The sequence below is a fragment of the Pelophylax lessonae genome (genome assembly GCF_965119305.1).
Source record: "Pelophylax lessonae genome assembly, chromosome: 3".
Taxonomy (NCBI): Eukaryota; Metazoa; Chordata; class Amphibia; order Anura; family Ranidae; genus Pelophylax; species Pelophylax lessonae.
Window position 1 is genome coordinate 544402274 of NC_138770.1, and position 144179 is coordinate 544546452.

Sequence of the window (144179 nt, forward strand, 5' to 3'; positions counted from 1 at the left end):
TTCCTCTAATCAGCTCACACACAGTGTATTTCCAGACTCCACACCCACTGCTGAATGAAGAAACAGGATTTATAACACGATGTGCACTTCTTAACAGTGCAGAAAGGTGAAGACAGCACATTTCCAAGTAAAACGTATGTAGGAGGATTTGTATTACTTCTGTGTATTATCTGAGGCTGATCAGATAGGCTAGATCCACCACTGGAATCATCTATCTCACTTGCCTATACCTTCTCTACACTATTCTTCAAAATGTTGAACTCTAAATATCCTTTTTTTCCCCAACTCATCTTTTGTGTGCTATTTATATTCCAATTTTTTTAGCTACTGACAAGACTGGAAGTACCCCTGGAGCTGAAATGCAATTTTGCTACCAATGCAATGCTTTTGTCTGATACTGTATGGTTTCATTGGAATGCTCTGTGGTTTATTATGTGCATCACTGTTTTTTTTTTCCTTGCACCTGATTGTTTATCCTTTGCAAAGTGAAGCTTTATCACATTTACATTTACTAAGAAAAATGAGTTCAACTGCACTTGTAAAGTGCACAGTCTATTTGCCTTTAGTAAATTCACCCCTATGTGTCGTGCTTATGTTACCTTATAATAAGCCCGGACTGATCCAATAGTTTGTTACCTGTCTTGTCTATATATATCAAAACCTTATAAAATAAGATGGATCGTCTCTCCATAACTTCATAGTAATGCCCCTTACAAAAACTTTTAGCTTATTTTCTCTTTAGAAGGCTTGCATCATCTTTGTTCAGTTGTTGTCCAGGACCAGAATTTATCTCTTGAACTATGATCCTGGCCTAGGTGTAAAACAGCAACGTGAAGCCGGGTGTCCACAGTATTTGTTAATTTTTGAGTTTATGTACATGTCTCATACAGATCAAACTCTTTTGCAGCATTTCACTCTGTGATCAAATAGTGTAAAAATGTAATGGTAACTTTGGTACGTGTCCTGAGAAAAAAAAGTTCAGGCTGCTATGAATAACTTTTCTTTGTGAAAATGCTAGTTCATTAGCTGTCATGCTGATTCGGATTCTCTGGTCTTGGTATTTTCTGTGTCACTGACATGAAATAAACATGCAAATCATAAGGCCTGAAAATGAATATATTTGCTTGCTTTAGGCTTCTTCTGGGTCAGTGCATGTAACAAGGTGTTTCCCCAAGAATACACACACATACACACATGTATTTGTCATCATACTGGTATTTGTCATCATACTGGTATTTGTCATCATACTGGTGACCAGTAATTGGTGTGAAACTTTATAAGCTGAAGCATGCTGCCCTCTACTGGATATAACATATATTTGCAATTATGCAGTTCTGTTTTAACTACTTTTAAACCAGAAAGTTTTTACCCCCTTAATGACCAGGTCATTTTTTGTGATATAGCACTGCGTTACTTTAACTGACAATTGTGCAGTCATGCGACGCTGTACCCAAATAAAATGAATGTCCTTTTTTCCCACATATAGAGCTTTTGGTGGTATTTGATCACCTCTGCGATTTTTATGTTTTGCGCTATAAACAAAAAAAGAGGGACAATTATGAAAAAAAAAAAAACAATATTTTGTACTTTTTGCTACAAAACACTGCCAATGAAAATTTTTAAAAATCAACGTTTTTCATAATTTTAGGCCAATATGTATTCTGCTACATATTTTTGGTTAAAAAAAAAATCCAATTAAGTGTATATTTGCACAAAAGTTATTGCGTCTACAAACTAGGGAAAAGATTTATGTAATTTTTTTTTTTTTATTACTAGTAATGGCGGCGATCAGCGATTTTTAGCGGGACTGCAACATTGCAGCGGACAGATCGGACACCTAACTGACATTTTTGACACTTTTAGGGGGACCGGTAACATTACTACAGTAATCAGTACTAAAAATGTGCACTGTTACTGTACTAATGTCTGGCAGGGAAGGGGTTTACACCAGGGACGATCAAAGGGCTAAATGTGTCCCTAGGCTTGTTGAATGAACACAGAGACCTGTGTTCCTAAATAAGAGGAACACAGGATCTCTGTGTTCATAGCTGACAGAACAGTGGACTGCTGTGTTTACACAGCAGACCGCCGTTCTGTCTCCACGGGGAGTAATCGTGGTCGCCCGGCAGACATTGCAGCGGCCAGACTCACTGATTGGCTCCCCCTGTGTGCCTCGACTAGCGATTCCGCGAAGCAACGTACAGGTACATTGTTTCGTGGGACAGAGCCGACCTGCCGCAGAATAAGTATGGTGCCTGGTAGGCAAGCGGTTTTAATTGACAGCACCTTTTAACCACCTCCCACCCGGGCCATTGTAAATATACGGCCGGGTGGGAGTCTCCTCCTTCTGATCGGACGTTCCGGAACGTCCTTCAGAAGGAGAGAGATCGCGCTGCCGCGGGCACGCGCAGCGGCGCAATCTCGATGTGTCTGTGTCCCTTGGACACAGAGCAACATCATTCGGCAGGAGGGCCCTGTGATTGGCCCTCCTGATCACATGACGGCTCTGGCCAATCACAGCCGTCATGTAATGTCAATACAGCCGTTGTAACGGCTTCGATCTCTTCTCCTCCTGACAGATCCTGTCAGTGAGGAGAAGAGGGATGATCGGTGCTGCAGCGGGGGTGATCAGTGAGTATTTCTAATTACTCACTGATCACAGGGGGGGTCTGTGTTGGTAATCAGAACATTGATTACCAGTGCAGCCCTGGGGTGGGGGGGGGGGGGTTGCCACTAAGCCACCAGGGATGCCCACCCATGACCACCAGGGATGCCCACCATGGCCACCAGGGATGGCAAGCAGGGCTCAGAGAGCCCCCCAGTGCCCTCCCTATCAGTGTTGCCCACCAATGTCATCTATCAGTGCTGCCCACCAGTGCCATTATTGCCATCTATCAGTGCCGCCCACCAGTGCCCATTACTGCCCACCAGTGCTGCCTATCAGTGCCCATAAGTGCCCCCCATCAGTGCCGATCAGTGCCACCCATCAGTGCCGATCAGTGTCGATCATTGCCGCCCAACAGTGCCACCTATCAGTGCCCATCAGTGCCGCCAATCAGTGCCCATCAGTGCTGCCTATCAGTGCCCATCAGCGCTGCCTATCAGTGCCCACCAACGCTGCATATCAGTGCTATCAGTGCCACATATCAGTGCCCATCAGTGCTGCATATCAGTGCTACCTATCAGTGCCCATCAGTGCTGCATATCAGTGCCACCCCATCAGTGCCACCCCATCAGTGTCTCCTCATCAGTGCCTGTCAGTGCGGCATCATCAGTGCTCATCAGTGCAGGAAAAAACGTATCTATTTACAAAATTTTATAACCTAAACAAAAAAAATGTTTTTTTTTTTCAAACTTTTCAGTATTTTTTATTTGTGCACCAAAAAAGAAAGAAACCTGATGGTGATCAAATACCACCAAAAGAAAGCTCTATTTGTGGGGAAAAAATGACACAAATTTGGTTTAGGTACAATGTTGCATGACCGCGCAATTGTCATTCAAATTGCAACAGCGCTAAAAGCTGAAAATTGGTCTGGGAAGGAAGGGGGTTTAAGTGCCCAGTATTGAGGTGGTTAAAACTGTCAAATTGGCAAGTGTATACTATACAGGTGCATCTCATAAAATTAGAATATCATTAAAAAGTTCATTTATTTCAGTAATTCAATTTAAAAAGTGAAACTCGTATATTATATGGATGCTTTACACACAGAGTGATATGTTTCAAGCATTTCTTTCTTTTAATTTTGATTTTTAAAAAATACATTTTTAATAATGATTATAGCTTAAACCCAAAATCAGTATCTCAGAAAATTAGATTATTACATTAGCGCAATAAAAAAAAAATTTAAAAAAGTTTTTTAATACAGACATGTTGGCTTACTGAAAAGTATGTCCATGTACAGTATAGTATGCACTCAATACTTGGTCAGGGCCCCTTTTGCATGAATGCGGCGTGGCATAGAGGCAATCAACCTGTGGCCCTGCTGAGGTGTTAGGGAAGCCCAGGTTGCTTTCATTGCGGCCTTCTGCTCATCTGCATTGTTGGGTCTGGTGTCTCTAATATTCTTCTTAACAATACCTAACAGATTCTCTATGGGGTTTAGGTCAGGCGAGTTTGCTGGCCTAACAAGCACAGTGATACCATGATCATTAAACCAAAATTAAATCAGAAGCTGGTCAGCAGAGGGAAGCATGAAGTGATCTAGAATTTCCTGGTAGAGGGCTTCGCTGACTTTGGACTTGATAAAATACAGTGGACCAAAACCAGCAGATGACATGGCTCCCAAAATCATCACGGACTGTGGAAAATGTTGCATTTTATTTGGAAATCAAGGTCCCAGAGTCTGGAGGAAGAGTGGAGAGGCACAGAATCCAAGTTGCATGAGGCCCTGTGTGAAGTTTCCACAGTCAGTAATGATTTGGGGAGCCAAGTCATCTGCTGGTGTTGGTCCACTGTGTTTTATTAAGTCCAAAGTCAGTGCAGCCCTCTACCAGGAAATTCTAGAGCACTTCATGCTTCCATCTGCTGACCAGGTTTATGGAGATGCTGATTTAATTTTCCAGCGGGACCTTTAATGATTGGCGTTTAATCCTTATCCCTCTGAGTGACCCACACTTATCCAGAGATTGGCGGACGACCCTGGATGATTGATGGTATCAAGCGCATGTAGACTTGTATTTTATATAGGTCTAATAGGAAGGTGAGCACGCATTTCTGGTGGTGGAGGTGAACAGTGTGACTGAACCAGATCCCACGGGTGTCTATACATGTTCCAACTGAGAAAATGGCGGCCGGCCGCTGAATGCCTCGGAAGTGGATGTGAGAGGCAGCTCCCACGGGTCCCCGGTTGTCAGACGGGAAGGAGATCGTGTCTGGCGGGACACAGGGAGCGGATGGCAGGTCTCCTTACTGGGCGGTGATTACCAAGGCCCTCAGATGCACAGCACACGAGCCGGCGGCGGTACCGCGAGTAGGCCATGGGGTCCGTAGCGCGGCAATCTGGTCACCCAGAGACGAACTGAGGGTAGCCCACAAAGTGTACCATCGACAGGTGCAGAAATCTCCTTGGCACTGGGCACAGCTATGCGGATGGCACTGGATTGAGTGGTAGATGTGGCGGAGCTCTGGGACTACATGTCCAGCGCGGCTCACGTCCGGACACGCCCCCCTTTATTAAAGATTTGTCTGCGAGCCAGATGCAGCCATCAAAAGAGCCACGTCTTGCTCGCGAGCCATAGGTTCCCTACCCCTGGTCTAGAGTTACCCCAGGATCCCCTATCTCAGGATGGTCACCACTGCACCATACCCATAAATGTGTCCTGATACCATCCCCATCTGGGTAATTACTCTCAGATGATGGATGGTCCATTCACAATACAAAACCTAGGTATACATCCTTAGGTCACCCTCTTTACTGGTCACTAAGAAAGCAGCCCAAATCAAAGTCCTTATTTAATCCCCCTGGTATTAAAGATCCTAATTGGTGTAACCACCATGACTCTCATTTACTTAGTTCTCTAACGTAGTGGTTACCCTCCAATGATGTTTGGGGGCTTTCATACCCCAAAACTGCATCCCTCTAGTATTTGAAATATGCTTGTCTCTAAAGTGAACCGACAGATAATGTTTTTCAAATCCTTTATTCTCTCCTTTAGGGGTCTTTTTGTTCTCCCTACATAAATCAAATCACATGGACATTTTTTAGCATAAACCACCCTTTTAGTGTCACACGATATAAAGTCTTTAATGATATGTGATTGGTCTGTATTAGGGTTTGTAAATGCTTTACTTTTCTTTATATTATCAGGGGTCCTTACACAGCTGTAGCACCAGCCGCAACTGTGGAACCCCTTAACATCACAAAATGTGAAATTCTTAGGTCTCGGGGGTTCAATTACATTTCTTACAGTAATATTAGCGCTATATAAATCCTGTATAGTAATAACAGTTTGAGCAGCGCTTTACAATATGAGGGAAGACAATACAGTTACAATACAATTCAATACAGGAGGATTTAGAGGGCCCTGCTCGTTAGAGCTTACAATCTAGAAGGAGAGCTTACAATCTAGAAGGAGAGCTTACAATCTAGAAGGAGAGATTACAATCTAGAATGTTATCCCTCAAGTTTGGGGACTTTTTATACACAAATCTAGGTTTATCGGGAATATTAGCCTCTAATTGTTTATCTTGATTAGGGCTCTGCCAATATTTGCTTATTATGTTTTCCACATCCCTAAATTGAATATTGTAATCTAGAACCAAAGTAATACCCCTATCCCCATCTGCCTCCCTTCTGTTCTTGTCTTCTAAGGCTACATTAACACCTGAGCTTTTTGTTTTGCAGCATTTTTGCCATGTTTGTCAAGCAAAAGCATAGGGTCCATTTACTTGAATGAGCTGCCATGTGTGCGACAAACATGCCAAAACGGCTCAATCTATTTTTGACGCGTTGAGTGCATTTTGCAATGTGTATTTTTGCATGTTTTTTTGTGTAACAAAACACAGTACTGCTACGTGAGTTTGGGGTGCCATTAAAACATAATGGCACTGCAAGTACGATGCATGTTTTGTCGCATTCTTCACACATTACCAGAACACTTGGGTGTGAATGCAGCCTAAATAAGGAACTTAAAGCAGAAATAAACCCTAAAGCAAACATATATTATATTGCAACTTACCTTAGATGTGATGGCTGCATTGATTTTATTTTTTAGGCTTTCATCTGGTGATACGGGTAAGTCTGTTGTTTTTTTAAACGAACAAGCTCATTTCCAAATGTATCACATCACAGGGATGAGAAAACCATTTCACAATGACAGGGGTGCTTACAGTGATCAGCTTTTAAATATATTCATGTAAAACCTTTAGCCCAAAAGGAAAAAGAACTGTTTGCTGTAACTGATTACAAAAAAGGTGTGCTGGAGTTTGGTTTCAATTGTTAGTGTATTTAAATCTGCTAGCCCATTTAACACTTCCCTCCTTCCAGACTAGCACTACTGCTGTCCAAAGGTGCCCCCTGTGCCCTTTCATTCAGAATGGAGTCACACTAATACAGGTGGTGTGTTACTGGCCTGGTCACCAAGTGAACATGGGGGAAAAGCCTTAAAAAATAAAACAAATGTAGCCAGCACATTTGATTGGTAACCATTTTTAGTTTTGGGTTTATTACCATCTTAAAAATTAATACTGTACTATTTTATGACCAACCATTGTTTGCTACAGGTGTTTTTGTTTTTTTTTAACTGCTACATTTCAGTATTCATTTAAGTATACAATTTCAAATACAATGTAACAGTTCTTTCTTAATCTGAATGCTCTTTTAGGGTGTTATGTCTCCATCTAGTGGTAAGTAGCATAAATGTCAATCTGTGTTTTAGGTTTATTTGAGCTCGTAGATAAAAATCCATTTAGTTTGTCTATTTAAAGCATAGCTAAACTCTCTCAAACAGCATTAACTATTTTTAATCATAATGCTGCTAGCATTAGTGAATGGATAAGAAAGTATATTTATTTGTTTTAACACGTTTTTTATTACTTCTTCAGTTGTTTATTGGTTTTTGACCTAGGCCAAAATTATATCATATATCCTTTAAATCTTCATGGGCATTTTCTTTTATCTGGAGGAGGGGCTAAGCACACCCTCCTGCCTGCATGCCTAAGCTAAGGGCAGATAGATTCCAGGAAATAAATGCCACATGAATCATCTGCCCTTACTTAAAGAAGTACAGCCAAAGCTCATTTGGCTGTACTTCTCCCATGGATCACAGGCGTGTAGTTTGTTTTGCACTCATGTGACCCTTTCTCAGCAGACAGCAGGGTGAAGCTGGTCCAGGTTCAGGAAGGATCACAACCATATGGACCAGCACCCGGCTCAGCCTCTCAGCGAGCTGCTGAGAGCCTGAGCCGGCCGCTTCTGCCCCCTCCACAGCCCAGCGCTCCAGTGAGTGTGTGGGGAAAGAGCAGAGAGCTGGTGACCGACAGTCACCAGCTCTCTGCTCATGGAGCGCTGAGAACCGAATGATCAGCGGTGTTTGATCGCTCAGTTCTTGGTGTCAGAGCTGACGGGGTGACACATGCAGCATCGGTCCAGCTAGCTAACTATGATTAAAAAAAAAAACCTATACTTTTCTTTTAATCACTTAAGGACTGGAAGGTTTTACCCCCTAATGACCAGGCCATTTTTTGCGATACTGCACTGCATTATTTTAACTGACAATTGCACGGTCGTGCAAAGCTGTACCTAAATAAAATTGATGTCTTGTTTTACCCCCAAATAGAGCTTTATTTTGGTGGTATTTGATAACTTCTGCATTTTTTTTGCGCTATAAACAAAAAAGAGCGAAAATTCTGAAGAAAAAAAAAATATTTTTTACTTTCTATTATAAAACCTACCCAATAAAACAAAATTAAAAAATCAATTATTTTCATCAATTTAAATCAATATGTATTCTGCTACATATTTTTGGTTAAAAAATCCCAATAAATGTATATTAATTGATTTGCGCAAACGTTATCGCGTCCACAAACTAGGGGATAGATTTATGTCATTTTTATTTCTTTTTTACTAGCATTGGAGGCGATTAGCTATTTTTAGCGGGACTGCGACATTGCGCCCGACAGATAGGACACCTAACTGACATTTTTAACACTTTTGAGGGGACCAGGACATTACTACAGTAATCTGTGCTACTAATATGCACTGTTACTGTACTAATGACACTGGCAGGGAAAGGGTTAACACCAGGGGCGATCAAAGGGTTAAGTGTGTCCCTAGGGGATGCTTTTTAACTGTGTGGAGGTTGTACTTACTGGATGAAAACAGAGACCTGTGTTCCTAAATAGGAGGAACACAGGATCCCTGTGTTCATCACTGACAGAACAGCGGTCTGCCTTGTTTACATAGGCAGACGGTCCTTGCGATCGTGGGTGCCCGGTGGACATCGCGGGTGCCCGGAGGACATCACGTCCGCTGGACCCACTGACTGGCTCCCCAAATAGACTGCTACCAAGGGATTTTGGGTTAGAAGGTCGCCTCTGCGGAGAGGGTCTTTTCACTGAAATCAGTTAGGAATGTGATTGTTCCAGGATGTAACATGCAGACATCTCAAACTTGTGTTTTTTCTTTGGCAGGTTGTCTGAGGGATAGTATTGTAGTTAGTCAGGATGACATACTTACTCACCTAAACGAAGTTTTGTTTGGTGGGGGGTAATGCACCTGATGTGTAATATATATTGTACAGCAGAGATATATATTTTTTCACTTAAATTATTGATTGTATATTTGTTCTCTCCCTTTCCCCCTTTTCCAGGTCAGTTGGCTACTCATGTAATTTTAATAGGAAATGTTTGATGGCGGGCGGCTGCCCCAGAGCCAATAAGGACATGGCTCGTTTGGTTGGGGGTGGATGTAGTACTCTCCTAGTTAGGTGCTAGGTAGGCAGAGATCAATCTGAACAATATAGAACAGCAATGAAATATGCAGAGGAGCATGTACTGGCCCCTTTAAGAGCAACGACCAAAGAAAAGGCCTGTTATGTGTGCCAATAAACAGGGACCAGTGGTGGAAAGACTTCCCCAGATCCTCCCGGGAGCCAAGCGGAACCATGTGGGGATGAGGAGTTAAAATACAGCTAATTGGCGAGGGAAACTCTGGCCCCAAGCACCTAAGAGGGTTGCGACACATTTGGGGACCAGGTCTCTCCGGAAATTAAATATAATTTAATATCCTTATTTATATTGGTCAAGAATTACACACAATTGTAATAACAATTTCTCTTTATTGAAAAGAAGCCCAACAGTGAAAGTGCAATTTCTCTGGAAAATGCAAACAAAATAAAAGTTCTTCACCTACAACATTTCTGCCAGTCTTTGCTAAAATTAGTGAAAAAGAAAAACAATGGGAGCCAGGCTTTATCATGATTGCTGTATTTTAAAATTACTGACCGAACATTCAAGAAACATTTTGATAGCTTGCAAATGATTTTCTGGTCAAATGTTTCTCGGTTCCAACATTGCTTACATTCTCCCATCTCCTTCCGGGTTATTCCGGGTCGATCATGCGTGGTCTTTGTCTATTGATTGTTAGCAGACGCATACTGTACTGATTAAACGATTAGCGTTCAGTAGGCTGTTGTACAACAGAAGTTTTCCTGTTTGTCCCTTTGGATTTTGTTGGACGAACTGTCGTCCTGTCGAAAGCTGTGTACTAACGATCAGATTATTGTGTGATCAAGTCGAAAGCAATTTTTTTCGTACGATTATCTAAATGTGTGTATGAGGTATAAGTCTTACGCCACAGACGCTCAAGAGCGCAGCTAGGTTTTTTGAGGCTTCTGGTATTGTCTGTCTGCCCGGGTTATAGCGGTCGGCGCTTGATTCTGTGTGTAGTGTTGGGGGGGGGGGCAAGGCATCCAGGGTAGATGACAGTGAACTGTTGTAGACAGAAGTGGCCATGTTGCGGCAGGACAGGGATGAGATTGTGTTGAAGAGACAATCTGCAGCAGAAAAAAGAAGTGAAGGGTAAAGATGGCGAAGGTTTCTACGGTAATTGTTCGGTACTTGGAAGGTAAGGAGGAGGACAAGGAGAGAGTGAAACTAATGAGGTGGTGATCAGAGAGAGGAAATGGAATGTTGGAGAGGTTGCGAGGAGTGCATAGGTAGGAGAACATCAGGTCAAGGCGGTTGCCATTAGAGTGAGTAGAAGCATGTGTTTTAGGTCAAAAGAGGAGGTTAGGCTCAGAAGTTTAGAAGTAGCAGGAGTGTTAAGATTAACAGGGATGTTGAAGTCTCCAAGTAATGATTGTGGGAATTTCAAAAGAGAGAAAGTAGGGTAGCCAGGCAGAGAAGTCATCAAGGAAGCCTGATACCAGACCAGGAGGCCGATAGATCACAGCAATTCACAAGGAAACTGGAGAAAATAGACGAATACAGTGAGCTTCAAATGAGGAGAGGGACAGAGAGGGGGGGGTGGATGAAGAACCTGAAAAGTGCTTTGAGGGGAAAGAAGAATTCAAACCCCACCTCCTTTCCGTCCACTAGGCCTGGGAGAGGGAGTCCACCATGGGAGAGGGCAGCAGGAGAAGGAGAGTAAGATTCTCGTTTGTGATAAATAGGTCATGGACAGAGGTGAGTTTGTTGCAAACAGAGCAGGCATTCCAGAGGGCACAGGAGAAGGGGAGGCTGACTCTAGGCAGAAGAGCAATAGAAACCAGATTGTGTGGATTTTGGCTGGTGTCAGAGAATAGGGGGTGATGGGTATGTTGGAAAATGTAAACGATGGGGGTCCAGGATTTGGAGAAATATCTCCAGAGGTTAGGAGAAGCAGAAGGGTGAGAGAGGTGATATGGAAGTATGATTTATGTGGGGGGACACATCTTAGTGTCCTGGAGGTTTTATTGGTGTGTGGGTTCAGAATCAGCAGGAGTTGATGAGTGCAGTAATAAGGTGAGGATGATATATACAAGCTGTGGGGTGGAGAAGAGGGGTAAAGGAGAGAAAGTCTTAGGAGAGAGGATGCAAATATGAGAAGGAGAATTAGGGATTGCATAATACAGGGTGGTGAGATTGAGAAGTAGACTGAATGAGAGATGGAAAAGTTGTATAGAGACTCAGATTACCTGTAGTCTGTTTAGTGGATTGCAGTTGTCTGCTTTGGATGTTCGCTTTGTGCATTCACTGAAGTGCTGATACTTAATCCAATATTAATACTTTATCCAAGATGATAGTTGCAAATGCAATACCCGCCTGTGCATCCGCTAGAAAGGGCTTAGATTTATACAGAGTTGGGTGGGGGTATTGCCAACTAATCAATTAGGATTGCATAGGAGGGACACATGGCTAACAGAATAAACTTCTCACACCAAAGACAGACTACAAAAAACAGCAAGAGAGCAGAATGGCAGAGTTATAAAGATAAGGGCAGCTCATAATTTAGGTATAGACAAGAGAAAGCAAAATAAACATCAGTGTTATATGAACAGAGGTAAAGATTTTGAAAGCAGCCTAAGTTACCACTGAGCAAATTCGAAACAAGGATTCAATTGCAGTTAAAGGTGGATTTTGAAAGCAGCATAGGTTACCATTGAGCAAATTCGAAACAAGGATTCAATTGCAGTTAAAGGTGGATTTTGAAAGCAGCATAGGTTACCATTGAGCAAATTCGAAACAAGGATTCAATTGCAGTTAAAGGTGGATTTTAAAGGCAGCATAGATCACCATTGAGCAAATTAGAAACAAGGATTCAATAGTAGTTAAAAGTGGATTTTGAAAGCAGCATAGGTTACCATTCAGCAAATTAGAAACAAGGATTCAATTGGATTTAGGTCTGGACTTTGACTGGGCATTCCAACACATGAATATGCTTTGATCTAAACCATTCCATTGTAGCTCTGGCTGTATGTTTAGGGTCGTTGTCCTGCTGGAAGGTGAACCTCCATCACAGTCTCAAGTCTTTTAAAGACTTGAGACTGTAACAGGTTTTCTTTTAAGATTGCCCTGTATTTGGCTTCATCCATCTTCCCATCAACTCTGACCAGCTTCCCTGTCCCTGCTGAAGAAAAACATCCCCACAACATGATGCTGCCACAGCGATGTTTTACAGTGGGGATGGTGTGTTCAGGGTGATGTGCAGAGTTAGTTTTCCGCCACACATAGCGTTTTGCTTTTAGGCCAAAAACTTCAATTTTGGTCACATCTGACTAGAACACCTTCTTCCACATGTTTGCTGTGTCCCCTATATGGCTTCTCGCAAACTGCTAATGGTACTTCTTATGGCTTTTTTTCCCAACAATGGCTTTCTTCTTGCCACTCTTCTGCTCCCCTCACACTGCTCCTCAATACACCCCTCTGCTCTCCTCGCACTGTTCCCCAATACGCCCCTGTGCTCCCCTCACACTGCCTTCCAATACACCCCTCTGCTCCCCTCACACTGCTCCCTAATGCACCCCTCTGCTCCCCTCACATTGTTCCCCAATACACCCTTCTGCTCCCCTCACACTGTTCCCTAATACACCCCTCTCACGGTTCCCCAATGCACCCCTCTCACTGTTCCCAAATGCACCCCTCTGCTCTCCTCACACTGCTCCCCAATACACCCCTCTGCTCCCCTCACACTGTTCCCCAATACACCCCTCTGCTCCCCTCGCACTATTCCCCATGACACCCTCTGCTCTGCTCACATGACTCCCCAATACACCCCTCTGCTCCCTTCACAATGCTCCCCAATAAACCCCTCTGCTCCCCTCTCACAGTTCCCCAATACACCCCTCTGCTCCCCTCACACTGCCCTCCAATAAACCCCTCTACTCCGCTCCCCAATACACCCCTTTTCTCCCCTCACACTGTTCCCCAATGCACCACTCTGTTCTCTTCACACTGTTCCCAAATACACCCCTCTGCTCCCCTAGCACTGCTCCCCAATACACCACTCTGCTCCCTTCACACTGTTCCCCAATACACCCCTCTGCTCCCCTCAAACTGTTCCCCAATACACCTCTCTGCTCCCCTGTCACAGTTCCCCAATACACCCCTCTGCTCCCCTCACACTGCCCTCAAATAAACCCCTCTGCTCCACTCCCCAAAACACCCCTCTTCACACTTTTCCCCAATACACCCCTCTGCTCCCCTCACACTGTTCCTCAATGCACCACTCTGCTCCCTTCACACAGCTCCCCAATACACCCCTCGGCTCCCCTCACACTGCTCCCCAAAACATCCCTCTGCTCCCCTCACACTGTTCCCCAATACACCCCTCTGCTCCCCAATACACCCCTATGCTTCCCAATACACCCCTCTGCTCCCTTCACACTGCTCCCCACTACATCCCTCTGCTCCCCTCACACCATTCCCCAATACACCTCTCTGCTCCCCTCACACTGTTTCCCAATAAACCCTTCACACTGCTCCCCAATACACTCCTCTGCTCCCCTCGCACTGCTCCCCAATACACTCCTCTGCTCCCTTCACACTGTTCCCTAATACACCCCTCTCCTCCTTTTACACTACTCCTCAATACACCCCTCTGCTTTCCTCACACTGTTCCCCAATACACCCTCTGCTCCTCTCACACTGTTCCCCAATACACCCCTCTGCTCCTCTCACATTGCTCTCCAGTACATCCCTCTGCTCCGCTCACCCCTCTGCTCCCTGTACACATATCACAACTTCCCATTACTTTGCTCTGCACACAACTGCTTTTCTTTTCCTGCTTTCATCTTTCTATTCTATATATATCTTCTAGTGACATCTGCATGCCTCACATAATTGCGTGATAGCATCACCGCGCCTGTTATACCGACTAAAAACGAGTAACACATCATCAGACCAGCAGCTTTCCCGGATTAAAGATGGCCGCTGTGAGCTGTCGCTTTGATGATGTCATGTAGCTGTAGACGCGTCAGAGGTGTGGAATGGAAGCCCCTCCCAGGCATAGAAGGTGTGATAAGGGAGTGATGTGGAAGTATGCAGTAGTGCCGCTTGAGTTGGGCAGCTCGCTGGAATTGTATGGCTGTGTACTATGTACAGGTAAGTGACCGTGTGTGATATTCCCCTGGAGTGTGTTCCTGGTCGGGGACGGTAATAGTAGACCTGGTGAGGATTGGTAATGATCAGAAATGTGACCCGAAATCAATTGTGTTATTAGAAATCCCTGGGGGGAGGGAGGTCTGTCCCCTGATTGGTGTATTTTTCCAGTTACCATGTAGTGCTGTGCTCCTTTATTACTGTGTGCTGGGAGGAGTACACTTCACATTGATATAATCAGACCCTTCACTTGTTTCCTTATCCTAGCAAAGCTCTCTACAATATTATAGTTATTGTATATAAAAATGAAAGGGACTGTAAAAATATAAAAAGTAAAATTGGAAAAAAAAGTGAAGCACCCCAACCCTCCGCGTTCTCGCGCTCAGAAGCGACCGCATACGTTAGTCCTGCCCCCAAATGTAAACAGTGTTCAAACCACATGTGAGGTATCGCTGCGATCATTCGAGCGAGCGCAATAATTCTAGCCCTACACTTTCTCTGTAACTCCAAACAGGTAACCTTTGAAGTTTTGTTAAAGCGTTGGCTATGGAGATATTAATTACTGTAGTCTGTCTTCATTCAACGAGCGAACGCAATTTTAAAGCATGTTGGGTATCTATTTACTCAGCGTAACATCTTTCACATTCTACAAAAACCTGGGCTAACTTTACTTTAAGTATTTTTTTCCCCCAAAAGTTGTGTTTGAAAGACCGCTGCGCAAATGCAGTGTGACAGCAAATATTGCAACGACCGCTATTTTATTCTCTAGGGTCTCTTTATATATAAATGTTTAAAGGGTTTCAAGTAATTTTCTAGCAAAAAATACAAATTTTAACTTGTAAGCAAGTGCTGTAAAGCATCAAGACCAAATAGCACTTTGGTGGTCACCTCAACCAGGAACGGTATGCGATGTATCCTGTGTGGTCACACCGACCAGGAACGGCAGGCTGTATACCGCCTCTCCAGCACTCCTCGTTTTTGGCAGGAATGGAAAGCAAAAGGAAACTATAATGTATTACCATAAAACTTTTATTGCCCGTCCATGGGCTAAAAACATCCACGATAATAGTAAAAAGCTATTAAAAAAAATTCTGTGACTAGTCACACAATGGAGTAAAGCCCTGTACACACGTACCGATTGTCGGCCGTAAATATTCGGCCGACGACCGATCGGCTGATTGTAGGCTTGTTAGTATGATGCTTCCGAAAGCCGACAGCGCATTTTCGGCCGAACAGAATCTGGCGTGCAGGCATTAAAATTTTTGTTGGCCAACATCAGAACGGCCGATTGTTCGCCAGTCAGTACAGATTTCGGCCGACAGACAGCAGATTTGCAAGACTGGGCATGCTCAGAAAAGAAAAGACAAGGAAAGTTAACCATCACATGACATCACTTCTGCAGTCGGCTGTTGTTGGCCAACAAAATTCGTGTGCATCTTTACAGTTTTCAACAGAGACGACAGCCCTGGACAAAAGACGGCCGATCGTTCGGCCGACGATCAGTACGTGTGTACGGGGCTTTAGAGTGGATGGCAGTGTGACTTCCGGCATGCGTTCCACTCACTCCTCATGACGTCCCCACGTGCATTCCAACTTACGTGTTTTGTCATGCATGACGTCTTCAGAGCTCTTTGACAAGCCAGGCCGCTTATGACGTCACGCCCGGGCCTTCGAGAGTAATAGACTGCCAGGGACCATCTGGTCCTCGGCAGACTCTATAGTGTACTTCCACCGCCGGCGGATTCCTTCTCTGGCTCGCCGTTTGCATGGGCGAGCCAGTAGAAGCACCGGAGGGGGGGATGTCCCCTCCCGCCGCCTGGAAGACTGATCAAGTGGCTTAACAGCCACTATGATTGTTCTTATGGTGTAGGAAATTGCTGGCGGAAAAAAATATCTGATGCCTGCAGCTGCAGGCATCATTCTGATATCCCCACCTAAAGCCCTGGATGTCATATGATGTCCAGCGGTAAGGAAGTGGTTAAAGAACAGAGACCATGCTTGCTCTGTAATGGTATTGCACAGAGCAGCCCAAATACTCCTCTTATGGTGTTCCCTGCTGGCGCTCTTGGCTCCCCCTCTTCAGCAGATGCCTCTGTAGAAAGCTGCTTCCAATGTGAGCACTCGATCCAAAGCCGTGCTTCGCTCCACTCTCCCATTACAGGTATTTGACAGCAGTAGGAGCCAATGTCTGGCACTGCTATTGGTCTGCCCTGCTAGGAGGCAGAGCCTCTGCTCTCAGGCACATCATTGGATCATGATCGGGCTCAGGTAAGTATAATGGGGGAGCTGCACTCAGGTTTTTTTACCTTCATGCAGAGAACGCATTAAATAGGAGCTGAAAGCTCCTTCAGAAAAATTAAGTCAGCAGCTACAAAGTTGAGTCGTAGTGCGCCTTGTGAATGGTCCCTTGTGATGTATCCCAGAAGACTGCGGAGGAAGGAGGGGGCCCTAACTTCTGGCTCAGTCTCACTCACAATCTGAGTCAGAAGTGGGAGCAGGTACCTGTCACAACCAGGTACCCGCTCTCCCTGCAAAAAATGTAGCAGGATACAATTTAGCCAAAATTTGAGGAATTTTTTTTATTGGCTGTTTTATAGCAGAGTTTTTTTTTTTTTTTTTTTTTTTTTAATGTTCGGACTTTTTTTTTTTATTTATATCTTAAAGGATAAAAAAAAAAACCAAGTGGTCATCAAATGCCACCAAAGGAAAGCTCTATTTGTGTGATAATTCTATAAATTTTGTTTGGGTACAGCATTGCGTGACCAGTTAAAGTGGCGCAGTGCAGAATAGCATAAAATGCCCTGGTCACGAAGGGGTAAAACCTGGAGCTGAAGTGGTTAAAGAATTCCAGTCATCGGCACGTTATACATGGTTTCATTGGTCCAGCTTGTACCAATGTAACTATGTATCTGGCTGATGTCCCTGGAAGCTAGAAATAAGTGAAGGGGCACTGCTACTCCAGTGATCTCCACGTGCTTTGTCAGTCCTGTGCTAAGCGGCTGGACTGACGCATTTTACCCAGGAGGTCGCCTGCTCAGAGCAGGAGGCATTCAGAGAATGCTTTGCATCTTCTGTATGAATGCAAAGCATTCTGATTAACTAAGGTGGAAAGGCAGGGCAGTGATGTCACTGCCCTACTTATCCACCTCGTAAAATTAGAGGGCCTTTTGCATTCATTTAGAAAATGCAAAGTATTCTCTGATCGGCACCCGTTCCGAATGTCCAAACTCCAACAGGACGGCCACTGAACATGGGACCCAGAAGCAAATGGAGATCACGGGAGTAGCGGGGTCTACTTCAGTGATTTCAACCTTCCAGGTATGTCAGCTATGTAGTTACATTGGTCCAAGTTGGACCAATGTAACTACAGTAAACCCCCTCCATCACGGGGGTTACGTTCTGGACCCACCCGCGAAAAGTTAAAATCCGTGAAATAGAAATACCCTATTCAAATACACTCTAGGCATGTTTTTATAACTTTCACTGTACTTTTGAAAGCATTTTAAGGTCTTTAAACACACTTTTTTAAAACCCTAGAAACGCATTTAAACACAAAATACTGAGAGCAAGGGCAATGAAAAACACAAAAATATTTAATTAACAATCATTTAATTAGAAAAATATTTATAGGTCTTACAGAAAAAAAAAAGCAATATACAGGGACCACAAAAACGGAACTGCAATATAACCGGGTTTTACTGTATATATATATAACATGTCGCTGTTTGGAATTTTTTTTTTTATATAGATGCAAGATTACTGAGAACAAGGTGTTTTTTTTTTTTTTAAGGAAGACAGATATGTTGCAGTAATTGCAGAATTCCTCCAGCACACAGGGGTGTGTATGTATTAAAATATTCTGAAATAGCGCAATCAATGCGCAATCAATCCACTTGTATTACAATCCGATTGAACAATATCTATAAAACCTTGTTTAGTTTAGCAACAATCTTTTTTTGCATACAGTTAGGTAGACTATCCTACTATATAATTGTTGGCGAGTCTAAAGTAGATTGTAGAGTTGGATTGAAAGGTGTATTCGCCATCTTTCCAAAAATCTAAGCTGCAATTATCTAAGGAAATTTAATTGAGTTTTCTCCTCCTTTGGATGAGCATACACCTATCAGATGTAGAAACATTTTTGTTGACACCGGTCAGATGTAGAAACATTTTTGTCAGTGGCTCAAGTAAAAAAAAAAAAAAAAGCCGATGACATTCCTAGGGCCTGCAAAAAAAAAACAGTGGAGGACATATTGTCTTCTGATTGGTTTGTTTTAAATTGTGCCGTTACCTTACTTTTAAAGATCATTTTAAAAAGCTTTTGAATTTCCTTTTCAGTTCTTCTGAAGCTATAGCCATGAAGTTCTCAAAGCTGCCCTGTCTCCTGCTGATTGCACTGTGTGTGACGCTCTTCCTCAGCTATGTCACTTGGAGTCCTCGCTCCCATGAAGAATCAGAGAATACAGCCATTAAGTTTCTAGATGAAGAAGGAAGTGGTAAAAGAACCACCTCACAGGATGTATTTTATGGAATAATGTTTGACGCTGGAAGTACTGGAACACGCATACATGTGTATAAATTCAGCCGAACATCCTCTGGTAAGTTGGGCAAATAATAAAAAAAATAAATAGTCTAGGTCCTTCACATGGGTACAGAGGGACATACAGTGTGAAGAAGGCATGTGTTTGTGGCTGGGAATGAGTGGTGTTTGTGTACAGTGCCTGTGCAGATCAATGACAAACTGCGGCTGTATGCTTGTCACAGTAAATCGAAACGCTTGCATAAGGGATTGATGAGTGGCCCTGTAAGCAAAATATCTGCTTTCAGGGCCAATCATGTGTTCCTGTACTCAAGCAAGCACTCAAAAGGGGAAGTTCCGATTTAAGTTCTCGTCCCCTGCCACATTTGGCTGATCATTTTTTTTCGCAGGGGAGTAGGTACCTTGTTTTGACAGGTTTCCGCTCGGATTGCCTAGGCCAGGGGTGCCCAACTGCTGGCCAGGGGCCACATGTGACCGACGGAGCCCTCTGATGTGGCCTGCGACCCCCTGCTCTGGGATGGCTGGTCGGCAAGTCCAGATCACGGGTTCTCGACCCTCTATCCCAGAGCATCAGTGTTCTGACTACAGCCGGCGCTAGAGAAAGCACGGCAGCAGAGCCGCATAAGCCCCTGCTTCCTACATAGCGCCAGCTCCTGTCATAGGCGTAGTGATACCAATTGCACTCCATCTGGGACAGCAACAGCCGGTAATACCTGTAGCAAGGGAGAATCCTGAATGGAAGGAGAAGTCAAGTCGTCAAGTCAAAACCTAACTAAGACTAAACCTGCTCTGTGCCACATTCTAATCCTTCTCTCTCTAACCCTGCAAAAATCTCTTTACTTGCCTATTCTGCAGCCGGTCTGGTCCTGCGCTGTGCTGCCAGCGGCGGCTTCAGTGTGGAGGCGGATATAGGAGAGGCACTCGACAACGGAAGCACCATAGTAAGTCATAGTAAGACTTCCCATTCATTTCACAGCCGTTGTTGGTCCTCTCCTGCTCACAGCTTCCATCGCTGGAGACCGGACCTGATTGGGTGCAGAATAGGTAAGTAGTGATTTTTGCTTTACAGGTTTAGATAGATTAGGTTTAGATTGTGGCTCAGAGTAGGTTTAGCGTTAGGTTTTGCCTGGACTTATCCTTTAAAGGGCAGTTTATATTCAAAAATCACAATGTATATACGGGCAAATCGCTTCTGCAGTGGTTAGGTTGCTATCAAACTGATCCACAGGTGCACCTGCAGGTTACCTGCACTTGGCCATAGACTTCTGTTTTTTACCTGTGGGTTTGGTGCGCTTTCTGAAAGTGCACCACACCTGCAGGATATATCAGAAGTCTATGGCAAAGTGCAGGAAGGCCACAGGTGCATTGCGCTGCACTCGCAGTGCGGGTAAACCGCAGCCCATAAGCCTGAAAGCAGCCCTAGGCCCCTTTCACACGATCTGTCCAATAGGGTCCACCGGTCTGTTTTTCAGGCGGAACTGATTGGACCCTCCATTCACCTCTATGGAACAGCAGATGTAAATGGGACTTGTTTCAGTTTTACACCTGCTTATCTCCAATCCGATCCGCTAAAGAAAAACAGGAGTCTGTCCCCTTTCCTCTGGGCAGATTGGAGAGCCTATAGAGTAGAGGAGGCTGCACAGAGTGGACACGGACCTGTTATCTACCCGCTGCGCTCATTGTGGCCCGCGACCAGTTTCCAAGTCACTTAAGTGGCCACCCTCACTCTTCAAAAGGTTGGGAACCCCTGGCCTAGGCGTTCTGAGTTGAAGTTCTTCTCTCCCCCCCTCCCTCTCCGCAGGCTTCTGGAACATGTCAGATACCAGAAGACTGCAGGACTATTTACAAAGCGTAGCACAGCATGGCTCATGTTTGTGCAGTTGCCAGCCAGCTGTGAAGACGAAAGCAGCATAATTGGCTGCCCACAGTTAGGATGTCTGCGCGGGAAACCCAAAGGCTAATCAAGAACTAGCCCGGGTGAGGATGAACTGGATCTCCCTGGACAGGTTAATGTCCTTTTAATAAAAACCAAAAAAAGTGTGTGTGTGTTTCTCTGATTATATTGGTTGCTGTGGAAAAGTCCCAGAAAAAAACGTGTAACGTGTACTGAAACGTGTATATACAGGCAGATGGCAGGAACCTGAACAGCTACTTTTTGGCAATGAATTCAAGCAGGATCAGCATTTTTATTATCTGTACTCTCAAAGTATATAAACAGAAGTGGCAGTTGGAGCACTAAAATGTAAAAAAAAAGTTATGTTTTCAGAGAAGTAAAGATGTTGCTGCCCAGCATTATTCTGTACTCTACTGCATGCAAACTCCTACTGTCAGCCTCTCTGCCCTGTCATCACATAAATTAGAGAAATGTATGTCAGGACTGGATGGACAGATGGCAGAGCAGTATGGATGTTAGGACTGGATGGACAGATGAGAGCAGTGTAATGTCAGGACTGGATGGACATTTTTGTGTATTGCTTCTTCCTTCAACTTTTTCTATAATCCAATGCGGGGATTTTATATCTGGTGAGGGATATGTGCTCATTTACACACACGCATACATTTTTTGTGTAATAAAATTTTTTTAATTTTTTTGTATACGTGTGTTTTTTTTAGATACACATATATTTGATATATATTTTTTCATATACATATATCCTTTTTGTTTTTTCTTTTTCTCCTTTTTTTTTTCAATTTTATGTTTATTCACAATTGTATAGGTTTTAACTTTAAATTTCTGTCAAGTCTATTTCTGTTTGTTTTTTTATGCAAGCAGATTTGTGTACGGTTCGGAGTAGTTAGGTGGCTAATTGAACAGGGATGTTTCACCGTGGGTGAGCAATTTAAATGTTGGCCTCCCATTACACTTTGTAGTGAACAAGCACGTAGCAGTCCTGTGAAACGCGTCTACTGTCCTACCCTGCTGTACCTTGTACCACTTATGTGAATAAAGGAACTTTTCTTCATTGGTTTCCATGGTGGTGTGCGACCATTTTCTTCTTTCATACATCACATAAATGAGAGACGGGAATATTAGACCTTCATTTGAGTGGCAGCTCTGTTTGCCAAGTTTGGAGCTGCTGGTGGCATATCCAAAATGACATCTCCCAGCAGCAGTCCCAGACCTGTTTAATACTGTAATATTAATATTTACAGGGAAACTCAATGTATGAAACAAGGTCATTAGACATATGATCTTATAGGAAGATTGTGTGCCGGTTCACACTGATCCAACTTGTCAGGCGACTTCGTTGCCTGACAAGTAGCTTCCAATGCTGTGCAATGGAACCGTTCTAATCAGAGCAACTCAAGTTGCTCCGACTTAGAAAAAGGTTCCTGCACTATTTTTTTGCAAAGTTGGAGCGACTTGCATTGACTTCCTTTTATGAGAAGTCATTGCAAGTCGCGCTGCACGGGCGACTTCATTAGTCGCCCGAAGTCGGGGCGACTTTGAGTCGGATCAGTGTGAACCGACACTGTTACTGATTGTAAATAGCCTGGGGAAAGGATCTCTTTCACATCTGTAGGTCTTTGTTATTGCAAGGTCAGCTGTTGATACGGTCATAAGTGTTTATTTTTAACTGGCCTTTTCTCATTAGGCACGCCCAGTCTGGACCATGAGACATTTAAAGCTATAAAGCCAGGATTGTCTGCATATGCTGATGAGCCAGAAAAAGTAAGTATACAGAATGGAATATTTTTTTGTTTATAAAATACCTATTCATTATCAATATTGCATAGTCACCAAAACGTTTGACATAATGTGTAACTGGCCTTAAATAGGACTTTACTTGGGATGTGGTAGGCGGGGATATGCTTTATTGCAGAAGGGGCATACTATATCTTTTTGTAAAGATGGACTTGGGATCCTAGTCTCAACGCACCTGCCCGATCCTGCCATGGAGCCGACACTGCACACCGCCAATCAAAGGCAGACATTTCCTGGTCCACCGCTTCACAGATCGGGAAATGTTTCACTGCCTGTGACTAGCGGTGTGCAGTGTCGGCTACCTAGGGGGATCAGGCAGGTGGGTTGGGAGTAGGATCCGAACACGCCTGAGCCCATCCCTGCTTTTCTGCAATAATTGCCTTCCTGCCTACTAGCAAACCTCTTCAGATTATACGCAAAGCTCTGCATGTCTTGGTGCTGAGATGAATTTACTGTGTGCATGTTGCATCATTTTGGGCTTGCCAATGAAGGTGGCTGAAGACGCCAAACATAAAAGGAAAGCTGGGGGAAGTTACCAATGAGGGAGCTAGCAGACCTTGCATTGCTGGAGCAGAGGTAAGTACTGCTTAATTTAGTTCCACATTCATTTGCACATGCCATTTTGTTAGATTGTTAAAGGAAACCTGTTTTTCCTCCTTTTTTCCTGGCAACAAAGCCACATGATGATTTTTTTTTTTTTAAATGTACAGCCATAAATTTATCAGGTGACCAAGTTGGCCACTCCAAATATACAAGGTATCGGATCATGAAATCCACGTGGAACGAAGGTGCATAAATTGGATTTTGACACTGCTGATTTTATGTCATAGGACCCTTGAGGAGCTTAGAAAATAAAAAAAAAAAAGCCTAAATAGAGAAAAGGGGGGATTATGGAGAGGGGAAAAAATAAAAATTGTGTGTAGTATGATAGTAAAACCTTGGATTGAGAGTAACTTGGTTTGAGAGCGTTTTGCAAGACAAGCAAAAGTGTTTAATAAATTTTGTGATGATGATATACACGTAGAATCATGTCACAACCGAGTACAGTACCTCTAAGTGTAGCAATATGGTTACATTTAATGAAGGTACAACATTTAGCAACTTGCATGGTTAATGATTAAAAACAGGTACATCGAAGTATGCAGGCATCCGGGGTAAAGCTGTCCACATAGATCATCCTCCGCACCCCCATTGACGTCATAGCTTCCACACTGCACTCCAAGCCTCTTTCAGAATACTGTACTGCAGGGTAGTCTTCTCGGTCTTGACTGACAGCGGTGATAGCCAGCGGTGCGGAGGATGGTCTGTGGACAGCTTTACCCCGGATGCCTGCATACTTGGATATGCCTAATTTAATCATCAACCATGAGTGTTAAATGTTGAACCTTCATTAAATGTAACCATATTGCTACACTTAGAGGCGCCTCTCTTCTCTTTTATACTCTGTAGCCCCTGCTGGATTTTGCTTCTAATTCCCTTGTGGAGGCTGCCATTTGTGGATGGACATTTTTTGGTTACAGAACCTATCACATTACATAGTGAGGTTGAAAAAAGACCTAAGTCCATCCAGTTCAACCTATGATGTGGGTATGTGTAAATCTGCTTATGTCAATAGTACATTGTGTTCCCCTGTATGTTGTGGTTAAGGTGCCCTAATAGTTTTTTGAAAATCTTGATGCTCCCTGCTGATACCACTGCTTGTGGAAGAGCATTCCACATCCTTACTGCTGTTACGGTATAGAACCCTTTTTGCAGTTTAAGGTTAAACTGCTTCTCTTCTAATTTTAGTGACTGGCTGCAAGTCCTTTTTATAGTCCCTTTTGCTGAATAGTTTCTCTATGCTAGGGTCGCCAGTACGGTATTTGTACATTGATATCATATCCCCTCTCAAGCATCTCCTCTCCAGAGAGAATAAGTTCAATGCTTGTAGTCTTTCCTCATAGCTGAAGTCCTCCATTCCCTTTATTAGCTTTGTTGCCCTTCTCTGGACTCTCTTCAGTTCCAGCACATCCTTTCTGAGGACCGGTGCCCAGAACTGGAAGGCATACTCGAGATGCGGCCGGACCAGAGTCTTGTAGAGTGGGAGAATTATAATTTTAGCTCTTGAGTGAAACCCCTTTTCTTTAATACATACGAATATTCTGTTGGCTTTGCTTGCAGCAGCTTGGCATTGCATGCCATTGCTGAGCTTGTCTACTAGGACCCCCAAGTTCTTTTCCATCTTGGATTCCCCCAAAGGCTCTCCCCCTAGTGAGTAACTTGCATTCGTATTTCTGGCACCCAAATGCATTACCTTACATTTTCCAACATTAAACCTCATTTGCCATGTACATGCCCACCCTATTATTTTGTTCAGGTCTTTTTGTAAGGTTTCCACACCCTGCCTAGAAGTTATTGCCCTGCTTAATTTAGTATCGTCCCCAAATAGAGATTGAGCTGTTTATCCCATCCTCTAGGTCGTTTGAGAACTAAACAAGATTGGTCCCCGGACAGATCCTTGGGGGACCCCACTTTCCACACCAGACCGTTCCGAGTACTCCCCATTTATCACCACTCTTTGGACTCGCCCCTGAAGTCAGCTTTTTTTTTTTTAATCAAACAGGGTCTTTGAGAAAAAAAATGTGAAAGGAACAAATAGAATAACAGCCATGGGAATACAGCAAATCAAATGGGCTCAAAAAAAAAATAGGACATGCAATATGGTCAGCGAATGGAGGGGACACACCACTGGAGCATGGGTAATGCCTGAAAGCAAACATAAAGTAGGAAAAGAAGTCAGCATACACAATGGAGCAGCAAACTTGGGCTCAGAAGCACGTCTCCAGAGCCCGCAGCCACCTGTCCCAGATCTTATTGAATTTGGCAGGACAGCCGCGCTGAGCGTAGATCACTTTTTTTGTAGGGCGACGTGTTAACCTCTCTAATCCAGTCACGGAAAGTGGGGGGTTTGTCACGCATCCATTGTCATGCTATCACTTTCCTAGCTAGAAATAGTCTCGTGCAAAAATAGGGTAGTGAATTTGTCCACACTGGTGTCATGGAATATCCCCAACAAGCACGGCTTGGGGAACAGTGACAGGAGAGCCCATAGTGTCATGTAGAAATTTACCTGTGCCCAATAACCCTGAAGCTCTGGGCAGCACCAAAACAAATGGTAAAAGGTACCCCGGTCCAGTCGGCGCATGGGGTAAAGATCAGAAGCGCCATGTCTGTATCTAGCTGTCATGAGAGGGGTGAGATGAGGTGAAGGACGTAAAGTTGTGTAAGGTGGTCAGACAGTCTGGGGGAAACCAATTTACAGGCGTCCAAAGCATCACTCCACTCATCCTCCGTGCCACCCACATCATCCTCCCCATTTGAGCTTGGGGGCATATGTAAGTACCGTAGAAGCTGGTACATGTAATACATTTTAAAGGATCGAAATAAGATGGCTAGGGCCAGAGCCCTGAACAGGCTAGGGTCAGAGCCCTGAACAATCTCCAATACAGGGAGCGGGACAAGAGCCTGGATCGGTTGGGGAAATTGCGAACGGAAAGCGTGACGGATCTGCTGTTAGCGAAAATACATATAAGCAGGCAGCCTTAACTGATTTCTTAAAGTATCATAGGTCTTAAGTGTGCCATTCGCAAGGATATGCGAAAGGAAGTTGATCCCAAACTGGGCCCACACATGTACATCTATGATAAAGTGGAAGTAGGGTATTGTGCCACAGTGGCGTGTGTTTATGAAGCGGGGGGAGAGCCAGTCTATCGATACTACATCCCATATCTGTCGGTAGTGGAACAGCATAGATTTGCGATCGCCTCTCTCCCCCGCCCCACGGAGACCCGTCACAATGATTGACAATGGATCGGTGGACGCATGTGCCCAAGACGGTGCCAGGAGAGCCAGGAACCTCTCCCTATCCGTGGAATTGAGGTGGAAAAGGTGCGAGAGTTGCGCTGCGAGGTAATATAGGTTAAGGTCGGAGTGCTGCCCCCCCCCCCCCCCCCAATCAGTGGGATTCTTGCGTTTCTGCCAAGAAAGTTTGTCTGGAGGACCCCCATAAAAATTTCTTAAGGAGAGAATCCAGCTGCAAAAAATGTCTAAAGGGAAGGTATATCGGAGAGTGCCAGAGTACATACTCCCATTCTGCTCAGCAGTTGCTTACCCACCGTCTCCCTTGTGAGCCTGTCACCTCTTGGTCTCCCAGTCCAGCCGCTGTCACTCCCACCTCACTTGATCCCTGGGTTGCCTGCTGCCGCTCCTGGTCCTCTGATCACCCACTGCTGCTCACGGCCACCACCTGCTGTTCACCACCACCAACTCAGATTTTGTATCCTGCCAAAGTCTATAATCTACCATTATCTTTTTATATAGATTATAAACTGAAAGATTTATGAATAAATGGTTGTGGAATGAATATCTGAGTTTCCATCATGTCTTATGGAGAAATTTGCTTTGATAAGTGTGCTTCGGATTACAAGAAATATTCTGGAATGATTTATGCTCACAATCCAAGGTTTTAATATAAATACATTTATTTATATATATATATATATATATATATATATAATATAATTTTACATTCCAGTGCGTGTGTTGAAGAGTGCTGCGGTAATTATTCACAATGCAGAGCAATCAAGGTTTCCTGCAGGCTATATTTAAAAAGAAAAAAATGGATTGCTGCATTTTAAAATCTATTTAAAGTTACAAACCATGCATAATGGGCTCAATATGATAGTTTCGGGCTAGATAGTTGGTAACCTTTCTCAGATAAGAACAGATAAGATGTGTCTGAGGTGGAGGAATCCCATACACCTATGAACCAACAGGATAAGAGACTTTCCCTCTTCCAAGTAAACAAACCTGTTTGACCCCCCCCCCCCCTTCACGTTTTTTGAAATACGGCACTGCGTTACGTTATCTGACAATTGTGGGGTTATGCAATGCTGCATCCAAACAAGATTTGTCGTATTTTCCCACAAATAGAGCTTTCTTTTGGTGGCATTTTGTCGCCTCTGTTTTTTACGCTATAAACAAAGACTTTCTGCTATTAAATATATCCAATAAAAAAATGTAAAAAACATTTCTTCATACATTTTAGGCCAGTATGTATCCTGCTACATATTTTTGGTAAAAAGAAAAGTCCTAATAAGTCGATACTGATTTGCAAAAATTCTAGCGTCTACAAACTATAGGATATATTGGAATTTATTTATTTAGTTTTATACTAGCAATTGTGGCGATCAGCGACTTATAGCAGGACTGCAATATTGCAGTGGACAGGCTGACACTAACTGCCACTTTGTGAGAACCAGTGACACTAATACAGTCAGCAGTGATAAAAAAAATGCAGTCATTGTACTAATGACACTGGATAAGAAGGCGTTAAACTTCTAGGGTGATCAACGAGTTAACTGTGTGCCTAGCCTGTGTTTTTGTTTACTTTGCTGCTTTTACTAAGGGAAGTGATGGATTTAATTACCTGCTTTGCAGGGAAATAAAATCCATTACTTCCCCTGTCATGACAGAGCTCTGCCTTGTTTACATAGGCAGAGCTCTGTTCAGCCTCTCCCCTTGCCAATCAGCGAGTGCTGGTGGACATCCGTTGGCTGGCTCCCACCCACCCCCTGTAGTTCCATGCTTCTCCAATGCAGTCCTTATCAGTGAGCACTGTTCTCCCTCTATACGTAACCAGTGTCTTCCTCTGCTGATGGATTGTTTTGTACCATACCTTCTTGCATATATTGTTCATTTGGCAGTGTGCAGGGGCTGAGCGATCACATTACAGCCTAGGTGGAGCAGAAATGTAGTACTGAATCTTGGAAAAGTGTGTCCTGGAAGGCTGTAAAGCCCACCATACACTATACAATCTGATTGTACAATCTCCTTTATATCTAGTGCAAAAATGTCTAGATATAGTGCAAGAGCCTGCCTAATTGGATAGTAACTGGTAGATAGGAGTGTCCTCTTATTGTATAGTTTTTAGTAAATGTCAGATTGTACAGTGTATGGCTACCTTTTATACACCTATAGTGAACTAGTTGCACTTTCTGTGCCATTGTTGATGATACCCCAAACCCAGAAGCCAAGCATGCGTTTTGCTACGTACAAAAACTTGGAACAAATGCAGCAAAAGAAACTATAAAAACCTGCAAAATGCAATGTTTGAAATTTTGAACAGAGAGGTGCAGAGAGAAGGCTGCCACTGACAAAGTAACAGATCAGCACATTGGGATGTCTTGGGCAGAAAATACATTAGAATAGGCTTCAATTGTGAAAAAGTAAAGTTAGCCTTTACTTTTACTTTAATGTTTGATTTGGAGTTTAAATATGCTTTAACCACTTTACCACTAGAGCATTTTGCTGTCTTACGTCTGGGCCACTTTTTGCGATTCGGCGTTGTGCGAATTTAATTGACAATTGCGCGGTCATGCGACGCCGTACCCAAACAAAATTTACGTCCTTTTTTTCCCACAAACAGAGCTGGTGGTATTTGATCACCTGTGCGATTTTTACTTTTTGCGCTATAAACAAAAAAGTGCGTTTATTTTGAAAAAATAACAATATTTTTAACATTTTTTTTTATATGAAATTCCCCCCCCCCCCCCCCCCCCCCAAAAAAGATGTAAAAACCAATTTTTTTTTTTTTTTAATTTTGGCCAATTTGTTTTCTGCTACCCATGTTTGGTAAAAAAATTCACAATAAGCGTATTTTGATTGGTTTGCGCAAAAGTTATTGCGTTTTACTATCTAAGGGAAAGATTTGTAATTTTTGGTGGTTTTTTTTTTTTTAACGCGTAATGGCGGCGATCTGCGATTTTTTTTTTTTTTTTTTTTTTTTTTTTTTTTCCCCCCCCCCCCCCCCGATACTGCGACATTGTGGCGGACAGATCGGACCCTTGACTGACATTTTTGACACTTTTGGGGGTACCAGTGACATTAATACAGTAATCAGTGCTATACATATGCACTGTTACTGTAAAAATGACACTGGCAGGGAAGGGGTTAATGTATGCCTGGTGCTTACTAACGTGTGGGGGGGGAGGTGACTGTGTGACACAGGGACAGATCCAGGGTTCAGCTATGCTGAACCCTGAAATCTGACCCTGCCTGTTACTTAGGAGATCCGCCCGCTCTGTTTACACAGGCGGGCGGATCTCCAAACTAGATTCCCCAACGATCGGGGAAGAGCGGCGGCGATCGCCGCCGCTCCTCCCCTGGCCCGACTCCCGCTGTAACTGAAAACAGCGGGGGCGAGAGAGGGGAAAGTCTGGTGACGTAGACCTACGTCGCCAGACGATAACGAGCCACTGTGCAGTAGCAGCACAGTGACCAGTGGTAAAGCGGTTAAATTATTATGAACAGCTGGTATGGACTAACTTTTTTTTTTTTTTTTTTTTTTTATTTGGTCTCTGAATTCCATTTATGGCTTACAATAATTTGCTATACAGATCACTTTGTAGGCTAATGTTTAAAGTAGTAAAGTCCCATTGGACACTTCTGCCTACAGGCAAGCTTCTAATAAGGCCTTCCTGTAGGTACCAGGAATATCTCCTAGACCTGCATTGTTTAAGAGTTTTTCAGTGTCTCTGCTGCCAGTAATGTACCCGTGCTGTTCCTTCAGAGCCCTGTGCCGTAAACAGTGACATTATTGCAGGTCGCCCATTTAAAAGACCAGAGCTGTGAACCCGGAAGGTAGACTGGGTAAAGATGGAAGCCCTGTCAGCAGTGACGAGCGCAACTGGAGGGCTTTGTTTGAAGGCGAGTCTTTCATGTGCTGGTATGCGGTGATAACTAGCACATTATGACTTTACCTTGCAGGGAGAACCTTCAACCGTTAACTAACCATGAATTGTATAATGGCAAAAAAGCTTCCCTTCCCAGCAATCATAGCAACAGTACAATTTCAGCACAGAGCTTGCAATCAAATTACAGACCTACTATTGCATGAAATGTGGCACCCCATCAATGGTTTTGGATTTACTGCATTATAGAATATAATTGGTAAATTAGAAGTGCCAATTATTTGAACACTGAAGATGGTCTAGAGCAGGGGTGTCGAACTCAATTTCATCGCGGGCCGCATGAGCATTATGTTTGCCTTCAAAGGGCCGGTTATATCTGTAGGATTAGATGTTCAGAGCACCCCACGCCCCCTTACGCCCTTACATGGGATGTCAAGAACCCCCCCGCCATCAGAAGTTTAGAGTCACCCACCCTTCCTTACATCACAATGCATCCCCTTACCTTGTGCTGCCAAGAAGATGCGGGTGGATCTGGGAAGAAGTGAAGGGTCTGGAGGAGAACCAGAGGAGGGCTGGAGTCCGCTTCAAGAGTCTGAATGCTGAGACCAGGGGAGGCAAAGGCAAAGTGGTGTGGCAGCTGCACAGAGAGGTGCAGGATCTGCAGGAGGAGTTCTGCCCTCCTCTCTGCTGCAGTCTGCTGACAAGGGAGGGTGGGCAAAGATGAGCCTTTCTGCAGCTGCACAGAGGAGTGCAGGATCCAGCAAAGAAGTTCTGTCCTCTACTCACAACTACAGAGACAAGGTGGGGGCAGAGACAAGGGGGGTGCAGCAGCTGCAGGACAGGTGCGAGGGCCACATGAAATGGCCTGGGGGGCCGCATTCGGCCCGCGGGCCTTGTGTTTGACACCTGTGGTCTAGTCTATAGAGTGCTGACCCCAATTGGCTCTACAGCTAGTATTTCAGTATGTCCTATCTTCAGTAAGGCCCTTACTACTTTTAGCTATATAACATTGGAAGTTTCTAAGCATCTGCTAGTATAAAGTCTAGTAATAGCTTTTAATATAAGATGCCTTGCATAGACCTCTTACTGACTGTAGGCTGTCACAAACAACTGTTCCATAGATTCATAGATAGACAAGTATTAAATGCTTTGTGCATTCGTGGTCATGCAAATCGGCATGACAGAAGGTATTGATAGATTTGCTTGATGTGACACTTACATATTTTGTATTAATCCAACAATGCTGGACCTTCAGGAACCACATCCTGGAACACAAGTAGTGTGCGTAGGAAATGAACGATCTTAACCTAAAGTTCACACTAGCCTGCATGGTAATTCACAACATTATGCTGTGCAGGCTCCCGCAGGGAGCTGAGCGATGCACTCTTTCTGTGTTTTATTTTTATTTTTTTAATGGCACTTTATTCATGTCATTGTGATGGCTGTGCATTGACTTGTCGCCATTTCATTCAGGTAGGTGTGGGAAATAAAGACCTGCTGCATTTTTCTGCACTGCACTTCACCCCACAGCATTGTACATAAAACAACCATGAAATTGGCCCAAGCCCCAATAAGGGTACACATATCACAAAATAGAGAGTATGGGTTTTCAGGGCCCAATTGAAAAAGGAAAACCAAGAATCCAAAATTTATAAAAAATTTAACATTTTATTTATCTTGATCATAAAAGTGTAATGTAGTACATGAGGGATTACTAAAAGAATAATGAATCCCCCATATATTTACAAAAAACATTAAAAACCACAGCACATAGAGTGACTAGAGACTATAAGTGAACAAAAACAAGTCCAAAATAGTGAAAATCAAGTCCTCCCAGCTGTGGCTGGCTGTGATGATTAAAGCTCACCAGGAGCCAGAGATAATCCTCATAGTAGTGTCTTATTGCAAATGCATGTACACCTGAAACGTACAATCCTCACATTGCAAGCCGCTGCTGACCCGGAAACGGGCAGTGGCATGGTGACGTCGGCATTAGTATCTCTTCCCCGATGCGTTTCATCCTATAGGAGGTTATCAAGGGATCCTATAGTGTCAACGTCAGCCATACTTTTGTAGCTTCTCAAACGTTTCAATCCTGGTAATCAGGCTAAAATAAAAACTGGAAGTGCTCCGTCGGCCATTTTGCCTGTAATGCTGAACTGGGAATAGCAACTCTGCCATTTTGTTGTGGATTTATGGTGCAGGAAATGGTCCGAACAGCATTTTATTGGAAATAAGACCGTATCTCATTAGTCAATATTAGACACTGCCCAGAAGAATTTGTATTGCGACGTCCCCTATTGCAGAAATGACTTATTCCTCCAAAAGAAGTATAAGGGACCCCTCATAACTGAAAAAAAATGTAAATACAGAAAAATGCATAGTAGACGCTATATTGATCCACTACTTACAAGACCTATGAACATAATTTCCTACATAAGTTGTACCAGTTTATCTGCTGTCCTTTCTCCTCTACATCCATTCAAAATGCAGAATTTTTAAAGCTTGTCTAAGAGTTCTGAAAAGGGGTGAAGTGCAGAAATTGCACACTTTAGTGCTCAGTGAGGAGAGGTCTGTAAGCTAATTGGAGGGAAGAGACCCCCCCCCCCCCCTCCTCCACACTTCACACTGGAACAGAGCTGAGGCGGTCAATCAGCTGGAGGTCCTTCCCCTGTCACCATTTCTCTCGGTGTCAGGAAAACTTCTCAGAAATGATACATGCTGACAGCAGAGGAATGAAGCAGCAGCCAGAAGTGACACTTTGTCCTCTGAGACAAGTACACACTATAGGGATATGATCTGTACATATTTTATGTCTTGAGGTTTACAACTACTTTGATGTGTAGTTTAGGCACTGTTCTGTCAGCCAACGTGGATTTTACAGTTGACAGTGAGCCAGATTCTTGTTAAAATAAACATCTGGGTAATCTGCATAAATCCCATATTATGGAATGTATGGCTTTTGTTTTTCTTGAAATTCAACTCTGGATTACCTTGTGTACTGACTAATGTGACTCATTAGGATGCAATGCCTATGGATATAACCATGAGTTAATGAATGAGAATGTAGTCTATCCTTTTTTACATTCATTAGATTCTTGGTTACAAGTTATCTGTAAGCACGTGCACATTGTTTCCTTTTTTTTTTTTTATATAGTGACGTACATTAGATGCGTAGTAACAACCTTTCACAATCTAGATGAATAGAACAATACTGGATCAGATATACAAATACTTTAAATCTTCCACACTCCTTACCTTTTTAAAGTGGCATTAAATCCAAAACTAATATTTATTATACTGCAATGTACCAATTCTTAGATGTGGTGGCTGCATTAGTATTCCTTTTTTTATTTATTTTTTTTTTTTTTGATGATCCGGCCAGTAAGGCATTTTTTGCACTGGGCAGGGCTGTATTTATGTGCACTGGGATGCACAGGTGTTCTGGGCTGGCAGTCTTATTGGTGTCTACTGGGACAGTGACTGCAGATACAGCCACCGTGTTCCAATAAGATATCTGTGTGCGTGCGGGTCCCTGAACTCGGTCTGCGTTCCGGGACGTGCATCCACACGGATGTCATATTGGGACACTGCAGCGGTGTCTCAATAGACCTCAATGACTGCCTGCCTGGAGATGCATTGAACACCTGTGCATCCCCATGCAGGTAAACGCAGCCCTGCATGATTTTAAGCTTCTGTTTAACCACTTTACCACCGGAGGATTTTGCTGTCTTCCGTCCAGGCCACTTTTTGCGATTCGGCGCTGTGCGACTTTAACTGACAATTGCGCGGTCATGCGACGCCATACCCAAACAAAATTTACGTCCTTTTTTTCCCACAAACAGAGCTTTCTTTTGGTGGTATTTGATCACCTGTGCGATTTTTACTTTTTGCGCTATAAACAAAAAAAGAGCGTTTATTTTGAAAAAAATAACAATATTTTTAACTTTTTTTTATATGAAATTCCCCCCCAAAAAAATTTAAAAATCAAATTTTTGGCCAATTTGTTTTCTGCTACCTATGTTTGGTAAAAAAAAATCGCAATAAGCGTATTTTGATTGGTTTGCGCAAAAGTTATTGCGTTTACTAACTAAGGGAAAGATTTCTGTCATTTTTGGTGTTTTTTTTTTTTAACGCATAATGGCGGCGATCTGCGATTTTGCGGGACTGCGACATTGTGGCGGACAGATCGGACCCTTGACTGACATTTTTTACACTTTTGGGGGTACCAGTGACATTACTGCAGTAATCAGTGCTATAAATATGCACTGTTACTGTAAAAATGACACTGGCAGTGAAGGGGTTAATTTTATTGGAGAGGGAGGGGTTAATGTATGCCTGGTGCTTACTGACGTGTGGGGGGGGGGGGAGGTGACTTTGTGAGACAGGGACAGATCGGATGTCCAGCTATGCTGAACACTCCAATCTGTCAGTCCCTGTCACTTAGGAGATCTGCCCGCTCTGTTTACACCCTCGGGCGGATCTCCTCACTCGATTCCCCGACGATCGGGGCAGAGCAGCGGCGATCGCCGCTTCTCCTCCCCTGGCCCGACTCCCGCTGTGAATGAAAACAGCGGGAGCGCCGCCTACAGGGGGGGAGGAGTCCAGCGACGTAGGTCTACGTCGCTGGACGGGATCGTGCCACTTTGCCGCAGTACGCTCAATGTGAGCGGTGGGCAAGTGGTTAAAGTGTATATAAAACAACCTATTCAGTTTGAAATAAAGGCAAAACAAACATTTCTCTAGCGCTCATCGACAGACGTAGTCCTCGGTGATACACCACCTTCGGGTTATGTTACCTCCGCAGGAGCAGGACTAGACAGGAAATTAAAAAGCTCTGGCCACACCCTAGGGGCAGTCCCAGAGGGTATATCCTCTCTCTCTCTGCCTCAGCAAATCAGTTATTTTCTGTCTAGTTAGGAGTAAGGACCTAGACACCTTGCTGGGATCTTAGGTCCTGGCAAGAATTTTTTCTTAAAGGATTTTTTTAGACAGCTTTTTCTCCAGTGTTCCTGTGAGATCTTCAAGCAAGAAAGCTGAACTGGGCGACGGGCTGGATGTTGAGATCCGGTGGTCACCCCAGTTCAGCCTACGAGCGCGTGCAGGCCATAGCTCCGCGCTGGGTCGGCCGCGACAAAGTCCCATTAAAAGGACTGAACCCGCGAGTTAAACGTCTCGCTGAAACGCCAAAGACCATGAGTCACGGCGTTCGTATCGGTCGACAGCCCTCCCGCCCCGGTGGAGAGGGGTACTGTCAGGAGTTGGTGCCCGCCTGGTTCCGGTATGGTGAGTAGTATGTTCCCCCTTTCCCCCTGACGGGTTTTGTGGTGAACGCGGGCCCCTCTCTGTATGGTAAGAAAGAGTCCTTTCTATCCTATAACATGTCACAGATCCTCCTACTTTGAGTGTGATTTTTTGTGTACAAAAAGCCAGGAGGCTTGGTTTGGGAGCGAACAATCTATTGTATACATGTTTAAAAGATGTAATCTGTGGCATTCTGGGAATCTTATGGGTTAAGTATAAGCTACCTACCAGTCAGAAGCCACGGACATGTAGACTGCCTTCCAAATCAGATCTCCAGCTATTAGCAGGCCTCCCGAACGGCCATGCGGTCCGCCAGGGGCCGATACCGCCAACCACGCCATATCCCCAGGCAGAGACAGTGTTGTGTGCAGCACACCGCCATTCAGCAGGCCGCCGCCATTTTTTCTTGCAGGATCGCACGAGCCGCCATTTTGGCGTAGCCTCGTGTCTCCAGCATGGGGGCGGCCATGTTTGAGGTGATCCTACACCTCGTGGAGCTTGGGGGAGGCGCCGGAAGGCGTGCAGAGGGGCGGAGCCGCCTCCTTTCTTCCTGGGCAGCCAGCCAAAAGACTTCCTGTTTGTCAAGACAGCGCTGTAAGCTGTTGCAGTTTAACTCTGAGCATCAAGTGGTGAGCCTGGGGGTCTATCTCTCTCTCTCTCGATCGATAGCTAGCAGGTAACACTAAGGGGCTTTTTTGTGGCGCTGGGGGTCAGAAAAAAAAAAAAAAAAAAAGTTTTTTTCTTTACTTTTGAATTATATTATCCAGGAAGTAACTGGAGTTATCATGGACCCTGCCACACATATTCCCCCACCTGTTTCCCTCGAGGGGGCCTCGGGACCCGCCGGTGCACAGAGTATAGAGTCATTTACAGCAATTTTGGAGTCTATGGTGGCTCGGGTGGAGGCGGCCTGTCAGGGACGGGGGTCAAGGAAGCGACCCCCGCCTACCCCTATACTATCTGACACCTCTGACTCAGATTCAGAGATGGTCACGGCAGTTGCAGGTTCCTCTGCAAGGGTTGCTTTCCCAGGTAAAGCCCCCTCAGAAAGTGAGGAGGACGCTTCTTCTCTTGCTATTATTCAGGAAGAAGCATTGGTGGACGCACTAGTTGTGGCAGTGCAAGAAACCTTAAAACTTGAGGCTTTACCGGCAGAGGCAACTGAAACAGAGATGCCTTTTGGTACTAATAAGCCCATCAAGACGGCGAAGGCTTTTCCTGTACCTAAATGTTTTGGTAATATTGCTAGACGCTATCCGTTTGAGGAATCCATCATTAAGAAATGGACGGTACCACCAATCGTGGATCCGCCTATTTCCAGGCTGAATAAAGCCACGGTTATTCCAGTGGAGGACACTTCGTCCTTTAAGGATCCGGTGGATCGAAAGATAGAAGCAGAGTCCCGCACTATCTTTTCTCTGATAGGGTCAGCATTTAGACCAGTAATCGTTATTGGTCTAGTTTCCCAGACACTTACGGAATGGGCGAAAATGGTACGCCAAGATCTTAGGGGAAAAGATATTCCCCAGGAGACATCTGATTTGATGGAACAGATCATACAAGGGCTACGGTTTATCTGTGACGCAGCCTTGGACACTACTCCCCTAGTAGGGCATGCATCTAAGTTAGCAGTGATCCTCAGACGTGTGCTGTGGTTAAAATGCTGGTCAGCTGACCTAGGTTCCAAAAAGACCTTGACCAATCTCCCTTTTCAGGGGAATCGTCTATTTGGAGCCAACCTAGATGAAATCATTAAGGATGCCACTGGGGGCAAGAGCACTTTTTTGCCACAGGCTGCAAAAGCTAAGGGACCTCGCAACAAGCGAGGACCTTTCTTTACCGCCCATAAAGGGCGCCCGGCTGGTACTAGCGGGAAAGGCAAGACTCCTCCAGGAGGGTTCAAGAAGGGCTGGTCGGATAAGCAGAGGACCAACCCAGCCAAACCCGAAGTAAAGGAGTACACAGCCTGAAGGTGCGCCCCCACCCGGTTTCAGGGTGGGGGGACGTTTTCACCGGTATTCAGGACATTAGATCGAGCATCAACCACTACTACCGGTGCGATTCTTCCCTTCCAACATTTAAGTACCACAGGAAGCGGTAGTTACCGTTCCCTGAAAAGATCTTTTCCTTTACCTTTTCCTAAGATTAATCCCGATACCTCACAGGAATCGGATCTGGTTGACCAGATAGGCCAAGTAGCCTCTAGTCGGGTGACTTCGGTCCCTGAGGTTCAACCAGAAAAGATCACCTTTCCTGATAACTATCAGGTATCTGATAAATGTGTGGGAACAGAAAACGACCAGACTTTCTCGGATGGTCGGGGCCAGATAGCTCTAGGGACGCCTGGTTCAGATCCAATCAGCGCCAGTGGTCCTAGAAATTCTAGGCTGGCCTCCTCAAGCCGGCCTGGCCGACTTGGACATGTTAGTCGCAGACGTTCCGTGGGAACTTCGTCTCAGGGAGTGTCTGTGGTCTCTAGGACCAATTTACCTTCGTGCTTTACAGTCGCCGGTTTTAATGGCCTGGCCATTGAGACCCAAGTACTGAAGGATAGAGGTTTGTCTACTTCAGTCATTCCTACCCTTATTAAAGCAAGGAAAGCGACTTCCAGCAAAGTCTATTATCACACATGGAAGACTTATATTGCGTGGTGCGAATCTTTAGGATTTCCTCCACGTACCTATTCGGTGACTCGTATATTGGCCTTTTTGCAACAAGGGGTTGAGCAGAAGCTAGCCTTGAGCACCATCAAGGGTCAAGTTTCAGCATTAGCAATCTTCTTTCAGAAGCCTTTAGCTACCAAATCCTTGGTGCGGAATTTCATCCAGGGGGTGCGGCACCTGGCTCCTCCAGTCCGCGCGCCCTTACCGCCCTGGGATCTTAATTTGGTTTTGTCGGTTCTACAGAAACCTCCCTTTGAAAACATCAGGGAGATTCCCTTGCTTACTCTATCCCAGAAAGTGGCCTTCTTGGTGGCTATTACTTCTGCTCGCAGGGTGTCAGAACTGGCTGCATTATCATGCCAGTCACCATACCTAGTGATTCATAGGGATAAGGTAGTACTTCATCCTAAGCCATCTTTTCTTCCCAAGGTGGTTTCAGATTTTCATCTGAATGAAGATATTGTACTACCTTCCTTGTGTCCTCAGCCCAAGCATCATCGGGAACATGCGTTGCATTCCTTAGATGTGGTTCGGGCAATCAGGGTATACCTGAAATCTACGGAATCATTCCGTAAGACGGATTCACTTTTTGTGATCACGGATGGCCCCAGAAAGGGTTTGCCTGCATCTGCCGCGACCATTGCCAAATGGATTAGACAAACGGTGGTACAGGCTTATTCTATTAAGGGTCAGAGTCCGCCGTTCCCTGTTAGGGCGCACTCCACTCGAGCGCTCAGTACTTCCTGGGCCTTTCGCCATCAGGCGTCAGTGGTCCAGGTATGTAAGGCGGCCACCTGGTCGTCGGTACATACCTTTACAAAATTCTATAAAATTGATGTGACGGCATCGGCGGATGCCTCATTTGGCCGCAAGGTTTTGCAGGCCGCAATTTGAGGAGACCGGTGGTCTACCTCGAGGGTTTTTTTCTGTTTAAAAAAAAAAAAAAAAAAAAGAAAAATTTTTTCTCTCTTTTGTTGAGTCTCATCATTAAGGATGAGCATTGTAAACTTCTAGTTGGCACCGGTTGGGCCTTCTAGATTGGGATTTGATTTCCATTTTCCCACCCCTCAGTTGTGATACTGCTCTGGGACGTCCCGAAGGTGGTGTATCACCGAGGACTACGTCTGTCGATGAGCGCTAGAGAAAAATGGATTTTTGTAAAATCTTACCGTAAAATCCTTTTCTCTTAGCTCATCGACAGACGTAGTCCCCGCCCCTCTGTTTTGGAGTTGGGTTGGGTTAAATTCTCTAAGCACTGCTTTTTCACATAACTGATTTGCTGAGGCAGAGAGAGAGAGGATATACCCTCTGGGACTGCCCCTAGGGTGTGGCCAGAGCTTTTCCTGTCTAGTCCTGCTCCTGCGGAGGTAACATAACCCGAAGGTGGTGTATCACCGAGGACTATGTCTGTCGATGAGCTAAGAGAAAAGGATTTTACGGTAAGATTTTACAAAAATCCATTTTTTGTGTGTGTGTGTGTGTGTGTATGTAGAATTATAAATACATTTGTGGTTTTAGAAGTGATCACATACCCTCTATTCAGAGCTGGAAGAGAACAGCAGTACACTGGTCTGAACTGAGTTCTCAGTACGAAAGCAGAGAGACTGGCAGGAACACCAGGGATTTCACACAAAGGTAGCGATACAAAGAAAACAGGATGCTTCTGTATATGGTACAGGAGGCCGTATCAGGAATTTGAAATGTTGGGTTTACATATTCTTTTCCAGAACAAGTTGTCCAGCAAAAGTGCTAGTAAAGGGCCATACACACTATAAAATGTTCTGAAGACTTTTTCCTTTAGACTTACCAAAACCATATAATATGAGGTCAAACCTAAACACTTTCAATTTGTATGCAATCTGGCAGGCCCTTGCACAACATAGAAAGGGTAAATCTGAAGGAAATCTAACCACAAAAGTTGGATAGTGTGTATCCAGCTTAAGAGGATTTCCACTTGAAGGGGGACTTCAATTATATAAAACCTTTATCCCAAAAGAAGAAAAAAAGTATGGCTGTAACTGTTTAAAGCCTATGAGTTAGAAAAAAAACCACCCACACAAGGAATATCAGTTTAAAGTGATTGTAAAGTCTTGTTTTTTTTCCTATAAAAATAACATACGTTATACTTGATCTGTTACAGTGGATTTGCGCAGCCCAGATCCTACTCTTCTCAGGTCACTCTTCCGTGATCCTGGCCCCTCCCTCCTGTTGAGTGCCCCCACGGCAAGCTGCTTGCTATGGGGGTACCCGAGCCAAGCAGCAGCTCCCTGTGACCATTCAGACACGGAACCCCGGCCCTGCCCCCTCTCTCCCCTGATTGGCTGGCTGAATTTGACTGCATCGGGAGCCAGGAGGGAGAATCTCGGACAGCTGAGACACTTGTGGACAGAGAGGGGCCTCGGGTATGTTTTTAGTTGGGCTGAGGGGGGCTGCTGCACACAGACTTTATCTTAATGCATAGAATGCATTGAGATAAAAAAAAAAAACTGTTCTGTGTTGCTGGCTTCTGCATCGGTGTTCATTGCAATCTTTTGGTGCAGTGGGGGTTATTAGAACAGCAGGAAAAGTGCCCAGCCATACCCGCCGTTTCTGCCTGCCTTCACCATTCTTGGAAGCCGTACTAAAGCTTCTATGAATGGAATAAGGGCAGAAAAAAAATCAGCTTCATCCACTCATAGATCCTTTTTCGGTCATAGAAGCTATAGTACACCTTCTGTTAATAGAGAAAGCAGGTGGAAAGGACGGGCATAGTCTGCTCTCTTGACGGGTTCTTATGACGTGGCCCTCGACTCGTATAAACCCCTGGAAGTTTACAGCTGTGGAGGTAGGGAAGGATCAAAGAAAAATCAGACATCAGTGCAAGGGACACTTCACATTGATTGTAAGTAGTCCCTTGTGCTGATCAAAAAAGTGTTTGATTAAAGTAATATTAAAGTCAGTGTTTGTTTTTTTTAAATAAAAAACATAATAAACGTATCTGCTCTGTGCAACGATATTGGAGACAGTGGTCCCTCACCTGTGTTCTCCACTCCTCCTCCTCTTCTTGCCATGGGGGGCACTCTCCTGGGCCAGGCTATATGCTTCCATAGATATGCCCCTGCTTCCTCCTCCCAGGATTTACCTGGCAGTCTATGGTTTGGAACAAGTAGTAGGGTGTTTTTACCTTAGTGGTTGTAAAGGCTAAAGGTTTTTTACCTTCATGCTTTCTATGCATGTGAGTAAATACACATTGGTTGGTCAGTAAGTACACAATTTTAACAAAGGGTAGAATACAAAGTCCCTTCTACCATGAAATGAACTGTTTATATTGTCTGGATGTATCAAAGCTTTCTCCACGGATGAAGGATTACACTAATATTTGCATAACCATGTCAAATAACCTCTTTCAGATATATTTAGAACTAAAACTATGCTTAAAGTTGTAAAGTCAGAAGGTTTTTTTTTTATATTCTTGCATTCCTTGCATGAAGATGAACCTTCTGGGTGTAGCAGCCTCCCCAGCACCCCCTAATACTTGCCTGAGGTCCCTCTCTGTCCAGCGATTGTTCATCAGCCATCTGGGACACTCCCTCCTGAATGGCTAGGACACAGCTGCGGCACCATTGGCTGACTAACAGCTGCAGGAGCCAATCGGGGGAGCGGGGCGGAATGGCAGCTCTGTGTCTGAATGGACACAGAGCTGCAGCCTGGCTTGGGTCCCCCATAGTAAGCTGCTTGCTGTGGGGCACTCGATTAGAGGGAGGGGCCAGGAGCAGCAATGAGGGACCCGAGAAGGAGGATCCGGGCTTCTCTGTGCAAAACTGCACAGAGGAGTAAGTATAACGTGTTTCCTTTTTTTTTTTTTTTTTTTTTTTTTTTTTTTTTAATAAAAAAAAAAAAAAAACTTTACAATCACTTTAAAGTTTACCATTATGAATCCACCACATATAGGGGTGTATTTATAAGAAAAAAGTTTGTATAGCTATTCAGCAAAACTGCTAGTAGGCTTATATGTGCAGATGGGGGGGACATCAAATGTTTTCCTGTTTTCTCTACAAGTTTAATATTATCCATTCAGGAAAAAATAGTGGTTTGTGGAAATACCACATTATGGCCACTAGATGGAGCGAAGGATCATTTATTCCTATTCTCTATTTTATATGAATGAATAGTGTGACCTGTAGAGGAAATGGAAGGTGAACATTTGATTTTGCCCCATCTACACAAAATAAATTTACCAGCCATTTTCCTGCATGAATAGCTATATTTGTAAAAAAATAACGAATAGTGTATTACCCATGCAGCACCTTGTCTGAGATCTGTTATACTGCCTTGCCTGGAGTAGCACAGCCTTTTCTACAATGCCCCTGTTAAAGCATGGGGCCCATAACTTTGCTAAAAGTGGAATACAGAGCCAATCATGGGAATGGGGGTGAACCACAGTACACAGGTGCAAAGGCCTGGCCTTAAACGAGAACAATGTGCTACACCAGACCACACAAGGAAGATCTGGGAGCCTTGCTGCAATTATTTTCTCATGAAGAAGGGGCAATCTTTAAATCCTACATTAAAAGCGAAGTTGCCCTTCAACTATGGGGCTGTAGTTTACAACAGTATGCATTCCTTAAAGAAATGGATGTGAAATCGAGCAGCAGCTTTCAAACTTCTGGTGATTCTCAGACCCTTAACAAAGACCATAAAGGTGAGGGTGAAACCTTTCCTAAATAAGCTTACAAACTATTGCATAAATCATTGGTTCCTCATTTAGCTGTACCAATCTATATGTCCATATATATATTTCATTTACATTTTTTTTTTTTTTTTCAGTGTGCTGTAGGAATAAAGGAGCTGTTGAATATTGCAAGGGCAGAAATACCCAATTACCTCTGGAGCTCCACACCACTTGTCCTGAAAGCCACAGCGGGGTTACGTCTCTTACCAGGGGAGAAGGCACAGAAGCTGCTGGATACGGTAACTGCTTTTATGGCTTCTGTGTATGTGTGCTGTCATTGTTTACAGCTAGGGTTGAAACGATACCGGTATCGGCGCCAATACTAAGCATTTCCACGAGTATCGGTACTCGTGCAAATGCTCCGATACCTGAAACTGATACTTTCACGCTCGGTTCTTTCAACTGTCAGCTGGATTCCCCCACTGCTCAGCACGTTGTTTAATTTAGTATCCTACTATTCATCTACAGATCAAAGGGATGAACTTTGATCTGCAGATGAAGTCCGTTTTTAAAGCAACCGGTCAAGTAAAAAAATTTTTTTTTTTTTTTTTGTTTTTTTTTTTTTTTTTTAATGAAATGTTCCTCTATTTAACACCTTATTGAGCCTTAAAGTGTCACTAAACCCACAACCGTAAAATCAGTCTGTATATGCAGTAAAACATGCTTTTTATACTCACTGAGGAACCTAAGGGGAAATCCTCTGCATTGTGTAAAAAGGCTGCTTGATTATGTATGCACAGATCCTCCTCTTCTTCCACTGACTCTAGAACAGGTCCGGATAAGACAGAGTTACTGGAGTCAGGCTGCACATGCTCAGTTTGGTGTGTATTGATAGTTTATTTTCTTGAGAGGGTGCATGTGATCAGCACAGGGCCAGTAAGCACTGTCCAGATAGAGGGGCAGGGGTCCTGCAGCCTCATAGGACAATCCTGGGAGAATGAAAACTCCTCCTGCAAGCTTTACCAGTGCTCCGCCGGACACTAATGGTCACAAGACTGCTATACACTGCTGATGAGAAGGTATTTAGCAGATTATATTTACTAAAATAATTGCATTTCCATGTTTTGTGTACTGTGGGAGATCAGATATGGTAAATGCAGGGTCTTGGGTTTAGTAACACTTTAATTCACTCCAATTAGCCTTAACTCTTTATTCTCCTTCATTTAAAGCGGTAGTATACAAAAATAAAAATCCCTGCAAGACAAAGGCATAATGAGCTAGTATGCATCGCATAATAGCTCATTATGAAATACCTTAGAACGAAGCCCTGACATGGACCCCCGGACACTGCTGTGGGAGCTGACATGATCCCTCAGCATCTGTTCTGGGTTCCGCAGTTCCGGCGCATTGAGTGGCCAGGGCCGCGATGACGTCGTGCATATGCGCGGGAGTCCTTTTCCGGCACTTCCTGGCAAGGAACGCTGAAGGTCCGCCGGACCTTCAGAGCGCATGCGCCGCTCGCGTCAGCGGCTGCATGTAGTGTAAATATCTCCTAAACCGTGTCGGTTTAGGAGATATTAATTGTACCTACAGGTAAGCCTTATTATAGGCTTACCTGTAGTTAAGTCACAAAAAGCGGTATACTACCGCTTTAATTATTATTTTATAAACAAAACTGTTAATCATAAGCTTTTTTTTTTTGCTTTGTTCATTAATAGTTTTACACCTTTCATATTGAAAAAAAGTGCAAAATTTTGAAAGTTATTTCATCTGTAAATATCTTTTTTCAATGCTTTATACCATTGCTGACAGAGTGTAAAAAACAGTTGCTAGGTTTCAGTAATTGGTATTGGCGAGTACTATAAAAAAAAAAAAAAAAAAAAAACCTGTACTCGCTAAAAAAAAACAAATTGTATCCGTGCATCCCTATTTACAGCCTAAGGCCCCTTTTACACAATCCGACCAATAAGGTCCACCTGTCTGTTTTTCAGGTGGACCTGATCGAGCCACCCATTCTCCCCTATGGAGAGGCGGATGTCAGCAGAGATGTGTCCGCTGACGCCCATCTGTCATCCAATCCGACAAGATCTGTTCAAAACAGACAGATGGCGATACTTTACCATCCGATCTCCCCATAGAGGAGAGTGGGACTCTGACAGGTCCTTCTCTACACAGTTAACAGAGACAGACCTGTCATCCGCCTGCTCAGCGGGGATCAGCGAAGCGATCCCTGCTGAGCTAGCGGAGTCCGCCCCATGAGAAAGGAGCCTTAAAGAATATAATCTGTCAAAAAACAGCTGGAAGTTGACAGTGGACGACGACTCCTGCTGCTGCTTGCCGTGAAATGTGTTGTAACCATTTTCCCACTTGTCTGAACATTTGAATTATATGTGCTTGTTTACACTGGCTTTTGCGTGCGTTATAACTGTTGTTGGTTGTTTTTTTTCTGTTTAATGGCAATGCAAAAGCAGCTTGTTGCAGGCCAGAAGGAAGTCAGATGCAACTGTAAATGGTACTCCAAAGCATGCAACCGGAATGCATGCTGCATTTTCCTGTCTACACAAGCCTTAATACTAGTAGCTCAGTAAATAAAAGGAAGATTAAACTTTGTAATTGCTCTTGGAAGCATACCCACTGGAAAAGGCAGAGGTATACGTAGTGTAGTGTACATGAGAATCCCACTCTTTGGAAGCATACCCACTGGAAAAGGCAGAGGTATACATAGTGTGCATGAGAATCCCACTCTTTAATTGGGTTCTTAGCAATGTTGTTTAAAGCAAGCTGGCGATGCGTACAGTGATTAATTCCAGTACTCAGTACACTGGGGTGTTTGCACCATCTAAACACATCAGTGAGCTTTGTCTTGGATCAATAAAATCTGTTACTCTAGGCACACGGGGTGGGAATAGACTTTGTTTAATCTATTTAGTTGATTTAATCATAGGTTTTGGTTAATTCTTTTAGCATTACCCTGTCAGCCTATATTAAACTTTAAATCAAAGAAAAGGCTGCTACTGCCAGGGACACTGGATTAAACTCATCTGAAACTGTTCCCTTTGCTGCAAAAGTATTCAAGAACAAACTGATGGCTCACAGAAGAAGTCGATGATCAAGGGATTAATAAAAGGAAATCGGTTTCTTAAGATTTAGGTGACTGAGCAGCACACTGTCACTCAACTATAACAGGTCTTGAGGAAATTATCAAATGTATGTATTTTAAATAATACCATTTGAAAGAATAGGTTCACCTTTAAAAAAAAAAAATAAATAAATAAATAATAAATGCACATGTTTTTGCAGGTAAAAAAAAATCTGCATTATTTTTTTACAATTAAGCACCATGGTAGTTCATTGACTGACTACAAACCGCCTGCCGCAGTGACAAGCGGGACTTTCATTCGCAAATCTTTGTATGAATGATACAGGTATGTGGGCGGAGCCCTGAAGAGACATTCTGTTAAGTTGTGAAGAAGTGGAGAGGATCCCCCTCCTGCTTTTACAGGTGGTGCGTGCTGGTGCTGCACAGTAACATTTTACACCCTAAATATAGATGGTAACGTTGGAAAAAAAGGTGAACCTAGCCTTCAAGGAAAGCAGCCCAAACCTTTATGCTCCCTCCACCATGTTTCACAGCTGGGGTAAGGATCTGATAAATTTGGAACATTTCCCCCCTCCAATTTTCCAGCATAGGATCTTGCATTTCTGTTGTACTGAGAAGGGTGGAAATGACTGCTGCTTGTATTTTCTAGAATGCTATCTGTGCCATACAAAGCAATAGAAAATGGTGGGTAATAGAAAGCTAGTTTTGGTGTAAAGAGGAAAGACTTCCTAGAGCACCGGGCTCACCTTGCAATACAATTTCAGTACAGTAACTGCTTTCATGTAAATGCGAGGTGTTCTGCTGCTTTATGGAAGAGGTTTATGGCATGATTGAATACGATGCATAGAGACTGCCATTAATGTTTGAGCATGCCAGTTCCTGGCTGTTGTGCTGAAGGTTTGGCTTTGATGCTTTAGTTGCTGACCCTGAACAAATATAAAGAGAAGGAAATGATTCACAGCACTTTTTTTTTTTTTTTTTTTTTTTTTTTTAACACCATAGTTATTTTTATTTATTTTTTTTTTTTGTCCTTTGCACGCTCCCTATCCTCCACTGATGCACCTTACTGCTACTATTGAAGAGGATGCAGTGCTGTTATTTCTGATCACATGCTCTGCTCTATGCCCACTGTAATTCTCATAGAGCTTAAAGGATAAGTTCACCTTTGTAAATAAATAAATGCACATCTTTTTGCAGGTACAAAAATTAAAAATGTGCATTTATTTATTTTTTACTAGGTGCTTGCAAAGCAATGCACACTTGATCAGCAGATCATGGGCACAATGCAGGACTCTTGCAGACTGTTTGTGTTGTGTAAGCTGTCTGCTTGTACTTGCAGGTAATTAAACACTGACGAGAAAAAGAAACAACTACCACAGTGCTCAACAGAGCCCTCGTGGTACATGGAGAACTACAAGCCGACTGCTGCAAAGGCCATTCATTCACAGAACTCTCTTAAAATTTTAACCATGTGGTGGAAATTTTATTAGGACTAATGTGGACATTTTTCAGGATGTGTTTTGTTTAGCTTGTCATTATGTCTCCCGTTTATCGGTTTGCTTGAAGTATGCTCATTCTAGCATGTACGGTCGAACCGGCATTGAGGAAAGACTACTGGCAGTGAAAACCTTCCTTTTTCCATGTGTAGACACATTCGCTCTACATAGACCTCTCCGCCGGCGAACACTCCATGCACTATGCGAAGGTCTGTTTGCTGGTAGAGATCTATATGTATTGCGGTGTGGAGTGCAAGGATATGACCACCAGCAGGGGCCCCTGTATAATGTGCAGATTTGCTCGCTCGACGGGGATATGTTTGCTCTGTGAAGTCAATATTGTTTTGATGTCTATCTGCCTTTTTATAAAGGGATATACGATCATGTCTTTCTACTGTGCCTGATCACCATAGTGGAAACCACACGGCTCTTTCCCTGCAGATAGCCTCACGTCTATGGGAATAGTTCTCTGAGCCTTGCTGAGTAAGAATTCACACTAGTAGTGGCGGGAGTTCATGCACGAGTTTAATCAGAGCAGCGTTCACGATTCTACACACTGGTTTCATTATGTAGTGTTAGGCGCAAATTCCTCTACACGGGGGTTTCATTAACTGCGGTGCGCTGATTTCCACGCACCAACGGCAGAAAGCCGTGCACACTGTTCTGCTCGTTCACAATCGTGTAATCCTCCTTTTCTATTGTATATTTGAATGTATATAGGTGTGTAACTGGCTAATTTTATGTGAGTAACTTATGTCATGTGACTGTACATTTGGAACTGATTGGCTGATGTTGTTTAGCCATCACTTCTGCTGTTATCCCTTTGTTGTCCCATAAATAGAGCTCAATGCTTTAGGCAGGACATTCTAGCGGACATCCAATGTGAAAACAGCATCAGCCTGTGTGTCTGTATTACTGGTTACTGCTGGGCACCCTCCATTAACTTCTACAAAAGAGCTGAGAACTCTTTGTAGCACAACGAGATTAATTGCGCTTGGCGTATATTAATATTCAAAAGTGCACTTAGCGCAATGGAGTTATTTGCGTGTTAAGTGTACAGACAGTAAGTTCAGGAAGAAGATCCCTGGCTTGCTGTCATTAGAGTTGGCAAGTCAGGGAATAGCTGCAGCAGTGGGAACATGTTACATGTTCCACCCTAAAAATGGGTGTAACATGTTCCCAAAGGTAAACTTGTCCCTAATGTGTCTGCAGGTAGATTTGTAGTCCATCTCAAAGTCAGGCAGAATAGGGTGGCTACACAGAGACAAGGGGGTTGATTTACTAAAACTGGAGGGTGCAAAATCTGGTACACCTGTGCATGGTGGCCAATCATCTTCTAGAGTGGCTACATTTTTTTTTTTTTTTGTTTTTTTTTTTTTTTTGTCAAAGCCTATTGAACAAGCTGAAGTCAGAAGCGAACAGCAGCAAAAATCTTGCAGTTCCGAAATGAAACCAATTAAATGAGATCGAAGGCACATTGTAGTCCTATTTTGATATATTGCTTTTATTTTATAAAAAATGTGAGTTTAGTGTCACTTTAAATCAGAGGCAGTCAGGCAAGTAGAATTTTTTTTTTTTTTTCTTCAGGAGACCAGCAATGGAAGCCCTATACATCCCTTGTGACAGTGCCATTTTAAGCCACAAGTACTGATAGAGGCATTTATGCTTATTTTTTATTTTTTTTTCCTGCTTAGGTAACCGATATCTTTAGTTTTTCTCCTTTCCTTGTTGGAAAAGACAGTGTTTCAATCATGAATGGCACAGATGAAGGTAAGTGGTTAAATTAATGCAAAACTGTCAAATTTGGGTGAATTGTTTTTTATAGCGATGCACATTAAATTGCTACAGTTTTAGGTGATGCACGTTAAATTGCTACAGTTTTGGGTCTCTGACTTGACCTAGCGCTTGATTAAATATTTTTTTTCTTTCCGTTTAGGTATTTTTGCTTGGATTACTGTAAACTTTTTAACAGGTATGTATGGTCCACTATATTAGGCATTCAATTTCTCACTGCTCATACGTTGTTCGTTCTTTAATTTGTATTAAAAAAAAAAAACAAAGTCCTCCCAACCCCCCACCCCCTTTTGCTCAGTGTACTCACAAATCAACGCTCCCTCGCCCCCTCCCGATGCAGGCATATACTTTGAATATTCCTAATTGGGGGAGCTTACCCAGGTGGATGACATTGCTCACTCCCAAGCAATGTCACATAGGGGAGGTCAGCTGCTTCCCCCTACCTGGAAACCCCTGTCTGCATATCTTAATTTTTAGGGAGCCCTACATTCCCCCTGAGTGGCTTCTTGTGTGTTTTACAGCCCTGCCAGTATAATCTTGAATGAGCCATACTCGTACTGCAGGAGCAGCTTCCTATTCAATCTATGGGAGATTAGTGTGCAGATAGATCAGCATTTTTTTACCAGCTGGGCTGCAAACCGCATGGCACGCCACAGCCATTGGAGTAGGTAAGTTTGGTTGGCACAGGCTAATGTATTGAGAGGACATGGGATGGGCATCGGGATTTTTTCTAGAAAGGTGGACTTGCTTGCCCCTTGCCCTCCTCACTTCTACTTAGTGGTTTAGTGAGGCCACCCATTCTATTAGTTGACCAGTGTGTTCCAGATGAAAGTGGTAAGTCCTGAACTATGGTTCACGTCTAAGCAAATTTGTATTGAAGTATGGAAGATACCAATGCAGACCTTTCTTCTGCAAATGCTAGTTGCCTGGATCTCATTCTAAATGTGAAATGTCATCACGTTGATTTACTGAAACTGGAGGACTCCGAATGTGGTGCAGCTGTGCATGGTAGTCAATTGGCTTCTAACTTCAGCTTGTTGAATTAGGTTTTGGCAATAAAACCTGGAAGCTGCACCAGATTTTGCACTCTACAGTTTTAGTAAATAACCCCCTTGGTCACCCACCCAGCATAAGTATCCAGATGATGAGTTCTGACTTTCCTGACCTTCATGCTGATCCAGGTCAGTGACTCATGCTGATCCAGGTCAGTGACTCAAAGGTTTATAAGGCTGGAGATTAATATGGCAATTAAAATTTAGAATCTCAGTGCTGCGCAATGAGCACGGTACCTGAGCTCATAGTAACCAAATCCATTTATCTATCTTCAATAAAGTAGATTCTTATGTTTAGTGATGAGAAATGTGCATAATTATTACCTAGTGCTTTTTTATTCAGATTAGGACAGTATGCTGTCTATGCATGGCACCAATGTTGGCTGATTTTTGCAGAATTGGCTGAAATTCAAGTCATGGGTTGCCCAGTGGGCAACACCTAGAGCCAAGCGGAATATTCATAGCTGAGCAGTGACTGCAGCCAATCATATGCAGTCACTTTGCGAGTATTCTGACATCCACAGGAGCATCGACTGTCAGAATACAGTAGCTGAAAGAGGACGTTCCTCTACTTGTGCATTGTATAAATCTTAAGCTGGCCGTAGAGTAGTTTTTTTTTTTTTTTTTTTCAAACCGCTAACTGAATAAAAAAAGAAAGTGTGTATATAGGAATCGGCTCCCTCCCCCACCCCCCATCAGTACATTGCATTCGGATAGTGGGACCAGCACTGTCCTAATACACTGATCAACAGCTACAGCCACTGATCAACAAGTGTTCCAACTTGTCCTTTAGAGAAATTGATTTAACGATCAACCGACTTTTGACTCGTCTATGCCCAATTGGCTACAGCCTGTGTTCATCAGAAGGGGATCATAAGGGATGGCCACACACTAATTTTAAATTTGTTCTGTCCCCCCTCAACTGGCCAAATTTCGATCTGTCTGTGGCCAGATGTAACATGTAAAGCTAGCCTAATTAGCAGCCTGTAGATTAGTGTAACCTCCTAAATGTATTTCCAATTTACCAGAAAGCCCTAGACCTTCGATTGAAGTCTTTTCAGTGGGTGTAAACCCTTACATATGCCCAATGAAATGACTGGCTTCGGGTGATACACAGATTAAACAAATCTTCCTAAATAAGTTGTGCCTGTTTATCTGCAGTCTTTTACTCTGTACATCCATTCAAAGTCCAGAATTTATAATACTTGTCTGAGTTGTCAGAAAAAAGGGGACAGAGAGCAGAAGTTACACTTTGCAGAGCTCAGTGAGAAGAGCTCTGAGAACTGATTGGAAGGGACACACCCCTCTGCACACAGGAACAGAGCTGAGGCTGTCAATCTGCTGGAGATCCTTCCCCTGTCACCATTTTTCTCAGTGTCAGGAAAATTTGTCAGAAGTGATTCATGCTGATAGCGGAGGAACGAAGCAGCAGACCGAAATGACAGTGCTCTGGATTGAGACAAGTACACACTATAGAGGGTTATGTTTTGTCCAGATTTGATGTCTGAGGTTTACAACCACTTTTGTTTTATTGAGCTAATAGTACAGTCTAATTACTTGCTGTTTAGAAAGGGCTGCTGTTATGTGCATTTTGTAATAACTCTGTGTGACATTGTTGTATTAACAGGAAGTTTAACAAATCCATCTGCTAAATTGGCTGGAATGCTGGATCTTGGTGGCGGATCAACACAAATCACCTTCTATCCATACGATAAGGTATTACTTGTTCACAATTTTACATTTTACAGAATGTTAGTTTGTACAGTCTGTAGCTTTTAGGATTTAAAGCACAACTAAACCCAAGAACAAAAATGTAATCTTGAAACTCACCAGTCCTTAAATATTATGACTGTAATAGCTTGTTTTCAGCAAGTACAGAAATCTTTTGATCTTGCCAGGAAAGCCGTGTCTTCCTGTGAGGTCAGCTAAAATTCTTAACAACGTGATCTTGTGTAAACTACTGATCTTTCCCCATGTAATGGAGATGAACCAAGGCATACATGTCCAGACAAACGAAACCCTAGATGGGGCAATTTGTAACACTATCACACATTGGTTAGCATCAATCAAAAGTGAACAGTTTGTAGGTTGAAAACTGTCTAAAAGTCCATGTAAATTAATGAAAGATGCTGGATAGCCAAAATCATAGATCTTGGTGAGGTACAGGGTTAAACTGACAACCTTCATTAAACCTCTTCACTGCAGCTCCTCTGAGAGCTCTGGGAGAACCTCCAAATTACAACACCTAAAACAAAAGCAGAGGGTGCCGATTCAAGTGTAGTATAAAATTCTTCGAATAAACAGCCAAATGGGCACTCACATGATGAAATAACCCAAGCCTATCTGCCACAACATTCCATGAAGCATGTCTGATTATCCAGATCTTGCACACTGCACTGCAGTGTATGCTAGGGGGAGGTTAGGCTGCAGTGAGACACAGGAGCCTCTGAGCTTACTTAGACCTGACTGAAGATAGCTGGGGAATCCCAAGAGACACATGGACTGCAGAAGTGGGTGGACATGGCAGAAGGCATGTGATCACGTTTCAAAGCCCATAGCTTAAACACCCCCCCCCCCCTCCATGCCCACTCACTCATCCACTCCATGATATCTTTGAGATTGCCCAGTTGTCTTCCGTCTCCTCTTAATGTACTCGGAAGGTTCTGTATCCCACTGCGGCCTGACTTTCCTTTAGCATATAGTGCTGTGCAGTGTGTAAGATCTAGATGACAAGACAGGCTTCCTGGAATGTTGTGGCTGATAGGCTTGTGTTACTACTTCATCATGTAATGGCGCTTTTCCACTGCATGGAACCGAACGGTTCGGCTCGCTTTTGTGCTTTTCCACTGCTGGTACCGCATGGTACGGTGTAGGAACGGTTCTGTATGGCGGTGCTTTTCCACTGCATGGAACCAAACGGTACGGCTCTCAAAAACAGTACCTACTCAATTGTGGTTCCAAGAGGGTACCATACCCGGTACCATATCCCACAATCCTTTGCATGCAGTCTCTACTAGCCACTGATTGGTCTGAGAATCCCACCACCCCGTTGTTATCCCACCCACTTAACTTTAGTACTACTTTAGTGTAAAAGCAAACCATACCGTACCAAACCGTTCCAACACCGTACCATGCGGTACCAGCAGTGGAAAAGCAAACCGGGCCGAGTAGAGCCGAGCCGGTACTTGCAGTGGAAAAGTGCCATTAGTGCTCATTTGGTGGTTTTTTTATTTGGCTGTTTTTTTATTTGAAGAAATAAATACATTTTAATCCACGCTCTCTGCTTTTGCTTTATCTTTAAAGTCCAGCTCCTCCCATGGATGCAATGAAGCACTGAGCATAGCCACCCAGAGACGGAAAATGTGCTATTTGCAAAATTGCCATTTGATCATAAAAAAAAGAAAACTAACGCAGCCACCACATTTAAGGACTAGGTAAATCCAAAATGTTAAAATCTTGTATTTAGATTTAGATGCACTCTAAATTAGTCTGGTGCTTTTGCGGTTCCAGGGAATTTCTCCAGCTCTGCTGAAGCTGTCAAACAAGCTGATGTCTTACTAATACTTTACTAAAAGATTAAAAGAGAAGTTCACAGGTAAAAAAAATATGCATTTATTTTTGAGCCTGTAAAGCATTGCACCAGTGACCAGCAGATGGCTGGCGCCATTCAGGTCTCCTGCAAATGTCAGTTCATCTGTGTGCCCATACGGGCAAGCAGATACACTGACAGGAAGAATCCAACTACCACGGCGCACCACAGCGCTGTGGTAGCTCATTGAGAACTCCAAACTAACATCAGCAAAGGATGTTGGTACTTGTAGTTCCAGACTTGTATAAAGTATTCAAAATTTCTACTTGAGTAAAAGTACAAGTGCTTGCAGAAAAAGTTACTTAAGTAGAAGTACTAAAGTATTCAACATTTTTTTTTACTTAAGTATTGCAAGTAGTTTTTTCAAAAAATTTGCTACTTAAGTACTAAAAGTAAAAAGTACCAGTAGTTTTGAAAAAAAAATTCTACTCAAGTACTGAAAGTAGAAGTACAAGTACTGTGTTATGTAGTTATTAAAGAAAGAAGTTAAAAGTTTGAACATCATATTATTTTTTATTATTTCAAATGATTTATTCAAATGATTAACCTAAAGGACAATCACAATTCCTTAGGCTGTAACTTTTTGTAAACAAAAAACAGATAAAGTATGGTCCCTCCCTTCCCCTTTTAAAGCATCCACCTTTTAAAGCCAGGGGTGGTCTCCTTCCTGAGCTTCCTCACACTCACAGCCAGGCAGATCACTTGAAGTTGAAGAGCCAGGGGTGGAAGGAGGTGTTTTTGGTTCGTCCATCTTTTCAGCTGATCAAAAGGCAGAACAGGAGCATGCGCAGTCGTCTTAATCACGGTTTGATTTGCTCACTTGATGATGATGTGCCAGGCCAGCTTCATCAAACCTACAACGCTTAAAGTGAAAAATGCATCAAAAACTACTAACAAAGTGGCTGTGCTAAAAATGCTAATAAAGTGCCTGCAATTTTATATATATATATATATTCTTCTTGTATTCAAAATCATCGCCCACAGTATCAAAAATAAAGTGACATGTCTGTGCTAAATGCAGTGCAAATTATTCCCACAATGTAAATTTAATTCATATAAAATATATATGACAATACCACAATAAAATAAGTTGTGATTGTGAATAAGTTAGATCAGGTGCAAGTTTAAGTGTGTAAACTAAACTTTATAACGAAAAGTCCATAACTGAATTCCAGTGTGCAATCTAAGAAGTGCTTGTCACTTGCTGTCAGATGCTTCCACCTTTCTTCTGTGATCTGCTCAAGTAAAGTGGTGGACTGGATAGCCTCTCTCTGCCTCTCACCTTAGTAGCACTGGCACTGCACTGGTTCAAAAAGCTGTCTATATTATTTTCATTATAAGAACTTGTCAGAACATGCTTCCACCACCTGTCCTTCACACTAGTAGTGCTCATTTGCTTTGCTCAAGTCAAGGCACAGCCGCACAGGCAGAGGCAGGCCGCAGGAAGCACAGGCACCACCAACACAACACTTATGGTCCATGGATGGTCGGATAATCATCATAGCCGTCAGTCTCACTCTTCTTGGTTCAAAAAAGCCACCCATGACCCGTGTGTATATAATATATTAATATTTTATATTGATTATTTGATTCTCAAATGGCACATTTGCCATGGCAAGGATTAGGCCCTCTCCACGGTCCACCTCACTCACCTCATAGAGAAGAAGATGAGATAACGAAGAAAATGCTCCGAGTCCCGCCGCCCGTGTCACAACTCCTCTCAGTAAGGGCCCTAAGGGGTGGAGTCTGAGTGACACACAACACGTCTAGAGGCAGAGACCTCGAGCGGGAAGACGGCAGCATGGCTCCTCCAGTGCGGTCTTAACTTGATGATCATGACAGTGATTCCGCGGGCCGCGGCACGAGCGAGGCTGTGGGATTGATTGAATTGAGTTGTGCTGCCTACTGCTACACGCTACCTACTACTACTAAATTGTGAGTCAGTATATTTTATTTCATTTTTATATATAAAAGCGGTATTGTTGAGCACTACTAGCCACTAGATCTCCTGGCTGTCACTTTGTCACATGTTGGGGAATCACAGCGGCTCAGCTCCAGAAGTGGCGGGTGTCCCCGTCATCCTGCCAGGGCCGCCAAGAAGTTCATCACCTAATCTTAAGTTATTAATATCTTATGAGGAGAGGACCTATGAGATTGAGAATTGAAATAATTAAATATATATATGGCTTTTTGAACCAGTGCCAGTGCCACAGTGCCACCCAGACGCTATCCACCAGTGCCACCACCATTAAGTGTGTTGGTCGGTCACTCGAGCACTGAAGGAGGTGGAAGCATCTGACAAGTGAAGTGACACTTTAGATTTGCACACTGGATTTCATTTATTGACTTTTCGTTATAGATAGGTTTACACACTTCAACTTGTTGCACGCACCTGACCTAACTTATTTCATAACTTATTTTATTGTGATTTATTGTCATATTTTATATGAATTGAATTTACTGTTACATTGTGGGAATAATTATTTTCACTGCATTTAGGCTTTAGCACATTCATGTCACTTTATTTTTGATACTGTGTGGAGTGTGGGCAGGGCACTGGGGGCAACGATGATATATCGATTGCACAGGCACTTTATTCGCACAGCCAAGTTGTGTTTGTTAGTAGTTTCTTGATGCACTTTAAGCGCCGTAGCACAATTTATTTGTTTGTTTCATATTTTCTTTTTATTGGAAAGATTTGGTATAGCAGCTTTTATTATACACAGCATTTATTTTCGTATGCGCTGATTTACAAATGACATTATACACATTTTTTTGAGCTTTATGTAACCTGCCATCTACTGTTCTGGCAGTGGTAATTTTTTTAAAAGTAACGAGTAACTATGCAGCACAAAAAAAAAATACTTGAGTAGAAGTATCAATCATCAAAAAAATGTAGTGAAGTAAAAGTAGAAGTAGGAGAAAAAAATTATACTCTAGGAAAGTACAGATACCGCATTTCGGTACTTAAGTACAGTACTTAAGTAGTTCTACTTCGTTACTATACATCTCTGTGTAGTTCATTCATTTACAGAACTCTGTGAATGAATGACACTGCCATGTGGGCGGAGCCCCACACGGTCCTGCTGATATAAAAAACTGACAGCTAGTACGGGGAACCTCTTCCCTTACTGCTCTAAGGAGGTGGGGGGGAATCGGGCAGTGGTTGTAGCATTGACAACATGTTACATGTTGCACCCTAAAAACAGATGGAACAAGACGTGTTCCCAAAGGTCAACTTATCCTTTAAACTGCAATCCATAGCCTTGCACTAGTAAGTTTTTACTGAGAGATCAAAACCTGGCCCTTCCAAACTCCTCCCCTTTTATTGCGTTTTCTCCTTTTACATAGATTAATTTAGGGGTATAAACTTTAAAATAAGCCAGTTTTCAGCTACCAGATAGCACGGGGAGCAAAACTGTGTAAAACCAGCCTTTTATTTATTTTTTTTTTCTGTGCCATCTGTTCATCCTTTCAGAGGCCAAGCTTTGCTGCATACTGTCATTACAAGGAGTCCCACATATGTGAAATGCTGACATAGTGGATTGCCAGGATTTATTTTCATAGTGCAGTTTGTACAATGTGGCCTAAATGGAATGTATGGTGGATTTGTACTTTATTATGATCAAAACTAAAAATTTAAATTGTCAGGTAAATGATATAATTTTACATGGTAGAGATCCTGTTCAATAATGAAACCCTTTTGAGCAAAGTGCATACAATTTTTAATAGGAGATTGAATACATTATTGCTAGCTGCATCCGTTGCAGAGAACTGGTCTCTGTCTATTGGGAAACCAAGACTTTTTGGAGTGTCTATCTTCTGGATCCCCCAAAGCTCTTACTGGTTCCTCTTCCGTACCTCCATGTTACTCTTTCCTTCAGTGGGGAGAGCTGTGGGGGATCCAGGAGAATGACATCCCCGGAAAGTGTCAGTTTGCCAGCAGTCTTTGGAGGACCAACTCTTTGTAAAGTAGCAACGTTGACATGGGTGGGGGGGGGGGGGGTAGTCTCTTTAAAGCTTACAGAATGTGGTGGATTGCTTTACAGAGGGTGGCAAAAGGAGGTTTGCATGTGTTCGGGTAGCGATACAGCCGTGTGTTTTTTGTGTGTTTTTTGTGTGTTTTTTGTGTGTTTTTTGTGTGTTTTTTGTGTGTTTTTTGTGTGTTTTTTGTGTGTTTTTTGTGTGTTTTTTGTGTGTTTTTTGTGTGTTTTTTGTGTTTTTTGTGTGTTTTTTGTGTGTTTTTTGTGTGTTTTTTGTGTGTTTTTTGTGTGTTTTGTGTGTGTGTGTGTTTGTTTTTTTTTTTTTTTTTTTTTGTTGGTGAATGGCAATTTTGCATTGCAGGAACTCGCCACTGCCACAAGATAATTGTTTGGCTCCTAGTAGTGGCGTGTCCCTATCCACCTCAAGGGGAGATTTTGGCAGGTGCTGCCTGTCGAACTCTGCATGTAGCAATAAAATTGGTGCATTGCCATGGAAAGCATCACAGCAGCAGCAATGTGTATGCACCCAAGCGGCACCATGTCTGTGGTGGTAAAATGTGGATCAACTGCTTGTTTTTTGCCACCTCTGTGAAAGGAGCCAGAGGGGTCTCATTAAAGGGATACAATGTAGACTTATACCTAGCTACCAGGTGGAGCTGTAGTCTATTATTCGCTTTACTAAAAGCTTTCAGTTTTCTCCTATGCTGAAAGAAGTATATTGTCGCAGCAGTATCTTCAAAATGGCGAAATCCAGGGTTTACAACATGCAAAGTATATATCAGCCTTTCCCAACCTTTTCAACACAGAGGAACCCTTGAAATAAATTTCTGGTCTCGGGGAACCCCTGCTAAAAATGTAAAAATCTACAACTCATGATACATTAGTGTGACAGTCAGTGGGAAGAATTCTCCTTACTCTTGTCGTCATTGGGAAGAATTACCCCCTTACAGACAGCTAAAAGGAACAATGGTGTCATTGGAAACTTCTCTGAGAAGCCGATCTTGCCCATTACGCAACTAACACCTAACAACCTCAAGAGGAACCCTGGTTGATAAACCCTGATATATATGTTTATTTTTAATTCTCTTCACCGTTTTATTTGTGGATCTATCTAGATGGTGTTTTATTAAACATTTTATCATTTTGATCCTCTTTTAAACAGACTACTTTCCCTAGTGCACCACCAGGATTCATCACTAACTTTCAGCTGTTTAACCGCACATATCACCTCTATTCACACAGGTGAGTTCTGATCAACATCTTTACTAAAGTTAATTTAGAATATTGTAAAGAAAAGTAAAACTAGTTTATTTCTAGTGCAGGTTACAGCATTAAAAGATAATTTGACTGGCTGATTTAGTAAAGAGAAACTGGTTTTATATTCTCTGCTATATTACATATGGTCATAACCAGGGCTGAGACTAGGGAAGGGTAGGGGCGGCATATGCACCACATCTAGATGGGCATCACCTGCACTGGGACCCGCTGCTCTAAAGGGTGCCACTGCTACCTGATCAAGTGTAATGGACAGGCAGTGCCCCCTGCATAGTTTGCCAAATACCAGAGAAACTAAATAGAATAAGGTAGACCGCACATGAGCACTAGCGCTGAATCACTTCGCTCCTCCTTCCCGGCCGTCCTATAGAAAAGCATTCTAGAGTGACGCTACATAGCAAGAGTAGCTGAAGCATCACTCTGTAATGCTTTTCTATAGGACGGCTGGGCAGGAGGAGCGAAGTGATTCAGCGCTAATGGGCATGTGCGATCTCCCTCATTCTATTTGATTCTTCAGTATCTGGCAAACTAAGCAGCAGGAACTGCCTGTACATTACACTTGATCGGGTGGCAGTGGCACCCTAGAGCTGAGGCACCCGGTGCGAGCAGCAGCCCCGGCGGAGTGCTGTGAGGTCTACGTCCTAGGCCTGCCCAGCGCCCAAACAACCCATGTGTTTTCTAAATGAAGCATCCAAGCTACCATAGAAGTTTACATGGGAGAGCCTGCCTGGAACTGTGTGCATGACAAAGGATTGGGGGGACTGGAGGAGGAAATGGTGGCGCAGAGAAAGCCCTGGGCTGGGAGGTGGCGCAGAGAAAGCCCTGGGCTGGGAGGTGGCGCAGAGGTTGTGCAAGGTGCAGAGGAGACCCCTGCCCTTTTTTTTGGGGGGGGGGGGGGTGCTAGATGTGCTAGCTACGCCACTGGTCACACCCACAAATTGATATCGGTAGATGCAACTTCTCCACCTAGTTCTGAATTCCTTACAATATGAAGCTTGTTTTTCGTTGGATGTCAACATTAGATCCAGGGCCAGACGGGCATACCAGTATAGCGGGAGATTTCACGGTAGGCTGCCTGCCTTAGGGGTGCTTTAGTGCTGCCAACCGCCCGCCCGTAAACAGTATAGCAGTGGGCCGTTCCCGAAGCCTTCCGGGCCCGGGAAAGCTCGGCCGAGTGGGCGCATGCACAGCGAAGTAATGGCGCATCCTGGCGCCATTTTTCAATGTGAGGCACGGGGTGTCTCAGCGCAGGGACGGCACCTCGTCACATCAGCAGGTAAGACCTGACCACTCCATTGCCTCTGACCACCACCTGCACCATGTCCGCAGACTCTGACCAGACCACCCCCTGCACCATGTCCTCAGCCGCTGACTCTCCTGCATAGGGTTGCCACCTCATCCCTTTAAACCAGGACACACAATTACACAGGTTCTGTGGCTGATTCAGGTGGTATTTAAACTAACTTGGTGCCTTATGTATTTGTTTCGTATGTGTCTTGGAGTAAAGGGATGAGGTGGCAACCCTACTCCTGCAGCCACTGACCACCACCTGCACCATGTCTGCAGCCTCTTGATATCTCTTGTCTTTTATCTTGCCCTGTATGTATGTACTTTCTTATCTGTCCCTTTTATGAACAAGAAAATGATGTTCTGCTGTTGGGCTGGTATAACAATGCTATGGGACTGGTATGAAATGATTTCCAGGGCTGTTTTTTTTTTTTCCTAGTCAGGCCCTGATTAGATCCCTGTGGTGTGTGTAGTTATCAGCGAATATTGTCTGTGCTGAAATCAGTACCTAAATAACGATTTGTTTTTAAAAATGTATAAATGTACGCTGAGTGCTAGGGGAAATCTGAGATCATGAATATTTAGAGTAACCATATTGACTAATGTAAAGTCTGCTTGAGCCAATTGTTTTTACTTTTTTATGGGTTGTCACTTTTTTTTTTTTTTTTTTTTTTTTTTTTTTTTTATAAATGATTAAGGACATCTATAAATATAATTGGACTACTTGGATCACTTGAGAGTTAGTAATGTGAACTGCAGATTGAAAAGTAATGTTTCCATTTATACATGTTACAGCTACTTGGGACTTGGCTTGATGTCGGCCAGACTGGAAATCATGGGAGGAAAAGAAGGAATACCCTGTAAGTATTAGATTTTTGTATAAAGACTTGGGGATTGCAAAGTCAGACTATAACCTGTGCCATTTTGCTTAATGAGTTCAAGTCCCAAGGATAGGTCACCCTTGGCTTCATGTTTTAGGTTCTTTCTCACCACTACTACTTTGGTGACAGTCCTGCTCACATGGAGACTGATACATATTTGACAGGAGATGGGTATGGCACTGATATCTTAAAGCGGAACTAAACTCCCCCAATAAACTAAATTTCTTCCAGCAATGCAGAGTTTACATCCCTCACTGGCTGCGGACATCTTCTCTGTAGGTGCTGGGTACTTGGCCTCTTGCTTTTGCAAGCCGGGGATGATGATGTGCACAAGGGAGACAGTAGTTTCAGCACAGCCCGACTGTGCCAGGAATGCACATTGACCTATGCACAGCTCGGTGTACATTCAATAGAAAACTGCAGGCAGGTAAGTGCGTATATTGCAGAAGACACAAGCTACGCAAGTCACTTCTGCTATAAAAGAGCTGCCTGCTCAGTTTTCTAAAAGCTAGGTTTATTTCTGCTTTAGATTTTTAGTTTAAAGTCGTTTTTATAAAGGTCATCTCCTGTAACCAGCCATTGTAACTTATAACAATGTTTTACGGATTCCAAATAACAAAAATCACCAAATACCTTACTATTTTAGATCCTCAGGGTGATCCGATGTTGTGTTGCCAGTGGCCTGGAGACTCAGCAGCTCTTGCATTACTGCTGAAAGTGGCACGTGCCGGTTTCCAGGACACGTCCACATTGCTCATGAAAGCCAGATTGAGGCTAGGAGAAGGGATGCGCTAGCAGGGGTACATGCACTGTTTTAGCCCTTCACTGATAATTGGCTATACATCAAATGAGGAAAAGTTTTAAGTGAATGTGTTCTTGAATATCCAATTGACTACAGAGGGCAGAGAGTGGGATTCCCCCCAACGTTTGATGTGGTCTGGCTTGGGACATTGCTGATTTCCTGCACCTATTCTCTGATAAGAAATCCCTGAAGAATGTATATAGTCTTAAAGATGCAACTTTGAGAACAACCATAATGCTGTTGTGACCCGCAATGAAATGGAGTTTGACCCCCTGTTATAAAGAATTAAAACAAAATGCATAATATGAAAGTTTATTCATTATTAAAAAGAAACCAAAGGCAGATTTTAATTTTATCTTGTAACAGAAATATGGCTTACGGACTTAATGTCTGCAGCGACCTGCTCTGCTACCATAATCGATTGGTACCTTGTCTGTAACCTTATTCAGTTCCATAGTGTAAATGTGTAATTTCATGTCTCTGTGCCTTCTGTCCCTCAGTGCAGCCTGGAGAAGAGCTGGTGACTCCCTGTGTGGCACCTGGCTATGTGACAGAATTTGATCATGCTGGAATCAGTTATAAAGTAAAAGGAGAGGAGGGTGGTAAGTGTTGAACCAATGTAATTATTTCAAAGTGTATGATATGGACTATTAGTTTATGGTCTTGCCTCCAGGCCGGGGCGATACTAGCGATAATAGCAAGAGAATTTGGCAGGCTGGTTGTACCCAAGTTGAGCGATCAACTTAGTACGTTCAGCCTGCCCATACATGGCTCGAATGTTGCTGAACCGGCCAAGATTCGAATAATCTATGGCCGGCCTAAGAAGACCGTTCTCAGATTTTATGACTGCAGTGCATGTTGGGAAAATCCTTTTATCTTATTACAAGTTGAAGGTACTTTCATTGTGCCATGATTGTGTTTTTGTTTTTCTTCTGCAGTAACATCTGTATATGACTCTTGCTATGGAAGAGTAGGAGAAATGCTTAAGGGCAAAGTGAATCATGCTAAGGAAGTGGCTGTTCTTTTCTTTTATTCCTTTTCATATTATTTTGATCGTGCTGAAGATGCAGATTTGATAGGTAAGTAAAAGTATTCATCACTGGCATACACTAGTGTCACAAGTAAGAATTTATTCACCAAGGCAACATTGAATTGATCACTATTTATAGTGTATATGGTGACTGTCATAACCTTTGTTTGATGTCTTTTAACTATCCTATTTAATATATTCACCAAAAAATCCTCCATTATTAGCAATTACAGCACTGCAGAACTTCAGCCTTCTAGTTGTCAGTTTATGAAGATATTCAAGGGAACTTCCAACCCATGCTTCATAGCTTTTCCCAGAGGTGCTACTGGCGTTTATGGCATTTTCTCGTAACCTGGTGTGAATCTCTTACAATGATTCTATAGCTTTTAGATCTGTCAATGGTGCCAGTAAGCTTCAGACAGTAAGCCTATTTAAACCAGTCTTTCTATGGTTCCTACAGAGGTTGCAAGGGGTTCCCTAAGCAATGAGCAATTTCTGGCTCCCAGTTAAGTAACAGCTAAAAAGATTGTTTTCAGTAATCTGTAGGGGGAGGGGGTTCCCTTTAATCACAAGTGTATGAGCATTCTTCCCACTGACCATCATGCTAATGTACCACGAGCTGTAGATAAAGTCATTATTAGCAGGGGTTCCCTTAAAATGGATACTTTTTTTTTTTTTTTTTTTTTTTTAAGGGTTCCTCCATGTTAAGAGGTTGAGAGAGGATGGGTTAAACGATTGTATTTTAATTGTAAAGTACAGGACTTGTATTCATAGACCATTAATTGCAGATTACCTTGAGGTATTCATACACGTGTATGAATACTGTGTCCTGTCCTGCACTCTAGGAATTTAGGGACTCCTAATTTTTTTCTTTTTTTTTCTTTTTTTTTGTTCCCACCTTTTTTTCTCTTTTTGGGTGCACATGCAATACACCCTTTACCTGCAACAAATAAACATGGTGTGCCTCAGTTAAAGAGTTTGTTTGTGATGTGCGCCAGAAACTGGAAAATCTCAGATTGCAGAAATGTTTTTCTGGACCCTATGCATATCTCTTTGCATATCTGCTACAATAGAAACAGAAAATAGCAGAAGATCTGCGCTATGTCTTTGGGGGGGGGGGGGGGGGAGGCAGCTTCTCTTGTGTGTCAGGACACAAACTTGCCAAAGGGAGCAGCCATTAGGCAGTTCTGTGTTCACTTCTTAATCATGGGGGGGGTTGTTAGCTCACTATACTGCTCCTTGCACAGTGACAACACACTCGTTTGTGTTGTCAATGTGCAATATGCTCCAAATAAAGAGAAGTACCTGTTTGCTAGGGGCACTGTATGCACAAATTTATATGGCGCGGTGCACCATGTATAGTTTGACTCAGTATGTGGGTCGTTTTTTTTCTTCCCTGATAGGCTTTACGAATAGAAATAGAATACAATAGAAATTATATTACTTAGAAATATATTTTGGAGCATTGTCCTGCTGGATGATGAACTGAAGCTTGGCTGCTGCCAAGCTCCTTTCACTATAACTATTGCCCTGTACACACGTACTGATCGTCGGCCGAAAATATTCAGCCGACGACCGATCGGCCGATTGTATGCTTGTTAGTATGATGCTGCCGACAGCGCATTTTCGGCCGAACAGAATCTGTCGTGCAGGCATTAAAATTTTTGTTGGCCAACACCAGAACGGCCGATTGTTCGCCAGTCAGTACAGATTTTGGCCGACAGACAGCAGATTTGCAAGACTGGGCATGCTCAGAAAAGAAAAAAGACAAGGAAAGTTAACCATCACATGACATCACTTCTGCGGTCGGCTGTTGTTGGCCGACAAAATTAGTGTGCAGTCTTTTGCAGTTTTCAACACACGACAGCCCTGGACAAAAGACGGCCGATCGTTCGGCCGACGATTGGTACGTGTGTACGGGGCTTAAGTAGTAAGCAATCACTCCTGTACAGTCTTGGACTGTAACAAGACTGATTCCTATTGAGCTAGGCTTGGAGAGTTAGTTCAGGTGATTTAGCCCTTTAAATAACACCATTGCCCCAACCCCCCCCCCCCCGTACTGTTCTCACCTCTGTAAGAGATGAGTTGTCAGTTCCGACGCAGAGGTGCGGTGATTGGAAATCCTGTTCTTTGTCCTCCTCCTTTAAGGCTTTCCAGGATGGATCAGAACAATTCTGATTGATCCTCACCCGCACATGACCACTTTGATCACTTGAAATTTTCCTGATCTGTCCTGGAAGCCCTAAGAAGTAAGAAGTGGAAGAAAAGTGGGCATTTGTAAATCCTAGGACCTCTATACAAGCTGCATGAGCACTGACAGCTCATCACCCACACAGGTAAGTACAGTGGGGTGGTGTATGGTGTTCACTTTTTTTTTTTTTTCTGAAAAGGTGAACTTACAATTTTAACTTTTCCTGCATGGCCAGATGTTCAGTATTCTTTTGTCATATGCTGATTTAAGTCCACCCATGTCAAATCTGTATATAATCAGACTCTGTGTAATTTTACAAGCGGTCACAGAGTAAATGGAATTCGTGATGTTTCATGGCACCATCATGTCAAAGCAAAGAGAGGGCATCCATCACTTCCAGTGTCCTAGTAAGCAAATATGGGGTTCCCATTCTTTTTGCTGACCTGACTTGAGATATTTTAATAGGAATCCCACTTCAGTACCAGATTTCACCAGAAGGTGACACTGCAATCAAAATCTGTGACTGCAGATCTCTGTGCTAAGAAAACCCAAAACCTACATAAAGAAGTCATGAATTCACAGAATTTTTACGTCTCCCCCCCCCCCCCCCCCACACTTTGATTTTCTTTGTAACATGACTTTCCTTTTATCCCAGATCCGGAGACTGGCGGCTTTGTAAAGGTTAAAGATTTTGAGATGGCAGCTCAAAAAGGTAAGATGGTTTAAAATCAAAATGGCTCGTGTGTGGCAACAATAGAATCATAGCAGGGGAAAAGAGCAGTTCCTGGGATTTGAACTTTAAATTGTCAGATTATCCAGATTAATGTAATTCTTGTTACTTCTAGTGAAGGAACATGGACTAGTTTCAAAAAGAATATCCAAAGTAGAACCATAGGCAAAACTGTTTTCTCTATCTTTCGACAGATGCAGCTCCATCTCTTCAGAGACCATTGGGTTATGCTCCTCCAATCAGGAATAGGCGCTAGGCAGGAAAAAAAATCTAACCACGCCTATGGGGCTGTCCCTGCAGGCATAACCCCGCACACTCTGCTATCAGCAATCAGTTTTGTTTCTGCCTAGTTTTAGGAATAGGACCTAGCACCCTGCTGGGACTTCGGTCTTAGCTTTTAATATGGAAATTTGTGTTGGTATTTGTTTTATTTTTTTGCACAAGTTAGTTCCTGATGGACCAAGATCCAGAGGAACTACCAGAAACAGCCGGCTGTGGTTTCCCACCGGATAATCTAGATCCCTAAGGTCTTCCAGCCTGGCCAGCGAGCATGAGCAGGTTATAGTCCAGAACTAGGCCTAGCCACAGCAGTGCCCCGACGGATGGGGAGGAGCCTGCCAGTGGACTGTCCTGCTGGGACGTGACAACCTGGAAAGCCCTGAGTCGCAGCTTCCCCCTGGCTGACAGCACCCCCATCCCGGGTGGGAGGTCATCTGTTTCGGTGTGGCGCCCACCTGGTATGGTGAGTAAATTGTCCCCCCAAAACCTCCGACGGGCTCAGGGTGGACGTGGGCCCCTTCCCTGGAATAGTCAGACCCAAGGGGCTTCCTCGGTTTCCCTGGCCTCTCGGAGGACTGGGCCTGTATGCCCCTCAGCACCCCCTTACCTCTAGCAGGTTTTTTACCTTGGGGGGCGGTAATATTGCGGCCTTTGTGGCGCTGCATTGGTGGGGGTGGCTTGTCCTGATGGGGTTCCTGCTTGGGGACCTTCCGATGCCTACTGTTCTGGGACCCCTTTTGGGGGTCCTGGAGACCGCTTGGGGGGGGGGGCGCCATTTTACTGTGGATCATGTCTGTTTGTTCCCATTGTATTGCATGGGCAGCCATTTTCTATTGTTCCCCATTATGAATGCATTGAGTGGCCATTTTCCAGAGGTCCACAAGCTTGACAGGCATGCCGCATGGCTTTTTTAATTAGAGGCAGAGTTTCCTTTTCCTCTTCCTGTGCAGTCAGTGTCACTTTCGTTTTGCATAGCACATGCTGGCAGTCTCCTGAACCGCCTGGTAACTTTTTTTTTTTCTGGGGTACCCTGTAGTTTTTTCCTCCTCCACTCTTAGGTCTATTAGTCAGGGATTGAGGGTCCGCTGTAATAGCGATGGGATCGCGTTTTGGCGGTTGTAACGGAACCTCAACCCACACTGCACTTGTGGTCTTCCGTCAGTATACGGATTCCTCCCAGTCTTGGACATAGATATCAAATCCTAGCCGCCCCCATACAAAGCTAGCCAACAACTTAGCTTGTACTGGAATCTCTTTATTGAACAGCCACACAGAATTTATGCACAGCATGGACCTCCCCCCTCCTGATCAGATTACCGCACACAGGTCAGGTTGTCTGATTACATTATCATATGCAGATGAAATTGTATACAGAAATATAATTAACATATCTAAAGAACAACTAACACAAAAAGTATACTATTACCACTCAGCAACTAACGGAGGACAATGATTCAATCAACCTGAGCCAATTAACTAGCAGATTTTCTGTCCTTGAGCTCCTTCAATACAATACACATTATCTCAATACACAAACAATAGGGAAAGCCTGTCTGACATGGAACAGAAGCCAACGTGATTAGCTCTTTCAATGAACATGTTCAGAATCAATCAGGAATAGTCCTCCCATATTTCTCGAGATATATGGCTGACAAATATTACTGTCCCACTTGAAGCAATCCATTAAGTATCTGTCTTTCACTCCCAGTGACGGTGGGTACTGTCACAGCTGTTTTTAAAGGGACATTGCTCTAATTTTATATCAGTGTAACATGGAGTCCCAGGAAAAATTTTCACCTGCAAGACCCCCTGGGAGCATCTGTGGAACCTGAAATTGCAGTTTTTTTGCAAAATCTGATGTCTAAGGTGAATTTTGTAATTTCAAGTGTTGCCAGCCACAAATGCCCTCTGCCCTCGCCTCCATCGGCGGGGTCCCCAGACTCTGGGGCAGATATGGCCGCCTCAGACATAGCCCACCCGAGGGGTCAGTGTCTTTGCATTCTGACGGTGAAGAGAACCTGTCCTCAGCCGCCGCGCAGGAACACATATTGGTGGAAGCCCTTAGTTTCAGTGCAGGAAACTTTAAAATTGGCTAATGACTCAACAGCGCCGGGTATGCAGGTGTCTTTTGGCTCCCGCATATCCCATAAATCAGGCAAGGTGTTCCCTTGTTGAGAATTGTTTCACAATATTGTGGATAAACAATGGCGGCGCATTAAGCATATGCTTCTAGTGCCTAAGCGTTTTGCGCGCCATTACCCCTTTGCGGAGGCAGTGTCCACCAGGTGGACTGTACCGCCGAAGGTGGATCACCCGGTTTCCAGGTTAAATAAAGCGACACTGGTACCGGTGGAAGAGTCAGACTTTTGCGGACCCAGTGGACAGACGGATGGAGTCTTTGTTCCCCCCATCTCTACATGATAACTGGGTCCATTTTAAAGACTACCTTTTAACATTCTGGTGGCGCAGACAGCTACTGAATGGGTGAAGTTACTTAAAAGTAAATTTGAAGCTGAACGGCTCTCCCCCCCCCTCTGCATTGCTGGAACTACTGGACCAGTTAGCTCAAGCCTTGGTGTTCATGTGTGAAACGTCCCTGAATTCAGCTCTGTTGGTGGCCGGGGCGTCGGCAGTGGGGATTTCTTTTAGACGCACGGTGTGGCTAAAAAGCTGGTCTGCTGACTAGGTCTCCAAAAAGGCCTTGACTGATCTTCCCTTCACAGGGGAGAGGCTGTTTGGATTTTCTTTGGATGAGTTGATCAAAGGTATCACAGTGGGAGGGAGTACTCCTTCCCCAATCCTCTAAGGGTAAGGCGCCACGTCCTAGGCGGGGGCCTTCCTTTACTGCTCATGTCTTTTTCGTGTCCCCGGGTCGCAAGAAAAAGGTAAATCGTTCAGGTCTTCTGGGGGTTCCAAGAAGCCATGGTCGGGAAAATCTGCAGGTTCCAAGAAGCCATGGTCAGGAAAATCTAAGACCGGGCAGTCCGGATCTGCAGACAAGGCCTCATCTGCATGGAGGGGCGCTCTCACCCGCTTTTGGGGTGGGGGGACGTCTTTGTTTCTTTTCAGGACCCTGAACCTCCTTGATTCAGGACAGATGGGTTCACAAATTGATCCGATCAGGGTACAAGATCAAATTCCAGTTTTGACCGTCTGACAGATTATTCCCGTCCAATCTTCACCTTTCTCCAGACCAGTTAAGGGACTTGCGAGGGGGCATTACTCGATTTGCTGTCGCAAGGAGTGATTTGTACCGGTTCCTTCTGAGGAACGTTTTCAGGGGTTTTATTCAAAACCTGTTCACCGTGCCTAGAAAGGAGTGCAAGGTGCATCCAATCCTGGATCTCAAAGCCCTGAACCACTTTGTGCGGGTACAGAAGTTTCGGATGGAATCCATCCGCTCGGTAGTGACGTCACTGCACCAGGGAGACTTCAAGGACGCATCCCTATTTACGCTGGTCACCAGCGGTTTCTTCGCTTTGCAGTAGCAGAGGCGCATTATCAATTTGTGGCATTACCCTTTGGTCTCGCCTCCGCTCCCAGGATGTTTACCAAGGTACTAGCACCAGTGTTGGCCTTGCTGTGCCAACGGGGGATTTGCGGTACTGGGATACCTAGACCATCTCCTGTTGAGAGCGGACTCCCATTCAGCCTTGATGGGCGATCTGGCAATCACGGTCACAACCCTGCAAGAGTTTGGTTGGAACATCAATTTCAAGATATCTGCCCTGATACCTTCCTTGAGACTGGATTATCTGGGCCTGACTCTGGATTCAGCTTTGGCGAGGGCGTTTCCCCCCAGCAGTAAAGCTTTGTCTGAGCCATTGGACTACTTGTCTGCAAGATTGAATCTGAACCGGACAATGCCACGGCTGTGGCTTGCATCAATCACCATGGGGGGCACCAAGAGTGTATTGGCAGCCAAGAAGTGGCTGAGATTCTGGCCTGGGCGGAAAGGTTTGTTCCAGCCCTCTGCTGTGCACATTCCAGGTGTGGAGAACTGGCAGGCGGATTACCTGAGTCAGGTGTTGGATCAAGGGGAGTGGTTCCCTACATCCGGAGGTGTTTAATCTCTTGTGTGTTCGGTGGGGGACACCCGAGGTTTATCTGTTTGCTTCTCGCCTCAACAAGAAGGTTCAGAAGTTTGTAGCCAGGTCTCTGGATCCTCTGGCCGACGCCACAGACGCTCCTTGGGATCGGTACTGACTGATTTATGCCTTCCCTCCTTTGAAACTTCTGCCGAGGCTTCTCCGCAGGATAGAGGTGGAAGGCATTCCGGTCATTCTGTTGGCTCCAGACTGGCCTCGCCGTCTTGGTACGTGGACCTGGTAAGGTTGGTCGACGATGCTCTTTGAAGACTTCCTCTCAGGAAAGATCTGCTGTCTCAAGGCCCGATCTTCATCCTGCTTTACAGTCGCTGGCTTGAACTGCATGGATGTTAGCCAAGTGTTAAGAGCTAGAGAGCTTTCTGACTCTGTGATTCCTATGCTTTTTAAGGCTAGGAAGTCGCCACCCAAGATCTATCATCGTATATGTAAATCGTACATTTCATGGTGTGAATAGTTGAAGGTGCACCCTCGCTTGTTTTCGTTCGCTAGGGTTTTGGCCTTCCTGCAGGAAGGAGTTGAACAGCGGTTGGACTTGGGCACTATCAAAGGCCAAGTGTCAGCTTTGGCTATAGATTTCCAACACCCCTTAGCTACACATGCCTTGATTCATACATTCATACAGGGAGTGCGCCATATGGCGCCTCCGAGATGGTCCCCGCTACCGCCGTGGGATCTCAATTTGGTGTTGTCCTTCAAAAGCCTCCTTTTGAAAACATTCTGGAGATTTCTCTGCTTTCGTTGTCTCAGAAGGTTGCCTTCTTGGTGGCTATCACTTCTGCTCGCAGAGTGTCTGAATTGGCAGCGTTGTCATGCTGCTCACCTTATCTGGTGGTACAGAGATAAAGTGGTACATCGACCTACTCAGTTGTTTGTTCCTAAGGTGGTTTCTGATTTCCATTTGAATGAAGACATTGTGCTGCCTTCATTCTGTCCTAAGCCCAAGCATCCCAAGGAATTTGCTTTGCATTCCTTGGATGTGGTTCGGGCCATTAGTTTACCTGGCGGCTACTGAATCTTTCAGGAAATCTGACTTTGTTCTTACCGAAAGACCTCAAAGGATTGGCTGCGTCTGCTGTGACCATATCCAGGCAGATGGTTGTTCAGGCTTATTCACTGAAGGATCAGGTTCCTCCTTTCCCTGTGAAGGCACATTCTACTAGGACGCTGAGTGCCTCTTGGGCTTTTCGCCATCAGGCGTAGGTGCTGCAAGTTTTCAAGGCGGCAATTTGGTCGTCCGTGCATACATTTACAAAATTCTACAAAGTTGATGTGTTAGCATCTTCAGATGCTTCCTTTGGCTACAAGGTTTTGCAGGCTGCTGTTTGGAGAGAATTTTTTTTTTCTCTGAGGGTGTATGTTTTTTCAAGGTGAGCTCCATGTTACCTGGTTGGCCACGTTTAGCCTTTGGGGAATTATGGCTTCTTTGCGTTTGTCTTCACACCCCTCATGAATATACTGCTTTGGGACATCTCAATGGTCTCTGAAGATATGGAGCTGCGTCTGTCGAACGATAGAGAACTGGATTTTTGTAAGAACTTACCGTAAAATCCTTTTCTTTGAAGTTCGACAGACGCAGCACCCGCCCCTCTACTTCTCAGTGAATGGGTTTTTTTTGTATTCTAAACACTGCTTGCAACTAAACTGCTGATAGCAGGGTGTGTGGGGTTATGCCTGCAGGGACAGCCCCATATGTGTGGTTACTTTTTTCCTGCCTAGTGCCTATTCCTGATTGGAGGAACATAACCCAATGGTCTCTGAAGAGATGGAGCTGCATCTGTCGAACTTCAGAGAGACGGATTTTACGGTAAGTCCAGTTTTTTATTTTTATTTTTTTTTCATATTGGATAGAGAAAGGGAAGGTTGTAACCCGTCAGATTTTTTTCACCATCTTTGTCCCATTGTGGAGATTTCCCTTCTCTTCCTGTCCCATAGCCAAACAGGAAGTGAGTAAATCGCTGCATATTAAGGGAATTCCTTGGGGACCCCCAGGTCACCAGAAATAGTTTCCCCATTGGAAGATTTCCTCTCTATTTTCTGAGGGCAACCCAAAATTTGGGAATTTTCTTTTACTTTCACTTTCAATAATAATGATGAACAGGACAAATGGAGAGGGAGAATCTACCTAACGGGGAAGTTCTAATTCCTCTCCACTCTATCCAAAATTAGAAAAAAAAAATTGCCTTTGGTTATACTTTAATGCTAAATTCTGGGGACAAACATTTACTCTTGCAGTGGATCTCTGTACCCACTTCAAGGGGGTTACTGTTTTGCCTAAGGGATGATGAATAGGTTGATGGATATATTTGCCTTATTTTTGGCCTCCACCTATTCATGCAATTGTCTCCAGAAGCCTCTTCCCTTGCTGCAGGACTGGTTGCAGCTGTCTGTCATCCTATACAATGCAGGACTGGTGGTCCTGAATGGTAAGGGGGATGGCAGAGCAGTGACCGGTTGGGAAGAGGCTTCAAGGGATAAGTCCCATGAAGAGATCTGCAAGAGTGAGGAATATATAAATATACCTTATTTCTCCCCCCAGGGAAAATTAGAAACATTTTTTAAAACAAGGAACAAGGTTTCTCTTAGAGAGAAGATGAACCTAATTTTGGCACAGAACAATCTATCATTGTTCTCCCTGTTTGCCAAGAACAGGGCTGTAAAGTCCTTGCTGGCTCTGTGCAAACACCCCCCCCCCCCCCTCAAACCAGCATGATGGGGTTTAATAGAGCTAGCCAAACAAAATGAGGGATGGTGAGAAATCCTATAGTGTACTCTGCAGGTAAGGTAGGATCTGGCAAGTGTAAATATAATGGGCAGCGTTTGCGGGTAGCTGAGACATGCCTGCAAGGCAGCTTATCCTTCACTGCTATGTAGTGTTACGTAATTTCTCATCTCTCTCTATCTTTCTTTCTTTTAATAGCATGTACAAATATAGAAAAATCGGGGAACCGTCCATTCTTTTGTATGGATTTGTGCTATATTACTCATCTTCTACAAGACTTGGGATTTCCTAAAGAAAAACGGCTAAAGGTAGCTACCATATTAATACTTCTGAAAAAGCTGAGAAAGTTGTGTTTTTTTTTTCTACATTTAGTCTATCTCTAAAGGAAAACTAGAGACTTAACTCTTGTTAGAGGATCTTCACCCTAGGAACAAAGAATTAAGTCATCAGCTACAAATACTGTAGCTGCTGACTTTTTAATAAAAAGACTTACCTGTCCAATGTTCCAGCACTGTTCTCCCTAGACAATCGCGCTTGTACAGTGAATATAAAAAGTCTACACACCCCTGTTAAAGGGTTTCTGTGATGTAAAAAAAAATGGGACAAAGCTAAATCATTTCAGAACTTTTTCCACCTTTAAAAGATTTTTTTTTTTTCCACATGAGTTGTACAGTTTATTGGTCACATTTGGGGGGGGGGGGGGAGAGAGAGTGTGAAAATAAGAAACTAAAATGTGGTTCTAGAAGTGTGCACATACGCACATACTCTAACTGGGGATGTAGCCGTGTTCAGAATTAAGCAGTCACATTCAAACTCATGTTAAATAGGTGTACACACCTGCCATCAATTATAGTGCCTCTGATTAACCCCGAAGAAAGTTCAGCTGTTCTAGTAGGTCTTTCCTGGCATTTTCCTAGTCGCATCCTTCAGCAAAAGTCATGGTCCACAGAGAGCTCCCAAAGCATCAGACGGATCTCCTTGTTCAAAGGTATCAGTCAGGAGAAGGGTACAAAATTTCCAAGGCATTAGATATACCATGGAACACAGTGAAGCCAGTAATCATCAAGTGGAGAAAATATGGTACAACTGTGACATTACCAAGAACTGGCCATCCCTCAAATTGATGAAAAGACTAGAAGAAAACTGGTCAGGGAGCCTGCCAAGAGGCCTACATCAACACTAAAGGAGCTGCAATGAATATCTGGTAAGTACTGGCTGTGTGGAACATGTGATAACAATCTCCCGTATTTTTCATATGTCTGGGCTATATGGTGTAAAGTGGCAAGACGGAAGCCTTTTCTTACAAAGAAAAACATCCAAGCCTGGCTAAATTTTGCAAAACCACATCTGAAGTCTCCCAAAAGCATGTGGGAAAATGTGTTCTGGTCTGATGAAACAAAGTTGAACTTTTTGACCGTAATTCCAAAAGATATGTTTCTCAAAAGGAACACCATACCCACAGTGAAGCATGGTGGTGGCAGCATCATGCTTTGGGGCTGTTTTTCTTCAGCTGGAACAGGGGCCTTAGTCGAGGTAGAGGGAATTATAAACCATTCCAAATACCAGTCAATACTGGCACAAAACCTTCAGGCTTCTGCTAGAAAGCTGAACATGAAGAGGAACTTCATCTTTCAGCATGACAACGACATAAAGCATACATCCAAATCAAAAAAGGAATGACTTCACCAGTAGAAGATTAAAGTTTTGGAATCTTTGGAAAAAAAAAAGGTTTTTGGAATGGCCCAGCCAAAGCCCCGACCTGAATCTGATTGAAAATCTGTGGGGTGATCTGAAGAGGGCTGTGCACAGGAGATGCCCTCGCAATCTGACAAGATTTGCAGTGTTTTTGCAAAGAGTGGCAAATATTGCCAAGTCAAGATGTCCCATGCTGATAGACTCATACTCAAAAAGATTGAGTGCTGTAAAAAATCGAAAGGTGCTTCAACAAAGTACAGTAAAAAATAAATTCCTTTTGACTTGATAAACAAGCGATTGTCTTGATATACAAGTAGCATCATTTCACAACGGAGTATAAAAGCGAAGAGAGGCGCCTCCAAGTGTAGTAATATAGTTACATTTAATGAAGGTACAATATTTAGCAACTCACATGGTTGATTAAAACAGGCACATCTAAGTAAGCAGGCATCTGGGGTAAAGCTGTGCACAGAGACTGTCCTCTGCACCGCCATCGTCGCCCCTTCCGCACTGCGCTCCACGAGCGCTTCAACCCTACAGATCACTCTACTGCAGGGTAGTCTTTCCCGGTCATGATTGCAGACGACAGCGGTGAGATCTGGCGGTGAGGATGGTCTAGGTGGACAGCTTTACCCCAGATGCCTGCATACTTGGATCTGCCTGCAGGGCTGCCATCAAGGGGGGCAGCCCATACACATGTGGATGGACATTTTATGGTTACATTGCTATAATCCTTTTTATATGGACTAAAAACTGAAGGACTTATGAATAAATGGTTGTGGAACGAATCCTCTTGTATCAAAGCAAATTTCCCTATAGGAAATAATGGAAACTCAGAGTGCTTTGGATTATAAGCATGTTTCAAACAAAATGTGCTCGCATTCCAAGGTTTTACTGTATTAGTTTAAGGGTGTGCACACTTATGCAACCATATTTTCATTTTTTTTATTTTTCCTTCCCTCCACCTAAGCTTTCAGTTTGTTGTTCAACTGAGTTGTACAGTTGGTCACAAAGGTGGAAAAAGTTCTGATATGATTTTAGATTTCTCATTTTTTTACATCATAGAAACTTAACATGGGTGTGTAGACTTTTTATATCCACTGTAGATTTCATAAGCAACTTTTTTTTTTTTTTTTTTTTTTTTTTTTTTTCTTCTTCCATGGTTATTCAAAGTTTCTCTCAATTTTTATAAGCAGCAGAAAGACGAAAATATTCCCCATTGCATGAATACCATTTACAATTGCATATGGGTCGGTTTCATTCCTGTTTTTGTATCACTTATTTATTAACAGATGTAAGAAAAATGTATTGGAGGTATTTAGCAGCCTAAAAGGAACAAAATAAGGAAATGTCATTGCTGCTTTTCGCATACATTTTAATTGCAGCCCTGTCAATTTCTAACATGACGAGTTTACTTTTAAAAGGCCACCTAACACATTATTCTTAAAAGGCCACCTAACACATTATTCTATTCTAGTTGTGTTTAGGGTATTTTTAGGGAACCCAGTGAGCAGATCTTTCCCATTTCATGATTACAGTGGGGGCTAAATGACTTGCTATTCAACATAAAGCAACGTGTTGCCTGTTTTGACTTTCCTGTTAATTCTAAAACCTTAATTTCCACAGCTTGTAAAGAAAATAAATGATGTAGAAACCAGCTGGGCCCTAGGAGCAACTTTTTACTACATGAATCGAATGCAGGGTAACGCATAGAATCTTGCAGCAGAGACTGTTAAAAGGACTTTCTGGCACAAACTTGACTTCAGTTCTCTGATGTGGGTTTCAGAGATTTAGCCATAATTTATTTCACATTTTAAATGACTTTTTTAATTTTTTATTTCTTTGATGTTTAAGGTGAAACTCCACCTATAACACTTTTTACATTTATGGTGGAGCTGTGCAGATCCTTGTTCCTTTAATCAGTCTTAATGGGTTTGATTGACACTCGTGGAATATCTCCTCTACAGTTGATGTAGGGGAGATATCCTGGATAGTTGTACGTTTTGGTTTCATTATCTGAAATGCACTCCCTCTATGTATTTCATTTGAATTACCACTGGGTGGGATCTTAACGCTGGTGTCGCCATCCTACTAAGTGATTGTCCATGTTTAATAGGAATTAATTTTTAAGAGGAACCAGTTCAGCTCACAGCCATGGCCCAGCTTTCCGGACCTGGGACATGGACAACTGTAACGACTCAGGCATTGAACTCTACTCCACTGTGTCCTAAAATAAAGATGTATTGGGTGGAATTCTCCCTTATGTTCTTTGGCAGCTCCTTTTTAGAATGTACTGTTTGACAATACTGATCATTGAATAGCCTCAGCTCTTCCTGATTTGAGAACTAAAACAATGTTGCACTGTCAGGAATGAACTGTGAATTCTTCTGGGCTTTTTTTTTTTGCTTTTTTGCATGTTCTCGCTGTTTTGACTCCCCGTAATCTGCATGCCTTACTCTGTTCTTCATGTAGTGGACCCATCTGTACTTAATGTAGATACAGTGCCTTGAAAAAAGTATTTATACCCCTGGAAATGTTCCACATTTTGTCATGTTACAACCAAAAACCTAAATGTATTTTATTGGGATTTTATATAATAGACCAACACAAAGGGGCACATAATGGTAAAGTAGAAGGAAAATAATAAATTGTTTACAAATTTTTTTACAAATATCTGAAAAGTGTGGCATGCATTTGTATTCAGCCCCCTTTACTTTGATACCTCCTAGCTAAAATCTAGTGGAACCAATTGCCTTCATAAGTCCCCTAATTAGTAAATAGAGTCCATCTGTGTGTAATTTAATCTCAGTATAAATACAGCTGTTCTGTGAAGCCCTCAGAGGATTGTTAGAGAACCTTGGTGAACAAACCGCATCATGAAGGCCAAGAAACACACCAGACAGGTCAGGGATAAAGTTGTGGAGAAGTTTAAAGCAGGGTTTGGTTATAAAAAAAATATCCCAAGCTTTGAACATCTCACGGAGGAACTGTTCAATCCATCATCCGAAAATGGGAAAGAGTATGGCACATCTGCAAACCTACCAAGACAGGGCTGTCCACCTAAGCTGACAGGCCGGGCAAAGAGAATTAGAGAAGCAGCCAAGAGGCCTACAGTAACTCTGGAGGAGCTGCATGGATCCACAGCTCAGGTGGGAGGATCTGTCCACCGGACAACTATTAGTTGTGCACTCCACAAATCTGGCCTTTACGGAAGAGTGGCAAGAAAAAAGCCATTGTTGAAAGAAAGCCATAAGAAGTCGTGTTTGCAGGAAGCCATGTGGGCGACACCGAAAACGTGGAAGAAGGTGCTCTGGTCAGATGAGACCAAATTTAACTTTTTGGCCTAAAAGCAAAACGCTATGTGTGGCGGAAAACTAACACTGCACATCACCCTGAACACAGCATTCCCACCAATAGGCAATCTTGGAAGAAAAACCGTTAGTCTGCAAAAGATTTGAGACTGGGGCAGAGGGTTACCTTTTAGCAGGACAACAACCCTAAACATACAGCCAGAGCTACAATGGAATGGTCTGGATCAACTTATTCGTGTTAGAATGGCCCAGTCAAAGTTCAGACCTAAATCCGATCTGGAATCTGTGGTAATACTTGAAAATTGCTTTTCAGATGCTCTCCATCCAATCTGACAAGGCTTGAGCTATTTTGCAAAGAATAATTGGCAAAGATTTCACTCTCTAGATGTGCAAAGCTGGTAAATGTACCCAAACAGACTTGCAGCTGTAATTGCAGCAAAAGGTGGGTTCTACAAAGTATTGACTCGGGGGCTTTTTACAAATACATGCCACACTTTCAGATATTTGTAAAAAAAAATTAAACCATTTATCATTTTCCTTCCACTTCACAATTATGTACCACTTTGTGTTGGTTTATCACATAAAATCCCAATACAGTACATTTGTTTTTGGTTGTAACATAACAAAATGTGAAATTTTAAGGGGTATGAATACTTTTTCAAGGCACTGTATCCCTACACTGGGACAGTACATAACCTCATAAATGGCACCCACAAGGTTGAAGTTACATATTCAGGCTTACTTGGAAGATGGGTAACCCTTTGACACCATATAGCATTCAGGGTGTGAACAGTGAGTGGGCATTTTTGTTTTTTGCTTGAGGATATCCCTTTAAAATTGATATGCTAGACAAAGGTTCAGAGAGAAAGCGTAAGGCTACTATTGCTGGACTTTTCTGTCAGCTTGCCCAATGGATTTAATTCTTTGAGCATCTGACTCAAAATAAATGCACACATTGGGAGTAGGCTTTGCTTTGACTCCTTGCGGCTTTCCACAGCACTGCACTGTTAATGGTCCTGTATTGTACTGGGACCTGTGATGTGTTCAAAGAGGTTGCAGGGGGTGTGCACTTCCAGTGGAATTACCCAGGTGATCCAACTGGAAGTGGGTACCTACCAAAACAAGTCCAAAAGTGTAGAGGACATAAAGCAGAATTTCCCTATTAGGGGGAAGTTTTGCTTCAACTTCCATGTGCATGTGTGGGAGTTGCATCATCCCAGGCCTGGCCAATCAAAATGCTTTAGACTCTGAACCTGGGAAAAGATGAAAGCAACAGAGGTGAGCATGGTTATTGCAGCACTGGTGGGGATAGCCTGCAAGGTACGTTTCCCTGGCTCCTGAGGATCCAAAGTGTTTAATTGTGAACGTTCTAATAAAAAAGTGTGACTTTTTAGTTTTCCCTTAGGCCCCTTTCACAGGTGGATTCCCGTTGTCTCCAAATGTTTTGCTGCTACCCTAAAATAGCCCTTAAAGAGACTTGTGCTCTGATAGCCCCAGTACTCAGGCTTTCAAACGTCCAATCAGAGAAAAAATCTGGCACCCCAATGTCTCAAAAACAAAACCTACAATTTTATTAGATCCATCCATTAAAAGGAATCGGAACCTGAAATTATTGATGTGTTTCAGCCTCTTACATAGGCCTCTTTGATTGGACATTCCCATTATATCTGCCTGATCGGAAGGTCCATGCAGCCCTTTGGATAGGCAAGATGTAAAGTAACTTGTGACTGTTTTACACGCACCTACCTCCAGGTCCGGAAAAAGGACTGTTTTTTTTCTGGCCAGATAGGAGGTAGCCTTATGTAAACAGACAACGGTGGCTGTTTACTGGCCTCCCATAGGTAGCGTGGGTCCGCATTGTCCACTAAGCAGAAACTGAAGCAGCACAGATGTAAAAAAAAATCCTGTTTGGATCGACTTCAGCAGGGGATCTGCTAATGGATCCCCTGCTGAGCACAGGAGACACTGCTGCATGTAAAAGGACACTTGTGGTCCAGCAACTGTAGTCTCTGATATGTTGGTGAGTGATTTAACCCCCAGGCATCCACCAACAAAATAACGGTTTAATGTGGATTAACTTCTGTTCATGTGGCCTTTGTCGACTTCCTTTCATTTTTCTCACAATCGTATTTCCGTTGGACTTGGTTTCTTTCTGTCCACCTCCTACCTCATGCAGTTTCTAGGTATCTTTGGAGAGTAAACACCTCTATTATTATGTTGCATAAATTGTGTCTTAGGATAGCAGTATAAGAGAAGCGTACAGTAAAACATTACACACTGCATCTTCTCACAATCTTAAAGTGCAATTGAGGTTTTGAAACTTTTCTATTGATGTCATATATGTTTAGTGCCTTTTTTTTTTTTTTTTGTGCCTGCTTTTCTTGAATTATACTTTACAACAGACTTATGATATCCCTGTTTAGTTTAAAAAATATCATGGGTGTACATCTGTGCGAAGGATTCTCTTTACCTGCATGGAATGCACAGGTGTTCCGTGCATCTGTGTAGAGACCATCCATTTTATATCTGTTGGGATGCAATCGCTGCACAACACAGCCGCTGACCCCAATATGGCAGCTGTGTAGAATTAAACACAGTGTGCCTTCAGGGACACACACCTGTAAGGCTGCCAAATTGGGACCAGCAGCTGCATCCCAGTAGGCAGGAATAACTCCCTGCAAGAGAACAGTTGTGCATCACATGTGGGCAAAGACTGCCCTTCTCATGGAGGTATGGCTATGTGAATATGGCCTTACCCTGTAGAATAGGGAGCTGAAAAGTATTCATAATGCAGAAACTGTCCTTCCAGTGCTCATCACCTGAACAAATGTCAGTCTTTGTTCATTCGAAGTGATATTCTCTTATGATACATGAAGGCTCAAGCCTAGAAATAGATTAGCAGTCACTCCACTTGCCATCCTAATCCACTTTATAGTGGAGTTGTCCTTTGAATTTTCTATTATGGTTGGTAGTCTGACATTTTGTTGGAATAGCAGGAAAAATTCACTGCTTGGTAGACTGTACAAGAAAGATTGTAATCAGATATTTACTTTGTATACATATCTTCTAACTTATGGGCTTGTTTTAATGAAGCTGAATTTTGTAGATATTTAAGTGTTCTATTTAATAAAACAGTATTTTGTTATCCCTATTGTACGTGTTTTTTTTTTTGTTTTTTTTAATTAATAGATACATAAAGAATTGATTACATCCCTGTTGGTAGTATGGTTGCATCAGCTACTCTAAAAGGTGAAAGATGTAATTTAGGAGGATAAAATATTCCTTTCACATATGAGAAATGTCGGAAGCAGAGATTTAGGCTCGGTTCACACTGGGGCGGCTTCAAAGTCGCCCAACTCTGAAGCCACCCTTGTACAGCGCAGCTTGAAAATTACTTATTTAATAGAAGTTTATGCAAGCTGCTTCAAAGTGGCCCCCAAGTAGTACAGGTACCTTTTTTTTTTTTTTTTGAGTCGCTCCGATTAGAATGGTTCCATTACGTTGAATGGAGCGTGACTTGTCCACAGTTAAATCGCAGGACTTCATTTAATTGGTCTATAAGCTCCAGGACACAAGTGTGAATCCCTGAGTGCTTCCTGTCAGAGTTGATTAAATCTACAATAAGGGACAGACAGTTATACCAGATAACTCAATCTGAGACCTAATTAGGGCACTTACTGAGGGTCTGTGAAATAACTTAAAGGTAAGAAGATCATCTACCAGTTTGGTATATGTAATGTGGTAGAATCAGATGTTAAGGACCCTAAGTCACATGTAGAGCAGGAGGCCCTGTAGGATCAAATTAGATTCTGTCATGAGAGGCATCTGAGTACACTTACTGTAGTTCCCCTACAAGCAGATTGATGCATTAATTGTGCACAAAAAAAAAATCCTCAGTGGATAAGAGGTCTTGTGGATACATGGGAGGTCTCAGCCCAGCAAGAATCTGAGGAAAACCCTCTGGTAATATGGGCCCTAGGATATATATATTACAGGCATTAATCCCTTCTAGGGATAAAATCACTCCCATCTACAACAGAGACAGTCACCCATTGCAGCAGAACCACCATCCCTTTTGAGTCCTTGAAATCAGATTGCACCACATAGCGGGGAACTAGGCCCCAAAGCCTTTTATTTACAAACCCAAGCAGCTGATGCAGAATATGCGGCCAGAGGTAGTCTACTCCAGGGGTATTGAATTAAAATTCATGGAGGTTCAATTAGTAAAATTTTCTTCAAGCAGAGGTCCAGTTGCATTTTTGTGTGATGACTTGGATTCTTTACATCACAGCCCAGGCTGTGCAGGCATAACAACCCATTCATCTGAATGGGCTGCTGCGGAGGGAGGGAGGAGCTCAGTTCTTTCACAATCATTACCACAGTAAGATGGTGGTGGCAGGAAACTTTAAAATGACTGCACATCTGTAACGAGGCTGAGGAAGCCTTACTTATTACCTGAATTCTCAAGAGACTGGCTCAGACTAGAGCCTGTGCAAGGGCTCTGGACATGGAAAGCAGTCTGAGGCTAACAGTACACAAACATAGGGACAGTTCCACAATGCAGAGCCAAGTGCCCAAAGATCACATTCGAACCAAATGCCTCGGTGCAGTGGGGTTAGGATACAGCTTCCAGATGAACATTTATTTTGAGCCAAATCGCTGTGCTTGCAAAATGATTTAGAGACTGGGTCTTACCAGAGACACTGCCATTACTTGACCTGAAAAGCACTCTGTGGCTAATTACCAAAGCAGTCTAGAAATTGTCACAATGCAGAGCCACATGCCCCAGCACCTTCCAGGCTAAAGCCCCGTAAACACGATCAGATTATTGAACGATTTGTCGTCCATTTTTTTGTGGAAAGTGAGGAGGTTATTGTCATATTTTCCCGTACAGAATTCTACTTCAGAAGTGGTGTCATGTGTTGGATTGCTTTGTATGTGTTCTTTCATCTCTGAGCATGCCTAGTCTTGCTCTTAAGATTTTTTTTTTCTGTTAATCTGTACTGAGATGAAAATCGGAGGTTGTTTTGACGGACGACAAAAATTTTATAGCTTGCACATCAGGATTTTGTCAGCCAAAAAGTCGGAGTTGGCTGTTGAAAGCATCATACTAACAATCCTAAAATCGACAGATCGGGCGTTGGATGAATTTTCGCTACAGATTTTCTTATCGTGTGTACAGGCCTTAACTCTGAAATCTTTGGACCAGCCAGATCTGAGTACAGCCTCCAAGTCTAGACCTGGCATTACTAAATATTGGTCCGCAGGCCAAATGCGGACCGTGTCACTCTACCATGTGGACAACAACGGTCCCACCATTTAGGAGCCTTCTCTTCCCCCTGCCGTCGCTCTGTAATCCTCTGTGCTGACAGCGGGACAGTTCTGGATAAAGGGTGGAGCTGCCCAAGGTTAAGAAGCAGGTGATTGGATGCTAGGATGAAGGGCAGTCTTAGCAGCCAATAACTATTTTGCAACGCCCACCTCCATCCAGACAGCGCAGCATGTGTACCTCTAATCTATCTGTAAGGTAGGACTGAGGGAGATGACCCAGACCTACTCTGAGGTGGGATCACAGGATGATCACATTTAGCGCAAAATAACAATATAATAAGGCAAGAGGAACATAAGAACCCTAAACTTCAGAAGCACAAACTTTCCCAAATTGTGCTCAATGATGGAAAGGGTAAACTGGGACCAAACCTGAGGAAAAATGGGCATGCTTTACGAACATATTAAATAAATGCAGTGCATTCCTACGGGAAATAAATTTAGAAGAGACAAAGCCAAACCTGGCTGGCTAAACAGTAATGTTAAACTTATTAGGGGAAAAAAATGGCCTTCAAAATATATGAATCAGAGGGCACAGTATTGGCTTTCCGGCAATGCAAGGAGGCAAATAAGAAATGTAAATACGAAATCAAAATGGCTAAAATCAACTTCGAGAGCCAAATAGTGGAGGATAGTAAAAAGAACCCTAAGAAATTCTTTAAATATATCAACAGCAAAAAAACTAGGGCAGAGCATGTTGCACATAACGATGATGGGAGGATGGTTACAGAGGACACTGAAAAGGCAACCGTGCTGAATTTTTTTTTTTTTTTTTTTTCTCCTCAGTCTTTACACAGGAAAAAGAGGGGTACACTGACCATGACTCTACGATCAACAGTAATTCACAGGAGTTGCCGCTATGACAGAGAGTGAAATCAGGGAAAGGCAGGATACAATTAACACAAATAAATCACCAGGCCCAGATGGCGTACATCCGATAGTACTCAAAGAACTTGGTAAAACTATAGACCACTGTTCCTGATCTTTGCTGACAGTATGACAGGAAATGTAACAGGGGATTGGAGGAAAGCTAACATGAGACCGATATTAAAAAAAAAAAAAGGGCAGAGGCATATCCTGAGAAATTATAGGCCAGTCAGCCTGACATCAATGGTATGTAAACTTCTGGAGGTGATAAGGGACTATATTGTAGAGTTTGCTAAAGACAACAACATCATCGGTAGTAATCCGCACGGGTTTACAAATGGGTGCTCAATCTGTTAACATTCTACGGGGAGGTGAGCTTAGATGGGGAGACCTGTGGATGTGGTGTACCTGGATTTCGCTAAGGCGTTTGATACACTTCGCCAAAAGCTCTTAACCACTTGCCGACCGCCGTACGACTATTTACTGCGGCAGTCTGGCGCTCCTGGGCAAACTGACGTAGGACTACATCACTCACCCAGGAGCCTGCAGGGGGGAGAGCGAGCGCTGCCGGAGGCACGCCCCCGCTAGTTCCCTGACATCCCCGCGCGAGTGACCGGCGGCTCCGATGTCCGCCAGCCACTCGCGATCACCCGCTGGAGAGGGAGAAAGGCAGGTGGCTGATGTAAACACAGCCACCTGTCATTCTCCCTGATGTAACTGCAGAGACTATACGATCCTGCTATGTAGGATCGTATGTCTCTGTGGTTACATCACAAGCCACGCCCCTAGGGACACATTTAACCCACTGCTCACCAATAAAGTTAACCCCTTCCCTGCCAGTGTCATTTTTACAGTAACAGTGCATATTTATAGCACTGATTACTGTAGTAATGTCACTGGTACCCCCAAAAGTGTCAAAAATGTCAGTCAAGGGTCTGATCTGTCTGCTGCAATGTTGCAGTCCCGCAAAAAAAAAGACATCTTTCCCGTAGTTAGTAAATGCAATAACTTTTGCGCAAATCAATCAAAATATGCTTATTGCGGTTTTTTTTTTTTTGATATGTAGCAGAAAACAAATTGGCCTAAAATGTTTTAAAAAAATAGATTTTTACGTGTTGAGAATTTCATATGCAAAAAATGTGAAAACTGAATTTTTGTAAAATCTTACCGTAAAATTCCTTTCTCTGAGTCTTCCAACAGTTGCCGTCCACTCATACAGTCTTCACCAATGGGGTATTGACTTCCTCTCCTTAGGAGTAGCTAGGCAAAAGACTTGTTATAACAAAAGCATTATCATAGACACACCCATGGGGGCTGTCCCACTGGTCCAATATCCCTCCTGCAATAGCCATCCCAACTCAGTTTAGTATCAAAGCAGTTAAGTGTATAAAAACCCCAAAAGAGGGACGGGGGCAGCGACTGGCAGAAGACTCAGAGAAAGGAATTTTACAGTAAGATTTTACAAAAATTCCGTTCTCTTATGTCCTCCGACAGTTGCCACCCACTCATACAGTCTTCACCAATGGGGATATCCCAAAGCAGTGTAGACATGAGGGGTGGGAAGCGCATCCATCAGAAAAGGCAACGCAGTACCCATATCAGAGAAAGGAACCTTACAAGAGCAGCAAAGGAACCTTCTGGGTAACAAAGACTCAACAGGAGCAACAACCCAGAAAAGCAAATAAGCAAGGGGTAAACAACCCCAACAGCCAGGGACCCGCAATAAAATCTGGGTCCCCTACTGGATACAGAGAACTTTACGGCCAAAGGAGGCATCAGCTGATGCCAGAACATCAATTTTGTAGAATTTGGAAAATGTGTGCACTGACGACCAAGTCGCAGCCTTGCACACCTGGGCCACCGAGGCCTGATGCCAGAAAGCCCAGGACGCACTTACCGACCTAGTAGAGTGCGCCTTGACAGGGAAGGGTGGTACCCTTTCCCTCCCTCAACGAATAGGCCTGAACAATTGTCTGTCTGATCCATTTTGCAATGGTCACCGCAGACGCAGCCATACCCTTCCGAGGTCCCTCAGGAAGGACAAAGAGGTAATCCGATTTCCAAAAGGATTCAGTCGACGACAGGTAAACCCTGATCGCCCTGACAACATCCAAAGAATGCAACGCAATCTCCTTAGGATTCGCACAGAGAGAAGGTAAGACAATGTCCTCCATTGAGGTAAAAATCCAAAACCACCTTTGGAAGAAAGGACGGGTTTGGTCACAAGACCACCTAATCCCTGATGACCACCAGGTAAGGGGAGCGGCAGGACAAGGCCGCCAACTCCGACACTCTGCGAGCAGAAGTGATTGCCACCAGAAAGGCAACCTTCTGATAGCAGAAAGCAGAGATGAGGAAATTTTCCTGATGTTTTCAAACGGGGAACATTGTAACACAGACGGAACCAAGTTCAAGTCCCATGGAGGCAGAGGCTCCCTTCTAGGAGGGGCCAAGTGACGCACACCTTGAATGAAGGTGCGAACCAAAAAATTGGACGCCACAGGGCGCTGAAAAAGAACAGCCAGTGCAGAAACCTGGCCCTTAATTGTAGCCAATGCATGGCACTGGTCTATACCAGATTGGAGGAAAGCCAACACTCTCGCCACCGAGTATGAACGAGGAGAGAAGCCCCTGGACTCACACCAGGCAAAAAAGGCTTTCCAGGTTCGGTATTAAATCTTACCAGATGAGGCTTTTCTAGCCTTGATTAAGGTAGGAATGACCTCTGAGGAGAGACCCCTGTTTCTCACGACCTGGCTTTCAACAGCCATGCCGTTAAAGCCAGCAACTGTAAAGCAGGATGGAAGATCGGACCCTGAGACAGCAGATCTTCCCGCATTGGCAGCCGCCAAGGAGGCTCGACTGCCAGGTGAACGATGTCCGCGTACCAGGACCGACGTGGCCAGTCCGGCGCCACCAGAATCACCAGTGTTTGTTCCGAGGCCAACCTGCAAAGGAACCTGGACTACAACTGAATCGGAGGAAAGGCATAGATCAGACGATACTGATACCAAGGCACCACCAGCACATCCGAGGTGTCTGCCAGAGGATCGCGCGTTCTTGCCACGAACCTTTCCACCTTGTGGTTTAGCCGAGACGTGAACAGATCCCACATCCGGGGATCCCCACTTCGCACACAGGATCTGAAACACCTCCGGGTGCAGGGACCATTCCCCCATGTCCAGGGTCTGGCGGCTCAGATAATCGGCCTGCCAATTCTCCACACCCGGAATGTGAACTGCCGAGATCACCGAGACATGAGTCTAGGCCCAAGACAGAATACTGGTCACTTCCTGGGCCGCCCGGGCACTCCTGGTGCCCCCTTAGTGGTTGATGTACACCACCGCCGTGGCATTGTCCGTCTGCACCCGCACAGGACGGCCCTGAAGATGATCCAACCAATGGAGCAGGCACAGCCTGATCGCTCTCAATTCCAAAATATTGATCGGAAGGGAGGATTCCTCCTCCGACCAAGTGCCCTGGGCAGACAGGTTTCCCAGAACGCCACCCCAACCTGATAGGCTGGCATCCGTGGTAATCACCGTCCATAGTAACGGCCGGAAGGATTTTCCTTCTGACACAGCCGGAGACTGAAGCCACCACAAGAGATCCATTCTGGTTTGGCGGCTCAGAGACACTCTCACATCCAAGGACTGAGGTAGTCTGTCCCATCTGGCCAGGATCTTCGCTTGGAGAGACCGTGTGTGAAACTGTGCAAATGGTATCGCCTCGAAGGCCGATACCATCAACCCCAGAGACCGCATACAGGTCCTGAGCGATGACGATTCGTTGTCCCTGCGGGACCTGATCTCGGATTGCAGAGTCCGGAGTTTGTCACCTAACTAGGTAAGAACACCTTTGCTTGAGCAGAGTCCAGAACCATTCCCAAATACGGGAGACGAACCAAAGGAGACAAGTTCGACTTCTGAACGTTGATCGTCCAACCAAACTCCTGAAGCGCCTTGACCGTAGTGGACAGATGGCGCAGCAGGCTCTGACTGGCACTCGATCTTAACAGATCGTCCAGATATCCCAAGACTGCAATGCCCTGTGCCCGCAACAGTCCCAGAACAGGCGCCAACACTTTGGTAAAGACCCTTGGAGCCGAAGCGAGACCGAAAGGTAACGCCACGAACTGATAGTGATCCTCTGCGATAGCGAATCGGAGGTACCTCTGATGACCCTCAAATATGGGGATGTGTAGATACGCATCCTTCAGGTCGATAGAGGCCAGGAAATTTCCCGGGCTCAGAGAGGCCACCACCAAGCGGAGCGATTCCATGCGGAATTTCCGAACGTGCACGAAGCGGTTCACAGCTTTCAAGTCCACAATCGGACGCACTTTGCCCTCCTTTCTGGGCACAGTGAACAGATTTGAGTAAAACCCCCAAAACCTGTCCCGATGAGGCACCGGGAAGATCACCCCCTGAGTGAGGAGATCCTGCACCGCTTGATGCAGGTCTTGTACCTGCCCTGGGGTCAAATGAAGATTTGAGGGAAAGAATCTGTCCGCCGGCCGTGAAAGAAATTCAATCTCGTACCCTGATCGAACGATTTCCTGAACCCACCTGTCCTGAACTCGGAGCAGCCAAGGTTGGAGGAAACCGCGCAAACGTCCCCCCACCCCTGAAATGGGTGAGGGCGCCCCTTCAGGCAGAGGCGGACTGAGCCGCTGCACCAGCTTGGCTGGATTTCTGTTTGCCGGCCCAGGGCTTTCTCTGGCCACCCTGGCCCTTGAAGGGTTTCCCCTTGTACTGTGACTTGAAGGCACAAAAGGAACCCTGATTAGGTTTAAAGGCGGGACCCCGCTTGCCGCAGAAAAACTTGCCCTTAGGATTCTGGGGCGGCAGAGTGCTCTTGCCCCCAGTGACTCCCTTAACCAATTCATCCAGGGATTCCCCAAAAAGGCGAGACCCCGCATAGGGAATGTCAGCCACCACCTTCCTAGATTTCTGGTCAGCCGACTAGCTCTTCAACCATATCAGCCAACAGTTAAGCACCGCGACACTGGACAGGCGCGCAGCTAAAGGGGCCTCATTTAAGGCCGCATCGCACAAATACATGACCCCTTGATAAATCTGGTCCACCATCTCCACGGTAGTGGGTGGGGCAGAATCAGCCACGAGTGTGCGTCTGAGCACCTTGGTCCAGTCCGCCACAGCCTGAGCCGCCATGACAGAGGCGAAAATAGGCCTGAGCATGGAACCCGCCACCACATAGGTGTGGCGGGCAAGTGATTCCAGCCTCCTATCCGTAGGATCCCTAAATACCGGGATCCTACGGATAGGAGATCCACACACCAGCGTGCAACCGTAGCAGACGCAAAAGGGTAGAGAAATTGAAACCTCTTAGGCACCGTGAAGGTGTGTTTCAAATTGCGCCAGTGTTCATTCACAGCGTGATGAAACTCAGCGGGGCAGGGAAAAACCTGTGCCGTCTTACGGGTCCTGTGTGTACCAAAAGATGACACAATGCCCGGAGGATTGGGCTCATCCTCTAAATGTAGTGTTTCTTTAATGGCAGAAATCAGCGCATCCATAGCCGCGCTTTTCTCTGGCGTCCCAGGGGGGGGAATCATCCACCCCTGTAACCTCCGCCTCCCCCTCAGACTCTTGCGGGTCCTGAGAAGAGCGAGCCCCTGAAAGGGGCACCCTACCTACAGCAACCATGTCACATTCAGAATCAGAAGAAAAAGAAATCCTAGGCCTTTTTCTAGCAGCACGTTCAGACATCAGCACATCCATTTTTGACACCAAAGTCGCCACAACAGCAGCCAAATTAGTCAGAGTAGAGGATTCAGAAGAACTTGCATCCCCTAACAAAGCTGGAGGGAATTTGCTGTCCTGGGATTCCATTGCAAACAAAAAAATTTTTTTTTTTTTTTTTTTTTGAGGTACTGGCCCTTTAAGAGCGCCGCGGACCCCGCAGCACACCGCTACAATGACTGTGGAACACAGATCCCCCGCAGGGACTAACCGAGCCAGGAAGATTGCACAATGGAGAAAAAGAAAGGACAGCAGGACAGAGCCCTCAGAAGTGTGTTACCAGCTCCTACGGACGCTCCTGAGAAAAAGGAAGGAAGTGATGTCACGCAAAGACTGACAGGCTAAGGGAAACATGGATGCCTATGCAAAGCAAATGGGAGGCTTCGGCAAAAATGGCCGCCGACATGCTCGGAACGATCCTTGCCACACACAAGATGGCGTCGTAAGGCACCAAAATACACTACATACAATGCTATACAAGCGCCCACAGTGAAGCCAGACATGCTGCCCACACCTAAAATGGCGGACCGTCAGTTTTTAACCCCGCAGCGGTCGCCACACTAGTCTGTACCTCCAAGCACCTTAGTGAAACCGGAGAGGGATCCCCCAAACCCCACACAGCGCAGGCTGTGAGAGAAAAACCCCCGCAGGGACCAGGATCAGGGAGCCCAAAAACGCACAGACATAGGGGACACCACAGACACAGAGGACTGCTGACCCCAGACAGAGGCCCCACACAGAGTGTACTTACCTGTACCCGATGGCGTGGGGTACCTCATAATACACGGAAAACCGCCCACCCTCAGATGGCAGGGGAGTGCCGCCAGCCAAAAACGCAGGACACCAGGAGTGCACGGACGAACCGTGCATGTGTCCAGTGAGGTAGCCACCTCACAAGGCTGCATCCCTGGACAGGGATGGGTCGTTTGTGAGGCCAGGGCAAACACATAGCCTATTAAACGCTTGATGGCGGGCTGGGATTCCATCTGATCCTCTGTCCTGGATAACCAGGACAGCCAGTCCGATTCCCAGCTCCACTAACTCCCATCTTCATCCGAAGATCCGACTAACTAAAAGCTGACAAAATAAACAGCTAGCAATGCAAAGAAAAAATGACATTTACAGAAAATAAAAGCATAAAATAGAAGAAGAAGGCTGAGACTGTAGCCCCAGCACAGGGAAGCCTGACTACTGCTGAACTAGGCAGAAGACAAACTGAGTTAGGATGGCTATTGCAGGAGGGGTATTGGACCAGTGGGACAGCCCCCATGGGTGTGTCTATGGTAATGCTTTTGTTTTAACAAGTCTTTTGCCTAGCTACTCCTAAGGAGAGGAAGTCAATACCCAAAAATACACAAAAATCGCACAGCTGATCAAATACCACCAAAAGAAAGCTGTTTGTGGGGAAAAAAGTATGTCAATTTCATTTGGGTACAGTGTCGCACGACCGCGCAATTCTCTGTTAAAGTCACAGTGCTGAATCGCAAAATAGGCCCTGGTCTTTGAGCAGCCAAATCCTCCGGGGCTTAAGTGGTTAATTTATAAAATAAGGTCTGCAGGCATCGACCACAAGGTTTGCTCTTGGATACGGAACTGGTTAAAAGGGCGTGTCCAAAGGGTGGTAATAAATAGCGCATACTCAGACTGGTCTGGGGTGGCAAGTGGGGTCCCCCAAGGCTCAGTCCTGGGACCAACCCTGTTCAATTTATTCATAAACAGCATTGAGAACGGGATCAGTAGTTCTATATAAATTTTTGCAGATGACACAAAATTAGGCAGGGCAATAACTGCACAGCATGAGGCAGATATCTTACAGAATGACCTAAACAAAATAGAGTGGGCAACGACATGGCAAATGAGGTTTAATTATGTAGAAGTGTAAGGTTATGCACTTGGGGACTAAAAACATAAAAGCACAATACACTTTAGGGGGGGGGGAACCTTTGGGAGAATCAAAAATGGAGAAAGTTCTGGGAGTCTTGGTAGAGGGTAGACTAGGCATTAGCATGAAATGTCAAGCGGCAGTTGCCAAAGCCGGCAGAATATTAGCATGCATAAGAAGGGGATGTATTCCAGAGATAAAACTCTGGTCGCCACCGCTTCTGGAGTATTCTGTCCAGTTCTGGTCGCCCGTCACAGGAGGGATGTGTTGGAGCTGGAGTCCAGAGAAGGGCAACTAAACTAATAAGGGGATCAGAGGACCTTAACTATGAAGAGCGTCTACAATCGCTTAATTTATTCTCCCTGGAGAAGAGACGCCTGAGAGGGGACATGATAGCAATTTACAAATACCTCAATGGTGATCTCAGCATAGAAAAAAGCTATTCAGTCGCAGGGATTGTATGAGGACACGAGTACATACAATGCAATTAGATGAGAAGTGTTTTAACCTCAGGCAACGCAGGGGGTTCTTTACTGTTAGGGCTACAAGATTGTGGAATTCTCTACCACAAGAGGTAGTTTCTGCCTACTTTCAAAAGACTCTTGGACATACAAGATCAGGGATCAGAACATAAGGGGGTATGAGAGATGATTACAGCCACACACACTTACAGATGATGGACTATTGTCTTTATTCAACCTCAACTACTATGTAACTATGAAGTTAAACAGGGCTAAGGACAGAATAGGGGACTGACTGGAATGTGGAAGAGCCAAGGACATCAATGTCAGGGGACTGAGCACTGAAATTTGGGGGAATGGTGTAAATGGGGGCAGAAGACATTACTGTTAATGGGGGTTGATGTCAAGAAAGTGTGAGAACACTACTGTGAAAGGGATGATGTAAGGGGGAGATTAGGACACTTATCAAGAGGGAATCTTGATGTGAAGGGGGAGGGGACTGAGGATGCTGATGTTAAGAATGGCTTAAGATCTGTGCATTAGGTGCACACGTCATGGGCTGCACTACCCGCAAGAAACACAGAAAGCAGTCCTTTACCTTTTTTTAAAATTGCGCTGCACCAATGTACGTGAAAATGTACAATGGTACCGACCTGATGTTCGGACCTCTGCTAGAAGAAAATTTTACTGACCGGACCTCTGAATTGTAATTCAATACCCCTGGTCTAGACTGAGGAAAAACATGTACAGCATTCTTTTCATGAAGAAAAAAAACAGGCAAAACTTTAGTTTAAGCTGAGGAAAAGGCAACCAACCTCCTAGGACACTAGCAAAGAAACTCTGCACCTTACCACTGTGACCTCAAATAAATATTTAGTCTCCCAGTACAGTCTCAAGAGCATGGAGGAGATTCCAGGAGACAGGCAGTTACTCTGGGAGAGCTGTACAGGGCCCATAGAAGGTCCTTAACCCATCAGCAGGACTGGTATCTGCTCCTTTGGGCAAGGAGAAACAGGATGAGCACTGACACAGCCCTACAAAATGACCCCCAGTAGGCCACTGGTGTGAATGTCTGACCAAACAGACTTCCTGAAGGCCCAACTTCCTCTACTGGGCCCTGTGCTCACTGCCCAGCACCATGGAGATTTGGCATTTGCCATTGAACACCAGAGTTGGCAGGCCTGCCACTGGTACCCTGTGCTTTTCACAGATGAGCAGGTTCACCCTGAGCACATATGAGAAACGTGAAAGGGTCTGGAGAATGTTATGCTGCCTGTAACATCGTTCAGCATAACTGGTTTGGTGGTGGGTCAGGGATGGTCTGGGGAGGCATAGCCATGAAGGGACACACAGGCTAGACAATGGCACCCTGATTGCAATAAGGTATTGAGATGAAATCCTTGGACCCATTGTCAGACCCTACACTCGTGCAGTGGGTCCTGGGTACCTCCTCGTGCACAACAATGCATGGCCTCATGTATAGAGAGTATGCAGCCAGTTCCTGGAGGATGAAGTAATTGATACCATTGAATGGCCCCCCCACTTTCGCCTGACCTAAATCCAATAGAACATATTTAGGACAGTATGTTTCGGTCCATTAGATGCCACCAGGTTGCACCTCAATCTGTTCAGGAGCTTAGTGATGCCCTGGTCCAGATCTGGGAGGGAAAACCCCAGGACACCATCAGTCGTCTCATTAGGAACATGCCCAGACGTTGTCAGACATGCATACAAGCACGTGGGGGCCATAGCAACTAGTGATCAACCGATATCAGTTTTTCGTTCCCGATATTTTGGCTAATGCATATCGGTATCGGCTGATATTTTTATACATTTAAAAATTTTTTTTTTTTTTTTAATGACCGGTACTTTTGTGGAGGGATCTGGGGGTCTAAAAGATCCCAAACCCCTCCTCTGCACTTAAAAGCATTCAAAATGCCAAGTTTGGCTGTTTTGAGTGCTGTCATTTTTTAATCTAGTGCCAGACAGTACCCGGAAGTGATGTCACTCATGACATCACTTCCAGGTTTTTGCATGGAGACCTGATCAGAGCTGAATGCAGCTTTGATCAGGTCTTCGGCGGCTGTACAGGCTGGTTGCCTGGGTCTCCCCGAGGGGGGGGGGGGGGGGGACGTAATGACAGCCGAGCAGCTTCTCAGTCACATTACAAGACAGCCGACCGTCAGCTATGGACACCGGTACCGGGGTGATGCCTCTAGCTGCAGGCACATGCACTTTTCCTGTAATATCAGTAACCTCTGGGGTCGGGAAAAGTGCATATCGGCTTTGCCAATAATCGGTCGATCCTTAATAGAAACTATTGAGTACCATTTTGAGTTGCTGCAATGAAATTTCAGAAAAATGAACAAGCCTGCTTCATCATTTTTTCACTTTGATTTTCGGTGTGTCTGAATTCAGTCCTCTGTAGGTTGATCATTTTTATCAAACGATGTTGTATCCTTTCGTTCCTAACACCTTACCCGGTCCATATCAGGATCTATATCCAGCATGATATTTTTCCCCATTGAGATCTGATGGGTTTTCAAAGTGTTCCTTTAATTTTTTTCTTTTTTTTGAGCAGTGTAGATTAGTTATAAAGACAAAATTGGAGTAGCACTTCAGCCACAAGTGTCATTCATTATATATGAATTTTAGTGAGTTTGAGTCAATTTTTAAAAGCTATAATAATTAATCCAAATACAAGATTCCCACCTTTATGTTAAAGCTGAAATCCAGGATCTCAGCCACTTTGTAAAATGTGCAGACATACTATGAGTTTAATCCAACAAAGTGCATGTCATCTCCTGTACACAGCTATCACAACACTCAAGGATTTGACTAGGTTTTCTGTTACAAATCATCTGTCTGCCCTTCCCCCTCCACTGTTTATTTACAGAAGCCTTTGTATTCTGTGAAGGATTTCACCTAATACAAAGCACACTGCATCTGGACAGATGGCGAGGCGGGCACAGCGGCTACATGCAACTGTGTTCTCAGAGGCTGCAACGTCATGGCACTCATAAAATGTAAAAAACTGTAAATTAAAGAGATACCCACAAGGTAGCATGCACCTCATTGGATTTAACCCCCATTTAATCAGCACATTTTACAAAGTAGCTGAATTCCTAGCGTTCAGCGCTAAAGAAATGCTCTGCCTTTCATTCCCAGGTATGAGCAATTTAGAGCTGCACTTATCAAGGCAATAAATTCATTAAAAATGTTCAGTGAATAAATAGGTGGTAAAAACTTGGTATAAATCGATGTGAAAAATGTGCATACAATCCCAAAGTTAAAAATGCTAGACGACACACTCTAATAAAAAATAAAATAGTAAATAAAGCAATACCAATATAACTGATAGTGACACAGTGGTAAATAAATCATATTGCACTTAAGGGTGGTAAAGGTGCTTAGATCAACATCCTTAATATGAAGTCCATTCATGTGAATCGTGTATCAAAACAGTGAATGATCAGAAACTGATCAAGTGACCAAATAGACAAGTGACTCTAGCACCGAATAGATCAAAAACACACTTCCAGGTTGTAGTACACCCAGAAGAGTGTTTAACGATTTTTCTATTCAGTGCTAGAGTCACTTGTCTATTTGGACACCTGATCACAGTTTCTGATCATTCACTGTTCACTTCATATTAATAAGGACATTCATCTAAGCACCTTGTACCACCCTTAAGTGCAAAATGATTATTTACCACTGTGGCACTATCACATATATTGTTAATTGCTTGTTATTTATTGCTTGTTATTTACTCTTATTTTTTTTTATGAGTGAGTCTAAACTCCGTTCACACTAGGTCGGATCCGACTTCGGGGCGACCTGTGAAGTCGCGTGCAGCGCGACTTCGGCGCGACTTGCATAGACATTCATTTTATGAAGTCCGTGCAAGTCGCTCCAGGTCACCCCGAAGTAGTACAGGACCCTTTTTCTAAGTCGGAGCGACTTGTGTCGCTCCTATTAGAACCGGTCCTGTACTACACTATGGGACGCGACGGTGCGTGATTTGTCAGGCTGATCAAGTCGCCTGAAGTCGTACCAGTGTGAATGGAGACATAGACCTCTTTCACACGGCCGCTCCGGGGTTTTTTTTGTCCGCTGCAGCGCTTTTTTTTTTTTTTTTTTTTTTTTAACGGACATGGATGACACTTGTGTCATTGCATATCATCCCATCCGTTTGCGGATGATATCCGGACATAATGTTAGTCTATGGGGATTGTGGATGTCAGCGGATGAAGCCGATGACATCCGATTTTGCGTCCTTTCCGTTTCTTTAACTGAGGAAAATTAGGGTTCTGTTCCGTTCCAAAAAACAGAACAGAACTGAAAGGACAAAAATTTGATGTCAGCGGATGGTCATCCGCTGACATCCGCAATCCCATTGACAAGCATTAGGTTCGTATATCACCCGCAAACGAATGGGGTGATGTAAGGACATACGGAACGTCCATGTAAAAGAGCCCTAACATTTTAATTTTGGGATTGTATGCATTTTTTTCACATCGATTTATACCAAGTTTTTACCACCTATTTATTCACTGCACATTTTTAATGAATTTATTGCCTTGATAAGCGCAGCTCCACTTTTCACTTCACTTTATTTAATCCAGCCTAGGTAAGGCTGAATATGCAGCTGCAGCTATCCATATGAATAATTTTTCTTCTACGTGATAGTGCAGGGGCCCTATCCATTCTTATGAGCAATTTCGATTTTTACTCTTGTGCAACCAATCTTCTCACTCAGCAATAGCTAAGCAATTCTGAAACACAAAAAAGACTCAAATTGCCTTATAGAATGGGAGCTTTTCCCACTTCGGCCTTGCATAAATGACTGAGTGAGGAAGGGGCAGCCAGAACAAAGTGCTTATAATCCAATGGAACAAAGTCATGGTCTGAATTTACCAACTCATTAAAAGAGATCCTGCTTTTTATTTTGGACTATTTCTGCTTTAACAGAAATAAATATATAAATAAATATTATATATATATATATATATATATATATTTTTTTTTTATTATTATTATTTTTTTTCCTAATGTACACACACCTTGCTGTTGGTCAATGGCCGATTCACAATATATTTGGGAAAGCTAGTAATACGGTGTAAAGGCTGCAAAGATATAACTTTACTTTAAATTTTTATTCTTTAGCAAACAATTTAGTAAACATAAGCTCAAAGAATGTAAAACTGAAGGTCAATAAATATGGAACGTTAAAGTTGGTGAGGAACTTTAGAGGAAGGATGAACACCATTCTTTCAGACAAGATGAACATAAGTCTGCTTGACGGGAATTTGCTCCACAGGAATCTTTCAACCAGTCTTTAAAGAGGTCGTCTGCATCCTTCCTTAACACAAGAAACTGTCCCAGAAGCACATAAGCCTGCAAAACATACAAACCTTTTAGCAAGGAATGACTAAAATTAACCTTCCAATTATTCAAGAACACACCTACCTGTAGATTTTAAACGTAGGTATACCCAAAATCTTTGTATTAGAGATTCCCCTCTACAAAGCTAAAGGATTTTCCATCTTCGAGAGATGGCACTGGTTGTTGTGATGACAACTGCAAAATTCTGTATTCACCATGACTTTGTCTTGCCAATGATGATCACCAGGACAAACAGAAACATCCTAATATGTTTTGTGTATACATGCATGTTTATAAAGCCTTTGACCAAATATTCACAGATGGTGCATCAATTACTTGTAGTGAAGGTTTGGTCAGATTCACGGTTTAGAAAAAAAAAAAAAAAAAAAAAAAAAAAGTATAGCTAAAGCTCGTTTGGCTGTACTTCTGTGGATCACAGTTTTTTCTGCTTACATAACAGAGTCGGTCCAGGCTCAGTAAATAACACGACCATATGGTTGGGATCCGCACCTTGTTCAGCGAGCCTGAACCAGCTGCTCCTGCCCCCTCCAAAGCTCCGGTGAGAACAGGGGGCAGAGCAGAGAGCTGGTGACTTGTGGTCACCAGCTCTCTGCTCACAGATCTATGATAATCAAGCAATCAGTGGTGTCTGATCACTCAGTACTCAGTCTGGCAGGGGACCAATGCTGCATCCACCTAGGTTAGTATAAAAAATAAAATCCCACACTTCTATTGTAATAAGCATTGTTAAAATGCCAATCCTCGCTCTCGAATATATAAAATAAATAAATATATATTATATATATATTATATATATATATATATATATATAAATATATATTATATATATATATATATATATATATATATATATGTTTTACACACACTAGTTATTCTAAAGCAAATTACCCTGTACCTCTGTAGATGAAAAGGTAGCTTGATCATCCATAATCAAAAAAAAAAAATATCGGGGGGGTGGTGTTAATCAACTGATGAAAACAGAAAACTGCAAAAAAACGTGATAGCTGAACAAATATAGCAGTTTTGGAGAAGCCGGGCAGCTGCCAAAAAACATGAAAATCAGTAAAATCGTCCCAGAAAGAACACCAATTTGCTCCATTTGTTTAGGAGAATTTCTTACCAGTACTTCGTTCCTGTATTTTTAACAGTCAACCCATTGAACCATCATGCACTTCTAAAACTTTCTCATTCGTGTATTTTTGCTTGCCTCCTATTGGCAAGCTATAACCGACTGTCAAGCAGCAGGATTCTATATAAACAACCCACGTTTAAAACAGTACATTGTCCAAACAAGTGGAAAACCTTGAAAATATTTATTAATATTTTATATATGAAGCCTAGTTTGTGTTTTATTTTGCATAGAATAGGAGGAAGGTAAAAACCACTATGTTTTTTTTGTCCTGTAGACTCAACAGAAAGTACAAGAACATCCTTCCAATGTGAGAAAATATCTCTCTTAGGGAGCCCAATACCTAATTTGTTTTCTTGTTCAATCAGTGGGTTAAAAAAAAAAAAAAAAAAAGACCCAATTACCCCCCATCCACAACAAACGTGTGGAATCCTCCCCGCTATTGTAGTCTGACAGTAGGGAGACTTCCTCTCTGTAGGGAGGGAGTAGGGAGAATTCCTCTGTCAGAATACAAGGATCAGCGTTGCAGCGCTGATCGAGCTGGGAAAATCCAACAAGGTGGTTCTACAGAAGGTTGATAAGTAGATGGACTTCTGTACAAGCAAAAGTACCTATACATGGATCAAAATGTGTATGGTCTCTGCTGATCTGGGCAAATTTCAATCCAAGTAGGCTTTAGACAGTCATTACAGGAAAAAGTGTCCTGGTTAGAAGATTTCACCTCTATTGCTATTCTGCTGACAACTCAAAAATGTTGCATATACCCTCACTTTCATTCTCAGGGACAACTGTTAGTAGGACAGTTAGAGGACAGTTAGAGAAAGTGAATCTTCGCAATGGGACATGAACAGCGATAAAAACCTGACAGTAATTCCATCCCTTCCCCACTACATTCAACTCTACAGTTTTGCCTTTAGCTATACTTTAACCACAGCCACTTAAATAGAGGTGAACAAGGCTACTTCTGAGGTTCTAAAACTTGTTAGGACAAAGACATTTTCATTCAATCATGCAAAAAAAAAAAAAAAAGAGAAGTGGCTTGGGTAGCAAATACGAGGAAAAAAAATCTATTAAATTAAGTCTATAAATATTCTTAAAAGGAAACCTGGTCAATTAAAATCCATAATGGTCACTAAGTTCACATGGAAAGTTCACAGAGTCATGGCTGCAGCTTCCTTAGAGAGTTACGATTATCACTCTGTGGTCTGCAATATAGAAAACAAACACAAGGAGCGCCCCCAAGTGTAGATTAGAAAGGAAAGAATAGGATAAATAAAATGCACTCACATTTATTGAACAAATTAGAGCATTCAAATCCACTGTAGCAAACTGCAGAACTCGGCAGGGTCGCAGCTGGGTCTGCAGCGCTGAGCCTGGAAGCAGCTGGAGAGAATGTGCAGACCAGGCTGTGGAAGAGCTGCAGGCTGTGCAAGTGCATTTTTTTTATCCTATTCATTCCTTTATAATCTACACTTAGTTGGCGACACTCCTTGTGTTTTCTATATTGTCTTCATTCCATCAACTGTAATATTTGAACCACAATGCAATAATGTCTGCATTAATAATCAATTTGACAGAACCGACCCACACTGTGCTTGAGTGCTTCCATCAGTATACCGCTTCCTCCAATCTTGAACATAGATATCAGATATTATAGCCACATATTGCAACCAAGAACTAGGCAGAACTCATTTTAGCTGCAAATCTGGAACGGTTTAAAAAAAAACAAACTCTCACAGAATATATATACCCCACCAAGTCAGGTGCCTGATTACATTAACATATGAAGATGAATTTTTATACAGAAATATAATTAACATATCTAAGGAACAGCCAGCACAGACTACTTTCCCACTAGCAACTAATAGCCAACAGTGATTTAATTAACTTGAGCTAATTAAACTAGCCACCTGGACACTCATTCCAGCAGACTTGGCGACATCAAGCTCATGAAATACAATACACATTATTACAAGTGTAAACACATCCCTTAGACAATAGGTGAGTTAATGAACACAATTCAGGTGTGGAAGACAGGTGAGCAGATATTAGCATCTGCTAAGAGTGACTGTGTGGAGCAGTCCCTATTGGTATTGGGCAGCTGGGCCCTAACAGGGACCCCGGGCCTAAAGTCCCAGAGTGTGTTTTGGGGAGACATGGACTTGCATCCAAAGTAGCATTACTCCAAGGGTCCCCCCAGCATACACCTCACAAAGAGTAGTGTTCCCTTAAAAGCCAGGGCCTAAAGTCCGTAGGCAAGAGGCTAGCCTGCAGTCTCCTCCAAAAAACTCTCTCCCAGGTTGAGTCCATCACACAGTCATTCTATCTTCCTGGATCCATGCCACCTCCAAGTACTGGATACATTTCTTCTTCGTTCACTGATGGACACTGCTCCTGATCTTCTTTAACCATTGGGTTATACTGCCCCCTACAGGAGTAGGACACTAGGCAGAATAAAAATCTGGCTATGCCTATGGGCAGTTCCAGGGGGTATACTCCCAGGACCCCCCCCTTCCTGCCGGTGCCATTTTTATGAGGCATAGGGATCCCTCCTGGGAGCCTTATGGTGCGGCCATTTTCTTGTAGCATGTGTGCTCAATGTACAGCGGCCATGTTTGTGTAGTCCAGTGGCCATTTTTCAGGGGTTTGCCATTGAAAATAGTGGCGTCCGTGACATTGGAGCCCTCTGGGCGGCGTTTTCCCCCTGGTGCTGACTCCTGGGTCTTTTCATTTGCTGAGCACATCTCCCCACCTGATCCCCTCTCTGAGGCTGTGGGGCCCTCCGGGTCCCATTCATCCATCGATGCACTGCCAGCGGTCCTGGAGTCCTTTTGTGTCCAGGTGGCTTTTGGGCAACCGGCTGGCAAAAAGCATCCCCCCCCGCCTTCCCCTGCCCCTTCTGATTCAGCCACCACGGACATGGGTCACCCTGCTGGGTCTGCGACCACACAACTTGAATCCTCAGATAGTGAGGAGGATTCCTCCACTTCTGCAACTGCATACGAAAAGGTGCTGGTGGATGCATTGATTGTAGCTGTGCATGAGACCTTAAAGATGGGAGGACGCAGCTGCGATGGAAGCGCAGGTTCCCTTTGGCATTCACAAGAAATCCAGAACAGAAAAAAAAGTGTTCCCTTTCCCCTCCTATTTTGACAGAATTGTCACTAAATAGTGAGGAAGACAAAAGCATCCCCTTGGGGTCCCTAAGCAATTTGCTTGGCGATACTCCTATGAGGAGTCCCTTCTTTAAGAAGTGGACTGTTCCACCAGTGGTGGACCCTCTGGTCCAGCGGCTGCAGTTTATCTGTGATGTCTCTTTGAATGCAGCTCCCCTAGTGGCTCAGCTCTGTTTCGGCAGTGGTCCTTCTGCGTTTCTTTTGGCTAAAATGCTGGTCTGCGGACCAGACTTCTAGAAAGGCTTTGACTGATCTTCCCTTTCAAGGAGATCGCCTGTTTGGTGCTACACTGGGTGACATCATTAAAGGTCTCATAGTAGGGAAGAGTACCTTTCTTCCGCAGGCTGCTAAGGGCAAGGACCCTCATCGTGGATGTGTACCCTCCTCCTCGGCTCATAAGAAGTTTTTTCGTCCCTCAGGGTCGACTGACAAGGTATTAGAGCTCTTCGGGGCCTCCTCTGAAGGATTCAAGCGAACTTGGGTCTGGCAAGTCAAGGGCGGGCTTCTCCAGACCAACGGACAAGGCCCCTTCAGCATGAAGGTGCAACCTCATCCGTATCTGGGGTAGGGGGGATGTCTTTGTTTGGTTCCCGGACCTGTGGACTCCCCTGGTACAAGTCAAGTGGTCCATGAGATCATTAAACCTGGCTACAAGATCTAGTTTCGTTCTTACCCTCTGGTAAGGTTTTTCTTTCCAACATGCAACACCGTCCCCGGTCCGCTTACAGGCTCTTTTTGGGGCAGTGCAAGACCTTATTTTAAAGGGTGATGGTCACAGTTCCAACTTCGGACCGTTTTCAGGGATTTTTACTCAAACCTGTTTACAGTCCCCAGGAAGGAAAGCAAGGTATGTCCAATTCTGGACCTCAATGCGCTGAACTGTTTTGTGTGGGTGCAGAAGTTCAGTATGGAGTCTGTTCGCACAGTGGTGGCTTCCCTGCATCAGGGGGATTTTCTTGCCTCCATCGACATCAAGGACGCTTCCCTTCACATTCCAATATGGGCTGGTCACCAGCGCTTCCTCCGATTTTCTGTGGGAGAGGAGCACAATCAGTTTGTGGCATTACCCTTTTGTCTCGCCTCCACTCCTCGGGTCTTTACAAAAGAGTTGGCCTCGGTGCTAGCATTGTTACGCCATTGGGGGATCGCGGTACTGGGCAACTTGGAAGACCTCCTTCTGCAAGCGGAGTCTCCTACTGCCCTGGTGGAAAACCTGGAAATCACCATACGAGCTGGAGGGTGTTTGGCTGGATTCTGAATTTTCAGAAGTCTGCTGTGGTTCTGTCCTCAAAGCTGGACTATCTGGGTCTGACTCTGGACTCAGCCTTAGCCAGAGTGCTCCTTCCACTGGACAAACTCTAGAAACTGGGGGTCAAGACACTGGAAGAGTCCAGACTACTTATCAATGTCTTGGTTCTACGAGTGATCAGACTGTGCCTGAACACTGGACGGATTGTCTTCAGGGATGTCCAGTGCGCAATCAAACAATGTCACGGCCGTGGCTTATGCCAATCACCAGGGGGCTCTGGAGGTAGCTGGCATTCTCAGGTGGGCAGAACAGTTCGTTCCAGCCCTCTCCGCCGTACACATTCCCGAGTGGAAAACTGGAAGGCGGATTATCTCATTCGGCAGGTGTTGGGACCAAGGGGAGTGGTCCTTTCATCCGGAGTGGTTTCATCGGTTGTGACTCCGGTGGGGCATCCCCGAGGTGGATCTGTTGGTGTCCCGGCTCAACAGAAGGGTGCAGGTTTGTGGCTCGGTCACAGGATCCTCTGGCGGACACTACTGATGCGCTGGTGGCCCCGTGGGGTCAGTATCGTTTGATTTACGCCTTCCCTCCTCTCAAGCTTCTGCCAAGACTTCTACGCAGGATCGAGGCAAAAGGGTATTCCGGTCATCTTAGTGGCCCCGGACTGGTCTCGCCGGGCTTGGTACGCCGATCTGGTCACTGACGTTCCTTGGAAGCTTCCTCTCAAGAACCAATCTTCCATCCTGCTTTACAGTCGATGTCTGACAGATTGGCTGTTGAATGCCAGGTGCTGATGGACAGAGGTTTGTCAGAGTCGGGGATTCCAGCGCTATTAAAAGCTAGGAACTCTACTTCTAGGAAGATCTACCATCGTATGTTGAAGACGTACATTGCATGGTGCTTCTCTTGGGGTACATCCTCTTTTTTTGGTGGCTTGGATTTTGACCTTCCTTCAACAGGGGGTTGAGCATAAACTGGCCTTGAGTGCCATCAAGGGTCAGGTGTCGGCCTTAGCAATCTTTTTTCAATGGCCCTTGGCCACATACTCCTTGGTGCATACTTTTCTTCAGGGAGTTAGGCAGTTGACCCCTTCAGTGTGGTCTCTGTTGCCACCTTGGAGCCTCAATTTGGTGCTCTCAGTCCTCCAGAAGCCTCCTTTTGAGAAACTTTGGGAGATTCCCCTGCTTACACTGTTCCAGAAGGTGGCCTTTTTGGTGGCTTTCACCTCTGCGCGCAGGGTGTCGGAATTGGCGGCGTTATCCTGTCGTTCACCTTACTTGGTGGTTCACAGAGATAAGGTGGTTCTTTCGCCCGTCCATCGTTCCTTCCTCAGGTTGTCAGATTTTTATTTGAATTAAGACATTGTGTTGCCTTTCCTGCGTCCCAAGCCAAAACATCGGAAGGAAATTGCTTTGCATACCTTGGATGTAGTTCGGGGAATTAGGGTGTACCTGGCAACTACGGAGTGTTTTAGGAAGTCAGACTCACTATTTGTGCTCACGGATGGACCTTAGAAAGAGTTGTCTGCTTTCTCTGCAACCATTTCCAGATGGATCAGACAGACAGTGGTTCAGGTCTATTCCATCAAGGGTCAGGTTCTTCCTTTCCCTGTCAAGACGCATTCTACTTGGGCGCTCAGTAGGGCTGCTGAATATAATCGCCGAATCGATGCATCGCGATGCGACCCTTCGCGATTCTGCATCAATTCAGGGTGGTTGAATAATCGATTACCTAATGACGTCACTTCCGGGGGCGGGGACAGAAGTGACATGGCGGCGCTGGCCGGGCTTGTGGGATACAGGGCTCCTCCTCGCGGTGCGGGAGAGGAGAGGAGGAGAGCGGATCTATCAGTGCTCTCTCTGGCCCCGGGATACACACGGCACGCCCACTTAGCACGCTGCTGCCCGACCGCCCGCTCCGACAGCCCGCTCTGACAGCCCGGCCGCCCGAAGTCGTGGCCTTCCCAGCTTGGTACACTTCTGGTAGCGGTGCGGTTCTCGGCAGACAGCCTGAGTTGACCGCAGGGGAGCGAGGAGGCCCTGCTTTCCGCCTGTACCGTGCACTGCACGAGTCCGAGCTCCAAATTCCCGACATGAGGCTCATCACCCAGGACCTGTCCGAGCCCTACTCCATACACCTACCGCTACTTCACCCACAACTGGCTGCAGCTCTCGGGGCACTACAGGGCCCAGCATTCCTCCTTACCAGGGCCTGCTATAATACAACTAGGGGCACTACAGAGCCCAGCATTCCTCCTTACCATGGCCTGTTATACTACAACTAGGGGGACTACTACAGACTCTGTAGTCCCCCTAGTTGTTGTACAACAGGCCCTGGTAAGGAGGAATGCTGGGCTCTGTAGTGCCCCTAGTTGTAGTACAGTAGGCCCTGGTAAGGAGGAATGCTGGGCTCTGTAGTCCCCCTAGTTGTAGTACAGTAGGCCCTGGTAAGGAGGAATGCTGGGCTCTGTAGTCCCCCTAGTTGTAGTATAGCAGGCTCTGGTAAGGAGGAATGCTGGGTTCTGTAGCCCCCCTAGTTGTAGTATAACAGGCTCTGGTAAGGAGGAATGCTTGGCTACAGAGCCAAGCATTCCTCCTTACCAGAGCCTGTTATACTACAACTAGGGGGACTACAGAGCCCAGCATTCCTCCTTACCAGGGCCTACGGTAATACAATTAGCTTCAGATAACTCTTCTAACCTGATGTGGCCTGCTCTAAAGGGGGATCTATGGGGGGACCTGCTCTACTAAAGAGGGATCTATGGGGGGACCTGCTCTACTAAAGGGGGATCTCTGGGGATGCTGGCCTGCTCTAAAGGGGGATCCCCTTTAGAGCAGGGTCCCCATAGATCCCCCTTTAGAGCCCAGTTACCCTGGATCCCCTTTAGAACAGACCCAGGCTCCCCATAGATCTCCTTTAGAGCAGGGTCCCCATAGATCCCCCTTTAGAGAAGGGTCCCCATAGATCCGCCTTTAGAGAAGGGTCCCCATAGTAATCGTGATGCATCGTGATGCATCGCGACCCTAATAATCGTAATCACATCGAATCGTGAGGTAAGTGAAGATGCGCAGCCCTAGCGCTCAGTGCCTCCTGGGCCTTCCATCAGGTGTTAGTGACGCAGGTTTGTAAGGACGCCAACTGGTTGTCGGTGCATACTTTCACGAAGTTCTAAAAAGTGGATGTGTTTGCATCTGCGGATGCTTCCTTTGGCCGCAAAGTTTTGCAGGCTGCTGTTTAGAGGACCTGGTCCTCTGAGGGTGTTTTTTTTTTCCATTTGGGATCCAGTTGTTTTGGTTGTGTTTCCGTTTACCTGGTTGGCTATAGTTTATTCTTGGGAATTTCATTTAGCTGTTCCCACCCTTCATGTTTAACACTGCTTTGGGACATCCCAATGGTTAAGAAGATCAGAAGCTGTGTCCGTCAATGAACGAAAGAAAAAAATGGATTTTTAACTTGCCATAAAATCTATTTCTCTGATGTTTGAGGGACACAGCACCCACCCCTCTGTGGAGTTGTATTTTCTTCTGACACTGCTTGTAACAAAACTGAGTATCTATAGCAGAGAAAGGGAGAATACCCCCTGGGACTGCCCATAGGCATAGCCAGACATTTCTGCCTAGTGTCCTACTCCTGTAGGGGGCAGTATAACCCAATGGTTAAGAAGAATCAAGTGCTGTGTCCGTCATAAACGAAAGAGAAATGTGCAAGGTTAATTTTAGAATGAATTGCATTTCAAAGCAATCTGCAGTCCAAGAGATACAGGCAGCTAAAATCTGCAAAATGTCAGTTTTCCTCCTAAAATGGATCCCCCATCTCCTACTGGTACGCAAGGCTTCCATCACACTGACCACTGTTCTACCTAAGCAATCTTGTAGTTTTTGCACACTTTAAATAGACACCAAAAGTGTCAAATCAGACAAACTTTGGTACCTAAAAATTGTCCATGGGCAACACAACCTGTGAAGGCTTTTTAACTATGAATGATGGCCGGAGTTCGTGCCTGGACCCGGCGTTTTGCTTCCTTGCCTATTGTGTTACAGCTTTCTCTACCATTTAAAGGTGATAGAAATGCACTTATGTGGACATCATATTTGCGACCAATAAAGGAATGCAATTACACAATTTTGGATCCTTCTCTTCTATGAGCCATAGCCCTTGGTGATTACCCTCAGGACCTGCACCTGGCCTCACCTACCAACCAAGCCCATAGACCCACATGCTATACAGCTAAGGGGTCCACAGCATCTGGTAAGTGTGATTTGCCTTAGGGGAGTGATCACTGGAAACTGCATGAGCATTTTTGGGGATCCTTTCCTCTTTTACAGCCCCGTGAAGGATCATTAAGGAACTTTTACTGGACACATGCTTATGAATTATTGGATTGAAGTTTCACTGGTTGTACTTTATAAAGCTTTGCAGCAACATTGAGTCTATATTGACCACTTGTGGCATGAACCTTTAGTATTTTCTTGGGAGGATTACCAAGAACTTTCACTGGTCACATGTTTATGTGTGTAGAGATTGAATTTGCACTTTATACATTTTTTTGCAGCACTTATGGGCCTTCATTGGTCACCTGCTTTATGAATTTTTTCACATTCAAGCTTATATATTGGAGGAGATTTATTCGCCACTTGTGTGTTATTTATTGAATCCACATTGTATGTTCAACACTAGAATTTTTAGGGTGTATATCATTTTTATATAATTTTAGTTTATATATATTTTTACACATTTAATTCACCTACATACTATTTATACATATTCATTTATTTATTTACATCACAGTTTACACTCTAGCACCTTCTAATTGCTGTTGGGTTTGGGTGTTACGTTGTAAGGTCTACTAATTATTAATTTTTTCACATTGTGATGATCAGCAGCATACCCAATATTGGTGTCCACATGATCTATTAGGGCAGGGGTATCTTCATATTTGTTAATTGTATAACCCAATGGTTAAGCAGATCAGAAGCTGTGTCCGTCAATGAACATCAGAGAAATGGATTTTACGTTAAATCAAAAATCACATTTTTTTTCCAGTAATAAGATTTCCATGACTTACCCACAGACATTGACAGAAGCATTCCCAACTGTAGAGGGATGCGGTCATAGGGAATGCAGTTTATTCAGGAAAAGACCTCCCTACACACAGCTGTAAACACATAGAATACGTTTGAAGGGCTGAAAAATCTGACCTAGTCACCTGAAGACTACCACGTGTTCCTAAACTTAAAAAAATAGCTATGGGCCCCATTCACACCATATGCGTTGGGCAATGCAGTCCATATTCATAGACAAGACAAATACCTTATCTCCTCTTAGTTCAGTTTACACCAACATGCTGCTTTCGTATTTGTTAAAAAAAAAAAAAAAGATAAGCTTCGTTTTTTCGCAGTGCAGTGTATTGCAATACACTTCCCCCACTGACAAAGCCATCTCTTCTGCAGACAACCACTTTGTTGTTACAGCATTCTATCTAGGGGATTTAGAAAAAAAAGAAAAACAGTAAGAATTGTGTGGAAATTTGGGATACTATTTAATTAAGCATCTGCTTCAAACCTGTAGTTTATGGTCTTCATTTCAAAGGCACGACTTATCAGCACTCCCCCTACTTTCAGCAGAAGGAGAATAACACTTTCTTATGGAAATCTACATCTCCAAGTATAAAGGAAGGTATAATCTGAGCTACTTAGTATGGAATTTAGCAGTATTTTGGGCATGCATTTAAACAAATAAATGGGGACAGGGATTTAACTGATGCAGAACATTACTGTCCTCAGCAGGTAAAAACAAATGGGAATGTTTATGTTGCTGAGGACTTGGCTTGTGGAGTAGCTAATGCAGCTAAAGATTTTAGTTCTAAAAATGTAACAGTAGATAGCAGTGTATGTCATCATGTACACTGGGGGTCAGCAAGCTGTCGATGGGTAAATCAGGAACACGTCTCTGCTTTGTTGATCCTCCACCTCAGCCTCCGCGGCTCTTATCTTCACTGCAGAGTGGAGAATTAGGAGGAAGCATAGTACTGGATGGTGGGCAGGAGGGGGAGCTTTTCTAGCTAACCAGCAGGTGACTGGTTGCTAGGACATCAGGCAGTCCTAGTAACCAATCACCAGCTTGTTAATATGAAAAGTAACTCCTGCAGTTCCCGCCCTCCATCCAGTACTGGGCGAGCTAAGAGTGCGCTACCTTTACACACCGATGTGTGCTTGTGTGTTGGGGGGGGGGGGGGGAGAAATGATGTGAAGGGGCAGATTACACTGCTAAAGGGGGGGGGGTTGATATGAAGGGGAGCAGCGGACACTACAGTGGGGGGGGGGCAATGTGAAGGGGGCAGAGCACTACTGTGGGGGTTGAAAAAGGACACTAACGTGTGGGGGCAGAAGGGAGGACGACACTACAGTGGGGGGGGGGGGGGGGGTAGACTTTAGCCACACATCTACATCACTGAAAGAGAAGGCAGGTTGATATACTGATGAGTGATTCCTGTCATTTAAAACCATCCTCAACAATTGCAGATAAACATGGGTGGTACTTAATTCTACAGGGCATGTGGGTTTCTTCACCCCTTTATCCAATCAGATACAGTCAGTGTTTGGGTTATCTGACATCTGAGGACATGTAAAGCTGTCAGAATACAATAGCCTGCAGTTGATATTACTTCATCCATGCTAAGGAAGCAGTTTCTTATTCACCCTGCATGCTACATGAGACATAAAAAAGGTTGATAGGATCTATAACTGTACAGCTAGCCTTTGAGCACTTACTGACATCTTTATAGAGATCTATGCACATAAATCTTATTTAGCTCATTCCAGTCCAAGTTCAACTCATAGGGCTTTCAAGGAAAGAGACTGGGATTTGAGGGGGGGGGGTGTATGTCTTTCAGGATACATCTTGTCCTGGTGCAAGTCCAACCTCCTTGTCCTCCTCCAAACTTAAAGTTGATCTGAGGACTTTAAAAGTCTAGCAGTGTCATTTGCTGCCACTGGGGTGTTAGAGCCTGGCAGAAGAAGCCACCACAAGCTCGATTTATCGAATGCACAGAGTAGGTCATCCAACTTCAGAATGAAAACTGGAGATCATCTTTGTAAAGGAGAAAGAATTTTGTACATACACTGCGTTTTTCCCCCCTTCCATCTCCCAGGACAGCTCTGCCCTCTACAAGAAACACAAATCAGAGTTTAAAAGGCCCCCTCCTCTTCTCTGCCTCAGTTTTGGGTTTTCAGACCCCCGCACACACACCACAAGGTTGTTTTTTTTTCTTTGGCTCTGTACCTTGGGCTGCACCTTTACTGTAAGCCTAAAAATGAAATTGGCACCTGCCAGTCATTAAAAGGTAGAAGTATTTTGCAACAGAAAGCTCCCCCCCCATTCTTACTACTGTAAGTGTTCGCCACCCCTAATTCATCATACTATGACTGACAACAAATTTCACATATCACAAGATATATTTTGCATATAAATCTACAACTGATATTAGAGCTGCAAGATCTTTTAAACACCCTCCACGATCTTAAAATCTTAAGGCTACGTTCACATGTGGGCGTAGCGGATCACGGACAGAATCATCGCGATTCTTCCTGCGATCTGGAATCATTGCAAATCGCGGGACGCCTGTGCGATGTCCCATGATTTTCAATGGCACCCCAAACGCTGTGCGATGTTGCCGCGATTTCCGCCTGCCGAATCGCGGTAACATCGTGCAAACAGAATCGCGGGACACATGACGCCCAAAAAGGGACAGGAGCTTCTTTTGTGCGTCATGCATCCTGCGATTCTGTTTGCGCGATATTACCGCGATTCGGCAGGCGGAAATTGCGGCAACATCGCACAGCATTTAGGGTGCCATGTGAAGTCGCGTGCACCGCGACTTCGGCGCGACTTGCACGGACTTCATATAATGAATGTCTATGCAAGTCGCTCCGAGGTCGCCCCGAAGTAGTACAGGACCCTTTTTCTAAGTCGGAGCAACTTGTGTCACTCCTATTAGAACGGGTCCTGTAGCACTGCATGGACCGCGACTTGTCAGGCTGTGAATGGAGCCTCAACGTCATTTTTTCGTTTCATACAGACCTGTTCTCTGCTCACTCACAGCTGTCAAAAAAAAAAAAAGCCTCCAAATGTTTATCAACATTGTTAAGGCTGCTAGATAACTATAAACACACAATGTATAATTTCCTTCTTTTAAATCAAATGAATGAACTTCCAGCAGTGAGGGCAGTTTAACCTCTTAAAGACTAAGGCCCCTTTCACATGAACGGTTAGATTTCAGCTTTTAGCTGCGGAAAGAGGAACTTATTTACTCCAGCTAAATGCAGACAATGTATCCCTATGGCTCTGTTCACACACTGCGTTTAGCAACATTTTCATAACATACGGTTTTGTGCATTTAGGAAGAATTAAGTTGACAGCGTGCAGGAGCGATGTACCGCAGCTATCTGTATATAAACGCAGGTAATCACAGTACAAAGAAAAAAAAAGTAAACAGTTGCTATACAAAAGGCAAGAATTTACTGCCGCATGTAAACGCATGTAATCGTCACTTAATCGCAATGTACAAATTTGAATAATCTTTGTGCCAGGAGTGTTGGAATTTCAAAATAACAAAACATGCTTTTACCAGCGGCACAACAACCGCCCGTGAAGGGTGCCTAAGCCTTTTTCTGACACACTTGTTGCTTACAAGTTAAAATCTGTATTTTTTTTGCTAGAAAATTACTTAGAACCCCCAAACATTACAGATATTAGCAGAGACCCTAGAGAATAAAATGGGGATCATTGTATTTTTTTTGCGCAGAAGTCTTTCAAATGCAGTTTTTTGGAAAAAAATACACTTTAATGAATTTAAAAAAGTTAGCCCAATTTTTTTGTATAATGTAAAAGATGATGTTATGCCGAGAATCGTGATCTTTATTCCAAGCAAAAAAATTGTGGTTTTCATTTTGTCCAGAATCGTGCAGCTCTAATAGATATGCAAGTCTGACTCTGAAAAAGTACATAGTTACATGGTAAACCAAAGAGAATGATGAAATATTCATATGCAAAATACCTTATCAAATCCTTGTTCTTCCAATTTGCCTCCAAGAACTTCTCCAATCCCGGACAGTGCGGTGACTGGTTTATCGCCCATAGGCTCAGACACAAAGTCCCGATGCTTCTGGGAAGTGTGCGACATCTTTGCTGTAGAAATAACAAGCAGTAAGGACTGAGTAGTTGGCTACTTTGGCAAAGCAATATTTCAGATTTAGAAATTGCATGGGAGGATTTGGCAAGATCAGGATTACGTAGGTGGTCATTAACAAATCACAGGAATCACACTCAACTAGCAGAAATGCTCACTTTTTCATACAGAATGTAGAACTTACTAAAATAAATGTACGGGGGGGGGGGGTAATGCCAATCATTCCATTGTGGGCCCCACAAAGCTTTCTTCTGGTTCAGTCCACTGGCTGGAGAAGACCTCAAGGTGGGTAGAAACACAGCTGAGAACTAAGGTGCAAAGATCTCACCACTAGTATTACCAAGAGATGCAAGAAATCTGAGTGTGTCCACAAGAATCCATCTAAAATGGAAGCATCGGGTGGCATGCCCCTATAAAAGGCATCTAGAACATTATCTGTGCCATGATTGGACAGAGCAGCATGTTGGCCAAAGGCTCTTGCTGCCAATTGGAATGTGCTGCTACCAATGATACATTTAACCACTTAAGCCCCGGAAGATTTAACCCCCATTCCGACCAGGGTTTTTTTTGCGATTCGGCACTGCGTGACTTTAATGGACAATTGTACCTAAACGAATTTGACGTCCTTTTTTCCCACAAACAGAGCTTTCTTTTGGTGGTATTTGATCACCTGTGCGATTTTTACTTTTTGCGCTATAAACAAAAAAATAGCGTCAATTTTGCAAAAACAACAATATTTTTCACATTTTTTTTATATGAAATTCCCCAAAAAAAAAAAAAATGTAAAAATCAAAATTTTTTAACATTTTAGGCCAATTTGTTTTAGGCTACATATGTTTGGGAAAGAAAAAAAAAAAAAAAAAAAAAAAAAAACGCAAAAAGCGTATTTTGATTGGTTTGCGCAAAAGTTATTGCGTTTACTAACTAAGGGAAAGATTGTCATTTTTGGTGTTTTTTTTTTAACGCGTAATGTATACGTCACTTTGCCTGGCCGGGGCTGACCGCCGCAGTATATGTACTTGCGGCGGTCGGCAACCGGTTAATCAAATACTGTGCACTTTTCTTTGCCCGTTTCTTTTGCCATCCCACCGTGAGACCCTAGCGACCATTCGGCATGTCCACCGGCTGGCTGAAGACCCGGACAAAGCCGGATCTGGCATTAAAAGGGTCTCCAGTGTAGAAACCCGGAAGTGATGTCATGACATCACTTCGTTACTGGAGCCTTAAAGGTGCCAGATTTAAAAAAATTACAGTATTCAAAACAGCCAAACTCCTCTTGCTTTTAAGTTCAGAGGAGAAATCTGGGGTCTTATAGACCCCAGATCCCTCCATAAAGGAGTACCTGTCACTGCCTGTTACTGTCACAAAGGATGTTTACATTCCTTGTGACAGCAAAAAAATAAATAAAAAAGCAATCAAATTTTTTTTTAACCACTATATATACTGCGACAGGGCGACCCGGCTGCGCAAAATCATGTATAGGTATGCGATTTTGTGCAGGGTTTCTCGGAGCCCTCGCGACGCTGGAGCGCCACTCCTGCTGTGATCAGACACAGCAGGAGCCAATCAGCAGTTCCAGCGACCGTGATGGCCGCCAGCCATCCGTCTTCGTGCAGGGAAATGACAGAACGGCAGTCTGCCTATGTAAACGCCTGTAGACGCCTGTTCTCAGAGAGGGATCTTTTCCTCTAGCACATCCATTCCCCACATGGTTAGAAAGCATTCCCTAGGAGCACACTAAACCCCTTGATCACCCCTAGTGTTAACCCCTTCCCTGCCAGTGTCATTTATACAGTAGCAGTGCATTTCTTTCAGCACTGATCACTATTTGTGTCACTGGTCCCCAAAGTGTCACTTTGTGATGGACAAATCTGACACTAGACAAATCTGACACTATGTCGCAGTCCCGCTAAAAATCGCTGATCGCCGCCAAGATTAGTAAAAATATAGTAAAGTCCACAAATCTATCCCATAGTTTATAGATGCTATAACTTTTGCGCAAGCCAATCAAATTACACTTAGTAGGATTTTATTACCAAAAATATGTTGCAGAATACATATTGGCCTAAACTGATGAAAAAACCTTAGTTACTTACCGGTGACGGTATTTCTAAGAGCCTTTCAGGACAGCACCTGGAGAGAGCGCAGCTCCACCCAATCCACAGGAAACACTGCAAATAAAAACTCCTCCTCTTCCACCATGCCTCAGTCAGAGTAGCCTCCGACATGCTGGAAAACAAACTACCACAGGTTAAACATTTACAAATTATATTATATTATAAACAAAACCAAGGGGGGGTAGCTGCTGCTGTCCTGAAAGGCTCTTAGAAATACCGTCACCGGTAAGTAACTAAGGTTTTCTCAGATCGCCTTTCAGGACAGCACCTGGAGAGGATAAGCGAGTAACTTACACTTAGGGTGGGACCACTGCCTGCAGAACTTTTCTGCCAAAGGCTTGATCCTGAGCTGACAAGTCCAACCTGTAATGTCTAATAAAGGTTGAATAGCTGGACCATGTAGCTGCCTTGCAGATTTGATCAGGCGAAGCACCGGCCCTTTCAGCCCATGAGGTTGCCACAGACCTTGTAGAATGCGCCAAGATGCCTTCTGGAGGTTCTTCTCCTTGAGCTACATAAGCCTGTTCAATTGCCCATCTGAGCCATTTGCCTAAAGTGCTCTTTGATGCTTTTTCTCCTATACGGGACCCTGAGAAGATGACAAATAATGCATTTGTCTTTCTAAATTCCTTAGTTACCAGGAGGAACTGAAGTAAGCATCTCCTCACATCCAAGGTATGAAAGGATTCTTCCCGAGTATTACTAGGAGTTGAGGAGAAAGTTGGTAAGACAATTTCTTGTGATCTATGAAAAAATGAAGCAATCTTTGGAAGAAAGGCTGGGTCCGTTCTTAGGACTACTCGATCTGCAAAAATTGTCAAAAAAGGGTCTGAAATTGAGAGGGCCTGGATCTCACTGATCCTCCTGGCCGAGGTTATTGCTATCAAAAAGATAGTCTTCAAAATTAAATTCTTCAGGGAAGCCTCTTTTAAAGGTTCAAAAGGAAACTTAGTCAAACCTTGTAACACAATGGTCAAATCCCATTTGGGAAATACTTTAAGGGCTATTGGCCTGTTGCGGGCTAATGCCTTGAAAAAACGAATGATTAGAGTCTCCTGGGACAAAGTCTTTTCGAAAAAAACTGAAAGTGCCGCTACTTGCGTCTTTAAAGTACTTGCTGCTAGTCCTTTCTCCATTCCCTCATGGAGGAACTCAAGCACTGAAATTAAATTTTTTAATTCAAAATTTTTGCTGGAACACCAAAAGTTGTATTTTCTCCAGACTTTCAAGTAAATATCCCTAGTCACCTTCTTCCTGCTGGAGAGAAGGGTGGAGATAACTTTTTCTGACAGGCCTCTGGCTCTCAAGATGTCTTCTTCAGTAACCACGCTGTCAGTTGTAAGCGGTCCAGTTCTGGGTACACTAGGTTCCCCTGTGTCAACAGATCTCTCCTGTATGGAAGTTTCCAGGGAGGTTCTGAGGCAAGATTCAGTAGGAGGGCGAACCAAGGTCTCTTTGGCCAGTAAGGTGTAATCAGAATCAAGTTGGTCTTTTCTTCCCTGAACTTTTTGAGAACCAACGGAATCAGTTGGAATGGAGGGAAAGCGTAAGACAAACGGAAGTCCCATGGATGGGCTAGGGCATCCAAGCCCCAGTCCTGATCCTCTCTGTGTAGGGAAAAGAATCTTTGGACTTTGGTGTTCTGTTGACAAGCGAACAAATCTATTTGGGGAAGACCCCAGACTTCCACGATCTGCATGAATACTTCTTGATTCAGACTCCATTCTGATTCCAACACCTTTTTCCTGCTCAGCAGATCTGCTAGAAGGTTTTGTGACCCCTTCAGATGCACCGCTGTCAGAGAGGCTAGATTTTTCTCCGCCCAGGAGAGTAGCTGTATTGCCAGATCTGATAGCTGTCTGCTTCTTGTGCCTCCTTGCTTTGACACGTAGGCCACTGCTGTCATGTTGTCCGACAGAACTTGCACATGATGGCCCCTGACTGTCTGTTGAAAGGACCAAAGACCCAAAAGGATGGCTTTCAACTCCCGCCAGTTGGATGATTTCCTGGACTCTGCTTTGGACCATGTCCCTTGCATCATCCGGCCTTCCAGGTGGGCTCCCCAACCCCACGAACTGGCATCCGTCGTCAGACGTTTGTTCGTCTGGAAAGTCCATTGCAGACCTTCCAGATTTCTGGAATTCCTCCACCACCACAGAGATCTCTTTGCTTTCGTGGAGATTCTGATGGATTTCTCCAGATGTTCCGGGTATGACCAACTCTGCAGAATGTCTCTCTGGAGAAGACGGGAATGCAGTCTTGCCCACTGTACTGCAGGGATAGCGGCTGTGAGCAAGCCCAAAGCTGCCATGGCCGACCTGACAGTAACCTGATGATTGGTTTGTAATCGAGCAACTGCGTTCTGAGTCTTCTCGATCTTTTCTTGAGGTAGAAACACCTTCTGGAGGACCGAATCTATTCTGTATCCCAGAAATTTTATCTGCTGAGATGGAATCAAGCTGGATTTCTCCAAATTCATGAGCCACCCCAGACTCTCTAGGTGGTCCTGAGTCTCCTGAAGGTGTACCAACGCCTGGCTCTTGGACTCTGCAAAAATTAGCAGATCGTCCAGGTAAGGGACAATTGAAATACCCCTCAGCCTTAATGGCTCTAGGGCATCCGCCATTACCTTGGTAAACACCCTTGGAGAAGATGAGAGGCCAAAGGGGAGGGCTCTGAACTGCAGATGCCAGACCGATTCCCCGAGATTGACCGCCAGCCTTAGGAATTTCTGGCACTCCTGATTTATTGGGATGTGCAGGTAAGCGTCCCTCAGATCCAAGGATGCCATGAAACAGTTTGGGGACAACAGTTTGGTCACTGAATAAATGGTGTCCATCCTGAAGTGCTTGTACCGAATTGATCTGTTTAGGATTTTCAAATTTAGGATCATTCGGTACTTGCCTGAGGGTTTTTTCACTAGAAAGATCTGAGAATAAAACCCACGGCCTTGTTGCCCCTCGGGGACTTGGATAATCACTTCCTGTTGAATCAGCTCTTGTAAAAGAGACATCATTGAGGAAGCCTCTTCCGGATCCCTTGGAAGGGGAGTAACATGGAATCTGCTTGGAGGTGTCTCCGAAAACTCCAGTTTGTATCCTTGAGCCACTATATTCTTTACAAAGGGGCTTGCGGATACCTCTTCCCAACGTGGGAGGAACCATAACAGCCTTCCTCCCACTGGAAGACTGTTGTCACTTGCTTTTATTGGCCTGGTCAGGTGGTCTAAAGAGGACTCCACCTTTCCCTTTGCCTTTATGGGAGGTCCATCTTGATCTCTGATCTTGTTCACGACCTCTGTTGGTTTGTTGAACAGAACGAAATCTCTTCTTAGGAGGCGATTTCTTTTTTGACGGAAAGGCCTTCTTCTTATCCGCCGTTCTGTCAAGAATTGCTTCCAATTCAGGCCCGAAAAGCAAGTCACCGGCAAAAGGTAAACCACAGAGTTTCACCTTAGAAGCTGAATCACCTGTCCAGGTTTTCAACCAGACCGCCCTCCTGGCAGAGTTGACGAGGGCTGCTGACCTGGCAGACATTTTGATAGACTCAGCAGAAGCATCGGCCATATATTTTACTGCCTTTAGGAGCAGCGGAAATGAATCCAGGAGATCTTTCCTTGCTGTTCCCGCCTCCACATGCCCTTTAAGTTGTTCGAGCCAGCACTCAAGATTTCTGGCTACCACCGTGGAGGCCATGGCCGGCTTAAGGCTGGACGTAGAGGAATCCCAAGCCTTTTTAAGGAGAGAATCTGCCCTTTTATCCATGGTGTCTTTCAGAACACCCATGTCCTCGAACGCCAAATCCGTGCGGCGAGACACCTGAGAAAAAGCAGCATCCACTCTGGGCTTCTTGTTCCATAGGTGCGCCGTATCCTCTTCAAACGGAAATCTCCTTCTTAGGGATTTAGAGAAAAAAGGGGCCCTCTCTGGGTCCTTCCACTCTTTTTCAATAGATTCCGTAAGGACTTTATGAACAGGAAAAACCCTGCGCTTTGTCTGTTCAAGGCCCTGGTACATTTTGTCATGAAGTGAAACTTGCACCTTTTCTTCTGCGATTTCCAACGTGGTGTAAATCGCTTTCAGCAACTCATCAACCTCTTCCAAGGATAATTTGTATCTGGAAGAACTAGCCACCTCTTCCTTCTCTTCCTCCTCTGAATCCCTGATGGAACAGAGAGCACTCTCCCCCTCATCTTCTGAATCGCTTGACACTGCAGACTTAGAAGTAGACGGCTGGGAAGATGTACCACCCGTTTGTTGGGAATCTGATAGAACTTGTGGCGTCCTGGATAACAGGGAACGAACTGAGGACAGGGTGTCTGTGAGTTCTTTAAATGAAGATATGAATTCATTATTCTGCTGACTAGACTCTTCCTTCACAAGGTCAGCAATACATGCTTTACAAAGTGGCTTCACCCAGGAATCTCTGAGTGGATTCTTGCATGAAGGGCATTTCCTTGATGCTGGGGCTCTTGTCTTCACTGTGGCTTTAACCTAGTAAAGAAAAAGCCACCATGAAAGCCCAATAACCACTATAAAAGAAAACCACCACCTAGTGATTTCTTGCAAGGGAGAAAATCGTGACCCACACCAAAAAGGATCAGAAGAAAAGACTCCCAGATGCATATATATCCTGTTAGACTGGGAACAGTTACTCAGTCTACAGGGCAGGCTCCAAAGGAGGAAGGAAGAAACCCCACAATAAAAGCTCACACAGTAAAGAAAAAAGAGGCACCACTGCACCTCTCCTACCTGAGCTTGGCCGGCGCTGGCGGTGCCTGCTTCCACCGTCGCTGCAGACTTTTCCTCCATGTTGTTGAAAAGCGCAGCTTGCTGGCAGATCTCTCCATTTAAATACCGCTTCCCGCGTCCTCCTCTGTGGACCGGAAGCGCCGACCTCGTGACCTGCCTCTGACCCCTGCGTGTATTGCGGTTGGAGCAAACGCCGCCACGCCCCCACCGGAAGTCCCGTCCACCGGAAGTGACGCCGCGCGTCCCCGGGATCAGAGTCCGAAAGTGCGGGAGATTCGAATGCCAAAAGCGGCTCCCCGCCCGCCGACCGGCCGAAGCGCGGACCTCTGACGCCCGGACCGGATCCTCCGATGGGTTTCAGCTCCCCTGAGCGAACGAGGTGAGAGGCTCCGGAGCATACCCCCTTTGACACTCCAGGGAGGGGAGCTGGGATGGTCTCCATGCTGAAACAGCAAACAAAAACTGGGCAACAAATCCTTCTCTCCCCCTGGAGAGAGTGCAGCCCTTCCACATAGCTCCTGCAATGCTTCCACCATGGCGGAGGAAACACAAATGACTGAGGCATGGTGGAAGAGGAGGAGTTTTTATTTGCAGTGTTTCCTGTGGATTGGGTGGAGCTGCGCTCTCTCCAGGTGCTGTCCTGAAAGGCGATCTGAGAAAAAATGATTTTTCAAATTTTTTTTATTGGAAATGTTTTATAGCAGAAAGTGAAAAAAAATAGTTTTTTCAAAATTGTCTTTTTGTTTATAGCGCAAAAAAATAAAAGAACCGCAGAGGTGATCAAATACCACCAAAAGAAAGCTCTATTTGTGGGGAAACACACACATCAATTTTCTTTGGGTACAGCGTCGCATGACTGCACAATTGTCAGTTAAAGCAATGCAGTTGCATATCGCAACAAAATGGCCTGGTCATTAAGGGGGTAAAACCGGAGCTGAAGTAGTTAAAGGACAGTAAAAATAATTTAGAGTGCCCGGTCCCTCCGAGCTCATGCGCAGAAGCTACCGCATTTTTTTTAAGTCATGCCCGCATACGTAAACGGTGTTCAAACCATACAAGTGAGGTATCGATGCGATCATTTGAGTGAGTGCAATAATTCTAGCACAAGACCTCCTTTAACTCTAAACAGGTAACCTTTAAAAATGTTTAAACCGTAGCCTATGGAGTTTTTTTTTTGCAGGAGTTTGTCACCATTCCACAAGGGTGTGCAAATTTTAAAGCATAACATGTTTGGCATCTATTTACTCTATGTAAAATTATTCAAGTAAAACAAAACAATTTGGCTAACTTCACTGTTTTTTATTTTTAATTCATGAAAGTGTATTTCCTCCCAGAAAATTGCATTTGAAAGACCGCTGTGCAAATACCGCGTGACAAAATAATGCAATGGTCGCCATTTTATTCTCTGGGGTCTCTGCTAAATATATTTTCGGGGGTTAATTCTAGCAAAAAATACTGATTTTAACTAGCAACAAATGTTAGAAAAAGGCTTAGGCATGAAGAGGTTAATACATTTTAATGCAAAAAAAAAAAAAAACAATATTTAACCCTTTTTTTGGGGGGGTAAAATATAAAAGGTGATGTTCCATAGAGTAAATAGATACCCAACATGTCATGCTGTAAATTGCACACACTCGTGGAATGGCGACAAACTACAATACTTAAAAATCCCCATAGGCAACACTTTAAAAATTATTACAGGTTACCAGTTTAGAGTTACAAAGGAGGTATAGCACTAGAATTATTTCTGCCGCTATAATGTTCACGGCAATATTGTACATGTGGTGCGGTACATATGCATGCGCGATCTATGTATGTGAACACTGGCGGATGGGAGCTCTTAAAAAAAAAATTATAGTATTAAAAATGTTTTAAATTTACATTGTGTCATTTATTTGCTCACTTTTATTCCTATCATATGAAATGTAAACATCCCTTGTGATAGAAATAAGCAAGGCAGGTCCTCTTTATGGAGACATCTGGGATCTATAAGAATTAGACCCCTTTCTCCGCCTTTAAAAGCAATCCAGTAGCCTATTAGCCACTAGGATTGCTTTTACATGTTAGAGCATCGGCAGCTAAACATTTTGATACTGGGGTTGGGGCTGACAGCTGCAGCCATAGCCCCAGTCTATCACATACATGTACCAAATTTGGTGGCAAATGGATTATGTACTTAGCTATTTTGGCAGGTATTAAACCCTACCACCATAATCCACCAGAAAGATTGCAATGAAAAATGTTCTGTATCCAACCTTTCAGGCCCCATTCACACAGCCAAAAATCCATTTTTATTTTTTTTGCGTTATTAGAGCTTCCCAAATCCAATGCCTGTAATGTAACAGAAAACATAAAATATGTTTGCGCTGTTTTGCTTTTACAGGATTTTAAATCGACAGCTTGCATAACTCACAAGTCAACAAATGCACACCCCAAACACGCCTGTAACAAAGGTGTTCAGGGAGATTTTGCTTTGCATTTCCTATGGAAACTAACAAGGCATTTTGAAAACTTCAGACAACACTTGGAACACCTGCAAAATGCATCAAACACATGGACTAACACTAAAGGTGTTTTCACTCCAAAAAAAAAAAAAAATTAATTTGGGCCTATGCGATCTTAAAGTGCATCTGAAGCCATTGTTTACTGGATAGAGTAGGCAAAAGGTAAGAACTTTCATCAGATTTGTATTGCTATTTACATCCCCAATGGGAAAATCACACTCCCATTTTTCCTGAATGCCACTGACACCAGGATTTAAAGTAAAGGAGAATCCAACATTTCGAGCAGTCACTGCAGGGCCGGAATAAGGGGTTTTGCAGAAGGGAGAAGTTGCCCTGGGCGCAGTAAAGCAAAGGGACAAAAAAATGGACGCAGGTTGGTACACCCATTCTACAGCATGTATTAGTGGGGGAGGGGGGTGCAATTCTGCATCCTCACACTGGGTGCTGGATGACTGTGCCGGTACTGTCACTGGAACAGACATGGAAGGGAACGCTATCAAGGGGAATAATCAGGGGCATACATACAGGGGAACCAAAAACTCCTGATGTCAATTAGACGAAACGCGTAGAGTATCACTTCCTGTCCCAGTGGAACGCTCTTTTGGTTCGCTTGGAACGCATCCCATTCCGGAAGAGCTCCGCCGCATCTACCGCACTTGTATATGCATTATTCTACTGCCTGTTATTCATCTTCTTATGCTAGTACACAACCAATAAACTTCTATATGCTTTTTAATGGTACTACACTATATGAGCCCTTTTCCATATATACACACACATATATATAGGGTGGGAACAGCAGAAAAATAATAGCCAACCAGGCAACATAGGAACAACAAGATGAGACCCACCTGAAAAAACATTAAACACCCTCAGGGGAGACTAAAACACCCTTAAGGCCCGTACACACGTACAGATTGTCGGCCGAAAATGTTCGGCCGCCAAACGATCGGCCGATTTTCGGCTTGTTAGTATGCTTCCGACAGCGCACTTTCGGCCGAACAGAATCTGTCGTGCAAGCATTAAAATTTTTGTATGCCGACACCAGAACGGCCGATTGTTCGCCAGTCAGTACAGAATTCGGCCGACAAACAGCAGATTTGCAAGACTGGGCATGCCCAGAAAAGACAAAACACACGGAAAGTTAACCATCACATGACATCACTTCTGCAGTCGGCTGTTGGCCGACAAAATTCGTGTGCAGTCTTTTGCAGTTTTCAACAGACAAGACAGCCCTCGGACAAAAGACGGCCGATCGTTCGGCCGACGATCGGTACGTGTGTACGGGGCTTTAAACAGCAGCCTGCAAAACTTTGCGGCCAAAAGAGGAATTTGCAGATGCCAGCACATCCACCTTTGTAAAATTTTGTGAAAGTATGAACAGACGACCAGGTAGCCGCCTTGCAAACCTGAAGCACAGATGCCCGATGGCGAAAGGTCCAGGAAGCACTAAGCGCCGGGGAGGATGCACCTTAACAGGGAAAGGGGGAACCTGACCCTTAATTGAATAAGCCTGCACAACTGTCTGTCTGATCCACTTGGAAATAGTCGCAACAGACGCAGGCAGCCCTTTCTTAGGGCCATCCATGAGTACAAAGAGCGAATCTGATTTTCAAAAAGTCTCCATAGTCGCCCTGAGTGCTGAACCACATCCAAAGTATTTAATGCAATTTCCTTAGGATGTTTAGTCTTAGAACACAGAGGGTAACACGATGTCCTCATTTAAGTGAAAACTGGAAACCATCTTCGGAAGGAAGGACGGATTCGGATGAAGTACCACTTTATCCCTGTGAACCACCAAATAGGACAGGACCATGCTGCCAGTTCCGACACCCTGAGCGCAGAAGTAATAGCCACCAAGAAGGCCACCATCTGGGATAGGGTAAGCAGAGGAATCTCCCGAATACTTTCAAAGGGAGGTTTCTGGAGAACCGACAGCACTAAATGAAGGTCCCAACGTGGCAACGGAGGTCGCACCGGAGGTGCCAAGTGTCCCACCCCCTGGATAAAGCTACGCACCAGGAAATGGGCAGCCAAGTTGCCTTTGGAAGAAAATTGCCAAGGCCGAAACCTGACCCTTGATAGTACTCAAGGCTAAGTTTTGATCAACTCCCCGTTGAAGGAAGGCCAATATCCGAGCAACCGAATAAGAGCAAGGGGGAACCCCAAGAGACTCACCACATAATGCACAACTTCCATGTACGATGATGGATCTTCCTAGAAGTCGCTTTCCTCGCTTTAAGCAGAGTAGGAACTTTATTCAGTCTTGAGACCGGAGGGTCAGCCGTAGGTGGCACAGTCTACATCTTTTTAAGGGACGCCTCAAAAGGGTAGCGTCTAGCAATCCGCTTAAGCACCCCAGGGGAACGATTTGGGAGGTCCCATTCTTGTTTGAGCATGCTGTCAAAATAAGAGAAAGGGAAAAACCTTTGTCGCTCTGAATGGCTTGTGAGTCGCAGTCGCGTCCCCCATTTTTAGGGGCTCACGCACAGATACAACCAGTGCGTCAACCAGCACCTTTTCTTGCGCAATGGCGAAGGTAGAGATGTCATCCTCACTGTCAGAGACAAGGCGCGAGGCAGTAGACCCAGCAGGAAGACCCGCGTCTGCGGCGGCTGAATCAGTCTCAAAATCTGACGCATCAGATGAGGCAGGGGTAGACGAAGGGTGTTTTTTGGCACCTTGCCCTTTAAAGGCCACCTCCACCCAGGACACAAAGGATTCCAGGACCACCGAAAGTGCATCTATGAACAGCTGGGATCCGGAGGGCCCTGTGGCCTCCTTGAGGGGGGCCAGGTGGGGACATGTTCTGCAGGGTCATTGTTACACCAGGGGAACCCGTCAGCAAAAAGTTGAGAAAAAATGTTTTTAAACGTCCCACCGCGCTACAGCACCCCCATGGGGTCAGGAAGAGCGCACTGAAGACCCCCAGCAGAGAGAGACCCCCCCAGACTCACCACCCTACACCAAAGATGCACAGCACATGTCTGCAGTGATCTCGATCCAGAAAGAAAGACCTGAGGATCAGCACTAGGGTATAGGGAGGGGCTCCACCACCAGAAAAAACACCTCCAGGAACTCCCAAAACATTGCCGCCAGTGATTCTTATTAGAAATCCACCGCAAAATGGCCACCGGGTGTAGCAAAATGGCTGCTGAATCTTGCAGAGCACATGAGCTACAAGGAAATTGGGGCCCCACAGCCTGCAGAGCTACTGAAGACCCTCGTGGGGACCCCCCAGCCTCCTGGACAGGATCGATAGGAAGGGGGCCCTGGGAATGACCGGTAAAAACCCAACCCCCACACGATCATTCGTCCCGTCGCCGGCGGCGCCCCCCCCTCCGGCCTGACGCTCAGTGCCAGCCCCTGGGATTAGTTACAACCGTCCCACAGCCCCAGTAGTGAGGGGGGGTAGGTGGGGGGGTGTGTGACAGGACAGAGGGGAACCCGGGGTTGTGAGGATCTGACCGTCCTAGGGAGGGGCCTGCGTCCACCCCAAAATCTGCTAGGGGAAGAGGGGAGAGGGGGGAACATTTACTCACCATACCAGGAACAGGCGGGCGCCATCTCCTGACAGGACCCCTCTCAGCCAAAGTAGGGGGCTGTCGGCAAATAGGAATGCTGCGACTCGGGTCTAGACCCGGTCGTATGCGACCTGGCGAGACGTTTAACTTGCAGGGCCAGTCCCCGTCCGGTGGGACTATGACTATGTCACGACCAACCTAGCGCGGAGCTGGGGTCTGCGCGCGCTCGCTGGCCGGCTGGGGTGACCATTGGATCTATATATCCAGCCCTTCTCCCAGATCCGGCATATTTGCTAGTAGAATCTCACAGGGAAAAAAATCCTGAGAAAAGCCAATTAGGACAGAGATCCCAGCAAGAAACTAGGTCCTCACTCCTGACTAGGCAGATTAAAACTGACATCCTATAGCAGGGAGAGAGGGTATACCCCCTGGAACTGCCCATAGGCGTAGCCAGAACTTTTCTCTTCCTAGTGTCCTACTCCTGTAGGAGGCAGTATAACCCTACTGATCTGAAGATCAGAGACTGCTTCCGTCAATGAACGATAGCAAAAAAAAAAAAAAAAAAAAAACTTTGCTACCTTTCAATAAATGCCTGGTGTTGTAACGCAAGGCACCATTATCTGCACTGCCCGTACAGAACACACACCAGCCTGCACAGGAAACTAGTTAACACAAGTATGGTATATATGAAGCACAAGGCCAGCCCATACACGGTTCAAACCTTGGCCAGTTCCTGCTGGTTTGAACTGTTGATGGGCAGGTGGAATGTACCAAGTTGATCGATGGATCAACATGGATACAACCAGCCTGCCAAATTCTCTTGCCGCTAGCAATAATCACTGTCTTCTCCCAGCATCCCCCACCTGGCTCCCGCTGTGATCTTACACAGCGAGAGCATGTCAGCAAGTCCCAGCCAATGATTCATGGCTGGGACCTGCTGATTGGTTGTGTGGAATCTCTGCCCAGAGCTCTGTGTTGGTATAAAACACAGAACTCTGTACTGAGGGAGCAATCTGTCAGTTTCTCATCCCTGCAAAGCTAAGATCCTTAGTGAAAAGCAGCACCCTGTACACGCATTACACACAGTTAGGCACACTTTAAACCCCTTGATTGCCCTAGATGTTAACCCCTTCTCAGCCTGTGTCCTTAGTAAAGTGACAGTGTATAGTATCACCAATCACTGTATTGTCAGTGGCAGTTAGATAGTTCCCCAGTGTCAGTACATGTCAGATTGATTGTCGCAGTATCGTAGTCCTGTTAGAAGTCATTGATTGCCGCCATTAGGAATATAAAAAAATCCTATATGTATACACACCATAGTTTGTAGGCGCTATAAAACTTTAAGGCAAACCAAACACTTAGGCCTCTTTTACACTTGTGTGACTTATCCTGAGACTTGGGACTGCAAAGTTGCATGACAAGTCCTACCCCATGATTTCCAATGAGTACCATTCATATCTGTGTGACTTCAGAGTAGTCCCTGCACCTGCATAGTAGTGTGACTTCAAAGTAGTTGCTGCATCGATCAAGATTACACAGGCATAGCTTCAAGTGGCACGACTTTCAAGTCATACAAGTGTGAAAGGGGACTTATTGGAATCTTTTTTTATCGAAGGTATGTAGCAGAATACATTTTGGCCAAAATTTATAAAGAAATCAGATTTTATTGGATATGTTTTACGGCAGAAAGTATTTTTTTTGTCTTCAAAATGTTTCGCCTTTTTTCATTAATACCGCAAAAAAATAATAAACTCTGTGGTGATAAATTACCATAAAAAGAAAGCTTTGTGTGAAAAAAAAGGATATACATTTTGCTTGGGTACAATGTTGCATGACCACATAATTACCAGTTAAAGTAGAGCAGTGCTGAATGGCAAAAAATAGCTTGGTCATGAAGGGGGTAAAACCTAAATTAAGTCGTTTTTAACTACTTGCCGACCGCCCACTGCAGATATACTGGCTGGCTCGGTTGCGCGAACCGGCGTATTTGTATGGCGGTTCGGGGGGGGGCGCTCGCGCCCCCTTTAGGCAGCGGGGAGGCCGATCCACGGGACCGCCAGCTGCGATTGCCGCCGGGCACCTGCAATTGCTTCCTGTGGAGAGAGAACGACGGTCTGCTGTTGTAAATACAGCAGACCATTGTTCTCTCTCTGGAATGAGCACAGAGCACCTGTGATCCTCCTATTTAGAACACAGGTCTCTGTGTTGATTCCACAAGCCCATCTCCCTCACAGTTAGTAAACACCCCCTAGGCTCACACTTAACCCTTTGATCGCCCAACCCCTTCCCTGCCAGTGTCATTAGTACCGTAACAGTGCATATTTTTATCACTGATTACTGTAGTAATATCACTGGTACCCCCAAAAGTGTCAAAAATGTCAGTTAGGGGTCCAATCTGTCCGCCGCAATCCCGCTAAAAATCGCAGTTTGCCCCATTACAAGTAAATAAATAAAATAAAAATGACAAATCTTAAGATTTTGCACAAACCAAACAAAATATGCTTATTGGGATTTTTTTTTTTGCAGAATACAATCTGGCCTAAAATTATGAAAAAATTAAATTTTTTAAATTTTTGTTTGGGAATCTTATATAGCAGAAAGTGAAAAAAATAATTTATATATATATATATAATTTTTTTTTTTTTTTTTTTTCAGATTCAGAATGGTCGCTTTTTTTTTTTTTGTTTATAGCGCAATATAAATCGCACAGGTGATCAAATACCACCAAAAGAAAGCTCTATTTTTGGGGAAAAAAAGGACATCAGTTTTTTTTAGGGTAGAGCATTGCATGACTGCGCAATTGTCGGTTAAATTAACGCAGTGCCGAATCGCCAAAAACGGTCGGGTCATTAACCACTTGCCGACCGCTCACGTTGAGCCTACTGCGGCAAAGTGGTTCGTTATCGTCCAGCGACGTAGACCTACGTCGCTGGACTCATCCCCTTGCTGGCGGCGCGCGTGCCGCCAGGCTCGTGCCCGCTGTATTCAGTCACAGCGGGAGTCGGGCCAGGGGAGGAACGGCGGTGATCACCGCTGCTCTTCCCCGATCGTCGGGGGGATCGAGTGTGGAGATCCGCCAGCTTGTGTAAACAAAGCGGGCGGATCTCCTAAGTGACAGGCAGGGTCAGATTGCAGGATTCAGCATAGCTGAACCTGCGATCTGTGCCTGTGTCACACAGTCCCCTCCCCCCACACACGTCAGTAAGCACCAGGCATACATTAACCGCTTGATCACCAATAAAAGTTAACCCCTTCCCTGCCAGTGTCATTTTTATAGTAACAGTGCATATTTATAGCACTGATTACTGTAGTAATGTCATTGGTACCCCCAAAAGTGTATGAAATGTCAGTCAAGGGTCCGATCTGTCCGCCGCAATGTCGCAGTCACGAAAAGAAAAAAAAAAAAAAAAAAAAAAAAAAAAATCGCAGATTGCCGCCATTACTAGTTAAAAAAAAAAAAAAAATGACAAATTTCCCGTAGTTAGTAGCTGCGATAACTTTTGCGCAAACCAATCAAAATACGCTTATTGGAATTTTTTTTACCAAAAATATGTAGCAGAAAACAAATTGGCCTAAAATGTTAAAAAAATTTTGATTTTTGCATTTTTTTGGGGGGAATTTCATAAAAAAAAAATGTGAAAAATATTGTTATTTTTTCAAAATTGTCGCTCTTTTTTGTTTATAGCGCAAAAAGTAAAAATCACACAGGTGATCAAATACCACCAAAAGAAAGCACTGTTTGTGGGGGGAAAAGGGGACATCAATTTAATTTGGGTACAGCATCGCACGACCGCACAATTGCCCATTAAAGTAACGCAGTGCCAAATCGCTAAATATGGCCTGGTCAGGAATGGGGTAAAATCTTCTGGTCTTAAAGCGGTTAAAAATAAGCTCATTGAGAATATTTTCGTCAAAGACATGTAGCTAAATACATTTTGGCCTAAATATATGACAAGAATTCAATATATTGGATATTTTTTAACTGTCAAAGTAGAAAAATATTGTTATTTTTTCAAAATTGTCGCTTTTTTTATTAATATCGCAAAAAATGAAAAGCGCAGAGGTGATCAAATACCACCAAAAGAAAGCTCTGTTTGTGGGAAAAAAAGGACGAAAATTTTGTTTATGTACGACGTTGCATGACTGCGCAAGTGTCAGTTAAAGTCGCACAGTGCCGAATCGCAAAAAGTGGCCTGGACGTAAAGCAGGAAAATCCTCCGGTGGGAAAGTGGGTAAGGGGGCAAAACTTTCCAGGGCTGAAGTGGATAAAAAAACAGACAAACAGAATGGATGTAAACAGACGGCATCTGTTCACAGCCATCTACATGGAAAAGGATGCAGTCTTGTTCTGATTAAAATGAATAAACCCAAAAGGATGTAGGCGGATATAAACGGATGATCATCCAAGTACATTCGCCCATAGACATATGTTGTGATCCAGTCTGGATCCGTCTGAATGCGCGTGTGAAGGGGCCCCATCCTACATAAACATGCACGCCCGGAGAATGGAGAATCCTGCGTTGTTCTGCCTTCCTTACATCATCAGAAGCCGGCTGCCTCTTCCTGGTTATGGCAGCCGGGCCCCTGATGACGCGCCGAGGCCCACATACCGTAGATTGCCTCCTGGGATGGGTGACAGGAGTACCTCAGGAGGCTGCGACACGCCTAGGTGAGAAATACAACAGTGACGGCCTGTTACATCAAAACAAAAAAGGAATTTACAAAACACACACATAGAATATATAGAAGACTGCCAATACAGATAGATAGATAGATAAGATAGATAGATTAGATGGATAGATAAGATATATAGATTAGATGGATAGATAAGATAGATAGATTAGATGGATAGATAAGATAGATAGATAAGAAAAGATAGATAGATTACATGGGTAGAGGTGTGTGAGGGAAGGAGTAAGGAGCAGCTTTATGCAAAGTGGTTGACTACCATCATTCTCTGTGCCGCTGCGCTACCCGTCTCCGACCAGCAGAGGGCAGTGACACCTTATATACAATTTCCATAAAAAGGGTTAGGAATGATTGTTGCCTGCAGCCCCGATGAACGTATTATCAGAGGGATTAAAGAGAGGAAAAAAAGGGGTCCAATGGGTGAGAGCCGCAGGTGACAACATTGTACACCAACACCGAATACCTGCATAGACGGGACCCCACACAGCCAGCACAATGCAGCCTGACCCTCAGCCGCCGCATGCCCCGCCTCCTTTTGGCCTATTTAATAGGGAGCTGATGACGTCACTGCAGTTCATCGCAGCGCTGGCCTGGCAGGTGCCTTACCATTTCTCTGCTGATCATAGAGTATTAGAGGGGAGGGGCGGGGTGCTGCAGATCACATTTTGTGACTGTCATGTATAAAATGAATCCTCCCCCAAAATACATCTTTATATAACCTGTGACCCCTGTTTGGTTCGTCACAATTTTTTAAAGCCGCGCTCCAGGTAGATATTAAAAAAAAGGCCAAATGACAGCAGCTTTGTATTCATTGGTACATCATTATATGCTTGTGTTTAACCACTTCTGGACCGGAAGATTTTACCCCTTTTTTGCGATACGGCCCTGTGTTACTTTAACTGACAATTGCGGGGTCGTGCGACGCTGTACCCAAATAAAATTCATATCTTTTTTCCCCACAAATAGAGCTTTCTTTTGGCGGTATTTGATCGCCTGTGCTATTTTTATTTTTTGCACTATAAACTAAAAAAGCGACAATTTTTAAAAGAAAAAAAAAAAAACATTATTTTTTTACTTTCTGCTTTAAGACAGTCCAGTCCCAATAAAAAAAAAAAAATTGAAATCACATTTTTTTCATCATTTTAGGCCAATTTGTATTCTGCCACATATTTTTGGTAAAAAAAAAAATAAGTGTATATTATTGGTTTTGCGCAAAAGTTATCGCGTCTACAAACCAGGGGAAAGATTTATGTCATTTTTATTTATTTTTTAACTAGTAATGGCGCCGATCTGCGATTTTTAGCCGGACTGCGACATTGCGGCGGACAGATCGGACCCCAACTGACATTTTTTACACTTTTGGGGGGGGGGGGGACCAGTGACATTACTACAGTAATCAGTGCTAAAAATAGGCACTGTTACTGTAATAATGACACTGGCAGGGAAAATCAAAGGGTTAAATGTGTCCTTAGGGGGTACTTTCTAACTGGGGGAGGGTGGGCTTGCTGCATGAACACTGAGACCTGTGTTCCTAAATAACAGGAGCACAGGATCCCTGTGTTCATTACTGACAGAACAGCGGTCTGCCGTGTTTCTGTCTCCACGGGGAGTGATTGCGGGTGCCCGGCGGCAATCGCGCCCGCAGGACCCGCTGATTGGCTCCCCCTGTGGCCAGCGCTCGCCTCTACTAGCAGTCCCACGAATCGACATACAGGTACATCGTTTCGCGGGACAGAGCCGACCTGCCACAGTAAAACTACGGTGGCTGGTGGGCAAGCAGTTAAATGTAAGCAGGGTAAGTACCTGCATTTCACTTGGACCTTTTGCAGATCCCTGTACAACAGAGCTCAGACTGGGGAGGGAGAAGGCAGCACAGGGAGCCAATCAGTTGGGCCACAGTGCAGGGGCTGTGTGATGCGACAGAGCTATGTAAATTTCAGAACTGGATGGACAAAAATGCAAATGAGAGGTAAAACAGCTCCCACATAACTATATCATCTGTGTATTTAAAGCGGAGTTCCACCCTGGGAATACTTTTTTTAATAAAAATACCCCCGGGACAGTCAGGGCTCGTACATTCCACAATGGCTAGCCTCTGATCTGTCCCGGGTTGCACTTACCTTTTAGGAGAAATACTTACCTTGAAAATGTATTCTCCAGCACTGCCATCTCAGGTGTGGGCAGCTTGAAGCCAGCGCGATCCTCTTCTGTGTCCTCTTCCGTCTTCTTCGGTCCCACGATGCACTGCACCGGCCCCACCGTAACTTCCGGGGCATGCCCAGAAGCTGTTTAGAAGGGAATGACACGCGCGCGCCGGAACTGACGTCGGGGCCGGTGCAGGCGCATTGATTCCTGGGAGCGATGACGTTCAGCTCCCAGGAATCACTGCAAATCCAGGAAGTGATGAATCCCCGTGGCCGCCGAGGGGAGGAAGAGGAAGTAAGGTAAGTATATTTTCTTCTATACGAGGTAAGTAAAAGAAAAAAAAATTGCGATTATCCATTTGTTTTTCAGGTGACCCGGAGCGAGAAGATGGAGGTAAGTATAATTTTGGGGTGGAACTCCACTTTAACTGTTTGCCTGGAGTTCAGCTTCAGCTGTAGCTTTCCAACTTCTAAATGTCATGTACCGTGCCCCCCTGCCTTGCTCCCTCCAGCACCCACCTAATAAATGTGCACTTCACTGTAACACCAGTCATAATGGGCTCCATTCACAAAAGAATATTGCATCTATATACTGTATGTGTCCAGACATATTTTCCCAAAAAATTGCACGCAATCCTGAAACTGTCAATTCACTATAGTGTTTTGCATTATTTACCACAAAACGCTGAAAAGGCTCGGCAAACACCGCATGAACAGGCATTAAACTTAATTAAGGCTGGGTTCACATTAATACAGATGCGGCTCACAGCAGGGGTCCAGTGCTTCCCTAAAATGAAGAATCAGGCCCCGATCCTTGCCTGAATTCGGACCTGGAACAGAGCTAAAGACGCACAGGACCCCTGTGCATTCCGCTCCGCAGCCGCCCCAAAGATGTGTGATGGCATTGAGAGCCAGGCACACTCCTGTCATGCCAATTGGATGCAGCAAAATCCGCATCCAATTCACACTAGTGTAAACCCAGCCTCACAGAAGGAAATAATTAAATGCATGCGGTAATTATCCAATTGCCTACTGGGCACTTTTACCCCCTTCCTGCCCAGGCCAATTTTCAGCTCTGTCGCATTTTGAATGACAATTGCGTGGTCATGCTACACTGTACCCAAACAAAATTTGTATCATTGTGTTCACACAAATAGAGCTTTCTTTTGGTGGTATTTAACCACTTGCCGACTGCCGCACGACTATTTACGTCGGCAGTCAGCCCCTCACAGACAGAACGACATAGGGCTACGTCGCTAGCCTGTAAGGGTGTGGGGAGCGAGTCTCGCGCGGTCACGGACCCCCCCCGCGCGTGTGCCCGGCGGACCCGATGTCCGCTGGGCACTCGCGATCGTCCGTGACAGCAGGAGAAAGGCAGGCGGCTAATGTAAACAAGCCGCCTGTCAGTTCTCCCTGTGTAAGAATGATGATCAAACGGTTCTACTATGTTGGACCGTTGATCACTGTTCTTACACACACAGCCACAGCCAATCACAGTTAGAAGCATGCCCCTAGGACACACTTAACCCCTCCCTCTCCAATACAGTTAACTCCTTCACTGCCAGTGTAATTTTTACAGTAACAGTGCATATATATAGCACTGATTACTTTAGTAATGTCACTGGTAACCCCAAAAGTGTCAAAAATGTCAGTCAAGGGTCCGATCTGTCCGCCGCAATGTCGCAAGTCCCGCAAAAAAAATCGCAGATCGCCGCCATTACGCGTTAAAAAAAAACAACAAAAATTACAAAAATCTTTCCCTTTGTTAATAAACGCAAAAACTTTTGCGCAAACCAATCAAAATACGCTTTTTGCGATTTTTTTTTACCAAACATGGTAAAAAAAAAAATTGGCCTAAAATGTTAAAAAATTTTGATTTTTACATTTTTTTTGGGGAATTTCATATAAAAAAATGTGAAAAATATTGTTATTTTTGCAAAATTGCCGCTCTTTTTCTGTTTATAGCGCATGATCAAAAAATCGCACAGGTGATCAAATACCACCAAAAGAAAGCTCTGTTTGTGGGAAAAAAAGGACACCAAATTTGTTTAGGTACAGCGTCGCACGACTGCGCAATTGTCCATTAAAGTCACGCAGTGCCGAATCGCAAAATAGGCCCTGGTCAGGAAGGGGGTAAAATCTTCCGGGGCTTAAGTGGTTAATCACCACTAGGTTTTTTTTAATTTTTTGCTAAATAAACAAATAATGACCGAAAAAAAAATTTTAAAACAAAACTTTGTTATAAAACTTTAGTAATTTTCTTCTTTACTGATGAACGCTGATGAGGCTGCACTAATGGGCACTGAAACGCTGTACTGATGGACACTGATGAGGCGGCACTGATGGGTCCTGATAGGCTGCACTGATGAGAAGGCACTGGTGGGCACTGACGAGGAGGCACTGGTGGGCACTGATGAGAAGGCACTGGTGGGCATTGATGAGGCTGCATTGATAGGCGGCACTAATGGGCACCGATAAAGTGACACTGATGAGGAGACACTGATGAACACCGATGAGGCTGCACTGATAGGCAGCACTAATGGGCACCGATAAAGTGACACTGATGAGGAGACACTGATGAACACCGATGAGGCTGCACTGATAGGCAGCACTAATGGGCACCGATAAAGTGACACTGATGGGCGCTGATTGGCAGCACTGGTGGGCACTGTTTGGATTGCACTGATAATCAGGACCTTGATAATCAGTGCCCTGATTATCAGTGTACATGTCCCTTTTAGAGAAGCCGATTATCGGCTCTATTCTCCTCTCCTCATGCTGTCATGAGGAAAGGAGTGTAGATCACCGACTTCTATTTACATCCGTGATCAGCTGTGATTGGACACAGCTGATCACATGGTAAAGAGCCGCTGATTTGCTCTTTACCTCAATCTGTGATCAAGCTGTGTCCTCGGGACGCTGTTATTACAGAGCACGCCAGCCACGGCGGGCACGCGGCAGGCACAATCACGGGAGGCTGTCTTATGACTCCATCCCAGAACTAGCCATCCTCACTGTAGCTGTCATTTGGCTATAGCGTGGTCGGCAAGTGGTTAGGTAGTGGTCCAGGCATGCACTTTTTAAGGAATGTGTATGATTTTAACTGGTGGTTAAGGAGCAGGCGATGGATGTTGTCCTTAACAACCACTAACTTTTTTTTACAATTTTGGCGGACCCGAAGCTGTTTTTTACCATGATTTTTTAATGCCGGCAAATCTTTTCTTTACATTTGGCTGTCAGCGGGAAATCCCACTGAGAGCTGATGATATAATCTCAACGGTTGTTAAGGACATGGAGGCTGCTCGCTTCTTAACAACCTTGACAATTACTGTAAGCTTTTACTACTGAAATACCGCATCATTTCATAAAATAGCACATGCGGTATTTTAGTATAGTTTTTTTGTGAATGCCAACATTTTTTTGGAAAACCGCTGAGTGGTATTTTACTGCATTTCTTAAAGTGGTAGATACCATTTTGTAAATGGAACCCATTGTCCTTAATCGCCGCCATACCAGTTAGAGTGTCCCTGATCACCGCCACACCAGTCATATTGTTCCTAATCACCACCATACCAGTTATAGTGTCCCCGATCACCTCCACACCAGTTACGATATCCCTGATTACCCCCATACCGGTCATATTGTCCCTAACCATTGACACACCAGTTACAGTGTCCCTGATCTCTGCAGCTCCGCCACACCAGTTACAGTGTCATTGATTACCGCCACACCAGTTACAGTGTCACTGATCACGGCCTCACCAGTTACAGTGTTCCTGATAGCCACCTCACTGGTTAAAGTTTCCCTGATCACCCCCCACCGGTTATAGTGTCCCTGATCATTATGTGCACTTCTCTTCTTACAATGGAAGTCCAGGCTTTTTCTAACTAAAGCCCCGTACACACGTACCGATCGTCGGCCGTCTTTTGTCCAGGGCTGTCGTGTCTGTTGAAAACTGCAAAAGACTGCACATGAATTTTGTCGGCCAACAGCAGCCGACTGCAGAAGTGATGTCATGTGATGGTTAACTTTCCGTGTGTTTTGTCTTTTCTGAGCATGCCCAGTCTTGCAAATCTGCTGTCTGTCGGCCGAATTCTGTACTGACTGGCGAACAATCGGCCGTTCTGGTGTCGGCATACAAAAATTTTAATGCTTGCACAACAGATTCTGTTCGGCCGAAAGTGCGCTGTCGGCTGTCGGAAGCTTCATACTAACAAGCCGAAAATCGGCTGATCGGTCGTCGGCCGAATCTTTTCAGCCGACAATCTGCACGTGTGTACGGGCCTTAAGTTTAAATCCACACCCACCCCTTTTCTAACTCATATTCTATCTACCCTGTTGAAGGAAGGTGTGTATACTTCCCTATTCTCAGAGCGCTCCCGTCCAACCATGTGATCTCCCCAGTGGCCGGATTCAGTGAAGAGAAGTGATCACAGACAACGGCTAAAATGGCTGTGCAGTGACGTCACCCGTAGGCTTACTATGGGATGTCCGTTGTCAGCTGTCCCTCCTTTCAACTGCTGGGAGCCAATCATCTGACAAGATTGAAGCACCTGGGGAGTAGGCAAGTATACACATTGTCCTTTCACAGGAAACTATTAGGATATTTGGGTACAGCGTCGCACGACCACGCAATTGTACATTAAAATAATGCAGTGCCATTTGGCAAAAAAAGGCCTGGTCATTAAGGGTAATACCTTCCGGTTCAGGACTAGTTAAACAATATAGGCACTTTACATAGCTATACCAGCAAAAGGGGGGAGACTTAAGAGATCTAGCAGGTCTTACTTTTCTGACAAAAGTTCCCTTTGCCGCGAATCGACGTACCAGCAGCTGCAGGCATCATCCTGGAACTGTTTTATAGAGCCCATGATTGTTTCTGGTAATCCTAGCAGCTCACTATCCACTAGGGATGCACCAATCCGATATTCGGATCGGATATTGGCGCCGATATGGCCATTTTAGATGGATCGGGGGATCGGTAACATTGACCAATCCACTGGCCGATCCGTTTTTTGCTGAGTAACGGCTCAGCCATCCCTTACTTGGTGCAGTAGTAGTATGTATGGGATAGGAGCCGCTACTTCCTGTATAGGTCCGGCTCACAGGCCGAGTGATATCAGATGCACTCCGCCTGTGAATGGAGGAGCCGTACATATGAAGCAGCGGCTTTGCTCTGCACTGCAGCCGCTTGCTTTGTGTGTAGCTCCGGATTGGTTCCGGTATCGGCGATTTCACAACGCCAGATATCGGTATCGGTATCGGGTCCAAAAAAGTTGAATCGGTGCATCCCTATCTATCTGGATTGCTTTTACAAGCAGCGGGAGGGGACTCTTCTCCCACTGTCCTGAGGCTCCTGGGGTGATGTAACCTACTGTTGGGGTCTGAATAAATTGTCATTCTTTAGCAGTTTTTCCACATTTTGTTATGTTACAGCCTTATTCCAAAATGGAATACATTCATTATCTTCTTCAAAATTCTACAAACAATACCCTATAATGACAACATGAAAAAGTTTGTTTGAAATCTTTGCAAATTTATTAAAAATAAAAAAACAAAAAAAATCCCACGTACATAAGTATTCACAGCCTTTGCTCAATACTTTGTTAAAGCACCTTTGGCACCAATTACAGCCTCAAGTCTTTTTGAGTATAATGCTACAAGCGTGGCACATCTATTTTTGGGCAGTTAATCCAATTCTTCTTTGCAGGACCTCTCAAGCTCCATCAGGTTGGATGGAGAGCATCGATATACAGCCATTTTCAGATCTCTCCAGAGATGTTATACCTGGTTCAAGTATGGGCTCTGGCTGGGCCACTCAATGACATTCAGACATTCACAGAGTTGTTCTCCATAGCCACTTCCTTGATATCTTGGCTGTGTGCTTAGGGTCATTGCCCTGTTGGAAGATAAACCTTTGCTCCAGTCTGAGGTCCAGAGCGCTCTAGAGCTCTGTACATTACTTCATTTATCTTTCCCTCGTTCCTGACTAGTCTCCCAGTCCCTGCCACTGAAAAACATGCCCACATCATCGTTATAAGATGCTACCACCACCATGCTTCACTGTAGGATGGTATTGGACAGGTGAAGAGCAGTGCCTGGTTTCCTCCAGACATGACACTTGCCATTCAGGCCAAAGAGTTCAATCTTTGTTTCATCAGACCAGAGAATTTTGTTTCTCATGGTCTGAGAGTCCTTAGGTGTCTTTTGGCAAGCTTCAGGTTGGCTGTCATGCGCCTTTTACCCGAGGAGTGGCTTCTGTCTGGCCACTCTACCATACAGGCCTGATTGGTGGCGTGCTGCAGAGATAGTTGTTCTTCATTAAGGTTCTCCTCTCTCCACAGAGAAATGCTGGAGCTCTGTCAAAGTGGCCATCGGGTTCTTGGTTACCTCCCTGACTAAAGCCCCGTACACAGATTATCGAACGATCTGTCGTCCGTTTTTTGTTGCATACTAGTCTCATGTGGAAAGTGAAGAGTTTATTTTCATACGAATTTTCCCGTACGACAGAATTCTACTTCAGAAGTGATGTCATGTGTTGATTGTTTTGTATGTGTTCTTTCGTCTCTGAGCATGCCTAGTCTTGCTCTCAAGATTTTTTTCAGTCGAAATCTGTACTAATGAAACGAAAATCGGACGTTGTGTTGACGGACGATAAACATTTTATAGCCTGCACATCAGGATTTTTTCGGCCGAAAAGTCGGAGTCGGCTGTCGAAAGCACCATACTAACAATCCGAAAATCGGCAGATCGGTCGTCGGACAAAATTTCCCTTCAGATTTTCTTATCGTGTGTACGGGCCTTAAGGCTCTTCTCCCCTGATTGCTCAGTTTGGCTGGGAGGCCCGCTCTAGGAAGAATATTGGTGGTTCCAAACTTCTTCTTCAATTTATGGATAATGGAGGCCACTGTGCTCTTTGGTACTTTCAATGCTGCAGACATTTTTCTGTACCCTTCCCCAGATCTGTGCCTCAATACAATCCTGTCTCGGAGGTCTACAGACAAATTCTTGGACTTCATGGCTTGGTTTTTGCTCTGACATGCACTGTTAACTGGGGGACCTTATATAGACAAGTGTGTGGCCTTCCAAATCCTGTCCAATCAACTGAATTTACCACAGGTGGACTCCAATCAAGTTGTAGAAACATCTCAAGGATGATCAGTGTAAAAAGGATGCACCTGAGCTCAATTTTGAGTATTGTGGCAAAGGCTGTGAATACTTATGTACATGTGATTTTTAAAAGATTTGCAAAGATTTTAAACAAACTTCTTTCATGTTGTCATTATGGGGTATTGTTTGTAGAATTTTGGAGGAAAATAATGAATTTAATCTATTTTGGAATAGAGCTGTAACATAACAAAATGTGGAAAAAGTAAAGCGCTGTGAATACTTTCCTGATGCACTGTACATTTCTTCTTGGAACCTCATTGCATTTGGCAGTTGCATTTGTTTTTAATAGATTCATTGGGGATGTATGTTTTTGGGAGGCTTCTGGTCAACTGCCACCACATTGCGCATTTACTGGGCACTGTCTCTTGCACTGCACATGTGCTACTGTGCATCATCAGGGGGCTGGTTCTAAGAACCCAGAAAAGATAGATGGTCTCCTAATGATGTCAGAAGAAAAATGATTGTGCAGGACCAGGAGTGCTGAGAGTTTAGTGGTTGCTTACATCAGACAATGCTGGATTTGCTGGGCTAGTGAGCATGTTTTTCAAGAATAGCTCAGCTGTCAAGATAAGAGGGGAAATAAAAAGGGGGGGAGTGAAATTCCTATTTAATGACATGGCAAGTGTGCTGCAGCCAATAGACTCTCAGGAGCTGCTGTCAATCACCTGGGTCTTGGGTGATCCTGAAGCTGTAAGGAAGCAATTAGGCTTGTATGTGCTGGCTGTGCATTATACCAAACAGCTTGTAGTCCACAAAGCCATCACTGTCCAAGGGTGACAATGCTGCTGCTTAGAGAGCAGCTCAGGGAGCGTTGTCACTCTAGGACAGGAAGTTTAACTGTATGCTCAAACTTTTTTTCCTAGTTTTGGGTACTTTCAAAAGAGCTAAAAGTTCTAATCCTTCCCTACTCTATCCAAAACTAGAAAAAATAGATTTTGATCTGAGCTGGCAGGATCACCAAGTAGAAAAAGGCGAGGGAAAAAAATGAAAGGGAAAAGAATTACACCACTGGAAGGTGTGGAGGGTAAGGCCCCTTTCACACATGCGGACCGTTCAGATCCGCCTGTCAGTTTTTTAGGCGGATCTAAACCGATGTCCCATGCATCTCGATGGGGCAGCGGATGTCAGCGGAGATATGTCCGCTGACACCTGCTGCCATCCGATCCGATCCTGTCCGTCAAATGCAGACGGAGGGAAACCCTACTTTTCATCCGTCTGGTGGATGGGATCAGATGAGAACAGACAGGTGGTCCGTTCTCATCCGATTCCCCCATAGAGGACAGCAGGGACCTGACAGCTCTGTCTCCGCACACATAGCAGAGACGAAGTTGCCATCCGCCTGCTCAGCAGGGGATCGGCAGATTGATCCCCCGCTGAGAAAAACGGAGTCCGCCGACGGAGCAGACAGTGTGAAAGGGGCCTATGGGTTTACCTACACTTTAAACTGAACATGCACATTGCTTAGGCCCCTTTCACACATGCTGTCCATTTGTCCATTTTGAATCCATCCGTTGATGGATGAACAACGTACATCAATGCATTCCTATGGAAAAACGGATGTAAATGAATGATCGTTCATTTACATCTGTTTTCATCTGCTTCCATCAACATCCGTTTTTTTGAACGGATGAAAGCCCTATTTTTCATCCGTTGAAAAAACGGATCGGATGAAAAACTGATGAAAAACAGATGAAAACAAATGAAAAACGTATGACAATGGATGGCAACGGATGAAAAACGGATAAAAAACAGATGAAAACGGGTGAAAAATGGATGAAAAACAGATGACAACTGATGAAAAACGGATGACAATGGATGAAAAACTGATGACAAAGGATAAATAACGAATGACAACAGATGAAAAACATGACAACGGATAAAAAACTCATGACAACGGATCAAAAACTCATGACAAAGAATGAAAAACTCATGAGAAAGGATGAAAAACTGATGAAAAACTCATGACAAAGGATGAAAAACGGATGTTGACTGAAAAAAAACGTGACTGAACTGATGAAATGAACGTCACCCAAGTCGCAGCTTACGCAGATCTATTTTAACCCACCTGCACATGAAAGAAAAAGAGGAACAAATAACACGCTACTACTATTTATGTTATTAAAAAAAAGTTTTGAAATGCAAATATGCCCCCCCCCACCCCAAAACACCTTGTCCCCATGTTGATATGGACAAGGGCCTTTTCCCAACAACCCTGGCTGGGGTCTTTGGGCAGTGGGCTTATCGGAATCTGGAAGCCCCCTTTAACAAGGGGGCCCCCAGATACTGGCTCCCCCCATGGGAATTGTACCCCTACCCATTCACCAAAAATGTAGTGTAGTGTGACAAAAGACAATAGACAGTTTTTGACAAGTCCTTTATTAAAAATGTCTTCTTCTTCCTCTGCTCTTCTTCTTCTTCCTCCGCTCTTCTTCCTCCATCTTATTCTTTTTCCCCCACTTCTTCCTCTGTCTTCCTCTTCCCCCGCTTTTTCCTCCAGTCTTCTTCTTTCTCCGGTGTTATTCTTCCTCCACCGCCACTCCCGCAGCCGAAAATCAAAAAACTAACCTCCACCGACGCTGCGGGGTCTCTGGATGACGCAATCTGCTGGCTACGCCCCATAGTTACATATGAAATGGGTGACATCGATGCAGACAGACTGACGGGGCGCAACATCGAAGAAGGGTGTTTTTTATTTTGAGCGGCGAGAGCGGCGGCGGAGGAAGAAGAAGACGGGAGAAGGAAGAAGACGGCCGGAGAAAGAAGAAGACCGGAGAATGAAGTGGGGGAAGAAGAAGAAGACAGGAGGAAGAAGAAAAAGAGCGATGGAAGAAGAAGACATTTTTAAAAAAGGACTTGTCAGAACTGTCTATTATCTTTTGTCTTTTGTCACACTATTTTTTTTGTTGAATGGGTAGGGGTTACATTTTGGCGGGGGGTGTACCCTCCAAATGCATACAAGTCCCAAAGGGCCTGGTATGGACCTGGGGGAAGACTCCACGCCATTTTTTTTCCCCAAATTTTCTTTTTTTTTTGCCGGCAATTCTTTTTTTTTTTACATTCAGCTGTCAGCAGGGACCTGCTGACAGCTGATTACTCATCAGTTGTTAAAGACCCGGCAGCCAGCTTCTTAGCAACCAGCTATAAACAGTAAATGTAAAGCAAAAAAAAATAAACACACAAAATGCAAATCGTGGCAAAATGGCAGTACTTGCAGTTTGGATGCAGGTCCATTGAAATCTATTACATGCAAAACTGCACAAAAATGCATTGAAGTGAATGTGTTCCATAGGAACCCATGTAAAAAAAATGAAATGCATTCCTGCAAAAAGCATTAAAAACTAGTTCGTGTGAAACGAGCCTTAAAGAGGCTGTACCCAAAATTAGCTTGAGACTGTTGGTTTTCCTGCAGGAAACGCCTCTATGGCACAATCCCAAGTATACTGAACTACATAAACTGGAGGGGTTTAAGACTTGGGAGACTGCAGGTATCCATTATATCTCTCAATTATACAGCCAAACTATTGAAATTCTTTTCTGATCCACAAAGGGAAGTTGCTTGGCCTAGGCCAGTGTTTCTCAACCTTTTTTCAGCCACGGCACCTTTTAAAGGTATCCACAATCTTGAGGAACCCCATTCTAATATGTCAAAAAAGTTTTACATAACGGCATAACGCAGCAACATCCACACACGTAGGACACCCAACATTAGAGGTGATTTATTCTTCCAAAGCAAATATGCCTTTGCACACTGGTACTGACTAGTATTCCAATGTTTCTCTTCTTCCTCAGTTTCTTTAACTCACTCAGCTAATGTGACCCCCAGATCTGATGGGGAGGGAGAAGAGGAGGGTCAAACCAGGATGCCGTGTAGGTGCCCAACGTCCTCCTTATGTACCAGTGACATCATTGGTTGTTAGGATGCTGACAGCTAGAAGGTTGTAATGGTGCACAATGAAAGCCTGTGGTATTGTGTAACAAAAGGGTATGCTTGATCTACCCACTGGCTTGTATACAAGTTTTGGGCAATTTCTAGTCCTTTTGCCAAGGCACCCGTGAGGAAACCTGAAGGCATCCTTGTTGAAAAAGGCTGGCCTAGGCAACAATTTTATAAATACCTTCAACTACAACATGCCCTGCAAGCCCAAGCTCGTCATACCAAACTGGTGCTTACTGACCACCCATTATTGCGAGACATTCTACGTCAGGGGCGGGGAACCTTTTTTCTGCCAAGGGCCATTGGGGATTTTTAAAATCATTCAGGGGCCGTACAAAATTATCAACTTAATGTGCCTGTTATATTTGGTCAAACATTTAATTAACTCACCCCTAATGTGATGGCTGCAACTACTTCTCTTTGAGGTGTGTGATGTTAGCTGGTATTGATGATGTTGCTAC

General features: G+C 44.3%; 2 protein-coding genes across 2 annotated transcripts; one reads left to right on the forward strand and one right to left on the reverse strand.

Moving 5' to 3' along the window:
• The first annotated feature begins 14392 nt into the window (after window positions 1-14392).
• Window positions 14393-76935, forward strand: ENTPD6 (ectonucleoside triphosphate diphosphohydrolase 6). The gene is made up of 14 exons (XM_082252544.1): window positions 14393-14521; window positions 18857-19116; window positions 22655-22731; window positions 43268-43411; window positions 49403-49478; window positions 49645-49680; window positions 52182-52270; window positions 59289-59368; window positions 61484-61548; window positions 62872-62973; window positions 63310-63450; window positions 66248-66304; window positions 73628-73737; window positions 76751-76935. Exons 1-14 carry the CDS (start codon window positions 14514-14516, stop codon window positions 76835-76837), a joined length of 1332 nt encoding a protein of 443 aa, XP_082108670.1. The 5' UTR covers window positions 14393-14513; the 3' UTR covers window positions 76838-76935.
• A 20940-nt stretch (window positions 76936-97875) lies between these two features.
• LOC309550999 (barrier-to-autointegration factor-like protein) lies at window positions 97876-131060 on the reverse strand. The gene is made up of 3 exons (XM_082251417.1): window positions 130934-131060; window positions 112754-112884; window positions 97876-98135 (listed from the first exon to the last, which is right to left on the reverse strand). The coding sequence occupies exons 2-3, from the start codon at window positions 112877-112879 to the stop codon at window positions 97986-97988; spliced, it is 276 nt and encodes a 91-aa protein (XP_082107543.1). The 5' UTR covers window positions 112880-112884; window positions 130934-131060; the 3' UTR covers window positions 97876-97985.
• Window positions 131061-144179: the final 13119 nt, after the last annotated feature.

Excerpts from the sequence above, each read along its gene's own strand:
- ENTPD6 (XM_082252544.1), top strand. Across the intron at positions 59,369-61,483 it reads TATCACCTCTATTCACACAG|CTACTTGGGACTTGGCTTGA; the intron begins GTGAGTTCTGAT and ends TACATGTTACAG. Across the intron at positions 73,738-76,750 it reads CTAAAGAAAAACGGCTAAAG|CTTGTAAAGAAAATAAATGA; the intron begins GTAGCTACCATA and ends TAATTTCCACAG.
- LOC309550999 (XM_082251417.1), bottom strand. The coding sequence starts at position 112,879 with ATGTCGCACACTTCCCAGAAGCATCGGGACTTTGTGTCTGAGCCTATG. Across the intron at positions 98,136-112,753 it reads AAGAACAAGGATTTGATAAG|GCTTATGTGCTTCTGGGACA; the intron begins GTATTTTGCATA and ends TATGTTTTGCAG.